This window comes from Schistocerca nitens, chromosome 1, assembly GCF_023898315.1.
Source record: "Schistocerca nitens isolate TAMUIC-IGC-003100 chromosome 1, iqSchNite1.1, whole genome shotgun sequence".
In the NCBI taxonomy this organism is placed as follows: Eukaryota; Metazoa; Arthropoda; class Insecta; order Orthoptera; family Acrididae; genus Schistocerca; species Schistocerca nitens.
The window spans coordinates 1,201,602,573-1,201,718,825 of NC_064614.1; the positions used below are offsets into that span (position 1 = coordinate 1,201,602,573).

Sequence of the window (116,253 nt, forward strand, 5' to 3'; positions counted from 1 at the left end):
GTGGAGAAACTTCTGGCTGCTGCAAAAGTAAGAACAAAACACGTTGAGTGGTATCGTCATAAAATGAATGTAAGGATTGCTGTGCAATAATTTAGTGGTAGTATAGCTAATGCTCTAGAATTCCTTGACAGAGATTTGCAACTAGCTGACTTTAAAGGCTGTGAACATACAGTTAAATTTATAAGGACAATGAACAACCTTTTTGATTGTTTCAATAGTAGGAATCTCCTGTCCAAAGGGTGTAAATCACATCTGTCAATGCAGACAGCTGGCCATATTTTACCATTTCTTGATGAAGTGGAAAAATATATTCAGGAGCTGAGACTTGGCTAATGGGCCATCTATTTTGTATACTAACAGAAAGACTGGTTTCCTTGGCTTTCTTGAATGTATACAGAGCCTAAGAAAATTATATGTTTCCCTCATAGACAGCTCTCAACCAAAACTAAATTTCTTGCTTACTTATAAATTGCTACAGGACCACATAGAGACATTTTTCAGCTCAATCAGAGGATATGGTGGTGATAGCAACAATCCTACAGCAGCTCAATTCAAAGCAGCCTACAAATGATTGCTTATCCATCAGCAGGTAAGAGGGTCAGAATTTGGATCTACTTTGGATACTGCAGATTGTTCCATTCTCAGTGTATCTGCTGGACTGGATGTGATGCAAACTAACCCATTTACATCAGTTATCAATCGTAATTCAGAGAAGTTGGGCCTAGATGTTGCATCAGTCTCTCATGATCACTCATACAGCATTCCTGCTGTCTCATTTGAACAGCTGTCAAATTATGTACAGAATGTTGTTCCATACATAGCAGGATTCATTGTGCGTAAATTGACTAAGTCAGTACATTGTGTAGAATGTGCAAATTTCTTGTGTGGGGCAGTGGACAGTGACATTGGACTAATCAGAAGAAAGAATGTGGGAGGTCTAGTTATGCCTTATGCTGACGTTATTAAAATTTGCAAAGCAGCAGAGCAAGCTTATCGGTTGCAACAGGTGAAGGGAATGTTGCAAAAGAAAAATGTTATGCTTGTTCTTGTTTCATGTGCTATGGCAGATGTTGATTGTAGTGTTTTTCAATCCATCAACGAACATATTATGGACTTCGGGCCCACAGAAAATCACAGAAATGCTCTAATTAAATCAATTTTATTTGAGTATTTTAAAATAAAAATCACCATTTTGGAAAGACTGTGACAGAAACATTCCAGAAAGGTTGCGTGAGGAGTTTATACACAAAAACTGTGCTGTTTAAGGGACATTAAATATTCTATGCCTGATCCATATTACATTAGAGTTAATAATTGCCAAGGTTATGTTGTTTATTATTATTATTATTAGTGTTTGAACCTTGATGTCTGCACAAAGTACAGACAGATGTATCTGGAGTTCTTATCCTTTCCAAGTGCCTGTACTGCATTCACACAGCCTTATTGAATATATGTTTGGACTTTACTTCTGTTTTCAGACTAATTGGATTCATTTGTTTTTATGTAAACCTAGATATTCTCTTGCTCTTAACAGAATATATATTTATGTACTGTCTTTTTTTATTTTTTGTTCCTTCTAGGTCTGTATGTTGTGTTGTAAATTTGGGTCGACAGAAGCGTCCGATCCCACGCGTCAGCTTTGACCCATGACGTAAGGGTGTTGTCGTGTGTGACGTCATGACGGCGTGGAGTTTGGTTTGAGTGTGGCTGTCTCCAGTTCTGTTTTATCTTATTTTATTTACTTTTCTGATCTGTTCGTTCTATCTCGTGAGATTTAAAAACACTTATTACTTATTTTAATTATCTGTTTCCTCCAATTTCTGTTTTAGTTTATTATATTTATCTTTCTGATCTGTTTGTTCTATCCCGTGAGATTTTTTTTTTAAAGACAAAAAACACTAATCAGCTACTGAAGCATCTTTATCTTCTATGGGTTGCAGGGGTTACGACCCCTGGGGAGGTGGGTGGGTATTCATGCATGGCTGTCTTCACTTACACGTTGTAGCTACGCAAGGCGTCTAAATTTGTTTATATTTAGTTTGCCCCCCACCCAAAACACCCCATTTCCCGTGCTTGTACCGTTAGTGCCATTAGGCTTCTTGTGGAAAGTGTGTATGTTTGTTTTTGTTTCCGCCATATTTGTGACGTCATGGGTCAAAGCAGACGGGCGGGATCGGACGCTTCCGTATTTCCATAAATTTGTTTGGGCCATTTTACTAGATTTGTTCTCTTGTCAGTGCCTTATATATCTTTTTATCTGTTAAACATTGTTCTGCCCTCTTAGAATATGGGCTTAAGAAATAAACCTGTTGGAAAATATTGTGTTGTAAGAAAGAAAATGTGAAATAAAATTTGTAAGAAATAAAATAATGTGAAATAAAGTATTGAGTTAATTTTTTCTGAATATCTATTTTTTTCTTTGAATACTTGCAGCAACTGAGAAAACAGTATAATAAATTTAAAATGAGAAAAGCACTTGAAAGAATCAAGATGTATTTCTTTTCATGTTATCTATGGAAACTCAAACCCCCAAAAGTTGGTTCAGGTAAAAGTTTAAACCAGTTTCTTGATTCTTAGTCAACTGTAGTTGGTACAATGGATTGTGTTCACTTTGGTAAAACGTGTCTGCTATAGATACGTAATAGCCACCAGGTAGTAAGGATTTGTCAGATGAGATTGTAATACGAAATTCAGTAGGCTCTGAGTGAAGCATGTACAGGTACATATATTTCATTCATATGCAACAGCTTTCAAAATTTGCTAAGGAACTTAGTGAAAATGTGAGATTGTGCATGGTGTTGGCAGTGCATGTTTGTAAATATCATTGGTGTGTCAAGCGCAAAAGTATTTATATTACCTCAGTTGTTACTGCAATGGATAGTGTTCACCTTTGGCAATATGCATCCACTACAGACACCAGGTACTAAGGACTCGTCGCGTGAGCTTGCAATAAGAAATTCAGAATGCTGTTTGAGTGAAGCAAGTACAGGTATATGTATTTCATTCATATGCAACAATTTCCAAAATTTGGTACAAAACGTCATGAAAATGTGACATTGTGCATGACATTGGCAGTTTATGAACTCTGCAGAAAACAGACCTCACTGTTCAGTGTAAGAATATCTTTAAAGGTTACTCCTAAGGTAAGCCTAACATTTCTGTTAAAAAAAGAGTATTTAAGCTCTAGGTTGACTAATTGTCTTCTGCTGCATTTGTAGTAAGCTATTCAAATTGTTCACAAACTGCAATGATAATCATTAATATGTAATTAAGGGGGAGTTTTGATTTATGCTCACGTGATTATTATGCAGAGGCAAGGGAAAATTTCCTCATGATCCCACACAGTGTGTGAACAAAATCAGACCACTGTACGGGCATTTTTTTTTTTCTAAAATAACAGCCCCTATTCTTATTGTACTGAGAGACTGCCAAATGTTTTTGTTTCGGCAGATGAACTCTAACATGTTTGTGCCCTGGGATATAGCTCTTAATCTGAATGAGGGTCAGTACAGTTTTGCAATATTAGGAGTGGAAAGTGTCCCTTAGATGGTTTTTTTAAAAAATTATATACTGTCACAGTTCATTGTGGGAATTATTTTGCAGTTTGTTTCCCTACAGAATGACTATCTTTAGACAGAAGTTGACAACAGTGTTTTAACCTTGAAAAGAGTTTTCCTTGAGATTGTTTTCATCAACTGTGAAGAAATACCTGTAAAAAATTAAAATCATTGCATAGTCTCTTGGAACTTTTAATTTATGGCCTGCCCTGGCTAAATTGAGAGCTGTAAAGACTGTTTCAGTTGAAATTTTATAGGTGTTTCTGGAATCATAATTGACACCTTTTACTATGGTGCACAATATTCAATTTGGTATATGCATTATTCATTTTGAGGCACTTAATAGCCCACAGGTAGCAAGGATTTGTATATTCAAGTGAGATTATAATAAGGTAAGAGCACCTATAGTCGACACATGAAGAGAATTTTTTCTACCTTCTAATACTATTAAATAAATGTAGGCTCCAAAATTATTTTCTGAAACTTCAGAGTCTCACCTTTCATCTAAAATATCATTTTTTTTAACTGATAGTTTAAACTTTCGTAAAAATATTGTGAAATGAACCTTTGAAGTACACCTAAAATTGACCTGCTCCTAAAGTCGACAATTTTGGCACCTATAGTTGACACAATTCCCATATCCCATTTTCTTTTATAAGTGACTAGAGCTCAAAACGCGGCGTATCCAATGTTTAAAGTTTTGACACGAGCCCACTCTTACTGTTTAAAAGAATTTTAACGACATTTTACTTTAATTGATAGTTTATAGTAATTTCGTCCCGCTGCACACCAGAGTGGCGTTCGCTGTATTTGTTAGATTTTGTAAATGGTACTCTGAACAAATCCAGGTCAAATGTAGTTCTGGCATAATTTTTCGCAAATAAAAAGTAATTTTTGTTGGAAGCGTTTGGCAGTCAATTGAGAAATGTGGGGAAAATACGATACAAACATAGGATGGCAGACTGCTGATTTGAAATCCCGCCACGTTTTGCCAACAGTCGCGTGTTTTATGTTGGAGCCACACCAGCCCTATAGCTTCTGCACAGCAAGGCCAGTCTACTAGTATCTATGGTCGAAGGTCTGCACACGTTAGTTCCGCCATCCATAGATACCATTGTTCAGTGACTGCACGGCAACAAATGAATGGCGTAAACCACCAAGTTTGAATCCGCCGCTTGGAGCGCTGCATAATTTTGTGCCTACTCCTTGCAGTTATAACTTTTGTGTTTATGTTTATTCTGTTCCTTGGTTACTGTATTGTTGTTTACAAGTTACATATAGCAACTGTGCTCCTTTTTCTGTAATACCGAGTAATAAACCTCTCAAGTATATTTGAAATGTATAAGTATATTCTCAGCGCATGTTTGAATATTTATTAAGTACGGGTAGCTAGCTCTACATGAAGAAAATATACCCGTCAGTGGTGACCCCGACGTGATCAGCCCTGAGAAAACCGGTCCCGCAACAAAACTGATTGCAGAGTGGAATTGCCTGCAGTATCGAGACTGGCTGTTCGCCTCCCAGTGTTTTAGCCACATAATCCAGTTCTATGGTTCACTCAGGTTGAGGCCAGCTTTTGCTATGCTGGAACTACAATGGATACAACTAAGTTTGCATTAATAATGAGTCAGCTAGAGCAACGGTATGCTTCCGAAGTTCAATATATAATCACAGCACCACCGACATAGAATGCATACGAAAGATTAAAGACTGAGCTTATTCATAGAGTTTCAGCATCGCAGGAAGACCGTATCAGACAAATGCTGACTCAGGAAGATATAGGCGACAGAAAACCGTCTCAGTACCTGCGTCACCTCCGAAGCAAAGTGGACATCAGAACAATGCCTGACAAGCTTCTACGTACACTATGGTGCAGCCGTCTGCCGCCGCAGGTAAACGCGATCGTCGCATCGCAGACAGAGATGTCTCTGGATGCTGTTGTGGAACTGGCCGACTTCATCCAAGATGCCGTCGCTCTGAACCAACAGGTTAGTGCTGTGACAATGTCTGGTAGTGTCGTGTCCATGGCCTTTCCCGTTTCACGTGCAGATTACGACGCTCTGTCCGCCAAAGTTGATGCACTGAGCGCATACATTGGCACACTATTGCCACAAGGGGGTCCTAGTCGCTACAGAGGACATAGCCACAAACGATCTAGGAGCCGTTCCTCGACTCAGTCTGTATCAGATGCTGGTCCGACCACTTGCTGGTACTACAGAAGATTTGGTGAGTAGGCTAAACAGTGCACTAGCCCCTGCGTCTACACAAATACAAACAGCGGTCGGACGTAGACACCACCGACTGCTCAACTACATCCCGACGCCTATTCATTACTGACAGGGTATCAGGCCGGAAGTATTTAATAGACACAGGGTCCGACCTTAGTATCCTGCCCAGACTGTCACTGTTGCAGGCCATCCACTGCATTTAGCTTGTCTGCCGCAAATAATTCAGCAGTTACAACGTACAGCATGCGGCATGAAGAATTGAATTTGGGGCTCCGCTGCCAACTCACATGGGACTTTACTGTAGCAGACATGGCTGAAGCAATAATCAGTGCCGATTTATTAGCTGACTATCAGCTCCTTCCGGATGTAGTGAATTCCCACCGAATAGACACTCTTACTAGACTAACAACCACTGGGTGCCATCATGATGCCAGAACATACAACATTAAGGTCATACACGTTGCAGATGAGGAGTGTCGCTCACTGCTGCATGAGTTAACAACCTTAACGAGGCCTCCAGGCGAGCCACAGCAAGTATTGCACAATACGGTCCACCTCATAAAAACTAATGGCGGACCGCCTGTGTCTTGCCAGCCGAGACGATTAGCTCCAGGACGCCTCGCCATAGCTAAAGCAGAATTCGACACGATGTTACCAGAAGGTATCATACAACCCTCAAATAGTCCATGGTCATCTGCACTGCATTTATTACACAAAAAGAGAGGAGCCTGGGGCCCGTGTGGCGGTTACAGAGCGCTCAACTCGCGGACCGTGCCTGTCGCTACCCAGTGCCATTACTAAACGACTATAGCCACCCACTGCATGGAGCCACTGTATTCAGTGTTACAGAATGCGCAAACCCGTATACCCAGATTCCTATGGCAACAGAGGACATTCCAAGGACTGCTACTATTACGCCATTTGGGTTGTACAAAAGCGAGTTTATGGTCTTTGGCTTGTGTAATGCTGCACAAACCTGGAAGAGGTTCATCGATTCTGTGTTGTGAGGGTTAACTTTTGTTTTGCCTATCTGGACGATGTGTTAGTGTATTCATCGTCCAAGCAGCAACATCGCCAGCACCTGAGAGAAGTTGTTGAGCATTTCGAGAAGTAAAGCATGGTGTTAAACACAGCTAAATGGCTATTTGGCCAACATCAAGTCAATTTCCTTGGTCATCAAATATGTTCATCAGGTTCATTACCACTCACTGAGAAGGTTGAAACAGTACTGCAATTACCCAAGCAATCTACAATAAAAGAGCTACGCAGATACTTAGGAATGCTCAGTTTTTACCACCATCATTTACCATCTGCTGCCAAACAACAGGCACCGTTGAACACGGCACTGGCTGGTCCCAAGGTTAAGAGCAGTTCTCCTGTGCAGTGGTCCGAGGAGATGAATGCAGCTTTTGAAGTAACCAAAAAGAGCATAGCACAAAGAGCACCGCTGGTGCATCCCAAGCTTGAAGCTCCACTGGCATTAGTGGTGGATGCCAGTCAGTTAGCCATTGGTGCAGTCCTCCAACAGTGGATGGAAAATGCCTGTCAACCACTGGGTTATTTCTCGCACAAACTGTCACCTGCACAACAAATATGGAGCACATATGATCGGGAACTTTTAGCCATATATCAACCAATCAAGTGCTTTCGACCACAGGTTGAGGCACGAGAGTTTGTGATATACACCGACCACAAGCCTTTACCATATGCCTTCAAGAAAAACAGCAACACTTGTTCTCCATGGCAGCACAGCCAATTGAAATTTATTATCCAGTTTAGTATGGACATCCGCCATCTATCAAGCATCACTAAGGTGGTTGCGGACTGCCTCTCTAGAGTGTCTCATGTCTCACAGCCTGTGGACATGATGGCGCTTGCCAGGGTGCAACAAGAAGATTCCGAGCTACATGCCGTATTGCATGATGACACAGCAGCACTCAAGTTACAGCGAGTCGACGTTCCTGAAGAGAACATGAAATTGTACTGTGAACTGTCATGTGGCAGATCACGCCCTTTTGTTCACGTTGCATATCACAGGCCAGTGTTCGAGTCCTTACATTATCTTTGCCACCTAGGAGTCTGGTCGTCATTCAGGCTAGTGTCTCAAAGGTTCGTGTGGCCAGGGATAGAAAGAGACTGCCACAAATGGATGAGAACTTGCCAGCGTTGTCAACTTTGCAAAATCACTCGCCACATTCATCCCCCAATAGGAGAGTTCTCTGACACTTCTTCACACTTCGCCCATGTTCATCTTGATGTGGTGGGATCACTCCCTCCATCGGATGGGCAGCGATACATATTCACAATGATTGACATATATACACGATGCCCTGAAGTAGTACCTATGGACAACATCTCCGCAGAAACACTATCCACAGCTTTCACATCAGTCTGGCTGGCGAGATTCGGCTGTCCATCCATATCGCCACCGACACAGTTCGAGTCAGATTTGTTCACACAGCTGGCGAATTTCTGTGGCTACGTCTATCACAAAACGACCAGTTATCATCTGGCCAGCAATGGCATGTTTGAACATTGGCATTGAACACTGAAGGCTGTGCTAATGTGCCATGAGACATCTTGGACGTTTGCACTACCCACAGTCCTGCTGGGTCTACAAGCCACAGACAAACCAGATATAGAGTCCTCGGCAGCTTAATTGGCTTATGGCGAGATTCTGCACTTACCAAGGGAGTTTGTCGACACAGGCCTACTGTTTGAAATGGACGACCAACCAGAGTTCCTTCAGAAGTTACAGGAACATGTAAGCCAAATCAAACCCACAAAGTCCTCCAAGCATGGTTGTCCAACAACTTTTGTGCATAACAACCTTGAAAGCTGTTCGCACGTTATGTTACATACAGAATGCGTCAAGCCATCACTACAGCCACCGTATCTGGACCCTATCGCGTCCTGCACTGAGACACACACACAATGGTCATCATAATAAATGGCAAAGAGGCCACTGTGTCTCTTACAAGGGAACCTCCCCATCGCACCCCCCTCAGATTTAGTTATAAGTTGGCACAGTGGATAGGCCTTGAAAAACTGAACACAGATCAATTGAGAAAACAGGAAGAAGTTGTGTGGAACTGTGAAAAAATAAGCAAAATATACAAACTGAGTAGTTCATGGGAAGATAGGTAACATCAAGGACACTGGGACTGCAGGAGCGCCATGGTCTCGTGGTAACGTGAGCAGCTGCGGAACGAAAGGTCCTTGGTTCAAATCTTCCACCGAGTGAAAACTTTAATTTTTTATTTTCAGTTTATGTGACAAACTCTTATGTTTTCATCACTTTTTTGGAAGTGATTATCACATCCACAAGAAAACCTAAATCGGGCAAGGTAGAAGAATCTTTTTACCCATTCGCCAAGTGTACAAGTTAGGTGGGTCAGCAACATATTCCTGTCATGTGATGCACATGCCGTCACCAGTGTCGTATAGAATATATCAGATGTGTTTTCCTGTGGAGGAATCAGTTGACCTATGACCTTGTGATCAAATGTTTTCAGTTCCGATTGGAGAGGCACGTCCTTTCGTCTACTAATCGCACGGTTTTGCGATGAGGTCGCAAAACACAGACAATAAACTTATTACAGTGAACAGAGGCGTCAATGAACGAACGGACAGATAATAACTATGCAAAAATAAAGAAAGTAAAATTTTCACTCGTAGGAAGACTTGAACCAAGGACCTCTGCTTCATCAGCTGCTCACGCTACCACGGGACCACGGCGCTCCTAAACTCACGTTCTCCTTGATGTTGCCTATGTGGCCCATGGACTACTCAGTTTGTATATTTTGCTTATTTTTTCACAGTTCCACACAACTTCTGGGTCTAGTGCAGCAGGGGATACAACCCGTCGGCTTTGAACAATGACGTCATTCCTTAGTCATAGATCGTAATGTCTTCACTTCGAGGCATAGATAATAAAGCAGTTCTGTGTTCTAATAAGCACTATCATTAAAATAATTGAATGTTAATCTAAAAGCGATCGCTTGATATTCGGTGCATCATTAAATGTGTGATTTAAGTAACTTAATTGTTTGTTTTTTATTCGTCCGGTACTTAATATTTTTCGTAATGATATTGAGGTAATGTAGATTGTGTTTTTTGGCTTTTTTTAAAAAAAATCTCACGAGATAGAATAAACTGATCCTACTTTATTCAGCAATCAATAAAAAAACTAAACTAAAACATAACAGCTTTTGCTGTTATCTTTCCATTTCGTTTTTTTACTGATTGCTTAATAAAGTAGGATCAGTTTATTCTATCTCGTGAGATTTTTTTTAAAAAAAGCCAAAAAACACTATTGCTTAAGGGGCTCCGGAAAGGCTCAAAATCATGAAAAGTTCAATTTTTACTTTTTTGCGTTTTCTGAATCTGCAGACTATTACCTTTTAATAAATGGCTCTGAGCACTATGGGACTCAACTGCTGAGGTCATAAGTCCCCTACCTTTTAATAGATATATAATTTATTCAATTCCGAATACTACAACTATTTTTAAATTTTTTTTTGAAATGTGTTCTACATGGGTGTGACCCACTGTGGCGCTGTTAAACTGCTGTCAAATGGTGTTATTATTAACGTCCGTGTTCATAAGGTACATTTTAGTGATGTGAGATAAAGTATAAAACCTATTTTCAGAGACTTAGCAGCACCTGAACTGTTGAAAAAGTGTATTCACGGAAAAACTCAAAACCCCAATGAAAGTGTAAATAGTGTTATATGGTCGAGAATCCCCAAGACTGTATTTGTTGGCATAGAAACACTTCACTTTGGTGTGTATGATGCTGTTGCGACTTTCAATGATGGCAACATTGTAAGGTGCAAGGTATTTAGAAATATGGGAATGAAGATAGGTTCTAACATGGTACGGGCGATGCTTGCGTTAGACAAGGAATGCCTTCGGGCTGCAGACAGGGCTGTAAAGAGTCTAGAAATACAAGCAAGAGTAAACAGGAGGAGGAACAAGAGGAAGCTGGAGGAGGAGTTTGCAGAGGATGAAGATAATCCATCCTATGGACCTGGAATGCACTAAAAAGTTAATCCAATCTTTGTCGCTCGATTCCCAAAACTTTTATTTTCTCATACTAATTACATGTTTTCTAAGGATCTTCCAAACATATTTGTTTCAAACTTTCAGTAAATGTTACACAGTACCTTCTGCATAATTTAACACAGCCTTTTTCCAAAAAAACTGTATATTTTTGAATATATAAATAAAAAATTGCAAAAAAATGTTGTGAATTTTCATTACAATTGAAAAAAAATCATCTTTAATAACTGAACTAAAATTTTGTAAAATCCCTGTGTTAAGTTGTAGCCCATATTCCAATAAATACTCTGTAAAAAGTTCAACTTCCTACCTCAAATACTTTGTGAGGAAAGATGTAATTTATAAGCGTTATTTTAACATTGCAAGTATAGGGCGTTCCGGAGCCCCTTAATAAAGTAGGATCAGTTTATTCTATCTCGTGAGATTTTTTTTTAAAAGCCAAAAAACTCTTATTATGTACTGAAGGGAGCTAGAACACTAAGAAGAATCGCTTCTCGGCTTTTGACAAGATATTGCTTAATAAAGTAGGATCAGTTTATTCTATCTCGTGAGATTTTTTTTTAAAAGGCAAAAAACAGTTATTAGGTACTGAAGGGAGCTGCTTAATAAAGTAGGATCAGTTTATTCTATCTCGTGAGATTTTTTTTTAAAAAAAAGCCAAAAAACACTATTGCTTAATAAAGTAGGATCAGTTTATTCTATCTCGTGAGATTTTTTTTTTAAAAGGCAAAAAACAGTTATTAGGTACTGAAGGGAGCTGCTTAATAAAGTAGGATCAGTTTATTCTATCTCGTGAGATTTTTTTTAAAAAAAGTCAAAAAACACTTATTACGTACTCAAGGGAGCTAGAACATTAAGAACAATCGCTTCTCGGCTTTTGACAAGATATTGCTTAATAAAGTAGGATCAGTTTATTCTATCTCGTGAGATTTTTTTTTTAAAAAGTCAAAAAACACTTATGCTTTTGACAAGATCAATGTTTATCTCTCTCGCATTCCTTTGTTTCTCAACATTCTCCTCAGCTCTTTCATCTCTGTAATACATGCTCTCTGGCGACTTGTGACATCATTGTTCAAAGCCGACGGGTTGTATCCCCTGCTGCACTAGTCCCACTTCTTCCTGTTTTCTCAATTGATCTGTGTTCAGTTTATCAAGACCTATCCACTGTGCCAAGTTACAACTAAATCTGAGGGGGGTGCGATGGGGAGGTTCCCTTGTTAGCAGAGTGAAGGTGGCTTACATTTTCAAGGAGGCATCACCCACCTTTTGGTCAAGAGCTCAACGCCTGACAGATGTAACACCTCAACTTCCAGCACCGCCGCCACAACAGGTCGATGCAGAACTTATACCCACCACCCACTCCAGACGAAATGTCCACTTCCCGGTCAGGTTCAGAAAAGACGCACCACTCTCCGCTTTCACAAAGCGAGCTCCTGTAGCGACCGCTACTCATGTCGACTGCTGTGTCCGCACACGTTAGTTCCGTTCACTCCATCCATAGATACAGTTGAGTCGCGAATTCAGTGACTGCAAGGCAACAAATGATTGGCATAAACCGCCAAGTTTGAATCTGCTGCATGGATCGCGGAATAATGTTGTGCCTACGCCTTGGAGTTATAACTTTTATGTTTATTCTGTTCCTTGGTTACTGTTTTGTTGTTTACAACTTACATATAGCAACTGTGCATCTTTTTCTGTAATACCAAGTAATAAAACGTTCAAGTTTATTCTTCAAGTATATTCTCAGTGCGTGTCTTAATATTTATTAAGTAGGGGTAGCTCTACACGACGAAAATATACCAGCCAATACACACTAATAGCCTGCATTACTTTGCACAACACTCTTGCATTACACAAGGAAAGTTTACAAAGCTGTATGTCTTTGCCATACAGCTGAAAATTTTAATACATGTAGACAAGCTGAAAACTGATTTTTAGATCATATAAGTTGAGCACTCTGCAGAAAATATTTAGACATAGTGAAAACTCATTTCTACCATATTTGCTCTAATACACTTGATCTTTGTTCTATATTTTCGGTACTGGACTTTGTTCTCCGTTTGCTTCTTCCAGGAAACTTGTTTCCACTTGAAAAAGGAAGCATTGTACTCCACAAAACTTTACATTTTCATTTGTCCTGTGGTTTTGCCCACAGGTACTTCTTCACCATACGCCAACAGCCAGAGGTGAGCTGTACCTGCAGTTTTCTTTTGCAGGTTCTCAGGTTATGAGACAGCGCCAAAGCGAGCCAACATTCAGTAGAAATCGTCCATAGCCAACGTAAACGTGCATGGTGCATAGAGCTAGGACTGTGCATTTGTGTTATCGAACTTGACTAATTATTTTTGTCTTTGCAAAACAAAAGGAAAACAAGAAGATGGTGGGCTGTAACACTTCATGCGCTTTGAAATCAGTAATTTTTAAACAAGGTATAGGTTCACAGTAAGGTTAGTTGCTCTGTGCGGTGGAAGGGAGGGACGTTGCACGTGTAATATATTCATGCCTGTGGATGCTCAGCTAAGAGATATACAAGTTTGCTTTAAAGAGTTGGCACCAATGATATGTGTGTGAGAGTCTTTGGAATTGTTTGTTTATATCGGGATTGTCAGCGTGGTAAGACGTGAATGTTTTGGTTTGGAAAAGGTGTGTTGACATGTCATAAGGCTCTTTATTTATTGGTAAATCGTGCGTTATATGGACACTACTGCACTTTCGGGGCCATAGCCATTATCGTGTGATTCTTTATTATTCAACAGTACCTGCAGTGCATGCCATAGCAGACTTGAACATATTATGTGTAGCATCTAACTATATAAGAAAATCATCGCCTATAATAACTGCCCTCCCAGAAATTACTAAATCCTTTTCAAGGCGCTATCACATGCATTATGGTACCATTAAAAATTTTAGGATGTATACGCTCCAGCGTGGATCAGTGAATGCAAAGCTCTGAGTCCAGACATAATTTATTTTCTTGTCGTTTTTCTTAATCTAAGGACTACCGTTACCGTATTTTAATGACATTTACGGAAATGACAATCAATGTAATGTATCATGAGTCATTATTTATTTATTTATGACAAAGACTAGGCCTGAATGGAATGGTTTTTGGTTTGAGAATGTCGAAAATGGCTTGTTTGATCAGCTGCTAAACATTTTGGGCGAACTTGCTTGTACAGCCTTCTGCCATAATATGGAAAGATAATTTCAGACACCTGTGTCTTATATAGTTTGATTTGGCTGCTTGTAAAATGTCAAATTCCTTCTACTCTTGACATGTTTAATAATTGTACTTTATTTAAAGCTAGAAACATTAGCTGTTCGTAACAGTAATTCAAAGTTACTAATTTGATGTAATTATTTTGTACAGTTCTGTTACATGCTTAGTGATATGATTTTTAATCTCCTTGAAGTATAATATGTGTAGGCTAACCATTCCGTTCTGTGATCTGAAACTATAGGTGTACTTACGAAATCTGAGAATTTTCTTTATAGTTTTTACTCTTGTTCATTTAATCGTCCAGATTATTTAGCAGGCTGTGTCTGTAAGTATTTTTTATCTTCTTTGGTACTTGTGGAAAGTTGCTGAGACTGTGGACTGCATGACTTTCTAGTAAGGAGTACTGATCAGAGCACAAAGGAGGGAAGAAAATTGTTACCTCCACCATACTTCACTGGTGCTACAACACACTCAGGTAAATACCATTTCCTAGTTATCTTCAGGTTAACATTTGCACATCTGACTGAGACATCACTCCATAAAAATTTCTTCGGTCAAAGACGTAGACCAACAATTGCATTTTTTTGACAACTCTGTAACTATACTTGACTTTGTATTTTCATTCATGTGATAATACAGTGTAGGCTTTCACAACCGGGATTGTCTTCACTTAAAACTTCCAGCCTGACAGGCAGTGGTCAATGTATAAAACTCTCCCCTGACGTCTCTGACTGCGGGAGACATCCTCCCAGGTAAGTTCACTGCTTTACCTCAGAGGATGTCTCTGGCAGTCGGAGACGAAACATCAGGAGAGGGTTTTATACATTGGCCACAGCCTATCAGCCCGGAAGTTTTAAGTTTCATTCATGTGATTAATGGCTTGTGGGCAGCATCATGATTGTGAAGACTTTGCCATACAATCTCCACTGGGTCATTCTACTGCTGAACTCTAGCTGAACTGTGATTGACACACACTGCTGTAGTTGAAGGACAATAGTTGGGTTGGGATTACAGAAGTGCCCGATTCCACCCATCTGCTTTGACCCATGACGTCATCAATATGGCAGAAATGTCTATTCTAAGTGTTCAATATGGCACCTATGACGTCACTACATACACACGGCAGCAAACACGAAAATACGTATAAATAAGACAATAACATCTCCCTCCAAAAATATAAACTAATGGGACAACTGCGGGAAATTGTGGTTTTAGGGTGAGAACAAGCTTGAAAAGAAAAAACATGATCCCAACACACAAAATGATGAACGAAAAGAAAAGAAAAATTACAACATTACTCTCCAATATCAAGGAATCCGATACTTCCCTTGACCTACATAGGTCACCCACAGGTGACGATACCAAAACACCAATACCTACAAATAAAATTACGAAAATTGGAATCTGACATTTCCCTTGACCTATGTAGGTGTACCACAGATGATGATACCAAAACAGCAACACCTACAACTATGAAAATGGGAATCGATCATTTCCGGTGACCTACATAGGCTAGCCACAGCTATTGATACCAAAAAACCAACACCTACAAGTACGAAAAATGAAACCAAATCCCAACCTCAAAAATCCACAAATCAAACATCCCTACATAATTTAAAACACATTCAATACACCATAAATGCACAAAACACAACAACTCAAGAAGAAGAGACAAAAAAAAAAAAAACACATTAATTACCACCAACAAATTCTGACACTGGAAACTAGGTTGGCCACATATGAGCACAAATTAAATGTCTTACCACAGTACAAACAACAAGCCAATAACACCTAATGAAAATGCCAAACACGTAAACTAAAAAATTGATAACTCATTGAAAAAATTCCCAAACCTTACATTTGGAGTTACAAACACTGCCAACGGCTTCACACATCCAACACCAAGGCTCAAATGAACGCAATATAACACATTGTACTCAGCACACCCACCACCACCAGAGGGCACCATGAAACACAACAAGACTATTTCTACAACAACCAACTCATAAACACTGTGCTGTAATGACGTCACACACCACAACACCCTTACGTCATGAGTCAAAGCAGACTGATGGAATCGGACGCTTCCATTGACCCATTGGGTCATACAAAGCTTGGTTGCTCCTTCCAATTAATTTCTTAGACCAAGCAGAATGACTTTTCAATTCAGAATACAGCTGTTAACAGTGGAGCATGTTTAATTCCTGTGAAGAACCCCTCTGATCGAATGATCGAGCAAGGTGGCACAGTGGTGAGCATACTGGACTCATATTTGGGACAATGACAGTTCAGATCAGTCTCCAGTCATCCAGATTTGGGTTTTCTCTGATTTCCCTAAATTGCTTCAGGCACGTACCAGGATGATTCCTTTGAAAGGTCACAGCCATTTTCCTTCTCCATCCTTAAAGCATTCAGAGCTGGTTCTCCTCCTCTAATAATCTCGATGTAGATGGTACATTAATCTTCCTTCGTCTGATGAAATGATCAAAACTTGTGGGCTCCATATAATTTTCAGTCTTCATACTCACTCAGATCTATCAGCTTACTCCAACAGAAAATATGTCTGTTGTGTTAAATCGTTGTGGTACTACTTTTCTGATTTTGGGTGCAAAGCTTGGCACAATCAATTAATCTGTTCTGCCAAAAGAAGTCATCTGCTTTTGAAACTGAATGAACAGAGAATTTTGCTACTCCTGTTTATGATTTTAAACAGACATTTCAAGCTTTTTTTTTTTTTAGTGTGTATCCACTACAACTTTGGGATCTATTTACTCTATTATATCTAAGTACTAGAACACTGTCAATTACTCTACTGGCCATTAAAATTGCTACACCTCGAAGATGACGTGCTACAGACACGAAATTTAACCGACAGGAAGAAGATGCTGTGATATGCAAATGATTAGCTTTTCAGAGCATTCACACAAGATTGGTGCTGGTGCTGACACCTACAACGTGCTGACATGAGGAAAGTTTCCAACTAATTTCTCATACACAAACAGCAGCTGACCGGTGTTGCCTAGTGAAACATTGTTGTGATGCCTCATGTAAGGAGGAGAAATTCGTACCATCACGTTTTCGACTTTGATAAAGGTCGGATTGTAGCCTATCACGATTGCGGTTTATTGTATTGCGACATTGCTGCTCGCGTTGGTCGAGATCCAATGACTGTTAGCAGAATATGGAATTGGTGGTTTCAGGAGGGTAATACGGAACACCGTGCTGGATCCCAAAGGCCTCGTATCACTAGCAGTCGAGATGACAGGCATCTTATCCGTATGTCTGTAATGGATCGTGTAGCCACGTCTCGATCCCTGAGTCAACAAATGGGGACGTTTGCAAGACAACAACCATCTGCATGAACAGTTCGACTTTGTTTGCAGCAGCATGGACGATCAGCTCGGAGACCATGGCTGTGGTTACCCTTTATGTTGCATCACAGACAGGACCACCTGCGATGGTGTACTCAACGACGAACCTGGGTGCACGAATGGCTAAACGTCATTTTTTTGGATGAATCCAGGTTCTGTTTACAGCATCATGATGGTCGCATCCGTGTTTGGCGACATTGCGGTGAATGCGCATTGGAAGCGTGTATTTGTCATCGCCATACTGGTGTAAACACCTGGCGTGATGGTATGGAGTGCCATTGGTTACACGTCCCCGGTCACCTCTTGTTCGCATTGACGGCACTTTGAACAGTGGACGTTACATTTCAGATGTGTTACGACCCGTGGCTCTACCCTTCATTTGATCCCTGCGAAACCCTACATTTCAGCAGGTCCTGTACGGGCCTTTCTGGATACAGAAAATGTTCGACTGCTCTGCTGGGCAGCACATCCAGATCTCTCACCAATTCAAAACATCTGGTCAATGGTGGCCGAGCAACTGGCTCGCCACAATACGCCAGTCACTACTCTTGATGAACTGTGGTAGTGTGTTGAAGCTGCATGCGCAGCTGTACCTGTACACACCATCCAAGCTCCGACTCAATGCCCAGGCGTATCAAGGCCGTTATTATGGCCAGACATGGTTGTTCTGGGTACTGATTTCTCAGGATCTATGCACCCAAATTGCGTGAAAATGTAATCACATGTCAATTCTAGTATAATATATTTGTCCAATGAGTACCCGTTTATCATCTGTATTTCTTCTTGGTGTAGCAATTTTAATGGCCAGTAGTGTACGCAGCTGACAGTGTGTTGCAGATTCACTTTTTTAACCAATATGTTTATTGATGTTGAACCTGTGAGATCTATAAGGCACTTTTTTCGTAACCTATGTAAGAACTTTCACATCTGCCTGTTGTTCAGACCACTTTGTAAATATACCTGCAGACAAAGGGGATCAGAACCTCCTGGTTATCCATATCTTTACACATTAAGTGAAGGATGTGTGGCATCCCTACACCGCACATCATTCTTAGCAGGCCAGCCCTGTTCCTTCTTGCTACAGACGTTTGCTAATGCAGTGAGTTTCTTTCTTCATCCCGTACTTCTCCCCAAAGCTCTCAACTCTGCCATGTGAACATACACCCATGTGCTACTGTCACTGGCTACCAGATTCGAGACAATAGCCCTGTATCTACCTCACCTGTCTGTACACCAAGGTCAACTGCCACATAACCCCCCCCCCCCCCCCCCCCCCCGTTTCTCCCAACACACACTTTGGCTCCTTACCAATGTCAGGCAGAGTTTTGCCCACATTCACATGGACTCATTGGCCTTCTACCTTCCTCCAACTAACTTCTCACCATGATGGACAGATTCACCAACTGCCCTGAGGCAACACCAATACCCAACGTCACCACTGCCCCAGTAGCTGGCTCCTTCATCCTCACATGGATTGCCTGTTTCAGCTGCCCTTACCATATCACAAGAGGCCGAGGGCACAAATATCTATCTTTCGTGTGCTAGTGGACCCTTGCAGGTCTGACCAGCACTTGACATTTAGCTGCCAACAGCATGGTGGAATTGCTGCACCGTACATGGAGGCAGCCCTTGCCTGCCACAGCAGTAGGTGGACTGCTGCACTGCCTCTGCTGCTTCTTGGCTCCCGTGTCACTCACAAGGCCTATCTGGAGATATCATCCATTGACCTTCTCTACGTCCAGCTACTCGCCATGCCAATTGACTTCCCAGATCCTGCCATCTGATCACAGGTGACAACATGCATTAGTTCGTCACTGGTTTGCAGGACTGCATTTCTCGCCTGTGACCCCTCCTATCCCAGAACTATGGTGAACACAGGACATTTTTTCACAATGACCTCACCTCACCCATCCTCATCATACTGTACATTGATGCTCACTGGCCCGTGCTTTGCCCACAGTACTCTGGTTTCCGCCAGGTCCTGTAGCGGGTCTCCAAGATGCTCACACTACATCTTCGAGGCACTTCTACCAGCGCCTCGATCAGTAGACTGAAGCTCAGCAATATGCTGTCTGACCTCACAACACTCATCCCCGCCACCATTATTATCAATACACTGCAGATGCCCGTTGCTGCCAACTCTCGAACCACTGCTGACACTGCCCAATGCGCCCCTCTGCCAATCCCCCTGAGATGCCAGCCTACCACACCACTGCAGAGGGCACAGCTGGAAACCCACCAAGCCATGATGGAGCTGCCCCTGACCCAGCAGCTGTCAACAATGCTGGCCGGGCCAGCTTGGCACACCTCATCCCATGTGCCACCAGCTGACACATGTCTACACCTATACTCTACAAACCACTATGGAGTGTATGGTGTGGTGCAGCCCAGTGTACCAATTATTGGAGTTGCTTTCCATTCCATTCGCATATGGAGCATGGTAAAAAAAATTGTTTGATAGCCTCTGTGCATGCAGTAACTATTGTAATCTTATCCTCGTGATCCCTATGTGAATGATATGTATGGGGTTGTAGTATACAGGGTGCGTCAAAAAAATGTATACACACTTTGAAGCGTCATAGAAAATTTATTTCCTGTTCTACAATGTTAAATTTCTGGAAATGGAAAGCTTAAAGTCCAATTGGAAAAATAAATGTACTTTGCAAATGTGATTAATGTTCAAACTGGTGGCCTTCAGCATCAATAAATTTCTGAGTACTAGTCACCACTGATTCCGTACATCGTACCAAAGTGTCCAATGCGATTTCTGCGCGCACCGCCTAAATCTCATTTCAAAGTGTGTCCAGGTTACATGGTTTACGTTTGTACTGTGCCCCATAAGAAGGTCTGGAGAACGTGCAGGAAACTCGATTGGTCCCCTGCGTCCTATCCACTGGCCTGGCACATTGTGATCCAGGTGTGCTCGTACGTCCCTATGATATGTGGCGTGGCGCCATCTTGTGGGAAATAAAACTCATCATTACCGTATAATGCACGAATGGCAGGGGATATGGAGTCAGCAAGCATTGTTGGGTACGTTTCTCCAGTAACAGTACCTTCATTGTGGAAAGACCCAATGAGTCTCCTTGCAGACAAACCACACCACACATTTACACCAGGCAAATTCACTTTTTAACTGTAATTTTGAGGATTATCTTCAGCCCAGTACACACAATTGTGCCTATTGACAGTTCCATTGAGTTTGAATTGGGCTTCATCCGACCAAATTATGCTACCCATAAATCCTGGTTCACATTTCACCATCTCCGGAACCCATTCACAAAATTCTAACCTTCGATCTGGATTGTCGTCACTTAGCTTTTGCACCAGCCTTGGAATGTACACACGAAACTTGCCTTTTTTCAGAATGCGTAGCACACTACTAGCACTTACGTTACTCTCACGTGACGCTTGCCTTGAAGATTTTTGAGGCAAACGCTGTAACAGTTCCAAGACCGCAGTTGTGGAATCATCACTTGTAGCTGTGCGAGGTCGCCCTGATCGACCTTTATGCACATCACACACTGTTCCATGCATTTCGAATTTGTCTCGTAGACGTGTAATTGTTAACCTTGAAGGTGGTTCTGTACCATACTCACTTCTCCACTGTCTTCGAACTGCAGCTACATTCTCAAACTTCCAGTACCACTTAATCATCTGCTTCCACGCTTCAAAGCTCAAACGCACATCTGCCATGTTGCAGTTACTTCCTTGCCACTGCTGCCACCTGTTGAAGAAACATAACATTACTTTCTCACAGATATTTAACCTTGTAGAATGGGAAATAAATTGTCTATGACAGTTCAAAGTGTGTATACATTTTTTTGATGCACCCTGTATTTCCTAGAGTCATTTAAAGCCGGTTCTTGAAACTTTGTTAGTAGACTTTCTTGGGATGGTTTATGTCTAGCTTCAAGAATCTGTCGGTCAGTTTCTCCACATTCCTGTAACACTCTCCCACCGATCAAACAAACCTGTGACCATTCATCTGTGCTGCCCTTCTGTATATATGTTCAATATCCCCTGTTAGTCCTATCTGGTATGGGTCTCACACACTTGAGCAATGTTCTAGAATCAGTCACATGAGTGATTTGTAAGTAATATACTTTGTTGACTGATTGCACTTCCTCATTATTCGATCTGTCCCTGACCCAACACCTGTCAACAATGCTGGCCAGGCCAGCTCGTCACTCCTCATCCCATGTGCCACCAGCTGACACATGTCTACACCTATACTCCGCAAACCACTATGGAGTGTATGGCAGGGTACATCCCAGTGTACAAACAGCTTGTTTGGTCAGTGGGAGAAAGTTACAGGAATGTGGAGAAACTGACCTGACAGACTCTTGAAGATAGACATAAATTATCCCAAGAAAATCTACTAACAGCCTTTACTTATGACCAGAATGTCTTTGGGTTTTGTGGAAGATCATTTATCAGTATTCTGCAGTGTTAATCACAATGCTTTATCCATGACTGAGCCTATGTGATCATTTAATTTCATATTTTCACAAAGTGTTATACCTATATATATATATATATTGAACATGTAAAGCAAAGTTTCAGTCTTTGCACCATTTTGAGATGTTATCAAGATCTGACTGAATATTTATGCAGCTTCCTTCAGACAATACTTCATTATGGATAAGTGCATCATCTGCAAAAAGTCTCAGGCCACTATTAATACTGTCTGCGAGGTCACTAACATATGACATGAACAGCAAAGGTCCGATCTCACTTCCCTGGAGCACACCCAAAGTTACTTCTACATCTGACGATGACACTCAATCCAAGATAACATGCTGTGTCCTCCCCACCAAAAAGTCCTCAATCCAATCACATATTTCACTTGGTACCACATATGATCGCATTTTTCATAATAAATGTAGGTGTGGTACTGGCCAAATGCTTTTCAGAAATCAAGAAACACTGCATCTGCCTACCTGCCGGGATCCAAAGCTTTCGGTATACCATGTGTCAAAAGTGTGAGTTGTGTTTCACATGATTAGTGTTTTTGGAAACCATGCTGTTTGGCAGGGAGAAGGTCATTCTGTTCAAGGTACCACATTATGTTTGAGCCCAGAATAAGTTTTAATATTGTACGACAAATCGATGTCAGGGATACTTGACAGTAGTTTTGTGGATAACTTCTGTGACCCTTCTTGTAGTTGGGTGTGACCCATGCTTTTTTCCGAGAACTGGGCGTGGTTTTCTGCTCGAGGGATGTACACTAGATTATAGTTAAAAGAGCACCTAAGACAGGTGCAAATTCAATACAGAATCTGATAGGGATTCCATTGGGCTTTGGTACTTTGTTCAATTTTAATGATTTCAGCTGTTTCTCAACACTGCTGACACTAATACTTATTTCACTCATCTTTTCAGTGGTAAGAGGATTAAATTGGGGCAGTTCTCCTGGGTCATCCTTTGTAAAGGAACATTTGAAAACAGAGTTAAGCAGTTCAGCTTTTGCTTTGCTAACCTCAATTTCAGTTCCTGTCTCATTTGCTAGGGACTGGACACTAAATTTGGTGCCACTAACAACCCTTACATATGACAAGAATGTCTTTGGGTTTTGTGGAACATCATTTGTCAATATTCTGCAACAGAAATCACTGAAGGCTTCACACATAGCTCTCATTGCTCTCTTGACAACCAAACACGTTTCGTTCAGTATGTCTTTATCCATAGCTCTGTTCTTTATTTTACACCTATTATGCAGTAATCTATGTTTCTTTAGTAGATCCTTCACAGCAACTGTATATCATGGGGTGGTCCCTCCCGTTATGAACTATCCTACTGGATATATGTCTACCCACTGCATGGTCCGTTATTCTTTAAAAAATGTTAGCCGGAGTTCCTCTACATACTCCTGCCCTGTGCTGAAAGTTTTAAGTTCCTCATTGAGATATGAATACTGATTTTTTTTCTAGTTTACTGAACATATAAATCTTTCTGCTTGTTTTAGTTGTCCTTTGTGCTCTGATAATTATTGTTGTGACAACTGTATCATGGTCACTGATACCAGTTTTGATGTGCACATCCTCAAAGAGATCATGTCTGTTTGTTGCCATTAGATCCAATATATTTCCATCATGAGTAGGATTTCTGTCTATATATTCTAAGTGTTTTTCAGAGAAGGCATTTAGTAATGTTTCACAGGATGTCTTATCATGCCTACCACTAACAAAACTGTAATTTTCCTGGTTGATTGTGGGATGATTGAAGTCACCACCAGCTAAAATAGATGCTGCTGTCGCCAGCCTCATTGCGTGTACAACAGCCCTCCATTGGCACCAGTCTTCGTTGTGGCCATCACACTCCTCTTCCACACTTACCTCTTGTGGAGAGTGAGTTGAGGGGGGTGGGGGGAGTGGGGGGGGGGGCAAGCTGTGTGGCAGCCTCTTCACTATACATTGGTCGTGGCAGTCCCACCATACATTGGTCGTGGCAGTCCAGCTCCATTCCATATGCACCTAGCTTTATGCAGCTGTGTTAACCAGTGACATGCACTTACTTCCACCCAAAGTCTGTGATTCTGCCTTGCCATGTGGTGGACACCCATCTGTCTTGGCCACTGGCTTCTGGGACCAATACAATAGCTCCACCTCTAGCTAGGCTTCCTCTGGGCTAACCTCATTCTCGGTTCTGATCTTCCCTTTGCAACGACATCATTGGAGTTTGGCCCCTTTCACAGACTGTGAAAGTCATGCGATGTGGCTGTGTACTTTGTATCTTTGACACTTGGTGCAAAGTATTGAGACTTGCCCACACTGCACTGTCGTTACACTAGCAACACAGCTCAGTATATAAATCGGTGCTTCATGCCTCAAGACATTCCCCTCAACTCACGGTCACAAGTGCTCACTTGGGGACTGGCTGAGATTCAAGCTCCCACCTGTCATGGCCAGTACACTCATGAGCTAAGTGTGTTTCAATCTTTTGGATCTCACCCTGGCCATTTCTCTTATGAGAGGCATCAGTTCTCCACCTCATGTTGGCAAAATCGTGTTTATGCTGGTGAATACATAGCTACTTGTTAGTAACTGTGTTCCATATCCCATTTCATGTGGAACATGTGTAGTCATTTGTTTTTTGATCGAGCCAGCACTAGGGCACTATACTAGCCTCACCCCATTACGCTGCTTGTTTATTTGGTGTCATCATATCAGCAAGTAACTATCACCAAGAACTATTAATTTTTGAGATCATTTCGGTGCTCTCTGCAGTAATTTAATTATTTGGAAAAAAACCTATTGTTTGTCATTATTGTTCATTGCACTAGTACCCAACCTTCCCACTCACAGGTCCTCAACTTTTTGGTGATTATTTAATTATGTAGTGTTACATTCCTACAGACGTACACATTTCCATCTAGGATTCTAAGAAATGAATGCACATGATAGCAGGCAGTTCTTGTAAGGAACACACTACATCCACATCTACGAGTATATTCTGCAAACCATTGTGAAGTGTACTTTCCATATTAAGGTCTCTTCACATTCCATTTGTGTGTGGAGAGTAGGGAGAATCACTGCTCAAATGACTGTGCACACTGTAATGAATCGCCCCCTGCGGGTTCGGGGGTAAGAATAGGCCCGCGGTATTCCTGCCTGTCGTAAGAGGCGACTAAAAGGAGTCTCAAATGTTTTGGCCTTATGTGATGGTCCCCTCCCGGGTTTGACCTCCATCTTTCTAAATTATTCCGAAGAGCGAGCCAATTGGGGAAGGGCGCCTTACATGGTGCACTGTATCCGTCGTGCATTGAGACCTTTAGCCGGCTTTTTCGTCGTTGCAATGGTGTCCCGCTTGTTTTCCATCTCTTGGGTATGATTACCACGCTGCACTCTGCAGTGTTGCTTTTAACTGCGATGACGACCTTGGACTTTATTGCACCTAAGATCCAGCACGGTAGCCAGTCTGTTGTGGTGGGGCCGCCATGTACCCTGTTGGTTGTAGCCCCCTGACAACACAGGGATCGCTCTACTGATGCCTGCGCTGTTAACTCCCCACGTATGCCAAGGAGTAGATGCCCATCTCCCTGGGGCATCGGGACTCCCGGCAATTGCCATCCTGCCAGGTGGCTATTGCTGCGGCTGGGTGGCACCTGTGGGGAGGGCCCTTGGTCGGAGTAGGTGGCATCAGGGCGGATGACCCGCAATGAAGCGTGGTACATCATCTCTCGCTGGTGGGCCTCCACCAGCAGTCTCTAAGCGATCGATGTCTAACCTCAATGGAAAGAAATATGATCAGAGATCATTTCCCTCCCTGGCCACTCCATGGGAGGAACGTATGGCAAAAGAAGGCAGTGGAGAATATTCACCCCGGTTCCTTGTGTGTACGCGAGTTGATGGGGAATCGTTTATGTCAACCAAGCCCCAGTTTTTTGTGGAGCATTTAGAGGACAAGTTCGGGGAGGTGGAGGGCTTGTCCAAAATGCGCTCTGGTTCAGTACTCATCAAAACAGCATCCTCTGCCCAGTCACGGAGGTTGCTCAATTGTGACAAGTGGGGGGTTGTTTCCGTTAGCATCATGCCGCATAAGAGTCTCAACATGGTCCAGGGTATTATATCCCACAGGGATCTTCTTCTGCAGTCCGACGATGAACTACGAGCCAACCTAGAATGTCGAGGTGTTCACTTCGTCCGGCGCGTCCTTCGGGGTCCAAGGGATAATCAGGTAGCCACCGGTGCCTTCATCTTGGCCTTCGAAGGTGATGTTTTACCCGAAAAGGTCAAGGTGATGGTTTACCGTTGTGATGTGAAGCCATATATCCCTCCTCCGATGCGGTGTTTTAAATGCTGGAAGTTCGGGCACATGTCATCTAGCTGTACTTCCAGCATCATGTGTCGGGATTGTGGACGTCCTTCGCATCCCGATACTCCATGTGCCCCGCCTCCTATCTGTGTTAACTGCGGAGAACACCATTCCCCCTGCTCGCTGGACTGTAGGATATTGTAGAAAGAAAGGAAGATAATGGAATATAAGACCCTGGACCGCCTGACCTACCCCGAGGCTAGACGGAAATATGAGAGGCTCCATCCTGTGGCAATGATGTCAACCTACGCCGCTGCTGCAACGACGGTTCTCCCATCATCACAAATCGGCTCTAAGATCGGTCAGCATCCACCAGCCCCCTTGCTTGTGGGGAGCACTTCACAACCTGTTGCTCCTGCTCCATCTACTTCAGGAGCAACACCCCCCAAACCATCGGGGACATCAGTTCCCCCTTCCCAGCCGGAGAAGAGTAAGACTTCTTCGGCTACTCTCGCAAGTTCCGACCAGCGGGACAGCAGACACCCGCAAGTGGCTCAAACAACCACCAGTCCATGGTCGTAGGGCCTCACGGTCGTCGTCTGTCCCTGAGACTGACCCTGTGAAGCCCTCTAAGCCCTCCAAGCCTGAACCACCGAAGGCACAACGAGAGAAACAGAAACAGACCCAGAAGAAAGTCCCCAAGAATACCAACATTGCGGTGGCACCCGTCCCACCGCTTCCTACAAGCTCTGCCTCTGAGGACGAGGTGGAGATTCTGGCGTCCGCTGAGGACCTCGATCTGGCCGGTCCCTCGGACGCAATGGATGGCATTTGCACGGGTGCTCCATCGGAGGCAGCAGGTGACCCAGCGGCGTAATCTGCCTTCCCAGTCCCGTCACGCCTTTCCCGGCCATGGCCAACACCATCCTCCAGTGGAACTGCAGCGGTTTCTTCCACCATCTTGCTGAGCTCCGCCAACTTATCAGCCTTCACCCTTTCTTCTGCATTGCTCTTCAGGAAACTTGGTTTCCAGCAATGCGAACCCCCGCCCTCCGTGGCTATTGGGGTTATTATAAGAACCGAGCAGCTTATGAAAGGGTGTCTGGTGGCGTCTGCATATACGTCCTTCACACTCTGCACAGCGAGTCTGTCCCTCTCCAGACACCTTTAGAGGCTGTCACTGTACGGGTGTGGACGCCACAGGCTGTTACCGTCTGCAGTCTTTACCTTCCACTGGATGGTGATGTCTCGCAGCATGTCCTGGCTGCACTGGTGGCCCAATTGCCGCCACCTTTCTTGCTATTGGGCGACTTCAATGCCCATAACCCTCTGTGGGGTGGGTCAGTGGCAACAGGTCGCGTTACCATCGTTGAGTATTTATTGTCGCAGCTCGATCTCTCGCTGTTAAATGATGGTGCCTTCACACACTTCAGTGTGGCGCATGGCACATACTCCGCCATTGACCTTTCAATCTGTAGTCCTCGCCTCTTACCGTCTGTCCAGTGGAGTGTGCATGACGACCTGTGTGGTAGTGACCACTTTCTGATCTTTCTGTCACTACCACAGCGTCACTCTTCTGGGCACCCTAGCAGATGGGCTATGAATAAGGCTGACTGGGACTTGTTCTCCTCCACTGCCGCTATTGAGCCTCTCTCTACTGATGACATTGATGCGGTGGTTCAATCGGTCACCACCGGCATCGTTACTGCCGCCGAATTTGCCATTCCCCGTTCTTCTGGGTCCCCTCGGCGGAGGGCTGTGCCTTGGTGGTCGCCTGAGATCGCTGAAGCGATTAAAGATCGCCGGCGGGCGCTCCAGCGTCACAAGCGACATCCCTCCATTAGACCACCTTATCGCCTTCAAACGGCTGCGTGCCCGGGCCCGCCTCCTTATCCGCCAAGGCAAGAAGGAGTGCTGGGAGCGGTATGTGTCCACCATTGGCCTCCATGTCACTCCATCGCAGGTCTGGGCGAAGATTCGACACATCTACGGCTATCGGACCCCTGCCAGCGTCCCTGCACTCTCACTGAATGGAGCAGTTTGTACTGACTCCGACGTCATTGCAAACCGCTTAGCAGAGCATTTTGCTATGAGTTCCGCTTCTGCGAATTACCCCCAGGCCTTCCGCTCCATTAAAGAGCGGATGGAACGTCGGAGCCTTTCTTTTCGCACCCACGCTTCTGAATCTTATAATGCTCCATTCAGTGAGTGGGAATTTCACAGTGCCCTTGCCGCTTGCCCTGATACCGCTCCCGGGCCCAATCGCATCCACTGTCAGATGCTGAAACACCTTTCAGTGGACTGCAAGCGACGCCTCCTTGACCTTTACAACCGTCTCTGGGTCGAGGGTGAGTTTCCGTCGCAATGGCGGGACAGCATTGTCATCCCCGTTTTGAAACTGGGCAAGAGCCCTTTGGAGGTGGACAGCTACTGCCCCAGTAGCCTCACCAACGTTCTTTGCAAGCTTCTCGAACCGATGGTGAGCCGGCGCTTGAATTGGGTACTGGAGTCTCAGGGCCTTCTGGCTCCATCTCAGGATGGGTTCCGTAAAGGCCGCTCCGCCGCCGACAATCTGGTGAGTCTGGAGTCGGCCATCCGTACTGCCTTTGCCCGCCGTCAGCATCTGGTCGCTGTCTTTTTCGACATGCGGAAGGCGTACGATACAACATGGCGTCATCACATCCTTTCTACGCTTCATGGATGGGGTCTTCGGGGCCCTCTGCCGATCTTTATCAGAAATTTTCTGTCGTATCGTACCTTCTGCGTACAAGTCGCGGCCTCATATAGTTCCTCCCACGTCCAGGAGACCGGTGTGCCACAGGGTTCTGTTTTAAGTGTCTCCCTGTTTTTAATAGCCATTAACGGGCTCGCTGCGGCCGTGGGAAATTCAGTCTCCACTTCCCTGTATGCTGACGACTTCTGCCTTTACTACAGCTCTACTGGCATTGCAGCTGTTGAACATCAGCTACAGGGCGCTATCCGCAAGGCGCAGTCTTGGGCTGTAGCTCATGGGTTCCAGTTTTCGGCAGCCAAGACCTGCGTTATGCATTTCTGCCGGCGACGTACTGTCCACCCGGAGCCGCAGTTTTCTCTTAATGGCGAACTTCTTTCAGTGGTGGAATCACACAGGTTTTTGGGGGTGGTTTTCGATGCCCGGTTGACTTGGCTGCCTCATATCCGGCAGCTCAAACAGGCGTGTTGGCGGCATCTCAATGCTCTGCCGACCGCCTTACCCTGTTATGGCTCTACCAGGCGTTAATCCAGTCCCGTCTGGATTATGGGTGCCTGGCTTATGGTTCAGCATCCCCGTCTGCATTGCGGGTGCTGGACCCAATTCTCCACAGCGGGATACGCCTTGCCACTGGTGCTTTCCGCACCAGCCCTGTGGACAGCATACTAGTGGAGGCAGGTGTCCCTCCACTGCGGTTACGACGCCAACGATTACTGGCTGCTTATGCTGCCCATGTTTTTAGCTTGCCCAGGCATCCAAATTACCGTGTGCTGTTCCCGCAGTCAGTTGTCCATCTGCCAGAACGTCGGCCCCGGTCGGGTTGTCCGATCGCCGTGCGCATCAAGGAGCTTCTCTCCGGGCTTGGTTTTTTCCCTGTTCCACCTCCTTTCCGGGCCACTTTGCGTACACCCCCATGGTGTGTTCCTCACCCTTACCTTCGGCTTGACTTGGCACAGGGCCCGAAGGACTCAGTCCCTCCAGAGGCCTTTCGCCGCCGCTTTTATTCCATCCTGGCCACGTATCAGGGCTCTGGAATTGTTTACACTGGCGGTTCGATGGTTGCTGGTCGTGTCGGTTATGCGCTCACTCTAGGGGACCATTCCGAACAACGTTCCTTGGCGGCTGGCTGCAGCGTTTACACTGCTGAGCTGGTCGCCATCTTTCGTGCCCTAGAGTATCTCTGCTCCTGCTCAGGTGAGTCCTTCGTTATCTGTAGCGACTCCCTGAGCAGTTTACGAGCTCTCGACCAGTGTTTCCCTCGTTCCCGTCTGGTGATGGCTATCCAGGAGTCCCTGTCTACTCTTGACCGTTGCGGCCGCTCTGTGGTCTTTGTTTGGACCCCAGGCCATGTTGGGTTCCCCGGGAATGAGAATGTTGACCGCCTGGCGAAAGAGGCCACCAGTCAACCACCTCTGGAGATTGGCCTCCCGGCGACTGATTTGCGGGCACTATTACGCCGCAAAATTTTCGATTTATGGGACGCTGAATAGCGCAACCTGCCCGTACCAAACAAACTCCGTCGTATCAAGGCGTCGACGACTGTGTGGCGGTCGCCCATTCGGGTCTCCCGCCAGGAATCTGTTGTCCTCTGCCGGCTGCGCATTGGGCACACTCGGCTGACACACGGCCACTTATTGCACCGTGAGGACCCACCTCTGTGTCGCTGCGGCTCCGTTTTCACTGTGGTGCACATTTTATTGGAGTGTCCGCTTTTAGCTGTGCTCAGGCAGACGTTCGCACTGCCTGACACGCTTCCTGCCCTTTTATCTGATGACCCTGCTATGGCTGGCTTAGTATTACGTTTTATTCGGGCAGGAGGTTTTTATCATTTAATCTGAGTGTTTGTGTTTTATTTTATTGTTTTGTGTTGATTCTGGCTTTTGGCCTACGGTTTTAAACTCGGTTTTTAATGTGTTCTCGGTGGTTGGCTTTTCCTTTTTTTTGTTCCTATGGTCGGCCAACCACCATCACACTCTGTGTGATTTAATTCGTTTTGCCTGGTCTTTATCTCCGTTTCTCTTGTTCTGTGTCATCTGTGTTCTGTTCTGTTAATCGTTTTTATTCTCTGTGGGTGTTTTTAGGATTTGGAAAAAGGGACCGATGACCGTAGCAGTCTGGTCCCTTTAATCTCACAAACCAACCAACCAACTGTAATGAATCTGATGTTCATCTGGCAGCCAATGGAAATAATACGTAAAGGCTCCTAGTATATTCCTAGATTCGTCTCTCGATTCTGACTGTTTAAGGTTTGTCAATAGATTTCCATTGGTAGTTGGCATCTATTTTCAAGCACCTGGTTGTACAGCTTTTTCAGCATTTTCACGACATTCTTCCATGGGTCAAACATACCTGTGACCATTCATGCTGCCCTTCTTTTTATACATTCAGTATCTTCTCTTAGTCCCATTTGGTACGGGTCTCTCTTTTTTAAGTAATATTCTAGGGTGAGTCGCACAAGGTGTTTTGTAAGCAATGTCCTTTGTATATTGATTGCATTGATTGCCTTTCCAGAGTATCCTTCCAATGAACAAATGCCTGACACCTGCTTTTCCTCCAACAATGCCTAATTATCCACACCTAGATATTTGTTTGAGTTGCAGATTCTAATTATGAGTCACTGATAATATTGTTATAGGATACTACATTTGTATATTTTGTGAAGTGGAGAAATATACATTTCTGATCATTTAGAGCATTTTGCCAACATTTGCATCTCTCACAGGAAATGAAACTGGTTTGGACAAACTCGTTATATACATAAAATTTAATTTTTTTCTCCACTTTTTCTGAACCATGAGTGACTTTTCAGCTGAATTTATTTGTTGTATTTGGAAATGAACACTTGTGTATTAGGCATAGTGTACAATTGAAAACTACAAATATTAGCAAAAGCATTTGAAAGCCTTTTAAACTTACCATCTGGTGACCACTTTCTAGCTGCATTAAATAGGGTATCACACGAGATGAACCATTTGATATTTATTTCATAGATATTCTGTTAATGTGACATATTTGTAAACCCTAGTCATACATGCAGTGGTTCCTGAAGAGTCTGCTATGGCTCAGATCAGATCAGGTGATTAATATGGCAGACAATGGAAAGGGACTGCTCAACAGAGAACCAAGTTAGGTCTTTTATATGCAGAAACAAAGAGTGTAATTATTACACAGATGTTTGCTTCAACATTTTAACACAAGTTGCATCAGCAATTTGAAAATAATGCAATGTTAGAATCAAAGCAGCCATGTGTATCTCAAATCTGATGACCTGAAAATATGAAAGCTGTAAGAGTGGCAATGCAATGCAGCCCCCATAAGTCAACAAGGGGAGCCACAGTTGAACCTGGAATCTCACATCAGTCTATTCAGCACATTCATAATTCAGACCTTCACTTATTCCCTCCATAATGGCAGAGTTCCATATTCTTCTCTATTAGTAGAAAGAAGACAGGCATAATTTTGCTGCTTGGGTTATGAAGAGGAAAGTGGAAGGAGTCCTGCACAACATCTGGTCCTCCATCGAGGTGTACATCCATGTTAATGGAGTGGTCAATCAACAGAATGTGACATTTTGGGCTACTGGACATCAGTGACATTTTATGAAATGGACAATAACAGTCATAAAGTGTCTGTCTGGGCTGCCATATCAAGCCACAGATTAATTGGACCTTTCTTTTTTGACAAAACTATCAGTTCTGAATGGTACATGGGCATGTTGCAGAACTAGTTCCTCCTGCAATTTATGCCATTTGACTTCGAATGCACATGCAGTGGTCTATGCACGTAGCCTGCCCTCACTCAACCAATGTTGTTCTTGACTTTCTGCATGAAACATTTGGTGAAAGAGTACTTTCTCACTGCTTTCCTCAGTGTCCTAAGTGTGGTCAAATTTGGCCACATCAAATCCCTGGCATCAGTCCCTGCAATTTTTTCGTGTTGGGATATTTAAAATCAGAAGTCTTCCATGAGCATCAACAGAATCTAGTGGATTTCAGATCTCGTGTTGTGAAAGGGTGCAACACTATAGATGAAGGTATGTGTCACAAGAAGTGCAGAAAATGAGTGTTCATCTTGAACAGCAACAGCAGCAAAGTGGTAGTCACATTGGACATGTTGTCCATTGACATCAATTCTCCATGATAGTATTAAAATAAATATAAGAATAAATAATTAGGATTAAAGGAGCACTGAAAAGCAGAAGCACTAAGTTGGTGATAGGCACACACAAAAGAAGGAAAACTTGCTAGCTTTCAGGGTTATCCTGTGAGGAGCTGAAGTACATGCACACATTCTTTCACACACATGCATACTCACACCTATGCCTCTACGTGGTGCCAGCTAGTCAGTCGTGTGTGTGTGTGTGTGTGTGTGTGTGTGTGTGTGTGTGTGTGTGTGTGTTTGCATACTGTATGTAGCTTGTCAAAGGGTAACTCCAAAAGATAGAAAGTTTTCCTTCTTTTATGTGTGCCTATCAAGAAGAAAGGATTGGTTGGTAGGACATGTGTTGAGGCATCAAGGGATCACCAGTTTAGTATTGGAGGGTAGTGTGTAGGGTAAAAATCATAGAGGGAGACCAAGAGATGAATACACTAAGCAAATTCAGAAAGATGTAGGTTGCAGTAGGTACTGGGAGATGAAGAATCTTGCACAGGATAGAGTAGCATGGAGAGCTGCATCAAACCAGTCTCAGGACTGAAGACCACAACAACAACAACAACGACTCAATGCTTCTCTTGTAACCCGAAATTATTTACATTCTACAAGAACTTTCCTACAACATTTTAAGTATAACAGTTTCAACATCTCTTGCACATTCCTGTAGTCTCTCACAAACATAATTAAATACTCAAAATTAATTGCCTGTAAATAAGCCATATTTGTGGATTTTCTAAGAAGTGATTTGTATATTGTAGCTTTTCCACACTTACATTCCTACTCAGCAAGGGTCGATCATTTTGAGACAGAGTAATACACGGGGTGTATTAAAAAGAATCACCCAATTTCAAAAAAATCATAAATATTATGTTATTTGAGATACATGTGTGAACAACGTACTTTTGGAAAGGGCAAACTCTTGAGTTTTACATGGTTCTCGCTAGGTAGCAGCAGTATGTGCCCACTTCATTTATAGTAAAAATGGTGTTGGGACAACAGAAAGTGTTTCGTGTTCTACGTTTTGCGCAGTGCGCATCAATAATAAGTGTTCAGCGTGACTTTTGCACTAGTTGTGGTGTGGATCCTCCTACAGGACAGAGCATTAGATGATGGCATGAACTGTTCCGATAATCCTTAAATCAAAGGATTACTGAACGATGGACCAAATGATTCAGTCTTACATTACTGGCCCCCAAGGTCACCGGACCTGACTTTATATGATTATTTCTTGAGGGGGTTTATAAAAGACTCTGCTTATGTGCCTCCATTACCAACAATAAAAAATGAACTGAGATATCGCATAACAGCAACTGTGGAACCTATAGCTGAAGACATGCTCCCTGCAGTGTGGGAACAATTTGAATACGGCATTGACATATGCCGTGCATCTCAAGGGGACGTAAAGAACACCAATTGGGGGGGGGGGGGGGGGGAATTGCATTCCCACTCAAAAAAAAAAAAAAAAAACATTGTTTATGCTTATTAATTCCGGAAATATAGACTTGCCAGAGCAGATGATCCTTTTTTATACACCTTGTATTTAATGTGAAGTGTGCCATTATTTTGCAATTCTGCTTTTTTGCTATAGGTTGTATGTTTTGTGTTAGGGTTTTCCCGTTATTTCTGTATGTCTTATTTTCCTTCAGATTAGTGCACTGCTTATCATACTAATCTAAGAGTTCTAATGTCAAGTTATTGACAGGCACACACAAAATTGAAATAAGACTTGCTAGCTTTTGGAATAAATCCCTTGATGAGATATAGCATGCACATGCCGCTGCCGTCCCCCCCCCCTCCCCCACCAGTCACCCCTCTCCCCGGTGCACACCTATCCCCTTCCTGGTACCTCTCCCCTGGATGTGTCCAACCACTCTTCAACTGCCCCCCTCCCCCCCCCCCACCCCACCCCACCCCACACAACTCTCTGTGGCCCATACATTGTGCCATTTTCCATGGCTTCTTTTGATAACAAACAACAAATATTTGTGTGGTCTCTATCAAAACACTTTTGGTGAGTTTCAGCAAATATGAGCTCTTTTCAGCAGTGGTCACAACAGAATAACTTCAGTTCATGCAGTACAGAATATTCAATCAATATTTGTGATTTTATTACTATTATAATGTATCTGTCAAATTATCTTTAATTTTAACATTTACTTTTTGCTTCTAGATTATGGCTGAGGAAACAAATGTCATTCTGGAAGATGTACCAGGTGGCAAGCAGGGAGAGGAACAACCATCAGATTTAAATAATGACAATAACAATGGTGAAAATGTTGTTGCAGCAGCTCCAGTTATCCCTTTGAATCCATATGCATATCTGGAAAGAAACGAGTTTACTTCTGAAAGGTTCAAAATAGAAGTTAGAGGACTACCGAAATACTATGGAATTGGTGTAAGGTTTGATAATCTTCAAACATTTACCTGTTATTTGTGTTTGGTGTAAATTATGTTATTGGTTATAACCATTTTCTTGGTGGTATTGGTGGAAAATTATGTGTACATATTTTAAAATCTCACCAAAATGTTAACGAAAATAGAAAGTTAGATTCAGAAAGCAGTTCCTGGGCTTCAGCCACACCAAGTGGTTAATAGATCCACAAGCTTGCAGCTGAGTGCTTCTCAGTTGTTGTCAAATGGTTACTGAATGCTATGTTGTTGTTGTTGGATGGTGCTCAGTCCATTGCTGCATAAGGCAATGTCTTGACCTACATCTGTCACATCTACTTGAACCTCACAGTGTTTGTGCTCCAGTGCTGTATGCAGCTGCAAATTACTGTGTTTCCGTAATGAGATTTTCACTCTGCAGTGGAGTGTGCTCTGGTATGAAACTTCCTGGCAGATTAAAACTGTGTGCCGGACCGAGTTTTAATCTGCCAGGAAGTTTCAAACTACTGTGTTATTAGATATTTTGATCTCTAGAGCCTCTTTAATTACACTCAGAAATTGTTAGCATTTGTGATTATGAAGAAATTGTTAATGTAATTTTGTGTCCATTTTTCATTGGAATTTCAGCTACTGCTGATTTGTCTGGGTAGTGTAGTTACAGACACCTCATGTCCAGTCTGGCATAGTTCTACTATGTGCACGATCTGCCTGATGCAATTCTGTTTGCACTATCATGGTATTCCTTAAATGACAGAAATTCTGAGTCTCACATTATGGTTACTTCAACAGTAACCGTCTCTGTGACACACAACGCCTCTCGTGTAGTGACTGCAACTGGAGTTAATTGAGCTTCTCAAACCTGAGTCTCCTGTGCTAACTACTACACCACCCAGGCAAGTGACTTCGCACAACTATACGGACTACACTAACATGTCTCACTCCTCAATCCAAATTCCCATTTACGTCTCAGCCCATTTGTTATATGTCGATGCAGATGCTAATGTCAGAATCAGTTTATTCCATAGTAAATTTGTCTGAGTATTTGAATGTTGCTTTCCTAAAAAGTTATCCAAAAGATCCATAAAAAACAAGCCCTAGGTAACTAAGGGAATTAAAATCTCGTGTAAGAGGAAGATGGAAATTTACATAAAGGCCAGAGTAAGTCAGTATCTGACATTACTTGCATACTACAAAAAAATATGTAGTATTTTAAAGAAAGTCATTATATGAGACAGTGTCCAACAGCAAATAGAACAGCCAGTCAGTGTACAGGGTTTTATAACAATTAACCTAAATGACAATATTTTCACAAGCTTTTAACAATCACTTTCTAAATGTAACGGCAAATATAGGGGTAAATGGTTCAGTTGAAGAAGCAGGAGGATATATTAAAATTTCATTCCATAAAACCTTAAGCAACTAGAAGTTAGCACCAACTTCCTCCATTGAAATTAATACAATTATAAGAATTCTTTAAAAAAAAGCTCTTATGGGGTTGATGGAATTTCGAGCATACTTCTGAAAAGTTGTAACAACTTAATAAGTAATGTCCTTAGTGATTTAGTGATGTATGCAATGCAGCATTGGCACTGGGAATAGTTACAGGCAGGTTAAAATATGCAATTGTTAAACCACTTCATAAAAGAGGTGACAATATAAAAAGTAATGTAGTCATGACCAGTAACACACATTTGAAAACAGTTTACTTAGCGTATCACAGTTTGGATTCTGGAGAGTTTGCCTGACTGAGAATGCTATTTATTCACCCATCATTTAGCACAAGCCTTACATATATCACCAGTTGGTACTTTTTGTGATCTCATCAGGTTCTTCAATTGTGTAGATCATGATTCTCTCCTAGAAAAACTCAAGTTTTATGGGACTGATGGTTTTATATACGGCTGGTTTGAACCATGCTGGACAAACAGAATGCAAAAGGTTGTGCCGAACAATTCAAACAATGGTCGAAGGGTAACAAATTTTAGTCACCGGAGAGAAATCACATAGGGAGTCCCACAGGTTTCAATTTTGGATCCACGCCTATTCCTTATATATGCAGAACTGGTACTTTTTTCAGATGATACAAGTGTTGTAGCAAATCCCATTGGAGAGAAAACAACAGAAGAGATGATAAATGACTTTCTCCAAAGAATTATGAAGTAGTTCTCAGAAAATGGACTCTCCCTAAATTTTGAAAAAGCACGCTGTATTCAGTATTGTACAACAAACAGTCATACCCGCAGTTGATGTAATGCATGAACAAGGGTAAGTAAGCAGTGTTAAATGTTCCAAAATTTGGGTGCACATACTGATGAAAGCGTGAACTGGGAGAAACATGTTAAGAGCTTCTGAAACAGTTAAAGTCAGCTAATTTTTCTCCTCATACAATTGCTAAGCTTGGAAAACAATGGATTAACCTCCTGAAATATATTGCATATTTCCACTCAAATAATTTTCTGTGGTAACTAATGACTTAGAAAGAAAGTATTTATTGCACAAAAGCAATCTGTAAGAATAATATGTTGTGTTCACCCACGGCCATCATGTAGATACCTCTTTAAGGAGCTAGGCATTTTAACTGCATCATCACAATACATGTATACCATAATCAAAGTAGTCATAAATAATAACTCACAATTTGAGAACAGTGATATCCATACCTACAACACTAGAGGGACAAATGACCTTCATTATTCATTTTGAAAACTGCCAGTGGCTCAGAGAGGATTTCAGTATGCAGCAATAAAAAAATTTCATTCTTTGCCCAGTAATTTAAAATGTCTGGCAGATAGCGAAGTAAGTTTTAAATTTAATTCAAAATAATTTCTCCTGACAATTCCTACTCCATTGGTGAATTTCTGCTAAAAAACTGGTAACCATTAGAAAAAAAGTTTTTAAGCATAGTTTGGGGTTGGGTTGTTTGGAGGAAGAAACCGAACAGCAAGGTCATCGGTCTCATTGGATTAGGGAAGGAAGTCGGCCATGTCCTTTCAAAGGAACCATCCCGGCATTTGCCTCGAGCGATTTAGGATAATCACGGAAAACCTAAATCAGGATGGCCGGACGCGGGATTGAACCGTCGTCCTCCCGAATGCGAGTCCAATGTGCTATCCACTGCGCCACCTCACTCGGTTTAAGTATAGTTGCACGAGGAGGAATACAGTGATAATGTGTTCACTAGTCTTAACACTAATAACTTGTACATATCCTGTAAACTGACTCATTACACGTCATTTAGATGAAAGAATCATTCAAATGATCTGTGGAACATGTGACTAACTAAGCAACCCCCTAAACTCGAACAGCATTGCAGAGTCTCTCCAACTGTATTGGAATAGCACCTCAGCATGGAATGACACTAGGGATCGTGTATGAAACGAAAACATAGGTGCTTTAATAAAATGAAACTATATGGTTTCAGAGACCTTTTCAAGTCACATCTATGCTGTACTAATAAAACATTATGTACTGATTTATTTTGTATGTGATGTACTGATGTGTGATGTGGTGTGCCAAGGTGGCGTAGTGGTTAGCACATCTGCCTGGTGAGCAGTAGATCCCTAGCACAAAGCCCAGCCTTGGTACAAATTTTCATTGTCACTTCAATCTGCATATATGTATGTCATAGATGTGTGAGATCTGAGAAGGCCTCTGAAATCATATATTTTCATTTGATTAAAGCACCTTCACCTGGGTTTCAGGCAGTGTCTCCCATTATGTGCGATGCTGAGGTGCTATTCCAGTACAGTTGAAGAACTTCTGCAATGCTGTTCGAGTTTAGGGAGAATGCCAAGTGGGCTGGGGCATGGATGGGAATTTGGGTTGAGGAGGGAGGCATGCTAGGGTGGTAGTCCATGCAGTTGTGCCAAACTGCTCACCAGTATGTCATTGGTTAGTGCATCTGCCTAGTGAGCAGGAGACCTGGGTTCAAATCCTGTCATTGGTTCAAATTTTCATTCGTTGCTTCAGTCTGCATATATGTACATCGTAGATATTTGAAACTTGAAAAGGTTGGAATCATATAGTTTCATTTGGTCTTCTGCAGTGTGTTAGTGGAAGCTATATTTATCTTAAGTACTGGCACTTTTAGGTGCAACCATGTCCCAGGTAAAATGAGTGTTAACTAGTTGCAACTTTTCTAATTCGTGTCCCGAAGTATATGGGCTGGCACAGCTGTAATGTTGACATCTCCAGCAGTCGCTACCGTATTGAGTCGAATCTAAGCCGCACTTTTTTTCTGGTTTTTGTAATCCAAAAAACCGCCTGCGGCTTAGAATCTAGTGCAAAGTAAGTGGAAGTTCTGAAAAATGTTGGTAGGTGCCGCCACAACTAACTTCTGCCATCAAATATTTGTAGCACTACACAGGCATGCTTTGCAGGCACAAAGATAAATACTGCTGCCAAAACCTCTGCATCAGTAAATAAATTAAAAAAAAAGGTGGAAGACGAGCTTTTTTTCTCTGCCCCGATTTTCGACCACTGCATTTTCATACATTATCCAACGAAGTAAATACAAATTTCATATTGTTTATCTTCGAATGTAGCAGCATTTCAATGTACTATGAAAATCCAACTGGCAAGACTGTTTGGGATGTTTGTCACAAGACCACCTACAATACATCTTGTGGATGGTCTTGGTTTGTCAATATCGCCAACTCTAGGTTGTGAATTTTTTTCTACCTGTGAGAAGAGGTGGTAGCTAATAGGAAGTTTTATGAATTGTGAATCACATGTAGTATTCTCTTCACCATAAGAATAATACGAATATAAACATTGTGCCATGTATTCTTTCGTGTTTGCTGCTATCTCATTTAACTCCTGTCTGCCTAATAAACTACGAAACTAAAGTGAGACAACAGCAAACGTGGAAGAATATACATATCATCTCACGTTTATATTTGTATTATTCTTATACCTAATAGTGATACAGTCAGAAATGAAGCACGGCAATTGACTAGATTTTTAAATCTAAGATGACTCTAATTTCTGTGCAGAATGTAATGTACTAAAGAGGCGTCTGCAAAGATTTTCAAATGGAGAAAAATTTTCGCTAAACTCTCGTTCAGAACATCTTCTACCATACGCAGTCTATTATTTGGTTCTTGTTGATCATTATCAAAGAAAGCAGCAGTGTAAGTAACAACAAATAGGTCTCTTGCCATTGTTTTGCCAATGAGACGATTCCTCTGTGGTTTTTTTAATTATAAGCGGTGGTAGCGCGCTCAAAAGCAAGCCATGCCGCGAGTGGCGACAGGCCGTAAACACTCATTATCAGAATGCGACAAACAATGCATCACACAGTACAGTAATGCATTTTCAGCTTAGAGTGACGTAAACACCTATAACAAAGAGAACGGCTCTTATCAGATCAAAGAAAAGTAAGCAATCAATTCAAACCAGACGAAGCACGGGAAAAAGGAAGGACACCCGTATAAATACGGACGGAGTGCCTGACGCATAGCAATGGCTACCTGGCAAAGCTTAACTGCTAAGCTTACGACTCGAACCAAACTACTGTAGCTGTATCATCATTCATTCGACCTAAATTGTGTCTCATATTACAATGGACCAACTTTGTTTCGATTTGGAGGTGCGGCCTAAAACTTTCCTCTCCCCTTGAATTTTGAGTCTCAAATTTCAGGTGCGGCTTAGATTTGGGAAAATGTTTTTTCCTTGGTTTCGAGTCTCAATTTTCAGGTGCAACTTAGATTCGAGTGCAGCTTAGCTTCGACTAAATACGGTATCTCTGACAGTGACTTCCACAACAATGTACTTGCACTTCTAACAGTGCCAGCTCCTGAAAATGACTAGCACAGCCTTTCACTACTGTGTGACAAGGAATGGCTTCTGTAGCAGTGGTTACATAATCCTTTTGCCTCAAGATACTTTCTGATTATTGATGCCAAAATTCTTGTTTTCTAAATTAAATTTATACATTTTGTGATTTGTGAAAACATCAAAATTTAGTATGATAATTTTTTGTGCATTTTTAACTTTACTGATTTACCAGTTTTTAATAAAGAATGGTTTTGCATTTATTAAGCATGTATAAGATTTGAATTTTGTAACTGCCCCTCAATTTTTTCACGAATGAGGTGTTTCTTGTTGATTCGAGTAATTCTCCTCATTGCTTACGCGTTTCATTTCAGATGAATTTAGTCATCCACCTTTGTACCTTTTGATCTGTGCTGCTCAATATTTTATTGTAGTAGTAGTAGTAGTAGTAGTAGTAGTAGTAGTAGTAGGCTTCTAAGGGACTCGAAGCTCTTGTGCCAATCTCACATGATTTCTCTAGGTGCTCCTGTCTTGTGCTGCCTCTTGCCAGTTATTTATTCCCTATCTTTCACATATGCAATCAATTTCATTGTGCCAAGTACTCCTGAGTCTTCCCCTTGGTCTTTTGCCATATGGCTTCTCTCTGAATATTCTTAACACAATTTGGTCTTCTTTCAATCTCATCAGATGTCCAGCCCATTGTAGTCTTCTAGCATTTATTATGTTTACTATCGTTGGTTGTTGTGATAGTTCGTAGATTTCTATGTTATGTCTTCTCTTCCAGCATTGTGATTCATTGTCAAAATATGGACCAAAGATTTTTCTATAAACTTTATTCTCAAACATTTGTAAATGGTGGTTGTTGTGGATTGGCAGGAGCCAACCCACGGAGTTTGGAGGAAGCCGAAAGGCACACGTTTAAGCTCACGCCGGCTGGTGTGAGGTCTGGAACAGGACAAGGAATTTATAACTTAGAAAAACGGACGCAGATGGTGGAATACTTAACTTTAATCCATAAATGGCAAACATCGCTCTTGACGGTACATGTTTTACAGCATCAATAGTAACTGGTAATGGCGCCTTGCTAGGTCGTAGCAAATGACGTAGCTGAAGGCTATGCTAACTATCGTCTCGGCAAATGAGAGCGTAATTTGTCAGTGAACCATCACTAGCAAAGTCGGCTGTACAACTGGGGCGAGTGCTAGGAAGTGTCTCTAGACCTGCCGTGTGGTGGCGCTCGGTCTGCAATCACTGATAGTGGCGACACGCGGGTCCGACGTATACTAACGGACCGCGGCCGATTTAAAGGCTACCACCTAGCAAGTGTGGTGTCTGGCGGTGACACCACATTCCTCCCCCGCAAATTGGCGTACGGTTGTGTTATAAGGCTTCCGCCCGCCGTGGGGAGGACCGCATGTTGACGTATGCGACGAGGTGGGGAGCCTAACAACAGGCGAGGCTGTGCCACCCGCACCCTGCCATTTGGTCCGAGGGGAGCTAGGAAACGCCTGAAAACCTGCTCCAGGGTGCACGCCAACATGCGGTGTATGCGCCCACAGAGAGACAGGAGGGGCCGAAGGGTCGACCTCCATCGGGCCGGGGCACCCGATGGGCGAAGACGACATATGGTCCGGAGCGGGCAAGAGTTCCATGTCGGAGGACAACTGGTCACGGGAAGCGATCGGCGGCGCGTGACCCAGTCAGGCGCCCGGCGGTTGCAGCGACGCGTCCACTGCGGGCGTCGCCGGCGGGAGAACAGGCGGCGGCGGCGCTGCGCCGCCATGGGGCAAAATGGAAGGCAGCGTCGGTAACACCTGGGGCTGAGGTGAGCCAGTAGATGGGTCCCCAGGGCGCTGGCCGGACGGCCCCGTCACTGAAAGCAGACGGGGAGCGGCAGAACCCGTGCGACGACAGAGGCGCAGCTAATTGATGCCGGCGCACCTCACCAGAGGCCCCCAAAACCAGATACAGAGCACGTCCGAGGCAGCGAAGAATGCGCCCTTCAAGCCTACGCCGTGAACCTTGGTAGTGACAATAGTAGACAACGTCGCCTGGAGCAAAAGCAGGTGTCTGCCGCTGCACAGGAACCTGATGCGGCGGATGTAGCAAAGACATCAAGGTGTGAAGAGGACGACCGTGGAGCAACTCAGCCGGCGAGCGACCATCTCGGGGCTGAGAGCGATACGAGGACAAAAAGAGCAATAACGCGTCCTCCCGAGAATGCGACTCTTAACTGCAACAGCTGTGACTTGTAAGTCCTGACCAATCGTTCAGCAGCACCGTTTGACTGTGGCGAAAACGGCGCGGACGTCAGATGTTGAATACCAGTGGCCTAGCAGAATGACTGAAATTCTGCGGGCCTGAATTGTGGGCCATTGTCGGAAACAATAGTCTGCGGAAGACCTTCAATGCAAAAGATAGCAGATAATGCTTGGATGGTGGCAGATGACGTCGTGGAAGACATCCGGACAACAAAAGGAAAATTACTGATTGAATCTACCACAACCAACCATCGAGCATTCCAGAATGGACCAGCAAAATCGATGTGTGAGCGTTGCCAAGGGGAAGTGGCTTTTGGCCATGCAAAGAATTTCCGCGGTGGTGGGGATTGTTGTTCGGCACATGCCATGCAAGAAGAGCACATATTCGTAATCGCAGCATCAACTCCGAACCAAGTACATTGTTGACGAGCAAGTTGTTTCGTTCGCACTATACCCCAATGTCCTTGGTGGAGAAGCCATAAGACAGAGGACTGTAACGAACGTGGGACCACGACCCTGGACTGATCAGTATCAGAATGCAACAGCAAAACACCACGTCGTACAAAAAGTCTCTCCTTGTTAGCAAAAAATTGGCGAACCAACAGATCCTCGATCCGTGACTTTGACAAGGGCCATTGCGTGGCAACAAAACGCAGAACAGTAGCAAGGACAGGGTCAGTAGCTGTGGCTGTAGCTACACAACGAAATTCAATCGGAAACGATTCGACCACGTCATCGGTTTCCGCATCAATGAACATGCAAGGAAGTTCGGAAGAATCGAATGCTCTATCCTCAGCAACAGGCAAACGGAACAACGCATCGGCGTTTCCGTGCTTAGCAGTGGACCGATACAAGATATCGTAGCGGTACTGCGAGAGGAAAATAGACCAGCGAATGAATTTCTGCTCCGTACGTGGAGGTACAGGCTTGTTCGGATGAAAAAGCAATGTCAAAGGTTTGTGGTCTGTGATGATGGTAAAGTGACGACCATACAAGAAATCATGAAACTTAGTAACACCAAATACGAGAGCTAATGCTTCTTTCTCGATCTGTGAATAATTTCTTTGCGCAGACAAGAGCAATTTGGACGCAAAAGCAATAGGGCGATCGTGCGATCCATCTGTGTGCACAAGCACAGCACCAATCCCGAAATCCGATGCATCCACCATCACCAAAAGGGGCTTCTGGGGATCGAATGGTGTAAGGCAAGTATTGGAAAGCAACGCCGATTTCAACTGGCGAAAGGCGCGCTCGCATTCCATCGTCCAGACGAACGGAACACCTTTACGGCGTAAGCGATGAAGCGGAGCTGAAATGGAAGAGGCGTGCGGCACATATTTGTTATAATAATTAATTTTTCCCAGGACACTCTGTAGCTGCTTCAAATTCTGCGGTGAAGGCAAGTCTTGTATGGCATGGAGGTGCTCGGGACTAGGATGTATGCCTTGGGCATTGAGTACATGTCCCAGGTAGGGTAAGTCACGAGCAAAAAACACACATTTGTCCTTCCGCAAGTGAAGACCATTTTGTCGCAAGACCTGAAATAATGTTCTGAGATTGGCTAAATGTTCTTCTTCCGTCTTTCCGGAGATCACTATATCGTCCAGATAGTTTGCTGCAGTAGGGACTGACGCACAAACAGTTTGCAGATATTGCTGAAACAATGCAGGGGCGGATGCATACCCGAACGGCAGTTGGTGGAATCGATGCAAACCAAGATGCGTGTTAACCACCAAAACGCGCTGGGATTCTTTGTCCATCGGTATGTGCAAGTACGCATCTGCTAGGTCCAACTTCGAAAAATATTGACCCGGGCACAGTTTGTCAAAAAGATCTTCCGGGCGGGGTAAAGGAAAAGTCGCAGTCACTAGTTGTGGATTCACTGTTGCCTTGAAGTCCACACAAAGTCTCAATTTTCCGGAAGGCGTTGGCAAAATTACTAAGGGTGATGCCCAGAGAGAAGCCTGCACATGTTCAATCACACCTTGTGATTCCAAATCGTTTAATGTTCTTGCGACCTCATCACGCAATGCGGGGGAACATTGCGCACTCTGAAAAATTTCGGTTGCGCACTTACTTTCAGTTCCAAATGTGCTTTATAGTTCTTAGCGCAACCAAGGCCTGGTGCAAAAATGCCTGCAAACTCTTCACATAGACAAGAAACACTGTCTGAAGGCACAGTCTGGTTCACTGATAGGACCTGATTTACTATACACAAGTTAAACAACTGAAATAAATCGAAACCAAACAAGTTCACTGCAGAAGAAGAACGAAGGATGTACAATGACACAAGTTTTGTTTATACCTTGTATGTTGCAAGAATGCTGCACTGTCCTAACACAGGGATTGCTTGTCCTGAATAGCTATTTAATTTAACATTTGCGGCACGCAACGGAGGTGTGCCCAGCTGTTTGTACGTGTCTTGATTGATCAGTGAAACTGCAGCTCCGGTATCGAGCTGGAATGGTATCCCTTTGCCGTTAATGTCCAAGTCGACAAAAAGTTTATTGTCCTACTGACGACAAGAGCGAGTGTCTCGTGCAACGTGAACTGGCACTGGTACAAAATCACTTGCGACTTGACGGGATTTCCGGCGATGTCGACGCACACTATTTGTGGGACAAACACAGTCACTGTTAGAGAGAGTGGCACTGGGCGGATTGGAATGAACTACATGAATTTCCATGGGCGAAGGTTCACGAGCCTGAGTATTCTTGGTTCAATTCTGATTCCGGCGCGAAGCAAAGGGCCTGGAATGGTTGTGAGTGACCGATCTGAGCTTTTTCTGGCAAACACTCTGAACATGTCCCATTTTATTACAGAAAAAGCAAATAGCCTGGCCTGACGGGCAATTCTCACGCGAATGTCTAGTAGCACACCGCGGGCATGATTTTAGCACTGCATTTGCTTGCCTGCGCGGCACACGTGGCTGAGAGCCTGGTGTCAGCTGCGTGGACGGGCGTGAGGGCTGTTTACTGTTCCGTGCAGCGCGCCAGGCGGGCCGGTTAATGTGACACACAGCTGGTGAAGTTTCAAATGATTCCTGAGCAAAGTCAAGTGTGTCCTGCCGATCCAATACGTCCATCACTTGTTGAAGGGAGGGATTGACTAGTTTCAAAATCTGTTCCCTTATACGAAAATCAGAAACGTTCTGTGCAATTGCATCATGGACCATAGTATCGGAATAAGGGAGTCCACATTGTCACTCAAAAGCACAATCCCTAGTAAGGCCTTGCAAGGTTGCAACCCACTCCCAATTAGTTTGACCGGCCGTACGTTTTGTACGAAAGAAGGTATACCTTTTTGCAACTACATTGACTGATTCTTTGAAATATACATCTAATGCAGACAAAATTTCGTCGTAGGACAGAGTTGCTACATCGCGTTGGGGAAGTAATTTGACTATCACACGGTATGTGTGCACCCCGACGGATGCTAACAAAAAAGGCTGCCGCCCGTTACCTTGAATTCTGTAGGCGGCGAGATGGAATCCAAATTGGCGTGACCACTCCGTCCAGCTTTCCAGTGCAGCATCAAAAGGACAAAAAGTTGGTGCAACAGCGTGTTGTGGCTGCGGTAGCGGTGGAGCGGTGGCTGCCGCATCGTTTGGCATCGCATGTTGACCCTGGACGAGCTGTCCAAGGCCATCCAGTAAGGCCTGCGTCTGCTGATTCTTTAAGCGATAAAATTCGGACAGTACATCTGGAGATTGTGGCGAAGCCATTACATAAGTAAATCAGGGCAATATAGTTAAGAACGCAGAAAACCTCGTCGCCAAAATGTTGTGGATTGGCAGGAGCCAACCCACGGAGTTTGGAGGAAGCCGAAAGGCACGTGTTTAAGTTCATGCAGGCTGGCATGAGGTCTGGAACAGGACAAGGAATTTATAACTTAGAAAAACGGACGCAGATGGTGGAATACTTAACTTTAATCCATAAATGGCGAACATCTCTCTTTGACGGTAAATGTTTTACAGCATCAATAGTAACTGGTAATGGCGCCTTGCTAGGTCGTAGCAAATGACGTAGCTGAAGGCTATGCTAACTGTCGTCTTGGCAAATGAGAGCGTAATTTGTCAGTGAACCATCGCTAGCAAAGTCGGCTGTACAACTGGGGCGAGTGCTAGGAAGTCTCTCTAGACCTGCCGTGTGGTGGCGCTCGGTCTGCAATCACTGATAGTGGCGACACGCGGGTCCCACGTATACTAACGGACCGCGGCCGATTTAAAGGCTACCACCTAGCAAGTGTGGTGTCTGGCGGTGACACCACGGTGCTGTTCTGTTTTCGTTATGCTCCATGTTTCTGCTCCATGGATTAGAACTGGTCTGATGATAGTATTATATAACTTTATTTTAGTTTCCCTAGTCAGTAGTTTGGACCCTAAGAGATTTTGTATTGCATAATAGGCTTGGTTAGCATTTTGCAGTCTCGCTTTGATTTCTACCTGTTTCTGATTTTGTTCATCTATCACTGATCCCAGAAATTTGAACTGTTAAACACACTCAAATTTATGTTCACCAACTATTAGATGTGATTGGTTATCCCACTGGTCTCTGCATCTTTGAACTATAATGTATTTCGTTTTCATCTAATTTACTTTCAGGCCAAGTCTTGATGCTTCTGTTGCAAGCTCCACAAATAATTGTCTAATCTCAATTTCACTGTTTCCAATGAGCACTACATCATCTGCGTATGCTAACATGTTAATTTTGCTTTCTTGGAGGATCCCAGCAGGTACCAGTTTGAGTTTCCTCACAACTCTTTCTAAAGCTATATTGAAGAGAAGGGGGACAAAGCATCTCCTTGTCTTAACACAGTTTTATTTTTAAAATGGTCAGACTTTAATCCATTTAGTAAAACCCTGCTTGTATTGTCATCCTTGCATACTTTGCAGAGATTTATCACTTTAATTGGGAAACCAAATTCAGTCATTACACTCCACAAGCTTTGTTTATGGATGGAGTCATAAGCTTTCATGAAATCGATGAACAGATAATGTATGTTTTGTTTATATTCCCAAACTTTTTCATTTATTAATTTGATTGCAAATATATTGTCAGTGGTGGATCTGTTTTTGCGGAAGCCATTTTGATAATTCCCAATTATATTTTCTGCATATGGTTTTAAGTGGCATAGCAATAAACAAGATAAGATCTTATAACCTGTATTGACTAAGGATATTCCTCTACAGTTTCTGAGATTTTCCCTGTCTCCTCTTTATGAAATTATGGAAAAAAAAACTGTGACAAAAACTGTTGCAAACAAAGAAGAATCTTGAAATAGAACTTGCTTATCAACAGGCACAAATGCAGACAAACAAAATTAACCAGAAGAAAAAGAAACAATTCCTAAAACAGCAGATTGAATCTATTCATGAATATAGTCAAAATAACAACATCCGGAACATGTATGGTTCAATCAACAAAGTTAGAAAAGGTTTTAATTACAAAACAAAGGTGATGAAGGATTTAAATGGCTTTATGATGACTGAACCAAGAAAAATTTTAGCGACAAGCAAGGACTATTTTGACAACCTACTGAATTGTTCTGATCCCGAAGCACCAATTACTAGTTCCAGCAGCAGTCAAAACTGTGAGGAAATTCCAGAACTCACATATGAGGAGGTGGTAGAGTATATCAAATGCCTAAAAAATGGTAAAGCAACTGGTAGTGACAGCTTTCCAGCGGAGATACTAAAATATGGAGGAGAAGCACTGCACAGACGTTTATTTCATCTTACACGGATACTCTGGAAAATGGAGAACATTCCAGCAGAGTGGAGAGAATCATTAGTAGTCCCTATACATAAAAAAGGATTTTATTGATGAAAGTTTAAAAAAAGAACAATGCAGTATTCTATAGCAGAATCATTACAGTGTGCATGTTTGTGTACTTTTTACTTAACTAGCACTGAAAAAGTGCGTTTTCTAAAAGCTTTGAAATGATGTCAGTCTTTTTTATATGCCTGTTATCTGCTCAACCTCAACTACATAATGAAATAAGGTACACAAACAGTTAAAATATGATCACATACACAATAGAGTGTACACAATTTTCAGGAAGGTGGCACACATGGCTTCCCTTCCGTAGGCTACCTCGGTGATTGCGGTGACAGGAAGGGCATTCGGCTGCAGAGTTAAATAAAATAAATTTGCCGGAACGTGAATACAGCGAACCCCATACTGTACAGTATTAACGCCAACAATGAGACGTCCTCAGGGTGGGATTGAACTTTTGAAATCATTTGTATGGTGATGTAGGTTAAGATCCCATATACCTCCCCCTGCAGCCATTCATCCAGGTAGGCCCTTGTTTGTGAATAATCAGTGAAACAAAACATTTCACAATTCTGTGTGATGTTTCAGAGCCTTAAAATAGACAGCAGTCTGAATGTTGGCTATGTAGTGTAGTGGCTAACATATGAGCCTGATGCACAGAAAGTTGCAGGTTCAAATCTCATCAGGTGCTTCAAATGTTTTTTTTATTTTTTATACTGTATCAAAATGACTGTGGTCATTATTTTTGTTGTGTTTAGGAATCCTGTACATTCGGTTCACTAGACAAACAATCAAACAACTCGTATAAATGAGTTTTATTACAACAAGACAAGTGAAAATACTTAACTTTGAATCAATCTTCTTCAGAATATACAAACGCAAGTAACACTTCTGGTCCTAGCGAACGCTTCTAACAAAAGTCTCTCAACTGAACTGCAATGACTGCTGATCTCTAACTGTGCAACAGATAGAGTGCTAATGAAGAGGCTATGATGCATTGACTAACAAAGTGGCTAATGTTGAAGCTGCTATTGAAGTGGGCTTGCACCACTCAGGTGCGGCACTTATGTTGTCTTCACCTAGGGGCTGCTGCTATTCCATTGTCATCCTGGAGGGAGGTTGGTCAGTGTGCGATTGGCTGACCTCTCCTCATAGCCTTCTCTTTTCCGTCATTCCTGATTGGCGTTCCAGCACTGAATTTATGCCGTAACATTCCTCTATCCCTAAGTGATTTCCCGTCATCGTATATGGAGCACGACAAGGTGATTGGGGGGAGGACGGAAGGCAGGAGCGTGGCCACTTTGATGGACTTGAAACTGTGGCTGCAGGGGATGTCAGACTTCTGATTGTACCCCACCATTTGGCCTTCATTCTGGTGGAAACATCCCCCAAAAAACACCCAGAAGGGTACACGGCCTGAGGCCCATACCAAGATGTAGAAGGCATCGGCTGCTGTGGCGTGGGTGGGTCCAACTCCAGCTGCATTGGTAGGATGAGAGAAGGTGGTGGAGGCGAAGCCAGCATCTCCATGGGGTCGTCCTGCAGTGTCGTAATGACACCCTCTGGTGGCTGCTATGGCCATGCTGTCCTTGGGATGCATGACTCTTGGAGAAGACATACAGAAGGATCACTTTGCACATGGCAGTGCCGAATTTGATTGTGATGTTGGCGCTGCAGTCTGTCTGGGCCTGAAATGAAGATACATGCATGCATCAAGTTGACGAAGGATCTCACCCTGTGCCCACTGTCTACTGTTGCTAAAAACTCTGGGAAACACAATATCATGTAGCACGAAGCAATACCTGTGGCCTTCCTTTGGTGCCGGGTGCTGAGGAGGGTGGAGCAGTGTCCGATGGCGGTGGCCATGAAGCAATTCCGCTGGCGATGGTCCATCTCGTGGATGCGAGTGATAGGAAGCAAGAAACAGTTGCAGTGCTTATCTGTGGTGTTTGCGGCACGAAGTTTGGCCATCTGCTGCTTGAAGGTTCTGACACAAAATGTTCAGCTTTGCTGTTTGACTGTGAATGGAACGGTGCACCAGTTAGGTGCTGTATGCCATAGTGTTCACAGAATATTTCAAATTCTTTTGACGTGAACTGAGGCCCATTGTCTGGCACCATGACTTCAGGCAACCCTTAGAGGCTAAAAATGGAGGACAATGTGTGAATGGTGATATGTGACATTGTCGAGTTCATTGGCACAGCAAAAAGAAACTTGCTATAAGAGTCTACTAAATCAACCAATAAATGTTCCAAAAAGAACCCGCACAGTCTATTTGCACACGTTGCCATGGTGATTGCAACTTAGGCCAAGCAGAGAATTTTTGTGGCAGAGCGGACAGATTTTCCATACATGCGTGACACTGTGACGTCATCTGTTCTGTTTTGGGTGTCCATATCCTGCCAGGTACAGTGTTGATGTGCTAACTGTTTCGTACAAACAATCCACCCGTGTACTTGATGAAGTAACTGCAACACTTCTTTTTGCAAAGCTTTGGGGGATCAACTCATGTGACTGTCCACTGTCATTTTGAACAAGAATTGCACCTTGCTGTACAGCGAAGCTATGTCGACGTGCAAAGTATCGGTGCACTACAGAGTTCTTTATGCTACGCAGTGAGCGAGATCAATATGTGCGAATGTATTTTAGCAAAAGGTTCAGATCTAAATCAGCTTCTGTGGCCTTTGCAATTTTCCTGTAGTTCAGAGGAAAGGATTGAAGCAGTTCAGAATCATGAGCATTGATATGACAAGATGCAGCAGAAGCATCATCAAAGTCGATATCGGGGCAAATCGGAAGACATGAAAGTGTGTCCGCACTACCGTGTTGAGCTGTCGGACGATACACGATCTCGTACTGGTATTGAGACAACAATAAAGCCCATCTTTGCAATTTTTGGGCAGCTTCATCGGATGAAACAAGGACTGCAATGGCCTGTGAGCCATTTCTAAGTAGAATTTTGTGCTGTACAAATAGTGGTGGTGTTTGATGACACCATACACAATAGCCAATGCCTCTTTATCTATTTGTGAATAGTTACACTGAGCTTTGGACAATAATTTTGATGCGAAAGGAATTGGCCTGTCTTTATCACCACATCTGTGCAAAAGCACTGCACTGATTCTGTAAGGGGAAGCATCAACTTGCAACACAACTGGTTTGTTAGGATCAAAGTGAACCAAGCGCTGAGCATGCATCTTTAAGTTTTTGAAAGCTTCTTGGCACTCACCTGTCCAGACAAAGGGGACGTTCTATCAATGCAAGTGATGCAATGGAGCTGCAATTTGTGGAGCATTTGGTATGAACTGAATATTATAGTTCATTTTCCCTAAGACTGACTGCAATTCTGTAACATTGTGAGGAACTGACAGGTCACATATGGCTAACAAATGTGACTGAAGAGGATGTACCCTCTGTTTATGACATGACTGAGCTTTAAAAAAATCACACTTGTCCATTCTGCACTTTAGTCCTGCATCAGATAACACACGAAACAGAGCATGCAAATTTGCAATGTGTTCTTCAGGTGTACGACCTTCTACAACAGCATCGTCCAAATAGTTTGAACAGTTTGGCACTTGAGCAGTCAGCTGTTCCAAATACCATTGGCAAATTGTGGGTGCGAAAGCATTACCAAAGGCAAATGCAAATATTTAAAGAAGCCCAAATGAAAGTTCACAACACACAGGGTTTGAGATTCTTCATCTAGTGGTATTTGAAGATATGTGCTGCGCAAATCAATTTTTGAAAAGTAGTTACCAGTGCCTAATGTGTCTGTGAGATCCTCTGGGTGTGGCAATGGATAAGTATCAATCACGGTTTGTGGGTTGACTGTACACTTAAAATCAACACAGAGGCGAATGTGACATATATTATTTTACTTACTTAAAGAATAATCACCCTATCATTTTCAGATGATCAGAGGGATTAATTTTGTTGAATGAAAGGCCAAGATTCTATTAATTAAATTTTGTACGAGAAAAAATTTACATTTCTATATAGTCATAATTACAATTCCATTAACTAATTCTGACTGAAAAATTATCATGTCATATTTCTATTAGGGATACGATTTGTTTTTAGCGTGAATATTTAAAAATAGTTGTCTCTCAATGACTGGAAATATCGGAATTTTAATCATTAATTGCTCCATAATTACAATAGCAAAATTATTCCTACCATGTGCCTGAATTTTATATAATGTACAAATTGTGATGGTACATCAGCTTTTAATCCAACATGTTTCCTTCATTCTGCATACTGGTGAGGTCCAACATAAACAAGGTCAAAACAATAGCTTAAATTAGTGCAAATTACTAATTTGCTGCAAAAGAAAATCTTTAGTGTATTCACATCCAGATAACCAGAAAAGACAAAACCAAAGCAGCAGTTTAAATTTGTGTAAATTACTGATATTACATATATGTCCTCTTCAGAGGAGTGGGGATGAGACTGAAAAGGGATACAGGATCCCAAAAAGGGTTGTAGTATTACATGATCATAGGAAAGTTCACTCAGAGTGGCGTTAGAGGACAATTTCTGAATGAGGCAAAAGACTGCACTTTCTACTGTTGATAAAAAGTAATGTAGTTTCACAGTACCTGAGACTTTGTGAGCAATGTTTAGGGCTTCATACTGTTGCAACCACTCAAGCCATTCCTCTTCTTTTTCGTTAAACTGGCGATAAGGTGCTGTAGCACTTGGAGTTACATTTGTTGCATGTTGGTCGGAGGTTGCACTGCATTTGTTGCTTGATTGGCGAATAACTGCTGTACCGTGTTTAAAAGGGTTAGTATCTGCTGTGGGTAGGAGAGATGGGTTGGTCTTTTTGGAATAGGCAAATGCAATAAATAGACAATGCAAGCAATAAAAAGAAGCACACAAGCAAAGAAAAATTTCTGCCACACCCACCTGAAAAAACTGAATAGAAAAACACTATAAGAGACACTGTTAAAACATATAAACATGCTCCTGCAAAGAAAAGACAGGGTAGAATTAAGGCAAAAGCCCACAACAAAACAAAACTAAGACAATCTGTGGCAGCTGGTGGCTCTGCGTTCAAAGCGTTAACAGGTTGTCGCTGTGTTATTGCTCCTACATCGTCAGCACCATGTTATCCAGACATCATGTTGCCATGTTGTTGTGTCTAGGAATCGTGCATACTTGGTTCACTAGATGAACTGAACAACTCGTGTAAATGAGTTCTATTACAACAAGACAAGTGCAAATACTTAACTTTGAATCAGTCTTCTTCAGAATAGACAAACACAAGTAACACTTCTGGTCCTAGCAACCGCATCTAACAAAAGTCTCTCAACTGAACTGCAGTGACTGCTGATCTCTAACTGTGCTACGTAGAGAGTGCTAATGAACAGGCTACAATGTGTCAGATAATGAAGTGGCTAATGTTGAAGCTGCTATCGAAGTGGGCTGCCACCAATCGGCATGGCACTTATGTTGTCTTCACCTAGGTGCAACTGCTGTCGCACTGTTGTCCTAAAGGGAGGTTGGTCAGAGTGTGATTGGCTGACCTCTTTTAACAGCCTTCTCTTTTATGTCATTCCCAACTGGCATGCCAGCACTAACTTCGTGACAATTTTCATTTAATTAATTGGTTTAAATACAATTTTTAAAAATGTATAATCTTTTGTTATGTCATTTTAATCATTGTAAAAAATTTTGGTTTGGCCCTTATTTTTTCTTCTTGTCATTTTCTTTTCATTTGGAATCTTTGCGCATGTAATCATTTTATTTATCAATCACAATATTTACATGTTTGAAAATGTCAACCTAAAAAAAGAGGAAATAATCTGTTTCTGTATTGGCTTCATACATTTCATTACGTACAAGATGTACATTTTTTTGAGTGGCAATAGTCATACAGATAATGGAAACATAAATTCATGTTGCTCTATGGAGAAAGTAATACAGATGGAGATTAGAATGAAAGAAGGGATTATAAATGAAATGACGGTCAAGCAAAATGAGGAATAATAACATGTATGAAAATATAAGATGATAAAATGGATAATAAAATTACAATGAAGTCAATAAAATCACATGCAAAAACGTTCCAAATAAAAAAGAAGGTATGAAGCAATAATGAGAACAAATGAAAAAGTTTGTATGGTGTTTAAAATAACATGACAAATAATTACAATTAAAAAAAAAGTATTTAAACCAGTTATATGAATAAAAATAATGTTTAAAATTATTCCAATAAAGATTTTAAAATAAAAAAAATATTGAAGCACCTGACAAGATTCAAACCCACAACCTTCTGCACATCAGAATCATATGCTAACCACTGTGCTACATCTACCAAAGTGAGGGCTCTAGAGCACATGCAAAATTATGAAATTTTCCCCCTTGATTACTCACAAATGAGAACCCACCAGAGGGAATAGCTGCAGAGTGAGGTACCTGGGACCCTAAGTTACATCACCATATGGATAGTTTCAAAAACTTGATTGCACCCTTGGGGACTTCTTGTAAGTAAAAGAAGAAAGAATTGTCAGTGAATGCTGTATTTTAAATGTTTACCTGAAGGTCAGGCAGACAACTGTAATCATCTTTGCAGGTGTTTTTGAAAGGTTGCATGAGAAAATTTGCAGAAAGAGATTACAATTGTGGCAAGACAATTTGTGTCTCCTTCACAATGATAATGTACCTAGTCACCCAGCTTAGTCTGAAAATTTTGTGTCCTTAATCAGATGACTGTCCATCTGCAGCAACTCTACTCTCCGGATCTCACTATAAGTGATTGTCTCTTCTTTTCAAAGTTAAAGTCAATGACATTAAAGAGAATTCACCACAGGTGATGAAAGATATTACAAAAGCAGATTTCTGGGACTGCATTACTAAGTTTGTGGCTAGAGAGATGGAGTACTTTGTAGGAGAGGTATTATTTTTGTTTATAAGTTGGGTGTTGTGTAAAATGTCCATCATTCTTTTCTTGTCTGTATTATAACTACTTCAAAATAAATAATTTTTTAATGCTGTAAACATTTAAAATTTAGTGAATAGAGGAGAATTATGGCTTTTTCATTTAATTTATGTTTTATCCTAGGAATTTAAAAAACTCTTGAATGACAAACTGAAACTTTCAACAACAAAACTGAAACCTCCAGCTAGAGGAAGTCGATGGATATATATCTGCTTTCGAACAGAGGAGGATAAAAAGAAAGCTCTGGAAGTTCTGAGTGGCTACAACTGGAAGAACAGCATATTAAGTGCACAGGTATAACTTACTGAATTCAAATAGGGATAGAAGTAACATCTATAAATCAGTTATCAGAAGATTAATGAACAAACTTAAAAGGTTTTTGAATTTGTGTTTTCTTCATTTAGGTAGCGAGATATCTGGATGATGTAAGCCTTAAAAAATCTTTTTTTTTTACCCTCAGTGTCCCCCCCCCCCCCATCTCTCTCTCTCTCTCTCTCTCTCTCTCTCTCTCTCTCTCTCTCTCTCTCTCTCTCTCTCTGTGTGTGTGTTTTATCCTAGGAATTTAAAAAAACTCTTGAATGACAAACTGAAACTTTCAACAACAAAACTGAAACCTCCAGCTAGAGGAAGTCGATGGATATATATCTGCTTTCGAACAGAGGAGGATAAAAAGAAAGCTCTGGAAGTTCTGAGTAGCGTGTGTGTGTGTGTGTGTGTGTGTGTGTGTGTGTGTGTGTGTGTGTGTCCAACTGAGATCACTACTTGCCCTAGAGATAACAGTGGCCCTGTGTGTGGTTTTCTCTGTCTGATAATGGACTTTTTCATATAGCTAAAATCTCAGATTCTACTTTTAAATGTGCCTGTCTGCTGTTCAGCATCTTTTCTATGTGGTTCGTACCAGTGTACCCTGATATTCATATTGTTATATCATCCCAAGTTTTCAACTGTTGAATACATATGTCGGAATTTTTAACCAGTAGGTAGGCACAGATTTCAAAGTTGTGTGTTCATCATATAAATGGAGTGGGTGGGGTGACAGCAGAACAGACTGTAGTAAAGACAAAAGAAGGCCCTATCTTTATCTGAGTATGACAGGAGTAGTAATGTATTACACGCAAGACTGTTGGGGGGGAGTAAGTAGAGCGAGCCCATTAAGGAAACCATTTAGTGGGTAAAGGACACTAATTGGGAAGGGAGACCAGGAAGTGTAGTGAGTGTGTACACAAAAATATGAGTATAATTAGAATGTGTGTGTCGTAAAGAAGTGGAGTTCTGATGGGAAGAAATAGTAGGAAAAGGGTAACTGATGCGCAAAACATATCGTTAGAGGTGAGGTGCTCGTGCAGAAGGTGTGGGGGTAGATATTATTGAAGACTGAGCCAGTGGCTTGTGGTATTGGAAGTTGTGTTGGATAGATAGTTTCTGCCAGTGCAGTTAAGAAAAGCTCAAAGAAGAAATACAAACCTATCGAGAATGAGACTAAAGGAACAAAGTAGCATGTAATAGATGATGTCTTAATTCATCAAATATTGAATGAATTCTGCCTAAAGATGCACACACAAAGAAACCAGGTTACTTGTGTAGTGGAGTCAGGTTGAACCTGTGTGAAGAATAACCACTTGTTATCTACTGGAGCATGACGGAATGATAGCCTGGTGGCAGTGCTGACTGGGTTGGACACGTGCCTGCCAGAAAACCAGAATGTACGAGACATTGGTTGCCAGTATCTGCACCGCCTGCAGATGACACGCCGTGCTGACAAAATTGAGGAGCATGCCCCACAATCTTTGAGAAAGATTTTATGGAAATTAATCAGTAAAAAAAAAAAAAAAAAAAAAAAGGTGTTACTTATAGCTTTATATGTCACTTCATAGTGAAGTGCCCATTATTTCTTTAATGGTCATAGATGTGAAGTTTGCATTTAACTAACACACTGTACGAAATTCAAAAAGTTTGCAATGAAAATTAGGGGTTGCTCATTTTGGCTTTGGCTGGCAGATGGTGGTTGAAGTGACCACTATAGCAAAAATTTACAGATACCAGTATTTGAATACTGGCCCCTGTTTTGACCAGAACCGAGGTGGAATCTTCCTGCACGTCAGTCAGGGGCCTGAAGATGGCATAGTAAACTGTCTAAATTGGTAGCCAAATAAAATAAGTTTGGACATTAGATGGCTGAAAAGTGTTTGACATCCTCTAGCAAACAGCCAAGCCCCACAGCCATCTATGAAAAGATGGACATACAGAGATTTTGGGTTTGGTGCATATTAGATCATACATTGCTGCATATTATTTTTAGCTAACATGGTGAATATTTCTTTAAACTTGGGAGCCAATCTACGTGTAGTACCAATCCCCAGAAAATAAATTTTATGCAGTGGGTTCCCTTGCACTCAGACACGCTAATTATTTCCCCCTTTCAAGAACTGCCCATCTCTTTCTGCTGCTCTTCCAAGTTTTTTTGGTGTCCCTGACCAAATTACGATGTAATCGACTAACATCACAGTTTTTATTTCTTTTCCCAGAACTTTATTTCCCTGTCCAAATTTCTTCATGCTTTCTTTCACAGTTTGCTCAGTGTACAAATTGAATAACATTGGGGATTGGCTGCAACTTGTTCTCAGTGCCTTTTCAATTACTGCTTCCCTTTTGTGCCCTTCAACTCTTTATAACTGTCATTTGGTTCCTAAGTTGTAAATAATGTGTCATTCCATGTATTTTACACCTGCTACCTTCAGAAATTCAAGGAGTTTATTCCCGTAAACATAATAAAAATATTTCTCCAATTGTGGCAAATAGCAAGCAAACAGGTGAGAATTTTGCCATTTAGTTAATACACGTAACTTTCTTATCTATGATGACATAGCAGTAGTTATAGTTTTTTCCCCCCATTGGAGTACTGTAATTTTTTTAGATTGTTGACAGCTAGTGAAAAGAGAATTTGCTAATATGAAAATAAACATGAAATTTCTTGACTTATGTTATTGCAAACCAACATACAGAGGATTTCTGTGAGCTATTGACCTTTCTGGTGACCAATTTCTTGTTTAATAAGATACTCTAGTTTTAGGATTCTGTCGCAGTAGCTTGTAGTGATCAGAATTTTTACAACATATATATTATTAAAATTGCACTTGAATGTGGCATTTATGTATTTGTTATCGTAGAAGTGGAAGTTTCAGGGAAAGTATACCATCGTGGGTGATAGTGCACCTTCACTGGCCGAGTTAGTGAAAGTGGATTACTAATTCCAGCTCTTTCAAACAATACACATTGACTAGGGATAGTGCACTATCACTAGTGAATGTATACTTTCACTGCCAAGAGGTAGGCAGTGTGAACCATGGCTGTAATAACAAAACAGTTGTACTTTGAAAGTTGCGTTTATCACCTACAGTTTGAAAACATAGTCATATTATGTAAAATTCATTTATTGCAGCAAAGACGTGCACAATGGCACTTTTGAGTTGCACAACACATTTTTGTTTTTGCAAAAGCATCTCAGTCTGACATTTTTTGTGGCAGTTGCATTTGAAGAATCCCTGGCTGCTTCCCACCGACCAAGACGTCGCAACCATCCTCAGGGCAACAGTTTTTTCTGCTGGAACTTCCTCCTCTGAGATTATTCTTAGAGGGCAAGTACTGAAATGGGACCTGAAACAAAATGCTGTAGTTGTAGCCGCAGTGCCGTATCGTATTCTCTCTTCCATAATTATTTAAAAACAAACAATTTATTAATGTGCATATAGTTGGCTCAGCACACCATCTCTCATCCCGATTCAGTAGAAGCCATTGCCCGTTGTCTTGAGGATGACACCCAAGATAACCCAGCATCTCCTCTTGCTTTATCAAAGTCGAGAACTGGAACTCTCACAGTACAACCATCTTCCACTGTTGGAAAGCAGTGATCTGCATACTGCTGCATTCTTTGCGCTTGTTCTTCTAAGCACTTGTACACTTCAGTTCTGTGTTTTTTAATAGCATGAGTTAACTCATTTAAATGTTGGGCAGTAGTCACTATTGTCAGGAATACTTTCTTTCTCTCTGTTCTCAACCTCTTTTCCTGTTGGTACGTTATCCTCTTGCACTCGAGATTTACTGTGATCATTATCCTGCAACACTTCAGTCCCTGTCTCACTGCTAATACTCACCTGATTATTTATATTTTCAAGGTCATCCTCAGAGTGAACATTCATTAATACTTCAGGAGGTAAACTTGCTGAAGACAAACTATGTTTAGGAGAGCAGCCAAATATCACTTCGTACTGCGATCTTTTAAATCCAAAATGTACAGTGCTATTCTTCATTAGGTGCACAAATTTTTATGCATGTCTCCACTCTGCAGTGTTGTGTGCCTGCATCCATGCAGTTAACGTATTGTCCATGTCTTGATTTGCTCACTCTATGCTGCCTTGATTCTGACTGTGTCTAGGTGTAACGTGGACAATCTTAAAATTGGGCCATAGTTCAGTTAAGTTGCTCATTATTTTGTTAATGAACTCTCTACCATTGTCAGACAACAATACTGAGGGAGCACCCAACAACATAAAAATGTCAGTAGTGTTATCACATACCTCTTCAGCTGTTTTGGACTTCAGTGGTCTGAGAACAACAAATTTAGTGAGATGGTCCTGATAAACCATTATGAATTTGTAATCTCCATCCGGTTGTGATTGGAAGTCAATGAGATCAACTTGACATCTGGAATTTAGCTCCTTGAACTGCATTGGCTTCACTACTATTACTTCTTTCAGACCTTTTTACTTTTGTAAACAAGGCTTACAAAAACTAAGATAAATTTGGACATTTCTGTATGTTATGTTACAGAACTTTGACTTCAATAATTTATCATTCAGCTGGTTGGTTGGTTGGTTGGTTTGGGGAAGGAGACCAGACAGCGAGGTTATCGGTCTCATCGGATTAAGGAAGGATGGGGAAGGAAGTTGGCCGTGCCCTTTGAAAGGAACCATCCCGGCATTTGCCTGGAGCGATTTAGGGAAATCACCATTCATCTGCATCCACTGTGGCATCATGCAGAATATCATCCATTCACTTCCAGCACTTCATACTCTTCAAAAACTTGTAGTCATTGCCATCCCTCTTGTGTCCAGATTTTAGTGATTTAGCAGTGTTGATAAGTGACTTGTATTTTCTCTGTCCATGAATACAAAATTAGAACTGGGATTTCCCTGTTCCACTCTAAGATGTTCGTAGAACTTCACAGATTCAACTGTAGCTGCACTGATGTGAATCGTAACTGCACTACTGTCAACCACAGCTGCACTACTGTAAACCATAACTGCACTGCTGTATAGCATAACAATAATGAGCTGATGACAGTTACATTCATGCTGATGCGTGGTAGCATTCTTGGACGCACCGTTAATTATCCGGGTTTTACTGTACACTTCCCCTAGCAGAGTACAGTGATGGTTCATATACACTCTCACTGATCATTTTAGTGATGGTGTACATCCACTAGAAAAGGTTTACCTTCCCTAAGGAATATCTTGAACTGCCCTTCATTGTGGCGCACGTCTGTTGGATAAAAACTAACCTCAGTATCTGAAATTGCATTTGAATGCAGTTATTGCAAATTATATAAAATTAGGAACACCAGCTGCAAGACTGCAAGGAAATTAATCATAAATATTTACTTTATGAAACAAAAATGTCTTTGGACCATGGTTATTCAGATACAATTGACAAGTTACTTTTATTCAGGAAGAAGGAAATAAAATGCTCATTATCAGTTACAAGGTTTTTAGGTTCATTACCTGGGTATTTAAATTGTGGTTACTGTGAGACAAACGGAAATGGCATGCAGACTTGGACAAGTGCTTGAAGTGCATTTTACTGGGCAGTGATCTGGCTGATATAAGCACGGAGGAAGGTGTGCTGCAGAAGGCTGGCAGCATCTTGGTGGTAGCATGTAGTTGGTGCCCCTCAGCACAAAGTCGTCCCTTTTCCGTCTGGACTACAAGTGTCTTGGCACAAATCACAAGTGTGCCCCCCCACCCCCCCCCCCCCTGAACCTCCCCCCTACTGCCAGTCCCCCCGGCAATCTCTTTGCATTCTCCCGAGCTCTTTGTTCCTTCACATGGCCGCACACTTAATTGGTTGGCTCAAAGTCTTCTTTTGGTCAGTCAATTGATTGTCACCATCATTGTGAAATATTTTTGTACCACCCACAATTCTCAAATTTCTCACTGTAAGAAAGAAAGAAAGAAACACCACAAATAGACTTAGCAAATTATAGGACGTCAATCAAGAATGCATATCCTGTGTCGCGTTCATTTGTGACATACTCCTCCTCACCTAACATTCTCATACATTCCTTGGCAAAAGAGCACTTGCAGACACTAAAAGGCACTAACAACAAGTGTTCTTTCCTTTAGCAAACTGAATATCATCCATTTCATATTGGTCACTCAAGTCTGTTAGAGGCCTCCAGTTGCCTTGTGTGCTCCTTCAATTGATAATGCGTTCTTTCTCCTCTTCTCAGCCAGTTCTGGTGTACAGCAATGGCTGCCCACTGAGGGGGGGGGGGGTGAGGGGAAGGGGGAGGAAAGCCCTCCCATCAGTCAGCGACTGCCCGCATCCAATAGAGGCAGTGACCTTGAGTAGGAGTGGACAGACCCCTATTCTCAAGTCCATTGCAAGCTAGTGTTTAGTCTGTTACCAAGGTGAGTTTGTGCAGCTTAACATGTGTTTTGGCAAAAGAAGCAAAATTAAACCTCTTCTAATAATTTCCGGGTATGCAGCCGGATCCCGTCGACATTCTGCCACGATATTTCGGCCCAGAGACGTCCGGCCATCATCAGGTGAGTACACAACTACTGAAGAGCCCAGGTGCAGTCGCGGTATTTATGCCGAGTCTCGCGCATGCGAAATGTACTGGCATCCTACAGCGCATGCGTCAGGTGTTGACATGCGCAGCATAGCCGAGTTGTACATGCTGCCCTCGATGGTGAAAATAAAGGTTCATCTAGTCATTGAGTATCGAATGACACTGTCGATTCCACTGTGATTGTATAATTTTAATAACAGGATTCCAATTTTTATCCAGCTGAAAGCCGTTGTCACGATTTATAAGATTATTGGCAAGACGTATTTCCACTGATTCCTTGATTACGGAATCCCAAAAACCGGAAACCGGGGCTAAAATTTTTGTTCCATTGTATTCCATGGAATGTCCCAATGAAATACAGTGCTCTGCTACTGCCGATTTTGACGGTTGCCGCAGACGGGTGTATCTTTCATGTTCTATACATCGTTCATGGACAGTTCTTGTCGTCTGGCCAATATATGCAGAGCCACATTCACAGGGAATTTTGTAGACACCTGCGCATGTCAACACCTGACGCATGCGCTGTAGGATGCCAGTACATTTCGCATGCGCGAGACTCGGCATAAATACCGCAACTGCACCTGGGCTCTTCAGTAGTTGTGTACTCACCTGATGATGGCCGGACGTCCCTGGGCCGAAATATCGTGGCAGAATGTCGACGGGATCCGGCTGCATACCCGGAAATTATTAGAAGAAGAAATACGCCGGGAAAATTTCAGAAGTCACAAAATTAAACCTCTCAACAAGAGAAATGTAAATGTTACTCATTATTGACTCATCATCAATTATTAGTAATGTTTACATTTCTCTTGTTGACAGGTTTCTTCAAAGGAAAAAAGGTAGACAATTCAGACTAAAATAAACTGACAATTCTGTTGTAGTTTTGCCAGAAATCCGTAACCCATTAATTTTTAACATTTAATGAGTGAAACGGAAACTTAATAAAGGATTATCTTGCTGCCCTTCAATGATGTGAGAAATATGAAAATGATTCACAGCAAATAGTATATAATCTTGTTGTTCCTATACCCATTCAGAATGAAGTGATGAACTACTTCACTTTAAATATCTTTTGATATGTTAAACAGAGATCATATATGGAATGAACTTTCTACCCTGCAGGGGAATGTGTGCTGATATGAAACTCCTTGGCAGATTAAAACAACAAGTTACAAAGGAGACTGGTGGAGTTTGGAAGGTACGAGGTGAGCTGTTGGTGGAAATAAAGATGTGGGGACAGGTCATGATTTGTGCTGTGGTAACTCTTTTTGTAGAACAATTGCATGCAAAAGGCAAAAGACTGAGGTTTAATTTCCAGTCCAGAACACAGTGTTAATCTGCCAGAAAGTTTCATTCATTATATATATTTATAATCTATTTTCACATTAACGAGTGGTCTCTAACAGTCCATACATCTACATTTATACTCTGCAAGCCACCCAACGATGTGTGCCACTGTCATAACCTCCCTTTCCTGTTCCAGCCACATATGGTTCACGGGAAGAACGACTGCCGGAAAGCCTCCATGTGTGCTCGAATCTGTCTAATTTTACATTCGTGATCTCCTTGGGAGGTATAAGTAGGGGGAAGCAATATATTTGATACCTCATCCAGAATCCAGAAAGGAGCCCTCTCGAAACCTGGACAGCAAGCTACACTGCGATGCAGAGCGCCTCTCTTGCAGAGTCTGCCACTTGAGTTTGCTAAATATCTCTGTAACGCTATCACACTTACCAAATAACCCTGTGACGAAATGCGCCGCTCTTCTTTGGGTCTTCTCTGTCTCCTCAGTCAACCCGAACTGGTACGGATTCCACACTGATGAGCAATACTCAAGTATAGGTTGAACGAGTGTTTTGTAAGCCACTTCCTTTGTTGATGGCCTATATTTTCTAAGGACTCCCCCAATGAATCTCAACCTGGCACCCGCCTTACCAACAATTAATTTTATATGATCATTCCACATTCCATACACATACTCCCAGATATTTTACAGAAGTAACTGCTACCAGTGTTTGTTCCCCTATCGTATAATCATACAATAAAGGATCCTTCTTTCTATGTATTCGCAGTACATTACATTTGTCTATGTTAAGGGTCAGTTGCCACTCCCTGCACCAAGTGCCTATCCGCTGCAGATCTTCCTGTATTTCGCTGCAATTTTCTAATGCTACAACTTCTCTGTATGCTACAGCATCAACCGCGAAGAGCCGTATGGAACTTCCAACACTATCTTCTAGGTCATTTATATCTATTGTGAAAAGCAATGGTCCCATAATACTCCCCTGTGGCACGCCAGAGGTTACTTTGATGTCTGTAGACATCTCTCCATTGAGAACAACATGCTGTGTTCTGTTTGCTAAAAACTCTTCAATCCAGCCACACAGCTGGTCTGATATTCCATAGGCTCTTACTTTGTTTATCAGGCGACAGTGCGGAACTCTATCGAACGCCTTCCGGAAGTAAAGGAAAATGGCATCTACCTGGGAGCCTGTATCTAATATTTTCTGGGTCTCATGAACAAATAAAGTGAGTTGGGTCTCACACGATTGCTGTTTCCGGAATCCATGTTGATTCCTACAGAGTAGATTCTGGGTTTTCAGAAAAACAAGTTCTAAAATTCTACAACAGATCGATGTCAGAGATATAGGCTTATAGTTTTGCAAATCTGCTCGATGACCCTTCTTGAAAACTGGAACTACCTGTGCTCTTTTCCAATCACTTGGAACCTTCTGTTCCTCTAGAGGCTTGCGATACACAGTTGTTAGAAGGGGGGTAAGTTCTTTCGCGTACTCTGTGTAGAATCGAATTGGTATCCCGTCAGGTCCAGTGGACTATCCTCTGTTGCCTGATTTCAGTTGCTTTTCTATTCCTTGGACACTTATTTCGATGTCAGCCATTTTTTCGTTTGTGCGAGGATTTAGAGAAGGAACTGCAGTGCGGTCTTCCTCTGTGAAACAGCTTTGGAAAAAGGTGTTTAGTATTTCAGCTTTACGCGTGTCATCTTCTGTTTCAATGCCATCATCATCCCGGAGTGTCTGGATATGCTGTTTAGATCCACTTACTGATTTAACGTAAGACCAGAACTTCCTAGGATTTTCTGTCAAGCTGGTACATAGAATTTTACTTTCGAATTCACTGAACGTTTCACGCATAGCCCTCCTTATGCAAACTTTGACATTGTTTAGCTTCTGTTTGTCTGAGAGGTTTTGGCTGCGTTTAAACTTGCAGTGAAGCTCTCTTTGCTTTCGCAGTAGTTTTTTACTACAGAATGGAATTGAGACAGTAAAACTGTTTCGTTACTCTGAAGCTGTGAACACATTGATAATTTTTGGACCCTTGTCAGCCACTCATCCAAGTGAAATATCGAAATAACTATGATCATTAATGAAATGATGAGCACTTCACCATGAAGCTGATGTGTAAAGCTAGAAGTAAAACAATTTTTTTTTTTACCAAATACTTTCTGTAAAATTACATGAGAGAGACTGCAGTGGTAATGCAGCACACTATGATATTGTACTCATAATGGCACTCCTGCATATTGACTAGCAGATCATCTGCATTCTCTATGTGCACCCATAGGTGTGTATATGTGCACTGGACAATGCAGTGATTCGATACGCAGACTTCTCTCACCAAGAGTCCATGGCCAGTCTGGTCTTGTGCTATGCTCAGAACTGTGAGGTGTGACAGAAGTAAATGTCTTATTCCACTGAATAACAATACAGATGTATCTGTTCTTGTTATCATCTTCCTGGCTATGCCTTTATTAGGGTATCATTTCATGCTGGCATAATACTAGTGGCAGAGCCTTCCTTCCTTGCACTCTGGAGTAATATAGCTATCCACATACGTACCTTCACTTTCCTTCCTTGCACTCTGGAGTAATATAGCTATCCACATATGTACCTTCACTTATTATTATTATTTAGATTTGTGACTTTGATGAGTGTCAGAGACAGATTGGTTTTGAACACAGTGGAACTTCTTCTTTGTACAGAGTAACAGAAAAGGGTCTTATTTTTATTTCTTTTAGACACAGTCACAGAACACAGTCACAATCAATATCCGTTTTGACCCTACATCAGCAACTTCAGTATCCATAAGTCACAGGTGTATGTAGATTCTGAAAATGGTCAATGTATGGCCAAAACTGGTAATGGTTGTAATTATATCTTGTGACTGTGCCTAAATAAAATAGAACTAAGAGTACTTTTTGTTACTGCTGTACAAAGATATTGTTTCATAGTGTTGAAAACTAAGCCATGCCAGTCTGAACCTGTTTCTCCCTTCAGACACAAGGCATGGACTGGCGGGAAATCGTTTGGCTTGTCTGTGTCTGCTATTGGAAGAAGATAGTGGATCTTGTCATTTTTCCTAACTAATCTATAAGAATTTTCATTGATCACATAAGTCCTGAAACTCATACACAAGCAGGACCAGAAAAGATTTAGGAGAATAAATTCTGCTGAAGATATGCTGTATGCTCACAAACATGTTTTTACTTGAAGGAGGCGAGAGCTGCACCTGATCCACTGGTACAGAAGAGATCATTGCAGCTGGAAACAGATGATGTTGCTGCTAAGAAAGTAAAGCTCACCTCTGAAACATTGACTGAAATGTTGAAAAAATCTACAACTCCATGGTGGGACATACCATATGAGGAACAGGTAATTGGATGGTCAGTTATTTTGATTGTATCAGTTACAGAAAACTTGCCCAGTAGTTACTTTTCACATCATAGTTTTGAAGCGTCACTGCTAAGTGTGAATAATTCATGTCTTTTTTTATTTTCAAGGAATCATTTTATATTTTTAATGCTTGTTGTACCAGAATGTCTCACTTTCAGGACCTGCAGTCCCCTTTGACTCATCAGAAGCCATTTCATCTTCTCAGCCCTTCCCTCTACCTCTACCCGCCCTTCCCCTCCACTCCTCCCTTACAATTACTTTGTGAGCTTGTGATTGACTAACATGGAACCCCAACCCTTTGCATAATATTTCCCTTTCTTCTGTACTGTAAGTTTAACTTCTGACTGCCTGATACTCTGCCACGGGCCACAGCCAGTGACAGCCACAGTAAGAACATAAGAGGGAGCAGGGGGATGCCATGTTGTGGGTTGGTCAGCGTAGCTGATTCTGTAATAATGTAAATTTGTTGGTGAGGATGGTACAAACAACTGGGAGAGAAGGCGGGGCGTGGGGACTCAACTTTAGTGTGCGGGGTGTGCTGTGTACCAATGCAAAAGCAGTTGCAGTGCTGTGGCATGAGTGGATATGCATGTTCACAATACACCAATTTTCTGTGCTTGTGTCTGAGTTAATTCATGAAGTTAACCACGAATCAGTTTGTGGATGTTACGTAATCAGTTGCACATCATATGCTTATGCTTCATTGTAAAATTTATTTCATTTCTTGTTTATATGAACTTTTTTATGTTTTTGTCAAAATATTTGAAAATAAGTATGACAGAAGCCAAAAATATATTGCAGCACGTGTGCTGATCAAGCAGTACATTCATGGTAAAGATGGTGGTTCTCTGCTCCAAAACTACAAAGAAAATGCCACAAAAATTGTAGTGAAATAAGTGACTTGTGAGTCAACAGTGTATGAGACTGTGACTGCTGTCATCATCTGACTTACCCAAGTAGTCGTATATTTGCTTCAGCAGTTGATGAAGTGTGAGCGGGTGCATCTGGAAAAAATTGTTTTGTCACGTTTCATACCAAAAACATCCAAACAGATTTCATGGTGTGAGCCAGTTGAGCCATTTGATATGCCACCATCAGCAACTTCTCCACTTGTGATTAGGTGATCATTCATGATAATTTCTTTCACTTTTTCTGTGTTTTCATATGTTGTTGATGTGCTGGGTTGTCCAGAATGTCATCATCATCATTATCATCATCATCATCATCATCATAGCCATTTTGGAAATGCTTGTGCCATATTTAAGCCCTGGCTTTGCTTATAGCAGACTCGCCAAAAGCAGTATTCAACATTTCTAAAGTTTATTACATTTTATTCCATTTTTATAGCAAAATTTTCTGATCCATTTTTAAAACAAATCAGTGATCACCACTCATAAGCAAACACATATAACCTTCTTGACAACTGATGACATACATTTCAGAAATGTTGACCAACACCACAATGAAACACCACATGAATTAGACCTATACTACCTGTGAAATTACAAAATTCCCGATATTTTTTGTAACACCTCATATTTAATATAGAATATCCATCACTCTACCTGATTGCAGTAAGACCTTCAGTACAATAAAAATATTTCAGCATCCTGAGTGTATCATGATTGGCTTGTACGTCATCTAGTACACAAGCACAGTTTGATTGCTTTCGTATCTCAAAGTAATACACAGGTCTTGTAATTCCTTTTTGAGACTCTCCTTAATTGAAGGAATATGGGACCAATGGAGCAACATCCTCAGCATTGTTTCACTAAGACTGATGGTGATGTCTTGGATCAAGGAAGTGAAGTTCAGTTGGGGCAGATTTGTCTTAGGTGCTATGTCTTGACTAGCACTTCAAGAAAAACTGTTTTTCCTTACATTCTAGTAAGGGGAATTTTGTGCTGGTATGAATCATATTAACCACAGAAAACAAGAAAGTTCTTACCTTTATGTGTGACAGTATTACAAAAAACATAGAAACATATTGATTGCTGTATACTTGGTTCCAGTTTCTTTGTTTCAAGACATCATGCATTTGGAATCACATTTACTTGTGATGGAGGTTACCTTCAGTCACCCCACTTGATTGCTTGTTCAGTGATTAGGAGGTCCATTGATATCAGAACAGTTAGGAAAAGATTTGTGAATTTTTATTGGATTAATGTCTTGTGTCATTGCCAAGGGGGAGACTCTGTTAAAAGTGAGCATGGTGGCGGTGGCTTTTCACTACCTGACATTAAGAGTGTGAAAAGTCATGGAACAGTAACACACACTTATACATGTGCCAAGTGAAACAACTTTTAAGGCATTTAATCTGCTGGTATGGAGATATTATGATCATCTTGTCTGTTGGTATCAGAGGTATGAAATCTGTTTAAAAAATTCGTGGTAGCGCATAAAAGTGGACTGCAAAGTGTATATGTGAGTGAGAATGACTGTAGCAGCCACTTACAGAGAGTCAGGGCATGTATGTGATCACTGCATTAGCATCTAATTTTGGGTAAAGCTAGAAAATTCATTTTCAGAGAATATGAAGATGATTTTAGAAGTAATGAGTTGAGACTACCATGAATAATGATATGAGACAGATGTCCAAGATGTCTGAGAATCAGTTGAAAATTGTCCACACTCTAGACAACAACAATAAAGTAGACCTGTGGAAAATATTGAATGCACATTACATAAAATCAGCAAGGACTGCTGACTGACAGACCAAGAACTAGAACACCAATAAAGAAGGGTCTCCGTACGAATGTAGCTTGTATTGTATTTTATTTTAATACTTTAGGTTTAAGATTACTGTTTGAATAATTCAATAGTGAAGACCAAATTTGAAACATATCACAGTAGAAATAAACATCTTGTGTGATTGTGACAGCTAAACATTTATGCGAATAAACTAGCTGGAACTTAATTATTCTCTGATAAATGTGTGCAGTGCATAGACATTGTGTCGATAGGTGAACCGGAAGCTGGAAAGCATGCGCCAGTTGCTCACGCGTCTGGGCCGTGATATGGTACGCTGTAACCCAGCACTGGGTGCATGGCTGAAGAAGCAGCAAAGTATGTACAGTGGATTGCCATGTGAGCTGCTTGGTTGTCGTTCTTCTCCTCAACAGGACAGCTACCGCAATAAATGTGAATTCACCATTGGTATGTTCCTTTTATATTTATTTTTCCTATTCACATTGCTGAAACTATGATGATGATTATGTTGTTAATTTGCCAACTAATATAATTGTTTATTAAGGGGTAACAATGGTTCTTCCAGGGCTGCAAGCTGTTGTTGGGAATTATAATTTGTTTATACTGTAGAACCTTACTGTTACATTCCTGGAATTAATGTTTTCACACTGTTTATGACATTTTCTGCCAGTCCTGTCAAATTTTCTATGTTCAAAATGTTGATTCCCAGCCCCACTTTTGCATCTTCATAATTATAAATATCGGACCATTTACACTTTATGAAATGACATTAATGGAGGGAACCTGTTGTAAGTACAGGATAGCATTTTTACCTTTTTGAAACACCAGGAAGTTTTAAATTTTCTTATTGTTAGTGGAGGTAACTTTTCCTCTCCATCACTATTTGCCTTTAACATCATCATACTTTCTTTACTTTTTTGTTAACATCTTTGGCATTGTTATTACTTAACAGAATATGTCTTTGCAGAAAGTAAATTATATAAGATGTCAGTTTCAACGGGACTGAAAATACGAGGTGCATTCAAGTTCTAAGGCCTCCAATTTTTTTTCTCCGGACTGGAAAGAGATAGAAACATGCGCATTGTTTTAAAATGAGGCCGCGTTCATTGTCAATACATCCCAGAGATGGCAGCACCGTACGGCAGATGGAATTTTACCGCCAGCGGCGAGAATGAGAACTGTTTTAAATACTTAAAAATGGCGATGTTTTCCTTACTTGAGCAGTGTGCAATCATTCGTTTTCTGAATTTGCGTGGTGTGAAACCAATTGAAATTCATTGACAGTTGAAGGAGACATGTGGTGATGGAGTTATGGATGTGTCGAAAGTGCGTTTGTGGGTGCGATAGTTTAATGAAGGCAGAACATCATGTGACAACAAACCGAAACAACCTCGGGCTCGCACAAGCCGGTCTGACGACATGATCGAGAAAGTGGAGAGAATTGTTTTTGGGGATCGCCAAATGACTGTTGAACAGATCGCCTCCAGAGTTGGCATTTCTGTGGGTTTTGTGCACACAATCCTGCATGACGACCTGAAAATGCGAAAAGTGTCATCCAGGTGGGTGCCACGAATGCTGACGGACGACCACATGGCTGCCCGTGTGGCATGTTGCCAAGCAATGTTGACGCGCAACGACAGTATGAATGGGACTTTCTTTTCGTCGGTTGTGACAATGGATGAGACGTGGATGCCATTTTTCAATCCAGAAACAAAGCGCCAGTCAGCTCAATGGAAGCACACAGATTCACCGCCACCAAAAAAATTTCGGGTAACCGCCAGTGCTGAAAAAATGATGGTGTACATGTTCTGGGACAGCGAGGGCGTAATCCTTACCCATTGCGTTCCAAAGGGCACTACGGTAACAGGTGCATCCTACGAAAATGTTTTGAAGAACAAATTCCTTCCTGCACTGCAACAAAAACGTCCGGGAAGGGCTGCGTGTGTGCTGTTTCACCAAGACAACGCACCCGCACATCGAGCTAACGTTACGCAACAGTTTCTTCGTGATAACAACTTTGAAGTGATTCCTCATGCTCCCTACTCACCTGACCTGGCTCCTAGTGACTTTTGGCTTTGTCCAACAATGAAAGACACTCTCCGTGCCCACACATTCACCAGCCGTGCTGCTATTGCCTCAGCGATTTTCCAGTGGTCAAAACAGACTCCTAAAGAAGCCTTCGCCGCTGCCATGGAATCATGGCGTCAGCGTTGTGAAAAATGTGTACGTCTGCAGGGCGATTACGTCGAGAAGTAACGTCAGTTTCATCGATTTCGGGTGAGTAGTTAATTAGAAAAAAAATCGGAGGCCTTTGAACTTGAATGCACCTCGTATTTTTGTACTCATAACACTGTATTAGTAGTGATCTTGTAATGTTCTTGCAATAGGTTACTCTTTCTATATCCACAGCCTAACTTTCTTCACTTACACTATGAAACAACAGGTTCTGATGTTATTTAAAATGATCCAACCAGCTTTTCAGTGCTCAGAAATGTTCAGTGCCAATTGTCAATACAGTTCCACAAGCCACAGAATGTTTCTGCAAATAGGACTGCTGTCATTCCTCATTCCTTGAAATCACTTCAAAGGAATTTTTTTCCTCATCATTGAATATAGACGTATGAATGCCCTCCCCCTTTGAATCCAAAATAATTGTTAGCTTCAGCGTTTAAGAATTCTTTCTTATTTTTTAGTATGCTGCACAAAGTAAATAATGCTACATCTGCATTTTCATCTCCATTCATACTCCACAAGACACTGTACAGTGCATGGCAGGAGGTATCTTGTACCAGTGTTTGTCATCCTCTGTCCTGTTCCATTTGCAGAGGGAGCAAGGGTAAAATTACTGCCAGTATGCCTCCGATCAAGCACTAATTTGTCTTATCTTGTCTTTGTGGCCATTACACAACATGCATGTTAGTGACAGTAGAATCACTTTGCAGTCAACAACAAACTCCAGTTCCATAAGTTATCTCAATAGAGTTTTGTGAAAAGAACATTGTCTTTCATCTACATCTACATCTACATCTACATGGATACTCTGCAAATCACATTCAGGTGCCTGGCAGAGAGTTCATCGAACCACTTTCACAATTCTCTATTATTCCATTCTCGTATAGCGCGCAGAAAGAATGAACACCTATATCTTTCCGTACGAGCTCTGATTTCCCTTATTTTATTGTGGTGATCGTTCCTCCTTATGTAGGTCAGTGTCAACAAAATATTTTCGCATTCGGAGGAGAAAGTTGGTGATTGGAATCTCGTGAGAAGATTCCATTGCAACAAAAAACGCTTTTCTTTTAATGATTTCCAGCCCAAATCCTGTATCATTTCTGTGATACTCTCTGCCATATTTCATGATAATACAAAATGTGCTGCCTTTCTTTGAACTTTTTCGATGTACTCTATCAGCCCTATCTGGTAAGGATCCCACACCGCACAGCTGTATTCTAAAAGAGGACAGACAAGCATAGTGAAGGCAGTCTCCTTAGTAGGTGTGTTACATTTTCTAAGTGTCCTGCCAATAAAACGCAGTCTTGGGTTAGTCTTCCCCACAACATTTTCTATGCGTTCCTTCCAATTTAAGTTGTTCGTAACTCTAATACCTAGGTATTTAGTTGAATTTACGACTTTTAGATTAGACTTATTTATCATGTAACCAAAGTTTAACGAGTTCCTTTTAGCACTCATGTGGATGACCTCACACTTTTCATTATTTAGGGTCAAATGCCACTTTTTGCACCATTCAGATATCTTTTCTAAATCGTTTTGCAGTTTGTTTTGATCTTCTGATGACTTAATTAGTCGATAAATGCCTGCTTCATATGGAAACAACTGAAGACAGTTGCTCTGATTGTCTCCAAAATCATTTATATAGATAAGGAACAGCAAAGGTCATATAACACTACCTTGGGGAATGCCAGAAATCACTTCTGTTGTACTCAATGACTTTCCGTCAATTACTACGAACTGTGACCTCTCTGACAGGAAATCACAAATCCAGTCACATAACTGAGACGATATTCCATAAGCACACAATTTCACTACGAGCCACTTGTGTGGTACAGTGTGAAAAGCTTTCTGGAAATCCAGAAATACGGAATCGATCTGAAATCCCTCATCAATAGCACTCAACACTTCATGTAGATTAAGAGCTAGTTGTGTATCACAGGAATGATGTTTTCTAAACCCATGTTGACTGTGTGTCAATAGACCGTTTTCTTCGATGTAATTCGTAATGTTTGAACACAATATATGATCTAAAATCCTGGTGCATATAGACGTTAACGATATGGGCCTGTAATTTAGTGGATTACTCCTACTACCTTTCTTGAATATTGGTGTGACCTGTGCAACTTTCCAGTCCTTGGGTATGGATCTTTCATCAAGTGAACGGTTGCATATGATTGTTAAGTAGGGAGCTAATGCATCAGTATACTCCAAAAGGAACCTAATTGGTATACAGTCTCGACCAGAAGACTTGCTTTTATTAAGTGATTTAAGGTGCTTCACTACTCCGAGGATATTTACTTCTACGTTACTCATGTTGGCAGCTGTTCTCAATTCGAATTCTGGAATATTTACTTTGTCTTCTTTTGTGATTTTCTGCCGGGTTTCGAGACAAAGTTTCATTGTGGAAACTGTTATAGGCATCTTGCATTGAAGTCCATGCTACATTTCGAGCTTCTGTAAAAGATCACCAATCTTGGGGTTTTTGCATCTGTTTAAATTTGGCTTGTTTGTTTCATTGTTTCTGCAACAGTGTTCTAACCCGTTTTCCTCCAGGTAATCCCACTTAAAAATAACTTTATTAAACACACATTGTGTACATATGGTTACAACTGAGTTAGGCTTTCACCAGTCTTTCATTAATGTGCTTAGTGGTTGAAATATGCTCTGTCTGGGGAATGGCTTGTTGCGTAATTTACAAGTGTAGTCCCTCCTGAGGTCATGATACGATCCCTTCTGGCATATCGTCCAGGGGAAGCCATGAGTGGAAAAATGTGTACATGTGGTGGAGTTGGAAGTTCAGTCCTTTTCAGATATCTCAATTCATTGCTTCTGTTTCCAAGATTTGCTTTGGTACCTTCCTGACTTTGTTTTGTCTCTCCTCGATGACAGTTTTGTACGTATCCTTCCGTTTCTGGAAGATTGAAGCATTGTTCAGTATCTCCTACCTTCCCAACTCCACAGAACTTCTCCTGCATACCTTGTGGGTTTAGCATTCATGGATGAAAGGATATTATGGAAACATGGCTTAGCAACCACCTCGAGGATTGTTTCCAGAATGAATTCTCACTCTTCAGCAGAGTGTGCACTGATTTGATACTTTTTGTTTTTTGGCAGATTAAAATTGTGTGCTAGACTGGGATGTGAAATGGGGAAGTTGTACTGGCGGAAGTAAAGCTGTGAGAACAGAGTGAATCTTTTTTTAGTGTATGTGTGTGTGTGTGTGGGGGGGGGGGGGGGGGGGTCGCGGGCATGAGAGAGAGAGAGAGAGAGAGAGAGAGAGAGAGAGAGAGAGAGAGAGAGAGAGAGAGAGAGAGAGAGATGCTGTTTTCATGACCTCACAGTAGTGTAGAAAGAATTATTATTAATGACATGATAACTCTTCTGTGTCGCAATGTAGTTACAACAATAATGACAATAATAATAAGGTGCCTAGTTTACACGACGACACTAGGTTGCAAGCAACTGCACTACAGGCCACTGCGCATGCACGCTGTGCATTTGCGCAACTTGTTGGTGAAACTAAACACTTTCGGCGTGTTCCAACTTTGGCAACACTAGTTGCATGAGTTTTTGAGGTTATGTGTGTTCGTAGAGTGTAGACAAACTGAAATATGAAGTGGGGAATGGGAAATAATGTTAGCTTTTTGGATATCTATGCTTTGCATAGGTGTTTGTGGGATTTCAGTGATGCTGATTACAAAAATAAGCAACATATTGCTGCCGCTGAGACCATCATATGCGATCATATCATAGGTGGTTTGACAACATCTGAGCTGCAGGGCAAAATTTATTGAGTTAGGAACACATATACAACTGAATTAAGAAAAATACAAGCAAGTGTAATTCTAGTTGTGGCAATGGTCTCGTCTACAAGACTAAAATACCATCGTTCGAGTTGGCTAACTCTTTTTGTTAAGGAATATTGTTGACAGGAGGGAAGGCTATACAAATTCAAGAAACTGCATTCTTTATTCAATATTCATCTCTTTAAAATGTTGCTGCAGTGCTCCCCATTCACATATTTTAGAATTTTGAAATATTGTCACTGTTGAGATCCATCTTCCAGAGAGAAGTTTGCAAACCATTCTCTTCTTAATGCGGCCTGGTTTGAATAATTATTACTGTAAATGTTAATAATTATTACTGTTAATGTCAGTAATTGTTGGTGTTACTGAAAAAGCGTCATCACCAACTAAAACCGCATCTTATAGCATGCTGAGTGTTCTCGATTGTAATGCACACAATATGATATGTAATTTCAGCTCTGGCGACAGTGCTTTATGCTCTACATACCTTTATTCCGTATTGCATAATTAACTCTATTTAGAAGAAACGTGTACAGTTTGATGACAGTCTAAGATAATTAAAAGAACTTCTTGGATCTTCCATCACAAATTATTTCAGCAAGGATGCTGAGCAACCAAGCTGATGTCTTTTCTTCATCCAGTCATGAATCAAAACACATTTCTTATTATTTTTGCTTATGCAGCGATTCCACGCAACAAGCTTCAACTTCATAACAGCCCATGCAATGTGCAGGTGCCAAAACTTTCATTTCAGATACGACTTGGCGACCCACAAAACAATGAAACTGAAGTGTATATTGGTGTTGCCGTGTCTACAGTCGTGTATGAAACCACTTGCATGCAACTCATTCCACAGAACGAGTGGTGCAACCCAATGTTGTTGTTTAAACTAGGCTTACTAGTAATAATAATAATAATAATAATAATAATAATAATAATAATAATAATGCACTTCAAATCAAATACCATAGGTAATTGTTGCAGTTGACATTGCCCATTACACTCTTTATGTTCCAGTTTTGCTTGTAGAAAAAATTCTGTATTTTGATACAGTTAGTCACACATTGTAAAATACTCCTATTTTGAGCAACAGGGCATAATATATGTGAGAGGAGTGATAATCAAAATAACTTACTTGAGAACTGTCATTGATCTCAACAGACTGATTAGTATCTGTTAATAAAATTATCCTCAAGAGGTAGACCCTTATTGCTTGTTCAGAAAATTGTAAAACTGTGCTTTTGTAATATATTACAAAGTGTTGTATTACTGTAGAATATTAGAAGGGACTGCACCACGGAGTTAGATACTACTGCCTGATGCCGTGTATGTTTGTCTCCAAAATTCCCAAACTATAGGGCATTAGATACAGACCATGTGTGCATAGTATCTTCAGAAATTTTTTTCTTGCAAAGGATATCTACAGGGTGATTATAATTAAAGTCTTAGCTCCGAAAATGCTGTAAAAAGAGAACCGCTGCTTAGGATGTCAGCGAGTTCGAATGGAATGTTATTGAGGAAGAGAGAAACATCATCGGGGATGCTTACATTGGATAGCAGTGTAAGCATCATAGTTAGTGTTAGTGTTTTTTAACGTCCCGTCGACAAAGAGGTCATTAGAGACGGAGCGCAAGTTTGGGTGAGGGAAGGATGGGGAAGGAAATCGGCCGTGCCCTTTTCAAAGGAACCATCCCGGCATTTGCCTGAAACGATTTAGGGAAATCACGGAAAACCTAAATCAGGATGGCTGGAGACGGGATTGAACCGTCGTCCTCCCGAACGCAAGTAAGCATCATAACATAAATGGATTTGGCTACAAATGACAGACAGATCACAATACAACAGCTATGGTGAGAACTGCACATTAGATCAAGCATACCATGCTGTATAAACACACAAGTTTGGCATTCAACAGTTGTGGCACTGTTATGTATGAAGTCCATCCTCCACACCATTGCTGTACCACTCGCATGTGAAAAATTGGGCCAAAAGCTACATAAAAAACAACAATGATATTGGTTTTTAATTGTCCTAGGACCAAAAACTGCACAAAAAGCAACAATGAATTTAGTTTTTGTTGTTCTGAGGGTGAAAACTGCATAAAAAGCAACAACAAAATAGGTTTTTAATTGTTGTGAAACTTGCACAAGACATGTTCGGTGCCCTTTCCATTGTTTTCTGCCACAAGTTTAAATTGAGAAACAGCATGTTCCAAAGCAGAGTGTGTCAGGGGTCACATTCAGAATGTGGTGGACAATGTGTGCCTTCAATTCAGCTATGTTTGTAATTGGAGCAGATAACCCCACAGCCAGAAGTCACACAGATTAAGATCAGTTGATCTGGACAGTCAGGCTATAGGTAAGTGACAGCTGATAATTCTAGCATTTCCAAAATGCCTCTGCAACAGCTGCTTCACTCATTGTACAAAGTATGGAGCAGCTCATTGTTACAAAAAAATGATGCTACAACACATCCTCGCTGTTGGAATGATGTTCATGCACAAAAGACCCTCATAGTGTTTAAGAGTGATGTTATGGGCAAGGTACCAGCTGACTTGAAGAACTCCAAATCTTCAAGAAGGGCGACAGAAGCGTCTGTGGCAACTACCGGGGAATATCTCTACTCTCTGTCACAGGCAAAATTTTTGCAAGAATCTTTTTAAATTGCCTCCAGACACTTTCAGAGACTATACTACCTGAGTCTCAATGCAGGTTTCGACCTTCAAGAGGGACAATTGACATGATTTTCTGTGCACGACAACTACAGGAGAAGTGCAGAGAACAGCAAAAGCCTTTACTACTTCTTTTCTATGATATAGAAAAGGCCTTTGATACAGTTCCCAGAGAAGCCATGTGGATGGTCTTAAAATGATTCGGCTGCCCTGAACATTTTGTTGACTTGATTGAAGCTCTCCATGGTGATATGACTGGACAGGTCCTCTGCCAGAATGAAACAACTGGTGAATTCCCAATAACAAGTGGACTTAAACAAGGATGCGTTCTTGCACCAACATTATTTGCATTGTACCTGGCAGCTATGCTTTACGAGACATCCGTAAACAATGCAGGAATAGAACTAAAGTACAGGTTTGATGGAGGATTATTCAACCAGTCCAGACTCCATTCAAAAAGGTTCACCAGTACCATTCGCGTGACAAAGCTGCAGTATGCTGATGACAATGCTTCTCCAGCTCATTCACTCGCAGAGTTGCAGCTGTCAGTTGATTCCTTCAGCAGGGCGTACGAATGATTTGGTCTCTCCATCAATATTCCAGAGACAAAGGTGATGGCGCAGCCAACTCCTGGCTCCTCCGTTCCTGATTTCAGCATATCCATTTATGATATACCCTTGGAACAAGTGGACCATTTCCTCTACCTAGGAAGCATACTGTCATCTAACTGCTCATCTGGAAAAGATGTAGAGAATAGATTACATGCTGCCCATGTAGCATTTGGACATCTTACAAAGCGTGTCTTCTTGAATAAAGACCTAACACTGTACACCAAACTGATGGTGTACAAAGCTGTAGTCATTTCCACCCTGCTATATGGTTGCGAAACCTGGATGTTATATTGTTGTGATCTGAAGAAACTAGAACGCTTCAACCAACAGAAGCTAAGATATATCATGAACCTGAAATGGGATGACTTCATCTCCAACATGGCTGTTCTTGAGAAAGCAAAAATGTATAGCAAGGAAGCTCTTATCATTGGGCATCAACTCAGATGGGTCGGACATGTCCAGCAGATGAAAAATGACAGACTTCCATACCAAATGCTGTACAGCGAAGTGAGCACAGGTAAAAGGCCATGAGGTGCCCCTCTCAAATGTTATAAGGATCAGTACAAGAAAAATCTGAAAAACTTGAACATCGATCTGAGTAACTGGTCCACAATAGCAGAAGATCGAAGTTGCTGGCGCTCAGTTACCTCTAATGCTCTTCAAAACTTTGAGCTGGAATGTCGAAGAATGGAGAATGACAAACGTAGGAGACATAAACTCCTCCAGGCTCAGCCATGCCCTCCACCTGTAATGTCTGTGGCTGCCTGTTCCATACTAGGATTGGACTGTTAAGCCATCAACAACACTTCCACACCTGAACCGTGACAAAGGAAATCACAGGAGAGAAATGAAAACTTGGATACGAGTATCAGCCGCCGCTGCCGATGGGTAACAGGACCCGCTGGACCCAACTCCTTAAAAAACAAAAACAAAAACAAAAAATTGTTCTATGATAAACACAACACACACCATGTAGTAACCTTTGCAGAATGAAGCGGTAGTGGTTGATGTGTGTGGGTGCATTATTTTCTGTTGTCCATATTCTGCAAATCTGTCTGTTGACGTGACCTTGAATGTGGAAGTGAGCTCCACAGAATGTTCCCTGGCCATTTGTTGTCCTTTTCCATGCAAGAAAGAAATTCAAGAGCAAACATCAGCATGAAGCAACATGGGTAATTTGGTACGGATAGCAATGCAGGATATTTCGTAGTATTTTATGCACCATGCTCACAGCATTTCCAAAGTTTGGACGATTCCCCGCAGGTTGTGGCCACATCTTCTACTGACATTGGATCAGTTGTTTTCCTCCCTCTGCTACACTACATTTAGGAAGGACCTGTCGTTTTGAATTTCATAATCGTTTTCTCCAGATCCTTTTCAGACATCGGACCAATGCTTTTTTGAGTGTCTGGAACTTCTGCAGAGCTACTGGTGTGCAGTCGTCATTCTTGTAAAAGAGCTTTTGCCAGCAGCACACAATCCTACATTGAGACAGTCGTTCTGAGAGTCTCTTGTGCAAGCTGTGGAACAGCCCTGTACCTCACATCTTTTATTTTGTGTATTCTGCCAATTACAGCACCATCTAATGCAAAAGTTTTTGTTGCATTTGTTTTTTTTTATAATGTTCCCTATTGATAGATAACATTCCATTCAAATTTGACACCATTCTAATCTATGAACAAATGTTGGAGAGATAAGAGTGTTAAATTTTCAAATGTGAATAATTCACCCAAACTGGAATGTTATTATGTGGTGGTTTTCTTGTGGACTTTAGCCTACATGTGCCATATAATGACAGTCTATAAAGTTGAGTTACCTATGTCTGTAAAACATCATTTGTTCTATAGCAGACGATGATGGTACAAGATTCAAGGTCAGATATCTATGCACCACCTCACGTTGAGTCCAGCAGCTCTGTTCGTGAGCCATGCCCTAGTGTCATTAAGTCATTCATCACAGTTGTATCACGTACCTCATGGAGGCAAGTAATTTGTCATCATTGGTAGCTAGGGCTCTACGTAGGTGCTAATAGGTTAATAATGGGAACTGGAGAATTCTGTAGGCATGTGGGAATGGGCTTTGGCATGTTACAAAATTGTCCCAAAATAATGAAGTGGTGAAAACAGCATGACATTATCCGTTGTTAAGGGCAGAGCAGTTGAAAAACATTACATCTTTTCCCTGGGCACTTTTTATTGTTCAGAATCAGCTTCAGAAGGCTGGGCCACAAAAGGAATTTGTGGCCCTGAAGAAGACAGTATATTAACACTGATTCTATTGGCTATTGTTTGCATTGTATCTTAAGTGTCAAAATTCTGATGAATTGGTATTTTTCTTAGGAATAAGTTATCCCATAAAATTATAGACTGAAAGGTGTCCACCTCTAATCTAAAAACCTCTGTGGGCCATTTTGCAATGACTTGTGTCTGTTGGAGTGTGGGGCTAAATCTCGTTCTTTGAACTTGGAATGCTTCAGAAGATACATGGTTGGATTGATGCTTCCTACTGTAGTCAAATTATGAGTAGTGTGATAAGTACTGGTATATTCTGAGGGAGCAATCTGTTTCCAGCTGGATGAGCTTGCAATACATATAGCATAAATAGTGTAGGATAGAATGAGATTGCACCTCTAGATTTTCTCCCCATGCACTGAACTTCAACATTTATCAAAATGAATAGATAGAGAGAAAATGGATGGTGTGAGAAAACACATTGCACCAGTACTTTTTGTCTCAACATATGACTCAAACTGGTGTTTTACCATTTCAAGTGATTTTTTCCTTGTTAAACCTAATAACTCAAAATCTTTATGTTCAAGTAAATTTTCATGACGAAATAAAATATTAGAAATATTTCTCCAGTCTGAAATTCCAATAGTAGCAATCATACCTCTGAACAATTAATGTGGTGCACAAAGAATAGCACTGGTGCTACAAGAGTATAATAAGTCACTACACAAAGTTAACAATTAAATAAATTTTTGTTCAGATATTGGTTTTACTGCCTACTGACGTTCATGATTTATAAAAATCACCGTTACAATTTTGGTTAATGCCACAGTGTAAAAGAATGTCAATTGTTGATTCATTAACACACCATTCCGCAGAATCATCACTAATGAGGTTATATCTTTTGTTCACTAATGAGGTTATATCTTTTGTAATGTCTGATTCGACACTTAGGTTTTTGTGAGACTTGAATTCAGGAACAATTTGTTTTTCTTCATTTTAGGTATTGTTTTGTTCACATTTATTTCTTTCACTACAGCTGTAGCTCTAGACCTATCATCAGTACTACTAGAACTCAGAGTTGAAAAGCAACATTTTTGTGAAAAATTTGTCTACTCATCCAAACCTTTTTTTAGAACACTAGCTTATCATTCTTGCTTCTCCTTTGCTACTTTCTGACATGCCGCTCCGTTTAATTTTGCACATTTGTTTTTGTCACTCTTGTTCATATTAAAGACACTTACAAAATTGTCCACCAACACAAAAGAAAATAATTTTTAAATAAAGAATATACAGTTCAGAATCGTACCATGTGGCACACATGTACAGAGTCTTTTACTTTAAATATGAGAGCTTGGATTACTTGACCGAACTGTACTGTGAAATAAAATCATTAAGACAAAAAAGACAATGCAGAATAATTTAATTTCATTGTCACCTCTTTCCCTGTTCTCAGTGAACAGAACTTAGAAGCTGACAGTGTTCTTAGAATAATAACATTTCAAAGCTCATATTGTCGATTGTCGTTCTGATGGCTTACTTTAAAATATTATTGAACAGTTTCATAAATATGATTCCAGATGGGAATTGGGCATTTGAATTTCCATTCAGTCACCCAATAAACTAATGATGTTTTAAACCTAATATTCTTGACTCTCGTTCTTGTGTCTTGTTTAAACTATCAAGTTATTTCAAAATATTTGTATGTGCAGTCATTTCAAAATGTAAAATGTTAAAATAAATACAGCACAAAAAAATGCTACCCTCTCAAGCTGCTACCCCTAGACACATACCTAGTGGCCCTATATATAGATCTCCCTCTGGAAGGAATTAGATTAGGAAATGAGATACTAAAAGAAATAAGCGAGTTTTGCATTTTGAGCAGCAAAATAACTGATGTTGAACATAGTTACCATATTATGTAAAGGAAACTTGCTACTCACCATATAGCAGAGGTGCTGAGTGGCGGATAGACACAACAATAAGACCGTCACAGATAAATAAAGCTTTTTGGCTTTGTCAACAATATATACACACACACACACACACACACACACACACACACACACACACACACACAAAAGTGCGTGCATGCAAATGCAACTCAGCTCACCCGAACTGAAACTGCACTGTGAACAGCAGCACCAGTGCTTGATGGGAGTGGCAACTGGCGGGGGGGGGGGGGGGGGGGGTAAGAAGGGGCCTGGGGCGGGGAGGGTGAGAGATAGTATGGTGGGGGTGACGGACTGTGAAGTGCTGCAGGTTAGACAGAGGAAAGGAGAGTGGTGGGGAAGGGGGGGGGGGGGGTAGTAGTGGAAAAGGAGAGAAGTAAAAAGACTGAGTGTGATCGTGGAATGATGGCTGCGTATTGCTGGAATGGAAACGTGGAAGGGGCTGGATGCATGAGGACAGTGACTAACAAAGGTTGAGGCCAGGAGGGTTACAGGAGCATAGGATGTGTTGCAGGGAGAGTTCCCACCTGCGCAGTTCAGAAAAGCTGGTGTTGTTGGGAAGGATCCATATGATACAGGCTGTGAAGCAGTTATTGAAATGAAGGATGTAATGTTTGGCAGCATGTTCAGCAACAGGGTGGTCCACTTGTTTCTTGGCCACAGTTTGTCAGTGGCCATTGATGCGGACAGACAGCTTGTTGGTTGTCATGCCCACATAGAATGTTGTCATGCCCATATAGAATGCAGCACAGTGGTTGCAGCTTAGCTTGTCGATCACATGACTGGTTTCACATGTAGCCATGCCTTTGATGGGGTAGGTGATGTTTGTGACAGGACTTGAGTAGGTGGTGGTGGGAGGATGTATGGGACAGGTCTTGTATCTAGGTGTGTTACAAGGGTATGAGCCATGAGGTAAGGGATTGAGGGCAGGGGTTGTGTAAGGATGGACTAGTATATTGTGTAGGTTTGGATCCTTACACAACCCATGTTCCCAACCCCTTACTCATGGCTCATACCCCTGTAATAGACCTAGATGCAAGACCTGTCCCATACATGCTCCCACCACCACCTACTCCAGAACGGTCATGAACATTACCTATCCCATCGAACGCAGGGCTACCAGTGAAAACAGTAATGTGATGCTAAGCTGCAGTCACTGTGCTGCATCCTGTGTGGGCATGACAACATTCTATGTGGGCATGACAACCAACAAGCTGTCTGTCCACATCAATGGGCACTGACAAACTGTGGCCAAGAAACAAGTGGACCACCCTGTTGCTGAACATGCTGCCAAACATGACATCTTTCATTTCAATGACTGCTTTACAGCCTGTACCATGTGGATCCTTCCCACCAACACCAGATTTTCTGTATTGCACAGGTGGGAACTCTCCCTGCGATACATCTTACGTTTCCATAACCCTCCTGGCCTCAACCTTCGTTAGTCATCCAGCCACTTCCCTGTTCCCATTCCAACACTTCACAGCCGTCATTCCACCATCACACTCAGTCTTTTTATTTCCCTCCTTTTCTACTACTTGCTCCCCTCCCCCCCCCCCCCCCCTTCCCACCTCTCTTCTGTTTTCTGTCTAACCTGCAACACTTCACTGTCCACCACCCCCACCATACTATCTCCCCGCCCCAGCCCCCTTCTTACCCCCACCCAGTCACCACTACCATCATGCACTGGTGCTGCTGTTCACAGTGTGGTTTCAATTGCCTGAGACTGCGGTCGTGTGTGTGTGTGTGTGTGTGTGTGTGTGTGTGTGTGTGTGTGTGTCTACGTCTATTGTTGACGAAGGTCTTAATGGCTGAAAGCTGTATATATTTGTGACAGTCTTATGTGTTGTGCCTATCAGTGACTCAGCATCTCTGCTATATGGGGAGTAGCAACTTTCCTTTTCATAATATTGTTACATACCATCCTGGATTTTCTATTGTTTGATGACCAAAGTTACGAAGATATAAAATGCCAACAGGCTGTAGCAAGAAAGCTTTTATGAAAAAAGAGGAATTTTTTAACGTCTGGCATCAATTTAAGTGTTGGGAAGTCTTTTCTGAAGGTATTTATGTGGATATTTGTCTGGTTTTGAGCTTTTTATGAAAATGAAATGTGCATGATGAGTAGTTTTGAACAGAAGTTAGTTGAAGCTGGTGATACAAAAGAATGCTGTAGATAAGATTGGTAGACTGAGTGCTAATGAGGAAATACTGAATCAAATCGGGGGGAAAAAGAAATATATGGCACAACTTCACTTAAAGAAGGGATCAGTTGATAAAGACATTGTGAGACACGAAGGAATCACCAGTTTGGTAGTAGAGGAAAGTTTGTGTAGGTGAGTGGGTGGGGTTTTAAAATAAAAATTGTCAGCGGAGAGCAAGAGATGAATACAGTGAGGAGGTTCAGTTAGACATAGGCTGTAGTAGTTATCTGTAGGTGAAGAGGCTTTCACAAGATAGAATAGCATAGACAGCTGCATTTAACCAGTTTCCAGATTGAAGACAACAACAATGTGCCCATAGTTTCTATTTGGAGTGTTCTTTACTGTGCAGTTAGTCTCCATTGTAGTTCTTTCCGCTGTTTATCACATTCCGTCATTTTTCTCTCTGTGTTTTGTTCATTGCTGTCATTATTTGTTTTGATGGTGCATGATAATTTCTAGGCAGACAGGTTGTAGTCTTGTTTTGTTGATATAGTTGTTGTGCCATGTTAGTATTGTTTATCTAAAGTTCTTACTGATTTCTGGTAAACAATATTTAGTGGTAAAAATACCCTTACACAAGTTGAAATTGGAAGAAGTTATGTGCAGTATGTAAGACAATTTAATGAAATTTATTGTCTAATAGCACAAAAGTTTAGAAAGTGAGAAAGTACGAGGGTAATCCCAAAAGAAAGGTCTCCTATTTATTTCTACAATGGTTTACATCAGTTTACAGCTTGAACATTTAGCTATTTTTTGAAATAATCATCATTTCTGTCAATGCATTTTTGTAGATGCTGTGGCAGTTTTTGTATGCCCATGTCATACCAGCTCACCGCCAGATCTGTGGCTTTGGTGAAGAAGGATGCTGCCACTGATTGCTTGGTCTCAGGTGTAAAGTGGTATGCCCAGGCTTCATCACCCATGACAATTGAGTCCAGAAAGTTGTCCTGTTCGGCTTCAAGGTGGTGAAGAAATGTGCGGGAAGCATCAACTTGTTGCCACATGTGGTCCTCAGTCAGGATGCGTGGCACCCATCTTGCACACACCTTCTGGTAGTTCAATGTTTCCGTTGAAATTCTGTGATCAGTGCTTTGGGAAACCTCAGGAACCAACGTGCAGAGATCATCCAGGGTGATCCGCCGATCTTCACGCATGCTTTGCTCAACCTTCAGCACTGTCTCCTCAGAAATTGACTGTCTTCCACTCTTCGTTCATCGTGAGTTTCGGTCCAACCTGCTGCAAACTCTCTACACCGCTTACAAACATTTTTGACATCCATTTATGACTCACAATACAATTCCATCAATTGGCGATGGATTTCAGTCCACGCAGTGCACTTTGCGTTCAAAAACCAAATAACTGCGTGCAATTCACACTTGGCGGTAACATCCAATGGGAGCTCCATTCTCAACGGCTGCCAAGCCGAGACAGAGCACCTCAGCGAGGCATGTGCATGTTTACACACAGCGCGTGAAGCACTCTTCATAACAGTGTGACCAGCTGCCACACAAACAGAGTTCTGTACTTATAAAAAAATAAGAGACCTTACTTTTGGGATTACCCTCATAAATACAGTATAACTGCAATGACAATATGCTAATGTGATTTGTTCATCTTCAACAGGCAAAAACCCTGTAACAGGTGAAGGAACTGTTGGCTTCCGAGTGAGCAGTTATGCTCAGGGTAGCACTGCTGTAGGACCAGTTGATAGTTTAATACATATCCCTCAGCGCATGAAGCTTGCTGGAAAGGTAAATGTATTTTTAAATTATTTTCTGTCTCTTATTGAAGTCTGCAGAATTTGTTTGCTCTGTGGTATGTGAATACTTCCATCTGTAAGGAAATTATGTATCTGTTGTTGTTGACTGACATCTGGAGCTTTTTACGTGACACCAGAGGGTTACTGTAATTGCTCGATTACGAAAAAAAAAAAAATGTTATTTCTTAACTTGCCCTTCACTTTGCTTAGTAAGATGTCATGTGGTGTTATGATTTTGGTTTTCATGAAATTAGGAAACTCTTTTAGAAAATTTCAAGTTTTTAGTGTTCTTGAATGATGGAAAATTATTCCTCTTTCAAATCTCATTTGCTCTGTTTTCTAGTGAATGATGGGGTGCTGATATTCTGATGGCAGTGCAGAATAAGAATTCCTTCTAATCAAGTGTGCAACACCCATTTATATTGTAAACTGTCTACTACTGGTGGAAAAGGGAATGGACAAACATTTTAAAAATAACAGCACAGAATCTGACCATGTTGCTTGTGTCTCCAATTTATGCTATGTCCGATAAAAAAAATAGTTAGTTGGTTAGTTACGTGTTCCTTTGATCATCTGAATAATTCATTTTTTGAAATGATGCGCAATGAATCAGTTTATAGAATAGGTTTATGTGATTAGCATTAACATTAATGAACACAATATATTTTAGTCCTACTCATGCAACTACACTCAAAAACAGTTTCCTTTTTCTTTATAAATACTATCAGTGTTTAAATAGAAATTCATCTGTGGAATAGAAGGCGCTGTCCAGGAGAAACGATTTTTGGTTAGATGTAAAATTTGATTTGCTACTTGCCAGACATTTTATGTTTTTGGGAAAATGATCAAAGTACTTTTTTCTGCATATTGAACTCCTTTCTGACCTGCTGACAGCATTAATAGTGAAAAATAAAGGTCATTTTTCCCTCCTGTGTTGTAGGCATGGAGCTTACTGTTCTTTTTAAATTGTGATGGATTATTTGTGATTTATTTCAGTATCGAATATAGGTATTGTGATGATGCACTAAAAATGCCTAACTCCTTGAAGAACTACCTACATGATCAACCCAGGGGGCTCGCTATTCTTTGGTGGGTTCCTGCTTGGCTGCCATGGGCCCCCAGTCTTTGACGTGTCTGGGATGTTTTTGGAAATGTGTTCTGCATTTTCAGTAGCAGACATTGGAAGTCTCTCCACTGTTTTTCGTTCCTTTTTTCTTTCTTCATTCTACTTCTCCTATCCTCCCTCCGCTTTGGCGTTTGAGGTTCCTCTCTTTCTTCTTCCTCCCTGTGTGCTCCTGAAGGCTGGTCCATGCATCTGACATGTAACCGCATTAATAGTGAACAATAAAGGTCATTTTTCCCTCCTGTGTTGTAGGCATGGAGCTTACTGTTCTTAAATTGTGATGGATTATTTGTGATGAATTTCAGTAGCAAATATACTGGGTAATCTGTAATTCCCAGCCCTGGTTTGACAGATAGGGTTTGCACATATCACTTGGTACAGGCCAGGCCCAGAGAGGGGTAAATGCCTGAGCTGCTACCTTCCCAAATTGCCAGTTGGTTCCTCTTTCAGGTGTTCAGTAGGTGTGAGCAATCACCTAAGTGGATGCGTCACCCTCTGAGGAGAGGCCCCTAGTTGGAAGGAGTGTGCCATTGGAGATGCTGGCAGTCATGAGGGATTTTCTCACAATTAGCCAATCTTCTTCTTCACAGTCAATGTCTGCCAAGTGTAAATGGAATGAGGCTCACAATTCAAAGACCATCCCAGCTACACCATGGTTCCTTGTGGTTTCACATACTGAAGACCATCATTCCTTTGCTATGGTAAATCCGCAGTTGCCGGTCCTGTGAAATTCTGCTCTTGTTTACACAATACCACTTTGCTTTTGGAGACTACTACTGATTCTCAAACACAACAACTGCTTGCAGCTTTGCTCCTCCACAGCTATCCTCTTTGTGTCAAAGCCCATCAAACAATGAATTCTTCCCATGGTGTTGTTTAGACTAGGCTGCTCAATGGTCCGACCACGGCAGAAATTCAAACGTACCTTTCTGATCAGGGTGTCATTGCAGTCCATTGGGTGATAAAAAAGGTAGATGCATCCTCAGTGCCTACACACACTCTTTTTCTCACTTTTGATAGAGTAATGCTTCCATCACACTATGAAGTTATCACAATCTGACCGCACATTAGAAACCCAATGGGCTGCTACCAATGTCATCATTATACCCCACTCAAATGTCCTGTCAACACCTGCTCAAATGTGTAACCTGTGGTAGGGATGCTCACGACGGTGATTGTCCACCTACTTCTCCCTGCTTTATCAACTGCAGTGGTGACCATGCAGCCTCCTCCCTATATTGTCCAGTGTATCTCGATGAGTGGGCTGTCCAGGAGATCCGGGCACAGGCAAAAGTGCCTTACCCTGTTGCTCGCAAGTTGTTGGCTAGTTGGGAACCCTGTGTTCTACCATCCAGCACTTACAGTACTGCTTTTCACTCCACGAAGGACATGGCCATGCAGACATGCAACCTCAAATTCAGCACCACAGTTTTAAAATCATACAGTGTCTCAACAGCACCCCCATCTCCTCCTCCAGCTGTGCAACAAGCTACCAAACTTTTGCCTCATGGGGCGAAGTTACCTGCTACACAACCAGCAAGCTGGGAAAGATTGAAGGAATACTCCCGCAAAGCTTTTTTTATGTCCCTCCAGCCATCAAACATCTGCATCTTCCTCTGTCAACTGGAAAGGCTCCAAGAAATGGAAGGCAAATGGTTTTCTCCTTCGGCAACTCACAGATCCTCTTCAACAATGTTGCTGCCTGACATAATCACCCAGCTGACCTCCATGTCACCAGTGTGCACCACGAACCATTTTTCTGCCCTAGACTCCACAGACCAACAGAGGGATAATGCCAACGTCTCTGTAGATCTCATGGAGGGTGATCCTCCAACCTCTGTGCCCTCTAGCAATGAGTCTTCATAGGCTGGCACTCGGCAGCAGCCGAGGTGATACCCCTTAATTTCTTCCCTCCTCCCCTTTCCTTCTCATGACACTCCTACAATGGCACATTCACGGCCTTAGATCCAACAAAGAGGAATTATGGCTGCTCTTGAAATCACAGCGTCCACTTATTCTCTGCTTCCAGGAATCAAAATTTTATCTACACAACTGTTTTGACCTCTCACATTTCTTTCTGGTCCACTTTGACCTTTCCCCTGAGGATGGCATTACATCTCATTGGAGAGTCATATGCTGCTTGTCTGGGTGGATGTTCATAGCCAAACTATCTTCTGACTACACGACTTCAAACTGTTGCAGTCTGCGTTTTCCTTTTTCACTTCACCTTTTCCCTTTGCACTGTTTACATCCATCTGTCCATTCAGTGTCACCAGGGCAGACTTCCTGCAGCTTATTGGGCAACTCCATAATCCCCTTCTGCTGCTTGGTGAGTTTAATGTGCACCATCCCTTTTGGGGTTCTCCCAGAACCTGTCAGAGAGATGCCGTCTTGGCTGACCTCCTCTGTCAACTTAACCTCATCTGCCTTAACACAAGAGCACCCACACTCCTTTCACACTCCACTCACACCTATTCCCATTTGGACCTTTCCTTCTGCACTGCCCAGCTTGCCTGTCATCTCAAGTGGTCCAGTCTCTCTAACACATACTCGTGCAACCATTTCCTGTGTGCCATTTGTTTGCTGACTCCTAGCTCACCTATGTGCACACCCAAATGGCAGCTTTATAAGGCCAAGTGGAGGCTTTGCTCCTCATTAGTGACCTTCGACGAACATTTCCCCAGTTGTGATGATCAGGTAGAATATCATACAAACATCATCCTTACTGCCGCAGAACATTCCATTCCTCACACTTCATGTTTACTGCACCGTGTCGTGGTCCCTCGGTGGAGTGAGGCCTGCCACAATGCAATTCGTGTGCAGAGACATGCTCTCTGCATTTTTAACTGTCATCTTAAAGTGGCAAACTGCATTTGTTATAAACAGTTGCATGCACAGTGTCATTGCATTCTTCAGGATAGCAAAAAAGGTAGCTGGATTTCATTTACTACTTCTTTTAACAGTTCCACTCTGTCTTCTGTTGTGTGGGCCAACCTCCGACAGTTCTCTGGGACTAAGGTCCATTCCCAAATTTCCTGCCTAATCATAGCAGGTGATATCTTAATGGACCCTGTTGCTATCTCCAACACCCTGGGCTGCTGTTTTGTGGAGATTTCAAGCTCCACCCACTATCACCCTGCCTCCTTCCATTGGTAATGAGTTGAGGAGGCTTGGGTGATACCCTTTTCTTCTCAGAATAGTGGGTGCTATGAAGGAGCTAGCTCACTCTCTCACTTCATCCTGGTCCTCTGCCCCAGGGCCAGATGCTGTTCACATTCACATGTTGCAGCACCTTTGTCTTGCAGGCAAGCACTTTCTGCTTGACATGTACAACCACATCTGGACAGAGGGCACATTTCCCAGATGCTGGTTTGGAGCCACTCATACCCACACCTAAGACCGGTAAGGACAAACACCTTCCTCCTAGCTGCTGCCCCATTTCTCTCACCAGCTCTGTTTGCAAGGTGATGGAATGTATGATTCATGCCTGGCTGGTATGGTGGCTCGAGTCACTAACTGCTACACGGTGTGGACTTCACAGTGTGGATTTTGAGTGGCTGTCTGCAGTTGACCATCTTATCACTTTGTCAACCCATGTCATAATTGGTTTTCAGCAAAAATACCATACTGCGGCTGTGTTTTTCTATTGGTGAAAGCCTACAACACCTGTAGGTATCCTCTGTACTCTCTACACATGGGGCTTCCAAGGTTGCTTGCCCCATTTCCTTCAGAAATCTTTAAAAGACCGGGTTTTCAGGGTACATGTGAGTTCTGCCTTGTTGGACACTTTTATCCAGGAAAATGGTGTGCCTCAGGGTTCTGTTCTCTCTGCTACCGCCATTAATCTTATTATGGCCGGTCTTCCACTGGGCATCTCTGTCTCCCTTTTCATAGAGATTTTGCCATCTATTGGAGTTCTCTGTGGACTTGTCTCCTTGTGCAGTGTCTTCAGCATTGTCCCAATCATCTTTACTCATGGAGCATTGACAGTGGCCTTTGTTTTCCACTGAAAAAAAACTGTTTGTATGTATTTCTGGCAGTGCAGTCGGTTTCTTCCAACATCTTTACATTTTTGGACTGTTGCTCTTCCATTCACTTAAACTATGGCATTTATGGGGCTCATTCTCGATAGGCAACTTTCTTCATCCTCCAACTTGTCTTACCTGGCTGTCCGCTGTACACAGTCCCTGTGTCCTATGTGTTCTTCTTGGGGAGCAGATTGGACCACCCTCTTCTGTTTGTACTGGTTCCATGACTGTTCAAAACGTGACTATAGGTGTTTCATTTATGCATTTGCACATCCATCCATCTTATGCTTTCTGAATACAATCCACCTTCCATTTGGCCACTGGCACCTTTCATAATAGCCTGGTTGAGAGTCTGTATGCAGAAGCTGCTGAACTGCCGCTGTCATACCACCATGATTTTCTCCTTAGCAAATATGCATACCATTTGTTTGCCATGCATGGCCACCCATCCTATGCTTCCTTCTTCAGTGACTCCTTTGATGGCCAGTATGGGGCGTGTCCCTCTTCTCTGTTAGCTATTGGAGTTCTTTCAGCTATTGCTTCGACAGCTTAACTTCATGCTACCTGCCACTTTTCCAATGGATGCGAACCATCCATCACCTTGGCTTTGCGCGGCTGCCTGTGTTAACCGGGGACATCATTTGCTTCCTAAGGACTCTACTCCAGCCTTGCTCTAGCACCGTAATTTTCTCGACCTTTACAAGGAACGTCGTGACAGTATCTTTGTGTACATTGATAGCTCTAGGACTGACCATGGTGTCGGGTGTACCATCATCATTGACACAGTCGATTTTCGGTATCTGCTTCTAGAACACTGCTCAGTATTTGCAGCGGAGCTCTTAGCCCGGTGTCAGGCAACACTGTACATTTGGCGTTCAGGCTTTTTAATTGTGTCTTCTGCTCCAACTCTCACAGTGCTCTTCAGAGCCCATGTGTGCTGTATACCATCATCCCTTAGTGCAAAGGATCCAGGAAAGATTTCACTTGCTTTCCCTTGATGGAGTCACTGTGATGTTTATGTGGGCCCCTGGTCACATCGGTCTGATGGGAAATGAGCCCCTGCCACTGCTGCCAAGGCTGCAGTCCTTGTACCTCAGTCCGCTAGTTCTTCCACTCCCTCCAATGATCTCTGTGTTGCTATCTGTCTGCAGGCAGTGTCAATTCAGCATAACCACTGTTCTTCCCTTCATGGGAACAAGCTCCATGGGATCATGGGATTAAACCCCTCCCAGCGGCTTGGCTGACACTCATTGCCCTCAACTTTTTTGAATAATTTCGAAAAAGATGTCAGCAAGGAAATTGTATGAGAATTGTTTAAGTCTTTCTTGTCACCTTCCCAATGAAGCGATTTAACAGTTGCATTCCCAGTGCTAGTGATGCATTCCATATATCATTAAGGGTGTTACTTATTAAGTTGAAACAACACTTCAGAATTATGTTTGAAATTCCATCAAGACCACATTAGCTTTAGTTTTTGAAAATTTTTATTATTACAAGGACTATTCAGAAAGTAGGAACGTTTCCGTTTGACGCCGCTAGGTGCACGCCGATCGCGTATATTTTGGTATGTGTGTGCTCGGCAGCTCAATCGGCATCCATCCGTGGCAGTGGGAACGTCTCTGCACGTCTAGTTTTTTGATATTCGAATTTGAAATGTGTGCTGCGATTGGAAATCCTGCCAGTTGTGACATGCAGTCTGTGATACAGTTTTTGTTGACAAAAAACCTAAAACCTATAGAAACTTATCATGAACTGTGCGAAGTGTATTGAAACAACAGAATGGGTGAATGTTCCGTCCGGAAATGGTGCATTCGGTTTAAAAATGGCCGCACCAACATTCATGATGAAGAGAAGAGTGGACGCCCGAGCATTGTGACTGACGATCTTGTTGTTAAAGTTGATGAAACGATTTGTGAAAACCGTCGCTTCACAATAACGGAGCCTTATAAGAGCAGTTCAAAACAAACGCCGAGGAAAGCTGATGCCCAGAATTTTGTTTTTGCACAACAATGCCCGACCTCACATGGAAAACCACACTAAAGAACTCCTTAATTCATTCAAATGGGAAATTTTCCCTCATCTGCCCTACAACCCCGATCTTGCACCAAGCGACTTCCACTTGTTTCCTAAGATAAAGAAACGGCTTGCAACGCATTGCTTTGATGACAAAACGGAACTCCAGGCGGGCGTGACCCACTGGCTGAAGTCTCAGGTGGCAGAATTTTACTATGAAGGTCTTTCAAAGCTTGTCCACCACTATGTTAAGTACCTCAATGTGTTTGGTGACTATGTGGAAAAGTAGTATGTCAGTCGCTCTTCAGATGTATATAATAAATATATTTCTTGTACTTAGTTTTTTTTTAATGCCGAAATGTTCCCTAATTTCTGAATAGCCCTCGTATATTAATTTCAGTGATGGATGTTGGTGCATTTAAAGTTTTGTAGAATGACTTTGTTAAATATATTCCCTCACCCTTTCAACTAAATCATTTAAACTGCTTTTGCTGTTACAATTAGAAAGTGATTCTTAAAATTACTCACAACTTGTGAATTATCAGTCACAACATTGTCATTTAGTTTAGTTGTTACTGTGTCTTGTATACAGACTGGCTCTCCTGTCTTCCATTTACAGTATCCCATAAAGTTTTAATCTTACTATCCACATTATCTATTACTGTCAGGACACACATACTTCTTGACATTTTATTTATTTTCCATAAAATATCACAGTATTTTTTGTAGTATGCATGTAATGTCATATCTTGATGTATTCTGACCTTTATATAAATTTCCGTCTACCAATTGCTTGAGATTTTAATTCCCTCAGTTGTCCACAGCTAATATATGTGTGTGTGTGTGTGTGTGTGTGTTTGGATAACTTTTTAGGAAAGCAACTTACAAATATTGACACAAATTTGCTATGGAACCAATGGAACTTCAAATTGGCATCTCTTTTTACATATGCCCCCACCTCTTTTAACTTACTTTTAAAATATTGTATCCTGTTCTCATTAATAAGCCTTATTGCTTTGTATGAACCTGCCTTTGGGTTGTAAGATGCCTTATTGTTTGTTTCCATTAAGTGTGCGTCACACTTGGATAGTCCATTAACAGTGGGGTACATGTAATTTTTTCAACCTGAGCCCTGTCTATAAAAATGTTGTCCTCCTATCTTGCTGCACCCAGGTTGGAAAATTGACCGTTGAAATTTAATTCCAACCCAATGATGAAGATTCTAGTTCATTTTTCCCATCTGTATCTTTTAAAAAATATACATTGAAATCGCCGCAGACCACTAAATGTTTCCTCTTGTCTGAAAGATAGCTCAATAATGTATCTAGATTTGTCATAAATGGCTGAAAGTTTCTTAGAGGGGTTCTGTAGATTATTACAATTATCAGGCATATATTCTGCAGTAACAACTTACAACCACATTCTTCTAGGTTTTGATCAAAACAAAAACTATTTGTTTCAGTATTTTTGGCTTGCTGTTCATTTTTTTACATTTGTTGTAACTCTTCCCTTTTCCATTTTAACTCTATATGAAAATGATGCTAGTCCACAATACTTGATATTTAACTTCTCTATCCCTTTGGTTATATGGTGTTCAGGGGCACAGAACAAATCACTTCAGAATTTTCCACATCTTTTAGGCATACAAGTAGTTCATATGTCTCATTTTTCAACACCCTAATGTTCTGATGAAACAAATTAATTTTTTTCTGGAAACTATTACATATATTGTGGTGTTGTTGTGCTATAGTTCCTTTCTATACTCTCCATCTGTAGCCTGACTGTAACTTGAAAAATGTGCCCCCTTTGACTCCAGGAATCACAGGATTTTGTCTTGTGTTCTTTTACAGCCATATTAACCCAGGACTGGTCAAGACACTGTAAAATCTCCACATGGGTGTGCACTGTTGCAGCTACTACTTCCTTTAGGTCACCTTTAAGGGGACTTGCACTTGAACGACTGTCAAAAAATCAATTTCTTAAATTTATGTCTTAAAACATCCTCTGTAGTTTTCTGAGTGAGAAAAAGTTTACTTCCTGGAAAATAGACCACAGAAAGTACCAAAATAAGAGGAATTTAAAGGTGGCGGCATGCACCACAGTGTCCCCATGACACACAGTCAGCTCTGCCAAAAATAAAGTTTTGCCCTCATTTGTTTCATTTTCATGACTTCATAGTCCGTTAAGGGGTAAGATAGATACTGCCTACAGGAAAATTAGAGAGACCTTTGGAGAAAAGAGAACCACTTGTATGAATATCAAGAGCTCAGATGGAAACCCAGTTCTAAGCAAAGAAGGGAATGCAGAAAGGTGGAAGGAGCATATAGAGGGTGTATACAAGGGCGATGTACTTGAGGACAATATTATAGAAATGGAAGAGAATGTAGATGAAGATGTAATGGGAGATAAGATACTGTGTGAAGAGTTTGACAGAGCACTGAAAGACCTTAGTCGAAACAAGGCCCCGGGAGTAGACAACATTCCATTAGAACTACTGACGGCCTTGGGAGAGCCAGTCCTGACAAAACTCTACCATCTGGTGAGCAAGATGTATAAGACAGGCGAAATACCCTCAGACTTCAAGAAGAATATAATAATTCCAATCCCAAAGAAAGCAGGTGTTGATAGATGTGAAAATTACTGAACTATCAGTTTAATAAGTCACAGCTGCAAAATACTAACACGAATTCTTTACAGACAAATGGAAAAACTAGTAGAAGCCGACCTCGGGGAAGATCAGTTTGGATTTCGTAGAAATATTGGTACGCGCGAGGCAATACTGACCTTACGACTTATCTTAGAAGAAAGATTAAGGAAAGTCAACCCTATGTTTCTAGCATTTGTAGACTTAGAGAAAGCTTTTGACTATGTTGACTGAAATACTCTCTTTCAAATTCTAAAGGTGGCAGGGGTAAAATATAGGGAGCGAAAGGCTATTTACAATTTTTACGGAGACCAGATGGCAGTTATAAAGAGTCGAGGGGCATGAAAGGGAAGTAGTGGTTGGGAAGGTAGTGAGACAGGGTTGTAGCCTCTCACCGACGTTATTCAATCTTTATATTGAGCAAGCAGTAAAGAAAACAAAAGAAAAATTAGGAGTAGGTATTAAAATCCATGGAGAAGAAATAAAAACTTTGAGATTTGCCGATGACATTGTAATTCTGTCAGAGACAGCAAAGGACTTGAAAGAGCAGTTGAACAGAATGGGCAGTGTCTTGAAAGGAGGATATAAGATGAACATCAACAAAAGCAAAATGAGGATAATGGAATGTAGTTGAATTAAGTCGGGTGATGCTGAGGGAATTAGATTAGGAAATGAGACACTTAAAGTAGTAAAGGAGTTTTGCTATTTGGGGAGCAAAATAACTGATGATGGTCGAAGTAGAGAAGATATAAAATGTAGACTGGCAATGGCAAGTAAAGTGTTTCTGAAGAAGAGAAATTTGTTAACATCAAGTATAGATTTAAGTGTCAGGAAGTCATTTCTGAAAGTATTTGTATGGAGTGTAGCCATGTATGGAAGTGAAACATGGACGATAAATAGTTTGGACAAGAAGAGAATAGAAGCTTTCGAAATGTGGTGCTACAGAAGAATGCTGAATATTAGATGGGTAGATCACATAACTAATGAGAAGGTATTGAATAGAATTGGGGAGAAGAGGAGTTTGTGGCACAACTTGATAAGAAGAAGGGACCGGTAGTTAGGACATGTTCTGAGGCATCAAGGGATCACAAATTTAGCATTGGAGGGCAGCGTGGAGGGTAAAAATCATAGAGGGAGACCAAGAGATGAATACACTAAGCAGATTCAGAAGGATGTAGGTTGCAGTAAGTACTGGGAGATGATGAAGCTTGCACAGGATAGGGTAGCATTGAGAGCTGCATCAAACCAGTCTCAGGACTGAAGACTACAACAACAACAACAACAACAACAACAACAAGTTGGCTAACCTGTGCAGTTGCTTATCTTTTGTTTATACAGAGAGTTTAGTCATAGCTTGCTGTTGTCTTGGCGCAAATACTTTGTTTACAGCGAAGTAATTGTGTGTGTGAGTTCATTATTGTGTACGTGAGATTCTTATTCCTCTTGAAAGCAATGGGAAGAATTAAGAAGTTCGATGTTAAAAACTGTAAATTTTATGGAAATCCGTTCACCAAATGGATTAATTCTGCTAATACTGAAACACAACATAATACAACACTTTAATCAGCTTCAATTACTCAAAGTACATCGAAGCTAAAACTGAAATATTTTGACACTGGGCTTGACAGTATTAATGCTGATAATACTGAGACACAAACTATTGATTCAGGTTGTGTTATTGTTGAGCTTTCTGCTCTAACTGAACTAATAAATAAAGCTTTGCAATGTAAGGAATGTGACAATAGTGATGTGAAGGTTGTTGAGGAGATACACGCTAGAAGAGGTAGTGCATCAAAATCAAGAATTGTTTGTAATTTTTGTGATTTAAGCAAATGTGGTTATTCTTATGGCATAACTAACCAGAGAGTTTATATCACAAACTTAATTATGCTATGAGGTGATGTATATAGGCAAAGACTACAGAAGTGCGCAAATTTTCTGTGCTCTTCTGGATTCCCCCCCCCCCCCTCCCACCGCCGCCGCCCTACTCCCCCCTATGCTGGCCACTGTTGCCGAACGGTTCTAGGCGCTTCAGTCTGAGTCTGGAACTGCGCCGCTGCTACTGTTGCAGGTTGGAATCCTGCCTCGGGCATGGGTATGTGTGATGTCCTTAGGTTAGTTAGGTTTAAATAGTTCAAGGCTAGGGGACTGATGACCTCAGATGTTAAGTCCCATAGTGCTTGGAGCCATTTGAACCTCCCCCTGCAAGGTTTGAGAGGTATGATAAAATTATTCTACAGACTTTAGAAGTAGTACCAAATGATATGAAAAATGCTGTTCAGCAAAGTGTAGACATGAATGGCAGCAATACCATGTACATCTCAGCCCTGGATGCATCCTGGCAATGAAGAGGTCACAGTTCCCTAAATGATGTAGTGACAGCTACATCTTTGACAGTGTTAAGGTCATTTATGTGGAATTTATTGCCAAGTACTGTCATGGCTGCATTAGTGGAACTGGAAATCATAAATGTTTGATTAATTTTACTGGTTATAGTGGAGGGATGGGATCAGAAGATGTCATGAAGACATTTCACAGGCCAGTGGAGGAATGTAGTGTGATATATACATCTTACCTAGGAGATAAAGACTCAAAAGGGTACCAAAAAGTTTGCGAATTCAAACCTCATGCTGACACAAAAATTGGAAAAATGGAATGTTTTGGTCATGACCAGAAAAAAGTTATGTATAAGACTAAAGAACTTGAAGAGGAATTTGAAGAGAACTGATGGTGAGTTCATTTGTGGACGTGACTGGCTTACAGAAGTAGAAATTGACAGGTTGCAGTATTATTATGGACAAGCCATAAGACAAAATAAAAATGACCTTGAGGGAATGAAAAAGGCAGTGGGATACCTTCTTTCATAAATCCTCCACAGATGACAACCCATGTCATGCACTCTGCGTACCTGGCAGTGATTCACGATGTTACCAGAGAGCTGTTACTCAAGATGAGACCTACAATCATAAACATTCTTTGCCATTTGCTATAATGGAAGTTATAAAACCTATATATAGGGATCTTAGTGGCACAAGATTATTAAAAAAAATGTTTACATGGTAGGACTCAAAATCCAAATGAAAGTTTCAACAATTGTATATGGGAATGGATACCAAAAATTGTTCTAGTAGGACTAAATACTTTGAAAATAGATGTGCTAGATGTTGCTCTATGTTTCAATGATGGTGCACTGTCAACTGATGAGAGTGCCTGGTGGACTAAATATGCACAGAGCTCTAATAGCCATTGACTGAAGGAGACTCTTCGAAGCAGAAAAATCAGTGGTGGAAGCCACCAAAGAAACAAGAATAAGAAGAATTAGGTTAGGTTAGGTTAGGTTAGGTTAGGTTAGGTTAGACTCTTCGAAGCAGAAAAATCAGTGGTGGAAGCCACCAAAGAAACAAGAATAAGAAGAAGAAGAAGAAGAAGAAGAAGTGTGGAAAAGAACAATACAGGAAACAAGATGAATATGGACCTGGGATGCATGAGTGCCATGCAAGTTTAATAGGAAAAGCAAGTTTTATCTTTAACTGGAATTAGCATGGGTTATTTCAGTTGCAACAAAAAAATACAATTAAAAATAGTGTGAGAGCTAAAGCTGTGGTTCATACATAAAAATGCTCCTAAAAGATGGTAAGCGTTATATGGGCTTACAAATCTTATTCTTTGAGTTACACTGTTTAGGTCCTCTTAATGATGTATTTTAAATTATGCTCAAAGTACAAGTAAGGTTAATGGTGCCAAAGTATCTATACATAGTTTCATCATTATCAATTTGACAACCACTGCAGGATATAGCCATCCAGATACAGGAGTCCAGGTTGATGCCGTGGTCTTGGACTTCCAGAAGGAATTCGATGCTGTTCCACGTTGCTGCCCAATGAACAAAATTAGTGTGTGTATTGCTACTCACCGTATAGAGGAGGTGTTGAGTTACAGACAGGCACAGTGAAAATACTGCTAAACGTTTAAGCTTTCAGCCAACTGGCCTTCTTCTGAAATAGAAAATGTATATTTTTCTAGTTGTTGTTCCATCCTGGACTTTCCGTTGTTTAAATAAGAGTGTAGGGAATACCAGACCAGCTAGTGTGATTGCATTGAAGAGTTTCTAGAAAACAGAACAGTTATGTCATTCTCAAAGGGAAGTAATGTTCAGACATAAAAATAACTTCGCATGTACCTCAATGGAGTGTTGTAAGACCACTGCTTTTCACAATATATGTAAGTGACTTAATGGATAGCTTTTAAAGTTCCATAAGTCTTTTTGCAGATGATGCATTTACATCAAAGAAGTCGCAACACTAAGAACTTGTACTGAAATGCAGGGAGACCAGCAAGGTATTGAAACTTGGTGCAAGGATTGCCAACTACCCTCGATAGAAACAAATGTTATGTACTGCACATAGGCAGAAAGTCTCATTATTGGTTGATTACATGCAGAATGATCACTGAAAGCTGTCATAAAACATGTAGGAGTTTGTATACTAAATTTTAAGTGGGCTGACCAAATGCAGGTAGGGCAGATGCCATACAGAGAGTCGTTGGAAGAACGGTCAGGAAGTGAAGTACATCCACAAGGGAGATATCTCATAAAACTCTCATTTGACCACTGTCTGAATATTGCTCTTAGTCTGGCATCCATATCAAGATAGGATTGATAAAAGAAATGGAAAAGATCCAAAGAAGAGCTGGGTGTTAGATTACAGGCTCATTTAGTATGTACGAAAGTGACATGGAAGTGTTTGGCCAACTTCAGTGGCAGATACTACAAGAGAGGCATTCAGCATTATGGGGTGGTTTACTATAAAAATACCAAGAGTATGTGTCCCTAAAAGACTCAACCAGTATAATGATTCCTCCTGTGTATATCTCGAGGAAAGACCATGAATGTAAAATTGAGAGATTCGAGTTCACATGGAGGCTTAGCCACAATCTTTCTTTCCGCAAACCATTTGTGAGTGGAACAGGAAAAGGGGAAAGTGACAGTGGTACACAAAGTACCCTCCACCATGGACAATAAGATGACTTGTAGAGTATAGATGTAGATATAGAAGCAGAAGTATTTTTACTGCAGCTTACAATTCTTTGATCACTTGAGATTCTAAAGTGTCTTGTGGCCATCACACCTGTACTCTTTGATAAAATGTAATCAGTTTCATTTCTAAACAATGTAAAATCCAGGATGGAATGTAACAGTATTATGAAAAGGATAGCTGCTTCTCACCATATGGTGAAAATGCTGAATCACAGATAGGCACAACAAAAAGACTGTCAGAAACTGAGCTTTTGGCCAACAAGGCCTTCTTTGGAAACAGACAGCACACACATCCAACACACACACAAACGCAACTCATAAATGACCAGTCTCTGGTTGCTGAGGCCAGACTGAGAGCAGCAGTGCATGATGGAAGAAGCAACTGGATGTTGCGGGTAAGGAGGAGGCTGGGTTGGAGAGGGGGAAGGATAGCAGGGAAGTGGTGGGGGACAATAAAGTGCTGTTTGTGGGAGTATACAGGGATGAGGTGGTGAGAGGATAGGGCAGGTAGATGCAATTGGGAGGTTAGACAGAGGTAGACAGAGGGGGGGGGTAGCAGTAAAGGAGAGGACAGAAGTAAGAAGATTGAGTGTGTTGGTGGAATAGAGGGCTATGTAGTGCTGGAATGGGAACAGAGAAGGGGCCAGATGGGTAAGGACTGTGACTAAAGAAGGTTGAGGCCAGGAGGGTTATGAGAATGTAGGATATGTTGCAGGGAGAGTTCCCACCTGTGCAGTTCAGAAAAGCTGGTGTTGGGAAGGATACAGATGGCACAGACCATCCTATCAACACCAGATTTCCTGAATTGCACAGGTGGCAAGTCTCCCTGCAACATATCCTATGTTTCCGTAGCCCTCCTAGCCTCAGCCTTCATTAATTGTTGTTTTTACCTATCTGGCCCCTTCCCTGTTCTCATTCCAGCACTACACAGCCCGCTGTTCCACCACTGCACCCAATGTCGTTTTACTTCTCTTCTTTACTGCAACCCCCCACCCCCTCCCCCCACCCACCCTCCATTTAACCTCCCAATTGTATCTAGCTGCCGTGTCTTCTCTCCACCTCATCCCTGTATACTCCCATAAGCATCACTTTACCATCTCCTCCCCCTCCCCCACTATCCTTCCCCCTCTCCACCCCAACCTCCTCCTTACCCCCACCACCCAGCTGCTTCTCCCATCAGGTGCTGCTGCTCTCAGTCTGGCGTTGGCAGCCAGAGTGTGGTCACGTGTGTGTGTGTGTGTGTGTGTGTGTGTGTGTGTGTGTGTGTGTGTGTGTGTGCGTGCGCGTGCGCATTTTCTATTTCTGATGAAGGCCTTATTGGCCAAAAGCTCACTTTCTGACAGTTGTGCCTATCTGTGACTCGTCTAGCATCTCCACTATTTGATGAGTAGCTACTATCGTTTTCATAATATTGTTGCAGTTCCATTTTTATTGTCATTTGGTCAGTGCCATATGTATCTTCTGTTTATTTTCATCTGGAAGAATGTGTTGGTGAGAAACATGTTGTTGTTATCAGAAAATTCTAATAGAATGTGTGACCTCTCTCATTCCTGGCATCATATTCAAAGTTTCCACACTGAAGGATCATTCTTTAGTTTTATCCTACTTTTGCTCACACTCTCCCATCATCACAATATAGTGGAATTTGCTGTCGTTCATGGGTTTATTTAACTTTCTGTAGAGAGCTCTTCTATCTCCTCTGAAGAATATTACTGTAATAATGTGTTTAAGTGCAGTCTAAGGAAGCAGTAGACTGCATTAAAAGACATTATTATGAATCAGTTGTCACATATGCCAAGCTTTCACAGAGGAATGGGAGCATACTACTGCATAGACATCAGGGATTTTCTGTGAATACTTTTGTTTGCTTTTAATGTAAGTTTTGTTATTCTTTTCAAGATTAATTAAATATCAGTGGTTTTGAAGTATTTTCTTGTTTACAGTGAAGCCTGCACCTGAATATTCTCCCTTCCCTTTTCTTCTCTCACTCTCTCACATTCTGTTTTATTTTATTTTATTTGCCAAACACCAGATGAATCTGTTACATTGCATGTTATAGAACACCAAGCAGTATATGTTGATGAGCAGCCTGTCTATGTTTGTTGTCCCTCAGAGGGACATCTTAAGATGGGATGAATACCCTTTGTCAGAAAATTTCCAGGGTAAGTTTTTTTATTTATGAGTTTGTAATATTTGTAAAAAGGAACAAATTTTGTTTTTATGTTACCTGGTATGAGTGCGTCCTTGAAATGACCTTGGCCATGATTTGCGCAAACTCACTATGTGGCAGGGCTGTGCTTAGCAGGACCCTGGGTTCTCGCATGTTAGTTACAGTGAGACAATGGATGCTGCTTATGAGCAAAGAGTGGACATTAGGTTTTGTTTAAGCTTGGGAAAACCCCTCGTGAAATGTGGACAGTGATTAAACAAGCCTATGTAGGCGAGGCACTTTCAAGAAATCGTGTTTTCGAGTGGCACAAAAAGTTTTGTGAAGGCAGAGATTTAGGGCAAGATGATCCCAGTGTTGGTTGCCTATCTTCAGCACACACTGATGTAAACATGGAGTGTGTAAGGCAAATATTGAAAGAAGACCATCATGTAACTGTGCATGCAGTATGAGAAGAACTTAATGTGAATCATGATGTGTGTCATAAGATTTTACAGGAAGATTTAGGGAAACAAAAACTTAATGCTAAACTCATGCACTGACAGATGAATATGAAAAGAAAAGACATAGAATTTCTGCGTACAACTTTACAGAGTCAGGCATGATCCCACACTTCTATCAAAGATTATTGCTGGGGATGAAAATTGGTGCTACGAGGATGATCCTCACATGGGGCATCAAAGTGCAGAATGTCAGAGTCCTGAATCACCAGCCTTGAAAAAATTGAAATGGCAACATTCGAGAACAAAGACAATGTTGATCACATTCTTTGATAATAAAGGATTAGTTCACCATGAGTATGTTCCTCTAGGTCAAACAGTAAACCAAGCTCTTTATACTGAACTCTTGAAATATTTGTGACAAGCAATTTGATGCTGCCTTCCTGATTTGTGGCATTTTCAGAACTGGTTCGCACTTCATGACAGTTCAAGACTCCATACTGCTTAATCTGCTACTGAGTATCTGGCCAAACATTCTGTTATTGCCATCCCACGTCTGCTGTATTCGCATGACCACTTGCCTTGCAATTTTTTCTTGTTTCCATGAGTGAAAAGGCAATTGAAAGGAAAGCTTCATCACGAAATCGCAGGCATCCAATGGGCTGCAACAAATGAGCTTACAAGCATCGCAGCTGAAAATTTCCCTGCTTGCTCCCAAGACCTCCAGAAATGTTGGCAGCTGTGTATAGATTGCCAAGGGGACTACTACGATAGGAGATAGGATCATTACTTGGTGAGTGCAAATTTCTATTAAAAAAAATAAAAAATCTGACCTGGAACTTTCCTGACAATAGGAGTATTATATATAGCTGCTTATTATGAACACCTGAATTGAATGCCTGCTGGTTGGTTCCCTTAATCCTCCATTAGGTGCAACACAGTTTATTGTTACATATTGTGAACAAAATATACCACATAAATTTTTGTGGTGTGAGCTTTGTCAGTTTGATATGGTGTGATCTGCAGTCAAAGACCTCAAATTTGTGGAATTTTTACAAGTGTAAAGCTATTTAGCATCATAAGAGAATATATATATATATAAAAAAACACTGTGTGAACTAAATCTTTGCTGTTGCTGGAAACATGGTCATTGCACTTCATAGTGATGTGTTTGTTGGTTTTGAGACACTGATCGGTATTTTTGTTATCACTAGGTTTTTGAGCAATTTGTACGGTCATCAAAACTGCCTGTATTTGAACCAGAACACCAATCAGGGCATTGGAGGCAACTGACATGTAGATTGTCTATGTCAAATGATCAGCTAATGCTTGTTGTTGGATTACATCCACAACAACTTAGTGCAGATGAGCTGAACGATGTGAAAACTGAGCTGAAAGAATTTTTCATGCATGGAGGAGGGAAAGATTGCAATGTAACATCACTTTACTTTCAACTGATTTCCAAAAGGTAAGTACATTTGAAGAATTAAAATTGTTGTTGCTTGATTTGATTGTACAAGGCTGCACCGTCATCAGGACCAGGCAGCTTGCCATAGGGATTGGTCTTCTTCCTTAACAACTGAAAATTCTCTGCTGATTGTACTGAAACATATTTCCTCTCTCCATCATGTTTTGCTCACTAACATTCCAGAGGCTTGTTCTGTTATTTTGTTTGATTCTCACTACTCAATGTGAATTTCTCTTCATGCAGTTTTTTTTTTACTTTTCACAAAATATTACTCCTCATGAAAAAAGAATTAAATGGAGACCAATCTGTGGGCCCAGAATAATAAGCACATGCTGCAGCTATGATTGCATTTGAATCTCCGTCAAATAAAGAACATTTGGCTTCATGTAGAAAACACACTTTTAGAAGCATTTATGTACACATTGCCTATGAAGTAAATTATTACTGTTTTCTGTTGTTGCCATACATGAAGAATGTTTTTAGGATGCCATCAGTAAAATATTACTTTAGTGACTTCTGTTTGCACTGCCTGACTTATTAATAATACTAATACTAATACTAATAATAATAATAATGAAACATCTGGAAGGGGGGGAGGAGACAAAATGAAACTTCATAGATTGAAAGGGTATATGATGTTATTTCAGTAATTACAAAACTGAATAAAATGTACAAAGAACTTGGCAGTGCTAGCCTACTTATCAGCATGGCATTGCATCCACTCCAGTTTGGATGCATGGACCGATTAATTTGAGGTGGTGTCATAAAGCCATTTTATTCTCTGCTGGGGCAAGCTGGCCTACAACTGTTGTAATTGGTCCTTGATATCATGGATACTGGTACTAGGATGGAGTTAACATCCAAGCTGGTCCCACACATATTCTGTCGGATACAGATTGCTGACGACGGGAGTATCTTAACATCACACAGACAGTTCATAGAGACAAGAGGTAACACACGAGGATGCAGGATGTCTGTGATGTACTGTTATGCCATCAGTTTACTGAATCACAACCGGCAGTGACCTGAAGTACGCAGTGACTCTCCATACCATTATGCCGAGAGTAACACTGCTGTGCTTCTCCAAAACATTGGAATTGTGGGACCTTTCTCTAGGTTATTGGCATACTCACCAGTGATGGTCATCTGGAAAGTGCAGAACTGCTTTTCAACACTGAACACGATCTGAAGCCGTTCAGTAACAGTTCATGCTTCCCAATCACAATACCACTCGAAATGCAGCCATTTGTGTCCTGGTGTTAATAACTGTCCATGCACGGGACAGTAATTCTCCATCTGGATGCTGCTACTCTCTGACCAATGGTACGAGATGACACAGAATGTTGCAGGGAGCCCGTTACTCATTCTAGGATGGCAGGTGCAGATATGAGGGGGTTGGGAAGTGCTTAGTGCACAATATGCTGATCCTCCCAAGTGGTCAACCTGAACCTTGCCCATGTGCCTGCTCTCAACTTCCCAAATAGTCCAACATTGAGCCACTGTCACATTTGAATGCCCTGAAAGTCTGGATATTTCACGATTTATTCAGCCAACAAGATGGAGACCCACAATGAGGCCCACTTCAATCTCTTGTCAAGTGCTAAATAATGCTGACTCATACAAGTATGTGACTTCAGTGTCCTTCATCCCCCTTTATAATCCTTACCAAGCTTGGTAATAAAACTAAACACAAACAACCCTAATGCGTTCTGATGGCCATTCTATTGGTCATAGAGTTTTGTGTCTCTAATCATTAATATATGCACCTATGCTGTGTTTGTGTACAAAGTTACACTATGTTCTACAGTGTCTCCTGGGTGCTTTTTTTTTATTGTCAGGCAGGTATTTAATTTCTTTCTGTTATGTTTTGTTTTAGGGTTCCCTATTTCCTTACTTTTATTAGCAACATATATTGAATGATCCTTATTTATATTTTGTCTAGTGCTTCAGCTAATTTAACAGTGCAGTCTCAAGGCATAATAAGCATCTCATTGTGCCCTTCTCAAAACATGAATATTGAATGAACTGCAGACCAAATTACCACCATTAGTGCCGACAGATGGTGAGAGACACACAATTTCTAGGCTCAGAAACTTAGTTTTGTTCTGAAACCTTGGAATCTATGTGGCAGAATAAATATACCTCTGAACTGGACTGACTGTGAGGCCATGGCATGTGAATGGTTTTGCCACTACTAAATATTAGTGATGTTGTACTTGAACAAAGATATTTGAATATTGTCCTTTGAGATTAACTGACTGATTATGTTTATGAAGATGAAAAAAAAGGAAGAAACTGAGTGGCTAAAATGAGTGTCCTTTACCATTCTTCCCTACCTCAATTTATAGATACTTGTGGCACCAATAAAAATGAGTAAATATTTGAGACAGTTTATTAAAGTGTAGTTCTTAAGTTTGCTGGTTTAATCAATCAGATTTTAGGACCTTTACTACTATACTGTGTACCTTGTGTTTTTATGTCTTAGTTGATTAGGGGTGCTAAGTGGGACTCATTTTTTCAAGTATTAGTGCTTTCATTTCCATGCTTGTTTTCTGCATTTTTATGGTAATGAGGAGCTTGCTTGTTTCTGTGTTTAATGGTAATGAAGAATGCATCTTCCTGGCAGTTGTGTCTACATTATGATACATTTTTCTATATACAGGCAGGCAGGGACTGATCCCACTCCACCAGAGCTCCTGATGGGTGCCTCTCATATTGAGGAAAGTATCTGTGGAGTCACTCTACGCATTTCACCAGAAGCCTTCTTTCAGGTCATACAATAATATTCAAAATTATAACATATTATTGATTATTATTATTATTATTATTATTATTATTATTATTTCTATTGTTCCACATTGTATACTTATAGCTGTCTGCATTGTGCAGATATCGTGGTTGAGGCACTGGATTCACATTCTGGAGGAGCAGGGTTCAGATTTCTGTCCAATCATCCAGATTTAGGATTACAAAGTTTTCTATAATCACTTAGATATAATTCCAGGATGGTTCCTCATCCTGTTCGAACTTACTCTCATCTCAAATGGCCTCATTGTCAATGGGACATAAGACTCTAAATGCTCTAGTAACTTTTATTATTCCACTAGCTCTGAAACTTGTCCCATCTTTCATATTAAGCTTAAATACAATTACATTATGTTATAAAATAATTATGGTCTTCTTTCAGCAGCTTATCTCAGGTTTATTGTCGAAGTAAACAACAGTTTTTTACAAAAACTAGTAGGGAAAAATGAGGTCTTGTATTATGTGAATGTAAGCATAACTTTTTACTCTGAAGGTTCAGTCAAAAACGTGTATTTCTAGTGAGATAGTCCAAGACCACAGTATACAGGTAACAGATGATATGGGGTAGAAACTCTCAGAAGCTAGTCAAAGATTTATTTATAATTAATTTTATTTGTACACAGATTCCATACGTGCATGTTAGACACTAGGATGTGGAACGAGTTAAAGAATGTACACTGTCTACTCACATTAATGTGACAACCTGTCAAAAGCCTGAATAACCACTTTTTTCAGTTGGGACCGCTGCAAGAGAGAGTCAGTTAGATTCTGGAAGGTACCGACAGCGATGTGTAGCCGTGCTGACTCAAGTGCCGTGATGAGCTGCCCTAGGTTTCTTGGTAGAGGATCCATGGCGCAAACAAATTGATCGATGTGATCCATAGATTCTCAGTGGGAATTTGGTGGCCAAGGGAGTATGGTAAGCTCATCTTGCGAACTGGTAGATGCCATCATGTCGAGAAAAAGCAAACTGCACGTAGGGGTGGACATGGCCCACAAGCTTAGATGCATATTGGTGTTGATCCATTGTGCCTTCCAGAATGAAGAGGTCGCCCAGGGAATACCAGGAAAATGTTCCCCAGACCATAACACTCTCTCTTCCGGCCTGGATCCTTCCGACAGTTCTTACAGTGTGTTCGCTTTCAGACGTTTCATGCCAGTGGGGCATAAAATGTAATTCACGTGAGAAGCCCACCTTTCATCGCTCAGTGGATGTCCAGTTGTGGTATTGGCAAGCAAATTCCAGCCTTTGTCACCACTGAACAGCAGTCACCATTAGTGCATGAACCAAGCGCCTACTGCGGAGGCCCACACACAGCAATGTTTGCTGAATGGTCATTGAGGAACACTGTTAATAGCCCTTTGTTCATGTAGGTGGTCAGTTGCTCAACAGTTGCACATCTATTCACCCATACACATCTCCGCAGTTGCACTTTGACCTTGGATATAGGTGGCACCCACGTATGTGAGTGGACTGTGTATAAATATGAATTACATAGAACATAGTACAGTACAACTGAGCACAATTTCCAACCTCAAAATGCTGGAGGGAGTCCAAATATCAAAGGAACTTTATAATCAGACATTACACAGCTGTATAATGTATTTGTCACTTTTGAGAAAGAAGTAGTAAATTATATGTAGTATAGAGTGTAAAGGGCTGTAAATAAATAAAAGGAAATCAAATTAAGGAAACAAATTGTGTGAATAGTTCTATAATATAGGTATGTTCTTGCTTAATTTTAATTAGTGTTTGTGGGTTAGGGGTGCTTAAAAACTAAGTAATCAGTGCCCCAATTAAGTTTAGTGTGCATACAGTTGAACATTCTGCCTTGAAATCACCATTAGCTTGGTAAATGACACAAACTGACAGGTCCTGTGTGCATTTAATTTAATTTTGTTTTCATTGTACTTATTTGGAATCATTTGGTGATTGCTTTCTCCACTTTCTCTTCAGGTTTTAAGAAAGAAGTCAGTAGAGCAAAAAACTTGAATTTTGGTATCTGTATTAGGTATGATTCTCAGCAAATTTGGTGCGATTTTAAAAATCTGTATTAACAGAAGATATATGTAGGAATAAATTCATAATGGGACATTACCTTTCAGGTTAACAGCGCTGCTGCCGAAGTACTGTATGGTGCGGTAGAAGAGGTGGCCCAACCTACTAGAGATACATCTCTTTTGGATGTATGTTGTGGTTCAGGAGCTATAGGACTTTGTTTGGCTAAGGTATGTATCACTTGTGGAGCAGCTGCATCAGAAAATCTTTTATATTAGATCTATTTTATTATTTACATGATAATGAAATTGATTCCAAGCCTGTAGCAACATGTATGTCTTATATACCCTATTACAAACTTCGGAAATTTGTTGTTTTCATTAACTTAAGTAAAGACAAAACTCTTGGCATCAGTCTCATCTAATCTATTCAGTATCATTCTCTTGGTAAAATGAACAATTACATTGATGAGCAATTGATTTAAGAACAGCTACCATGTTGTAAAGAGGGCCTCAGTAAAGTAATAAGTTCGATGTGGTCTTCTTCTTACTGTGCAGGTGGAACACTTTACACTGAAAGCGAAGAACACATTTGATCAGGTTCAGTGATGAGACACACGAGGCATGTTATCTGAAATCATAATAATAATCACAATGTGTTTGTTTCTCCATGTTGAGATTGTGCTGTTGCTCCACTACCGTATACTCAATTAATGAGATGTCACTGCAGTTGCCGATATTTCCTGTATCCAAGTCCTCAACCAATGTCAGCCTTTATAGTGAGGCCATTTTGTTGTGAAGCAATGACAAAATTTAGTTTAATTTACATATTGCTTTGTCACATATAATTTTCCGATCCGTTTGAATATGGCTTTGAGTCATGTGGTTGCACCCTCCCCTCTTTCCCCTCCAGCACATATACTAATATTTATTTGTATGCCATATGTAATCCCCCCCCCTCACACACACACACACACACACACACACAAAATTATTTTGAGTATATTGTAAATTGCGACGAACTGTAACTTGTTGCTCTGTTTTTAGAAATGTGGGCAAGTACTAGGTGTAGAGCTGATTACACGTGCTGTGGAAGATGCCCGTACCAATGCATCCATCAATTCTGTGGAGAACTGTGAATTCTTCTCAGGTGCAGCAGAGGAGATTTTGTCTTCAGTTATTCGTCGTGCTACCTATAAAGACCTTTTGGCTGTTGTTGATCCTCCTCGTGCTGGCTTACGTAAGTATTAGTATTTATAATATCAGTTACTTTTATTAAATATTTAACTGAGTCAGGAAATATTGGGTATCTTTCTGTGAAAAGACGACATAATCTTTGAAAAGAGATTTTCACATATTAATGTTGTATTATCGCTCAATAAGTTTTTTGTGTTTGGTGTGCTTCAATAGACTCTGTATGCTGTTGGTTGAAACAGAAGGGAATTATTTTCTGAGTATTTAAAATATGAGTAAAGAGTGAAGCATAAACAAATTGTAATGTAAATATAATTATAAATATTCAGAAGCCTGCACAATTACCTCCCCACATTCACCATATTAAAAATGTGTAACTATTAAATGCAGAAAGGTGTCATGTGGGAGAATGTATATTACCCTTTGTATCAATATCCATTATGTTGAAATAAGTGGTAAAGAAATTTACTTTTAAAGTAATCTTTAACAGCTCAGTGACAACATTAAGCACCAGGGCCCAATATATTCACAGCATAGCTTTATGAATGAAAGAAGTATAACAAAAAATGGAAACTCTAGGTTGGAATATCAACTATAATACATAAAGGATAGATTTCTACTCAATGTAAAGATGACTCATTGAGTTGAAGACGGGCACAACGAAAAGACTGTTACACATTATAGCTTTCAGACAGAGTCTTCTTCAGCAAAAAAATGAGAAAACACACACACACACACACACACACACACACACACACACACACACACACACACACAAGACTGTTGTCACCAGCATTTCCAACTGGAATGCGACTGTCGTGTGAATAATAATAATAATAATAATAATAATAATAATAATAATAATATGGAGTGGAGCAGGCAAGGGGGAAGTTTGGTGGTTGCCAGTGGCAAAGCAGACCACCCCGTGGCACAATATGCAGCTAAACACAACAGGCTTGATTTCAGTGGCTGCTTCACAAGCCAGGTCATCTGGGTCCTCCCCTCCATCACTACCTTTCCTCAACTGCGCAGATGGGTGTTAACTTTACAACACATTCTCTGCTCCCAAAACTACTCTGGCTTCAACCGACAGTAACCTATTGTCCCCACACTCTCCACCCCCAGTTTCTGCCCAATTGTCGTATTATCTCCTCGATTTTCACATTCCCTCACCCTGTTTGTGTGCTGCACTCTGCCAGTGTCCCTGTCCATCCTTTCCCTTTCTGTGCTCCTCTTCTTTTCTGCTCCTAGTACACCCCCCCTCCCCCACTACACCTGGCAGTCTCTAGTCCTCTACTTCCTGCATGCTCAATCATACAGCACTCTTCTTTCCCCTCACCCATACCATGCTATCCCCTCCCCCCTCCCTGCTCCACTCCAGATCGCTATTCACATGACAGTCGCATTCCTGTCACAACTTCCAGAGAGGTGCGCTTGCTTGTGTGAATGTGTGTGCTTTCTTTTCTGAGGAACGCTTTGGTCAAAAGCTATAATGCGTAACAGTCTTTTCATTGTACCCATCTGCAATTCAACCAGTCATCTTTATTGTGAGTAGCAGTCTATCCTTTTCATAAAAAAAGTATAACATTTACTTCTGGGAAGGGGACTCTGATGGTACAGTGTGAAAGTATTTTGTTTATCGAAGTACCTACTTGGTGAGGTTGCAAAGTGATTTGTCCGGTGTCAACACACACAGCAGCAGGACCCACTGCTACTATTCATTATTACAGTTAAATAATAGTGCCTACTTATTTTCAGAAGAGGAATTAATTTGGTTTCACCATCTCACAACCAATCTATTACTTTCCAATCTTAGACCTTAGGTTATGCTACAGATCGATTTGCCACCACAATGTACATTCCAAAGACTAATATAGAACCAGAATAAATATTGTAAGTGTATATATGATTCACCCCCCCCCCCCCCCCAACATAATTACTTTACAGTATTGATAGGTCATGCACACTTGTAGAAGCAAAATTTGAGCTTCCAGAACACATGGAATCTCAAAATGTGGCATGTACTGCCCCCCCCCCCCTCCCCCCTCCCCTCCCCTCCCCTTTCCATTGTCACTATCATCCTTGCTTTAATAACTAATACATAGAACCTTTCTTGTAAATTTTGCTTTAGGATTAAGTAAGAAGTTTTTGTGTAAGTATGTGTGTTTGCGTATATTACCAGTTTGTAGATGATAGTAAATATCTTTCATTTGTGTTTTCAGACCAGAAAGCAATCAAGCTTATTCGCAGGACAGAGGCATTAACACGAATGGTGTTCCTGTCGTGTGATCCACAAGCAGCCAGAGAAAACTTTTTGTCATTAAGTCGGCCTGCTTCCAAAACATACTGGGGTGATCCTATAGTACCAGTAAGAGCTGTTGCTGTTGACATGTTCCCACATACACCACACTGTGAACTTATCATATATTTTGAGCGATACTGTGACATTAATACTAAACCTGTTGCTCCTGAAGATGCTGAAGCTAAACCTCATGTTACAGTGGATATGAACCTAAAAGACAGTTGACTGTGAACTATTTATAACAACTGGCTTTAGAAATAAATTATTTCAAATTCTCTTGTATTACATGATTAATACTTAAAACAAGTAGCTGAACTTTCAGTGAGAAATACTAAGAAATCTGAGATGCTTCCTGCTGAGTGGATGTGCCTCTGTCAGTTGGAAAAAATAAAATGTCAGCTCATGTACACAAAAGCTGTGTGTCAGAATATAGCATGGAAGAGTCAACTGTGTCATTGTTACACTTAGTTAAATCACAGAGTGGTACCAAAGTTGCATCTCCTAAGATGTGAAGAATCCCTAGCACAACTTTCACTTACATTTTAGTACACAATAAGTATCTTTTATTTGCACTTCACCTCATAATGCAGCTGATATTTTGCAACCTTTGCCATTTGGGTGTGTTTATCTACATCCAAAACTGCTGTCTCAGTATGTGAAAACTTCCAAGTGCGCCCCTGGTTCTACTATAATTAACTTTTGTAATATGGATCTACAGCTTTTATAATTTTTTAAATGACAGCATGTTTGCTTTTAGCTGTGTTTCATGCACTGTTGCAACATTAGCATTTGTGCCATTTCCAAGCATGAAATTTAACTTATTGTGTCATAGGAACAGGTTAAAAAAAAAAAAAAAACATTCTTGCGGGACTCTTGTTATTCTTCATGACAATTAAATCATTGATGATAACCAGTGACTAAATCGCCATAACAACTTACAAAGTCCTATGAGAACTTTATTTTTCGTAAATTTTTCTGAAACAACATAACATGAAATAATTTTTTAAGTGACAGTATAATGTTTACTTATAAATTTTCAACTATGAAATACTTCTAAAATCAGAAGAATTAATATGCAGATCCTTATCAA

At 41.4% G+C, this 116,253-nt stretch overlaps 1 protein-coding gene across 3 annotated transcripts; it reads left to right on the top strand.

Moving 5' to 3' along the window:
• The first annotated feature begins 13,319 nt into the window (after positions 1-13,319).
• On the top strand, positions 13,320-115,438 carry LOC126201052 (tRNA (uracil-5-)-methyltransferase homolog A-like). Of its 3 annotated transcripts, none has more exons than XM_049936758.1 (12): positions 13,398-13,492; positions 14,432-14,544; positions 35,254-35,478; positions 56,354-56,524; positions 67,595-67,753; positions 70,738-70,930; positions 87,811-87,938; positions 106,611-106,864; positions 109,527-109,628; positions 111,769-111,898; positions 112,715-112,907; positions 115,084-115,438. In XM_049936758.1, the coding sequence occupies exons 3-12, from the start codon at positions 35,257-35,259 to the stop codon at positions 115,386-115,388; spliced, it is 1,857 nt and encodes a 618-aa protein (XP_049792715.1). In that variant the 5' UTR covers positions 13,398-13,492; positions 14,432-14,544; positions 35,254-35,256; the 3' UTR covers positions 115,389-115,438. The 3 variants fall into 3 exon arrangements, with proteins under 3 accessions (XP_049792714.1, XP_049792715.1, XP_049792716.1); XM_049936759.1 differs by having other exon boundaries at positions 13,443-13,492; positions 14,464-14,544; XM_049936757.1 differs by lacking the exon at positions 14,432-14,544 and having other exon boundaries at positions 13,320-13,492.
• The last annotated feature ends 815 nt before the right edge of the window (positions 115,439-116,253 follow it).

What these genes read in the sequence shown, in the direction of transcription:
- LOC126201052 (XM_049936757.1), top strand. Translation starts at nt 35,257, where the DNA reads ATGGCTGAGGAAACAAATGTCATTCTGGAAGATGTACCAGGTGGCAAG. An exon ending in CGAAATACTATGGAATTGGT is followed by an intron (nt 35,479 to 56,353) that starts GTAAGGTTTGAT and finishes GTTTTATCCTAG; the next exon opens with GAATTTAAAAAACTCTTGAA. An exon ending in TAGGACTTTGTTTGGCTAAG is followed by an intron (nt 111,899 to 112,714) that starts GTATGTATCACT and finishes CTCTGTTTTTAG; the next exon opens with AAATGTGGGCAAGTACTAGG.